This window comes from Ornithorhynchus anatinus, chromosome 3, assembly GCF_004115215.2.
Source record: "Ornithorhynchus anatinus isolate Pmale09 chromosome 3, mOrnAna1.pri.v4, whole genome shotgun sequence".
Taxonomy (NCBI): domain Eukaryota; kingdom Metazoa; phylum Chordata; class Mammalia; order Monotremata; family Ornithorhynchidae; genus Ornithorhynchus; species Ornithorhynchus anatinus.
In genome coordinates this window covers 28913737-29037514 of record NC_041730.1, presented here as the reverse complement: position 1 = coordinate 29037514, position 123778 = coordinate 28913737, and the positions used below count along the sequence as shown (strand labels likewise).

Sequence of the window (123778 nt, the reverse complement as noted above, 5' to 3'; positions counted from 1 at the left end):
ATTAACTCTGGTCCAGAAACATCATCTCAACATGGCAGGCTACATGTATTTGAAATAAATGTTTTGATGAAAGGATTGATTGGTGAGTCCAGTTTAGTTCTTAAAAACATTACACCCCATGTCATTAAGCACTTATTTATGGCTTCCCCAGGTTGTAACTTGCCATTATGGGCCTTTCTCTTACCTTTTTGACTAATTTCTCACTGGAATCAGAGCATTTTTCCCTAAGTACCCTAAGCACTCTTGAAAATCATGTGCCTGATTTTAATGTTATTAATGACTTGGAATTCTCTATACTCTGAGCTGAATTGTCTCAAGTTACTTCAAACCCATTTACCCAGCAATTGTTCAACCATCTACTTTCCTTTGGTTGCATTAATATGACCTTGGAATAATTTTCATCAGGAAGTGGGTAGCAGTCCACCCCCTCCTTCAAAATCTTTTCCATTTCATCCTCAGTTTCCAAGGTCTGGGGAATACTCAAATTAGTTCATATTTGAAACTTGGGATGTTTGATTCTCCCCTTTCTGGAGAGGCTTCTAGCATTGCACTTCCCCCTGAGTAATAATAATAATGGGATTTGTTAAGCATTTATTATGTGCTAAGCATTCAGTCTAAACAAGATAATTAGGTCCCACATGGGGCTCAGAGTCTAAAGTAGAGGGAGAACAGACATTGAATTCCCATTTTGCAGATGAGGGAACTGAGGCTGAGAGAAGTGAAGTGACCAGATGATGCAACAGGTAAGTGACAGAGCCAAGATTAGAACTCAGGTTTTTAGACTCTCGAGCCTGTGCTCTTGCTACTAGGCCATGCTGCTTCATTAAAAAGTAGACTAGAGAGGATGCTCCCTTTAGCCTTTTCTGGATACACTAGTATAACCGGGTCTGATTGCATGGGGGAGTCTCATGGATGCTTCTGCAGCTCCTTTCCCTGTATTCCTGGAAGTATGTAAGTTTATGATAGAGTAAGTGCTCAGTAAATATTTATTGATTTAGTACCCTAAAGCATTCAATAAGCTCACCTTTTTCTATTTTACATGGGTGATTTCCTACTAGAACACAGCACACACGCTTCACTCCTCTAATGCCGACCTACTCCTTGTACCTTGATCTCATCTTTCTTGCCTCCAAACCCTTGTCTTCATCTTCCCTCTGGCCTTGTAACACCTTCCCCCTGCATACATGACAGATCACCACTCTCCTCACCTTCAAAGCCTTATAAAAATCATCTCTCTTCCAAGAAGCCATCTCCAACTAAGCCCTCATTTCTCTACTCCTTAATAATGGTCGTACTTGTTAAGAACTTACTATGTGCTAAACACTGTACTGAGTGCTGGGGTATATACAAGATAATCAAGTCCCACATGGGGTTTACAGTCTAAATAGGAGGTAGATCAGGTGTTGAATCCCCAATTTGCAGATGAGGGAACTGAGATGCAAAGAAGTTAAGTGACTTGCACAGCAGCTAAGTAGCAGATCCAGGATTAATAATAATAATAATAATAATAATAATAATGTTGGTATTTGTTAAGCGCTTACTATGTTCAGAGCACTGTTCTAAGCGCTGGGGTAAACACAGGGGAATCAGGTTGTCCCACGTGGGGCTCACAGTCTTAATCCCCATTTTACAGACGAGGGAACTGAGGCACAGAGAAGTTAAGTGACTTGCCCACAGTCACACAGCTGACAAGTGGCAGAGCTGGGATTCGAACTCATGAGCCCTGACTCCAAAGCCCATGCTCTTTCCACTGCGCCACGCTGATTAGAACCCAGGTCATCTGACTCCCAGATTTGTGCTCCTTCCACTGGGCCACACTTCATCCTTCTGTGTCTCCTGGGCACTAGGATCTGTATCCTTCAACCACTTGAAGGCCACCCCTCCCTCAGCTCTACAGCACATATATATATACATAATTTATTTTAATGTCCATCTCCCACATTAGTCTCCCACATAGTCTGCAGGCAGGGAGTATGCCTACCAACTCTGTTGTACTGTACTCTCCCAAGGGCTTAGTAGAGTGCTCTGGATACAGTAAGTGCTCAATAAAAACCATTGGTTGATTGACAAAAAGGTGAACAACATGGCATAGTGGATAGAGCACGGGCCTGGGAGTCAGAAGGTCATGGGTTCTAATCCTGGCATTATTTCTTCTGTGTGGCATTGGGCAAGTCACTTCACTTCTCTGTGCTTCAGCTACCTCACCTGAATGGTGGGGATTAAGACTGTGAGCCCTGTGATAAACGGGGACTTTATCCAACCCAATCTGCTTGTATCCCCCCGGGCTTAGTACAGCGCCTGGCACATAGTAAGTGCTTAACAAGTACCATAATAATAATATCTCTCATCACTGTGGGATATGCACATAGAATCTTGGCACAATCCCCAATAAGCAGAGTTAGAAAACAACCCTCATCCTTCATGTGTTTTTACCACATCAGCATCTTGCACAACAAGGGAAGTGCAGATGGTACGTGTATCTGCCCCGAGTACTGATTATTTAGATCAGATGTAAGTAGAGAGGAAATCTTTGATTTATCAATTGAACTAGTTCTCCCTTTTTATATTACTATTCTCTTCAAAAAGGAGTGTTTTTTAATTGAGTATTCCTCATAGCAAATCAAGGATTTCTTGCGTCACACGACTGTCACCCTTTCAGATCTAGCTTCCACAGAATCCATTATATTCTCTAAATCTGACTGTTTTATTATACATCCTAACAATAACGGTTCATCACCATTAACAGCCCTTTGGAAATTTTATATTATATTTTGTCCTATTTTTTTTTTGCCTTTGGGGTAAACAGTCTGTCACCCCATACTTGGATCCATACTGGGTTACATATGTTCAACCTCTTGCTTGGAGAACTCTGGGGGCTGGAGCCTTGCACTTCAGGAAACCCTCTTCTGCTCAGTGAAATTTTTCATTTGAGAGTAAGACTAATACTTCCCAGAGTAGCCCAAAGTAATACCCCTAAATCCTTGTTAGCTAAACCCTTGAAGAGATTCAAGAAGTGTTTGGATACATTCATGGATGACTGCTCTCTCACTGTCAGAAACAAAATACTGGGATAATTGGACTGTTGTTTTAATCCAGTAATGGCATTTCTTATGTTCTTAACCTTCCCTTTCTCAGAGCACACTAAGATGTTCTAATAACAATGCATGACCTAGTGAATAGAAAGTCTGGGAGTCAGAAGGACCTGGGTTCTAATTCTGAGTCTACCTCTTGTCTGTTGAGTGACCTTGGGCAAATCACTTCACTTCTCTGTGCCTCAGTTACCTCATCAGTAAAAAGTGGATTATGGTTGTGAGCCCTATGTGGGACAGGGAATGATTCCAACTCAATTACCTTGTATCTACAGTGCCTGGCACATAATAAGCACTTAACAAATACCTCAATTATTATTAAACCCCACTCATATCATAATGGCCTAACTTTGGCCAAATAAGGAAGAGGTACAAAATTATGCTTCTTATTTTAATGTATCTGGTATTTTTGTTTGTTTGTTTGAAGGGAAACAATTCATTTGGAAAGTTCCTTTAGCCCTTCAGTCATATGAACCAAATCCAAAGTGGATTGAAATCTTTGATCTGGGAAAGTTTCTCCTCTTGTATTTTCATGGAAAACATCAAAATTTTAGTTTTGCTCTGCCACAATTAGTCAGTGAATCAATTATATTTATTTAGTACTTACTGCAGGAAGAACACTGTACTAAGTGTCTGGGAGAGTACGATATAACACAGTTGGTAGACAAGTTTCCTGCCTACAATAAGCTTACAGTCTAGGGGACACTGTCATAACATGGGAATAGACAGGGCAGAAAAAACAACAACAATAATAATAATGTTGGTATTTGTTAAGCGCTTTCTATGTGCAGAGCACTGTTCTAAGCGCTGGGGTAGATACAAGGTCGTCAGGTTGTCTCACATGGGGTTCACAGTTAATTCCCATTTTACAGATGAGATAACTGAAGCACAGAGAAGTTAAGTGACTTGCCCACAGTCACACAGCTGACAAGTGGCAGAGTTGAGATTCGAACCCATGATCTCTGACTCCCAAGCCTGGGCTTTTTCCACTGAGCCATGCTGCTTCTTTTCCACCGAGAGCATCTCAGAGTCATGGCAGACATTCTAATCATCCAGACAATCTTTGCACACAAGCAGACAGGACATCTTTTCACACTTTTATTAGATCTTCATTAATTTACAATTCCAAATAGCATCTGAAAAGTGAGCATGACAATATAGAGTACCTCGCAAAAGCAGTCATTTTTCAAGCAACACTATAGTTATAAAAAGCAATTATAAATGAATAATTATATTCTATTCATCAATATGGCCAGTCCTCTGATAATGCAGGGGCTGCCTTCTTAGAAAACCCCCACATTAAGGCAAACTCATGTTATGTTTGGACATCTTGACACCTTGACATTAGATTACACCACATTCTGTCCAGAGAGACATCAATCAATCAGTGGTATTTATTGAGCACTTACACCATGCAGAGCCCTGCACTAAGTGCCTGGAAAAGTACGGTATACTCGAGTTGGTAGATGTGATCTCTGCTCGCAAGAAGCTTACAGTTTCAGGGAAGTCAGTAGTCTACTAGTAGCTACAGTAGCCAGTTCTCTGGGACAGGAAAGATAGGGAAGCCTTCAAAGCAATTTACTGTTTCAGTTAGCCTTCTGGGAAAAATCTAAGCAGAGGGTTTAAAAATCTTTCTCTTCCAACTTGCACTGTCAGAAGAGTGTTCCCTAATTCTCCAGCAGTGCCGTATCCAAAATGTATAGTGAAAACATGTATTTTAAGAGAACTAAGTGGACAAGGTATAGAAATGGGACCCAAGCAGGCTAAATAGAGAATTTTCAAGAACCCTGGGAAGCTGAACTTCTGCATTGGGGCCTTTTGGAGGTGAGGCTCTAAAAAGGCCCATGCCACCAAAAATAAAAAGTTGAAGAGATGTGAGGTTCCCTCAAACCCATTGTAAAATCCCAAATGATAACTAGAAGTAGAGCAGTGTGGCCCAGTGGAAAGAGTGCGGGCTTGGAAATCAGACAACCTGGGTTCTGATCCCAGCTCTGCCACTTGCGTGCTGTGTGACCTTGGTCCAGTCACTTAAGTTATCTGTGCCTCAGTTATCTCCTCTGTAAAATGGGGTTAAGACTGTGAGTCCCATGGGGAACATGGACCGTGTCCAACCTGATTATCTTGTATCTATCCCAGAGCTCAGGACAATGTCTGGGACATAGGAAGCACTTAACAAATACCATTTTTTTTTTAAAAAGTAGACTTCTGGCTTCTTGGTAGCTACAGACAGCAAACGAGAGGCACCTGTGTTGAGGGGAAAGATAGTTTATCATGCTACTAGAGATCAAACAAATCTACATAGTAGGTGGTATGCTGCCCAAGGAGTTGGGCAAGATTGGTAACACACACGTTAACCAACTTAGTAATTAATTCTGTAATATTTGTATACATTTTCTAAAACTGGCTGAGCTCCAAGCAAGCTTATAAAGTTAGGACTGTCCAAGCTAACAGAGGACAGGCACGTGGGCGGCCTAAGCATAAAAGATTAAGCAGCAGAAGAACCCAATGCTCTATTATTCTGTTGTCCAAGGGGCTGTCATCCCTATGTTCAGAAAGAGTGTCTTGTATATTGCCTTGCCACTAAGGGCACTTAATGAAGATTAACTGATGTTGCTGCTGCTGCTAGTCGATGCTGCAGTTTATAGGGGAAGTATAATGCAAAGCTCTCCTAGCGGGGATATTTTTCTGATCCCATCTAGTGATCAATTAATGCTCCAAAGCCTCAAAATTAATAGCCCTTATAGACTTCTTTCTATCTAGCGTAACTCTTATTCCAATTCTTGTAAGTATCTAATTGAACTTTATTAAGCTCACTGATTTTACAATATCCTTTGGCAGCAAATCCCATGGGTTAAGTAGTCGCTTAAAAAAAAAAGGATTCCCTTCTATTGTTTTTAAATCTCATGCCTTTTAATTTCATCGAGTGCTTCTGCTTCTTTTGTTATGGGATGGGATCAGTAAGAGCAACTTACTGACCTTTTCTTCATTTGTTTAGTACCTCTTTAGTCTCTATTATTATTATTCCTTATTATTAAATAGTTTTAGAAGGCTTTCTTTTTTCCTGGAAACCAAATATATTGAGGCAGAAGAGCGTTGTTCTCACCATGAATGGATCTGAATGGGGTAGATTTGATGAAAAGCAGCCTGGCCTTGTGGAAAGAGCACGGGCCTGGCAGTCAAAAGGACCAGAGTTCTAATCCTGACTCTGCTGCTTGTCTGTTGTGTGACCTTGGCCAAGTCACTTAACTTCTCTGTGCTTCATTGTCTTCAACTATAAAATGGGGATTGAGAGTGTGAACCCCATGTAGGACAGGGACTTTGTCCAGCCTGCTTAGTTTGTAGTTACTCGAGGACTTAGTACCATGCCTGGTACATAGTAAGCCTTAATAAATATCATAAAACAGAGGGCATAAGAGAGTCACATTCCCTGTCCTTATTTTGCTATTAGCCTGTCTGGGCTCTGAGGATTTCTCTTAGAAGTCTCTTAGGGGCTTGGAGGTGGGCTGGGGGTGGTGCAAAAGCCTCAAAATGTTTAACTTTGCCAATCAGGAAGATGTACTGGCCCCAGGGCATCCAGGACCAGAGGAAGATTAGAAGTCTGGGGTTCCATAATGTTTGTTTTGTCTACAGTGGATAAATTACAACAAACCTATCTAGGTTACTTGCCCAGACTAATAAATTCTTGCTTCATCATTCCCAAGATAAAGGTTTCCCAGGTGGTTTACTATTTTCACTGGCATTATTGCCCCAGTCTTTGGCATATATTTTGGCTTAGTAGAAAGAGCACGGGCTTGGGAGTCAGAGGTTGTGGGTTCTAATCCCAACTCCACCATTTGTCTGCTGTGTGACCCTGGGCAAGTCACTTAACTTCTCTGGGCCTCAGTTACCTCATCTATAGAAATGGGTATTAAAAAAAATGTGAGCCCTATGTGGGACAATCTGATTACCCTGTATCTACCCCAGCACTTAGAACAGTGCTCTGCACATAGTAAGTGCTTAACAAATACCATAATTATTATATATTTTGCAACCCCCGAACAGGGGAGGGGCTATTATGTGGGGAATTAAATTTAGAAATAAAGACAGCAGGAGAGAAAAGAAAAACAAAAGGAAGGAGAAAGAAGGAAAAGGTAAGGGGCTATCTGAGACTGTGCTTCTATTGCACTCTCCCCAAGACCTACCTACAATTGGTACTCATTGAATTAAGTCAGCCTCTCTCTTTTCCTTTCCCAATCTAGAATTCATACATTTCAGTGAAGAAGCGCCTGTCTAGCCAGTTTGTATATTAATGTACTCTGACCCTACTCCTCTTCCTTCCCCTGTGTGTGCTTGCTTTTCCTGAAGAAAGAAATCCTGTGGCAGAATACGTCTACACAGCATTTTTACTCTGACTCTTCTCTTCTTCATCTATTTTCTAGTGCACATGGCTGTCCCTGCTTACAAAAATAATCTTTTATTCCCTCTTCAAAATTTGTAGGTGGGGAATAATTATGAAGTGGAGTCAATAATGAGAATAAGTATGGTCTTCAAATACAGTGAACATTTCCTTGAAAAACTGATAAATTCAATACTTCCTTCTCCCATTTACAATAAACTGTACACTCCCCTTTCAGCACTAAGTCCTTATTATTGAAAAAAAAAGAAAACATTTCAGTAACTGAATTCAGTATGCTGATTTTGCAAACTCAAAAACTCCTTTCAAATTAGTCAAATAACCGTCTAAGGAAGGATTTCTTCATTGGTGTCATTATCTTCACTGGAGCTTTTTTACGGAGGGATTTCATCGGAAGCTTTTTAACAGGCAGCATCTTCTTGGGAGTTTGCAGCCCCCTAGCTATCTCTATGTGCTCATTGCAAAAATACTTGGTGTTTCCTTCTGAAAGTTGAATAAGTATCCTCTCTGACAAGTCCATACACTGGGCATGGACCCAATGACCATCACCATTGGAACAATAAATCATAGCGGGTTTGTTGAGTTCAGTTGAATAGAATGGCTCCCAAGTGTTAACGTCAAGATCACAAGTGGGACAACATGTGATCCAGTACCCTGCTTCGGATTCATCCTCTTCATCATCTTCATTATACGTGTCAATGTCATCAACATCAAAACAGTTAGCTTCTGTGCTGAAGCAAAATTCTTCCGAGTCTTCGAAGGGAGTGGAGTCCCCCGGATCTTCTGTCGATGTTTGGCTACAGGTGTATGTTGCCTGATCATCTTCTTCTTTTGTGTCTTGACCACATTTCAAAATATAGAAATAGTTTGCATCTGAAATAGCCTGCTTGTTGTCCCCTGGAATGCCCAGAAAAATCGCTCCATTTCCCATATTGCTTCCGAACCAAATTTTGCTATGCTTAATGTCTGGCGTCCAATCTGGGGTCTCCATTTCTTCAATCTCAAATTTGTTATCTTCTAATTTGATGATGTGGCAGGCCATCCTTTTCAGGTTGTCAAGTTGATAGCCACCAACGATGACAAACTCACTGCTGTTCCTCTGGGTCACAATGGCACTAGAAACCGAGAGTCCTCCAGACAAGACAGTGCAACTCACAGCGGGACTGCCTAATGGGAGATCAACTTTCAACCTGAACAGATTTGGAGGTCTGCTGTTGTTGGTGAGCGAATGACCCCCTAAAATATAGACAGTATCATTTCTGGCAATGGAAACATGGAAAGACAGCCCATCCTGTAGCTCTGGAAAGACGTACGATGTAGAGCAACCAAATTCAAAGTCCACCAAGTAAACATGGGGCATGCAGTCAATCACGCTATTCCATTTTTCTGTGGTTCTCTGAGCAGGAGGCATGTATGACCGTCCTCCAAAGATCACAGTCATGCTTTTCCCTCTGCTGTACACCACATCAATGGTGTGGCCGTATCTTGCTTCAGGAATGTCTCCTACTAACTCTTTCTCTGTGCAGCAAAAAGTAATTTTTTTATTACTTTTGCAAGCAACAGCCATTACATAAATCTTATTGGAAAGTTCATTGTTTGGAGTTTTCCCACCATGAATGATGTATTGGATCTTCTCAGGCTCGAGGCTATTTTTCAAAGTGCAAGTAGCTGGATATCGGAGAGGAGGAAGGTAGCAGGAATCTTTTGAGAAGGTTGCAGGCTTCAGTTTGAGCTGGTTGCGTTTTATGTCAAGGAGGAAAACTCCTGTAGGGCAGGATCTTTTGGGCCATCCCTTCTGGCCAAAGAAAAAAACCTGGCCATCAAAATTCATTAGAGAGAAGCCAGGCTGAATTAGAGATGAGTTGGTACTCACTGATAACATCTGCAATGCCATTATTTCTGTTGACTCCAGCTGGATGTTTTATCTGAAAAGAATCCCAAGAAACAACATAAAATAAAAGTTTGTCTGCTTAGCCCCCTATCCATCCCCTCCATGCCCTCACCTTCAAACACTGCCACTCTTGATCAATCAATTAATCATTTATGTTTATTGAGTACTTACTATGTGCAGAACATTGTACTAAGTGCTTTGGAGAGAACAATACACTATTCCTGATCCCTACCTTCAGGGAGTTTACAATCTAGCTAAGGAGACAGACATTAAAATAAATAACAGATAATAGAATCAATCAATAGTAATCCAGAACAAAGATCTGTACATAAATGCTGTGGGGTTTGAAGGTGAAGTGAGCACTTGCAAACACTTAAATGAGCACTCGGAGAAGAAGCATGGCCTAGTGGCAAGAGCACGGGCTTGGGAGTCAGAGGACGTGGGTTATTTGGATGTCCCTAAGTACAAGTGATTGTCACATGGAGACAGAGTTGAGAGGAATCCTGGGTATGTCATTCCCATCCTGATCATTACCTTTTTATTTAAAATACAGGTATCTGAAGGCCAGGTTACCTCTTGGTTGCTTTTGATGTCAGCTACTAATTTTGAATATGAGTAAGGTTTAATTTAAACCCTTTGTAAAAATCCGACTTTTTGGCAACTCTGGTTCAGGGGCTAATTCCTTCCTTCTACTGGCCAACTACAAAAATCAGACTTTTTCTGCAAAGAAAAAGGGAGAAGCATCTCTTAACTGATGACTTCCACACCTGGACTGTGAGATTAGATGGTTAAGATTCGTAGTATTTTGCTCTTGGAGACAAGAGCTGCATGGAGAAGGGGAGAAGAAGAAAAGAGAATGGAAAGCAGAGCAAGAAGCAGATGAGGGAAGAATGTATTGCTAATTAGCTTTGTAATGACTAGGGCAGGGCAGATAGTTTAAAAGAGAGCAATTAGGCACCTATTCAGGGTGTTTTTCTCCTTCCTCATTCGTGGGATAGTCCCACATTCCTAATGGAAATGAAGTCCATGAGAAGACGATCATTAAATAATTTACTCTGAATGAATTTGTATTTCTCAAATGCGAAACATCAAACTTGTGGTAAAATCTCTCATTTCCCCACCCTATTTTCCCTCCCTTCTGTATCACCTATGACACTTATCTCCATATTTCCTAGGCACTTTGGTACTCACACCCACAGCACTGCTTTACATACTGGATTGCTTCCCCTTCCTGTCAGTCAGTCAGTCAGTCAATCATATTCATTCATTCATTCAATAGTATTTATTGAGCACTTACTATGGAGCACTGTACAAGTACAAGTACAAGTACTTGGAATGTACAAGTTGGCAACAGATAGAGACAGTCCCTGCCTTTTGACTGGCTTACAGTCTAATCGGGGGAGAATTATTTACTCGTATTTACTGATCACATACTGTGTGAAGAGCATTGCAACATGGCATAGTGCATAGAGTACGGGCCTGGGAGTAAGAAGGTCATGGGTTCTAAATCTGACTCTGTCACTTGTCGGCTGTGTGACCTTGGGCAAATCACTTCTCTTCTCTGTGCCTCAGTTACCTCATCTGGAAAATGGTGATGAAGACTGTGAGCCCCACGAGGGACAGGGATTATGTCCAACCTGATTTGCTTGTGTTCACCCCCATGCTTAGTACACTACATAGTAAATGCTTAACAAAAACCATAATTATTATTATTGTTATTACAATGTAGCAATATAACAGATACACACTCCCTTCCCATAAGCTTACGGTCTAGAGGGGAAAACAGCTATTAATATAAATAAATACAATTACAGATCTATACATAAGTGCTCTGGGGCTGGGAGGGATGAATAAAGGGAGCGAGTCAAGGTGACACAAAAGGGAGTGGGAGAAGAGGAAAGGAGGGTTTAGCCAGGGAAGGCCTCTTGGAGGAGATGTGCATTCAATGAGGCTTTGAAAGAGAGATATAAAGATATAAAGACAGAGGGAGTTCCAGGTTAGAGGCAGGACGTGGGTGAGAGGTTGGTGGTGAGATAGATGAGATCATGGTACAGTGAGAAGGTTGGCATGAGAGGAGCGAACTGTGCGGGTTGGATTGTAGTAGGAGAGTAGCTAAGTGAGGTAGCAGAGGGCAAGGTAATTGAATGCTTTAAAGGTAATGGTAAGGAGTTTCTGTTGAATGCAAAGGTGAATGTGCAACCATTGGAAGTTTTGGAGGAGTGGGGAAATGTGGGCTCAGTATTTTTGTGGAAAAATGATCTGGGGAACTGAGTGAAGTATATACTGGAGTAGGGAGAGACAAGAGGCAGGGAGGTCAGCAAGGAGGCTGATTAAGACAGAATAGGATGAGTACTTGGATTAACATGGTAGCAGTTTGGATGGAGAGGAAAGGGCGGATTTTAGCGATGTTGTGAAGGGCCAACCTACAGAATTTGGTGATGGTTTAACCATGTGGCATGAATGACAGAGAGTAATAAGGAAAATGTCAAGGTTAGGGCTGTGAGACAGCAAGGATGGTGGTGCTGTCTGCGGTGATAGGTGAGTCAAGGGAAGGACAGGGTTTAGGTGGGAAGATAAGGAATTCTGTTTTAGACATGTGATGCATTTTGTCTCTCCCGCTATCAATTGTCAATCAATTGTATTTATTGACCGCGAACTGTGTGAAGAGCACCATACTAAACGCTTGCTGAACTACACGACACTCGAGTTGGTAGACACACTCCTTACCTAAAAAGGAGTTTAGTGAGGATTTTAAAATCATCGTGGATAGACTGTAAACTCGCTGCGGGCAGGGAATGTGACTGCTTATTGTTGTATTGTACTTTCCCAAGCGCTTAGTACAGTGCTCAGCACACAGTAGAGAAGCAGCATGGCTCAGTGGAAAGAGCCCGGGCTTTGGAGTCAGAGGTCATGGGTTCAAATCCCGGCTCGGCCACTTGTCAGCTGTGTGACTTTGGGCAAGTCATTTAACTTCTCGGTGCCCTACTTACCTCATCTGTAAAATGGGGATTAAGACTGTGAGCCCCATGTGGGACAACCTGACTCCCTTGTGTCTACCCCAGCGCTTAGAACAGTGCTTGGCACATAGTAAGCGCTTAACAAATACCAACAAATACCAACACAGTAAGCGTTCAAAAAATACAATCGAATGAATGATGGGGTTTATGCCTGCTTGCTTTATTGTACTCTCTCAATCACTTAGAACGGTGTCCTGCGTACAATACTACCTCAATAAATACCATCGATTGACTGGTTTAACTAAATAAGAGATGTTGAAAAGCGCCTAACAGACTCATTTACTAAGAGAAGGCACAAATGTCCCCCGTCTCAGCTATCCCTGATAGTTGGGGCAGATTTTAGGGATGGAACGGGTCTTTCTGGGAGTCTGGGACTTGTAGTTTTTTCCCCTCCTTCAAGCCTAGTCACAGGCCTAGGAAAGAACTACATTTCCCAAGAAGCCGAGGTCTAACGTAGGCTGGGAAAGGGGCGGGGGAGAAGAGCGTTTGCCGTTGGATACGGGATTCAGACTTTATTTTAGGTAAGGAGGGAATACGGTCGAAGGGCCTGGGTGAGAGCAGAGGGAATTAAGTAGGATAAGGACTGAGAGTGGTTGGCAGTGATGGAAGGTGTGTGTCTATAGGGGAAGGGCTTCGATTGCCAGGACACGTTTAGGATAATAATAATCATAAGGATGGTATTTATTAAGTGCTTACTATGTGCCAGGCACTGTACTGAGCATTGGGGTGGATACAAGCAAATTGGGTTTCACACAGTTCCTGGCCCACTTGGGGTTCGCAATCTCAATCCCCATTTTCCGGGTGAGGTAACTGTGGCCCAGAGAAGTGAAACGACTTGCCCAAGGTCACAGGGCAGACCAGTGGCAGAGTCGGGATTAGAACCCCGGACCTCACTGCCAGGCCCAGGCTCTACCCACTAGGCCATGCTGCTTCTCCAAGCTGCTTTGGGAGCCGGGGATGCCTGGCAGATGGGCCAGTATCCTGGCAACGGCATAGCGATCCCTTGGCAACCCCGATTCCTCCTGACGGGCCTTCAATAGGAGGAATTCGAACCCGCAGCTACATTGCAGGAGCCACACCAGCTTTCCCAGTATTATTTTTAAATTTTTAGATAATTGCGGTATTTGTAAAGATCTTACAAAGAAGCCACGTGGAAAGAGCTCAGGCTTGGGGGTCAGAGGTCATGGGTTCTTATCCCGGCCCCGCCTTTTGTCAGCTGTTTGACCTTGGGCAAGTCACTTCACTTCTCTGTGCCTCAGTTACCTCATCTGTAAAATGGGGGGGGGGGGAGGAAGACAACCCTACGTGGGACAACCTGATTACCTTGTATCTCCCCCCAGCCCCAGCGATTAGAACAGTGCTTGGCACATAGTAAGCACTTAACAAATACCAACATTATTATTATTATTATGTCTATACTTCACTCTGCTGCCTGTATTATCTTTCTAAAGAAACGCCCTGAGCACATCACCGCACCCCCCCCCCCCAAAACCTCCTAGAAAACTCCAGTGGTTGCCTATCAACCTTTGCGTCAAGCAAAAACTCACTGTTGGCTTCAAAGCTCTCCATCACTTGCCTCCTCCTACCTCACCTCCCTTCTCGCCTTCTACTGACCACCTCGTACACTCCACTGCTCTGATGCTAACCTTCTCACTGGGCCTCGTTCTCATCTGCATGCCGTTGACCCCTGGCCCACATCCTACCTCTGCCTCCCTCCTAACATCTGCCAAACTAGCACACTTCCCCCCCTTCAAAACCCTAATGAAAGCTCACCTCCTCCAGGAGGCTTTCCCAGAGGAAGCCCACCTTTTCTTCTGCTCCTCCTCCTCCCCTGCCCATCGCCCCGACTCCCTCCCTCTGCTCTACCGCCCTCCCCGCCCCGCAGCATTTGTGTATATATGTACATTTTTATTATTCTATTTATTTTGTAAATGATATGTATATATATACTTCTATTTATTTATATTGATGCTGTTGATGTCTGTCTACTTGTGAGCCCCACGTGGGACAACCTGATTCCCCTGTGTTTACCCCAGCGCTTAGAACAGTGCTCTGCACATAGTAAGTGCTTAACAAATACCAACATTATTATTATTATTATTATTATTACTTGCTTTGATTTGTTTTGTTGTCCATCTCCCCCCTTCTAGACTGTGAGCCCTTTGTTGGGTAGGGATTGTCTCTATTGGTTGCTGAATTGTACTTTCCAAGCGCTTAGTACAGTATTCTGCACACAGTAAGCGCTCAATAAATATGATTGAATGAATGAATATGTGCCAGGCATTTTACTAAGTGGTAGGGTTAATACAAGCAAATCAAATCGGACACAGTTCCCATCCCACATGAGGTGCACAGTCTTAATTCCCATTTTACAGATGAGGTAACTGAAGCACAGAGAATAATAATAATGATGTTTGTTAAGTGCTTACCCTGTGCCAGGCACTGTTCTAAGTGGTGGGGAGGATTCTATTTAGTTGCCATTGTTTTTACGAGATGTTCTTCCCCTTGACGCTGTTTATTGCCATTGTTCTTGTCTGTCCGTCTCCCCCGATTAGACTGTAAGCCCGTCAAACGGCAGGGACTGTCTCTATCTGTTGCCGACTTGTTCATCCCAAGCGCTTAGTACAGTGCTCTGCACATAGTAAGCGCTCAATAAATACTATTGAATGAATGAATGAATTCAAGCAAATCATGTTGGACACAGTCCCTGTCTCATGTGGGGCTCATAGTCTTGATCCCCATTCCACAGATGAGGTCACTGAGGCCCAGAGAAGTAAAGTGATTTGCACAAGGCCACATAGCAGACAAGAGTCCCGCCGTAGAGAAGCAGCATGGCTCATTGGAAAGAACATGGGCTTGGGAGTCAGAGGTCATGGGTTCTATTCCCGGCTCCACCATTTGTCAGCTGTGTGACTTTGGGCAAGTCACTTCACTTCTCTGTGCCTCAGTTACCTCATCTGTAAAATAGGGATCAAGACTGGGAGCCCTATATGGGACAACCTGATCACCTTGTATCCCCCCAACGCTTAGAACAGTGCTTTGCACATAGTAAGCGCTTAACAAATACCATCATTAATTAAATTAAATAATTAAGTGGCAGAGCCGAAATTAGAACCCAGGCATGTGCTCTAGGGGCTCACCCATGCCTGATGGCATTTTCTAGAAACAATAGCCTCTCAAATGGCTACATAATGCCCTTTTCCTCCACTGGCATGATATTACAAATTGCTGACAGCCGAATTACACAGAAATGACAGTTACTGTGTGAATTCTGTGGCCTTTATTTAATTTGGATTAGCTTCTAACCATCAGTAAGGTAAGTAAGGCTAAAGCTTCATATTCCCTTTAGAATTAAAACTTGAAGGTAATTTTACTTACAGTAATTTGATTTCAGATTAATCATTTTTCATTTCAACTCACCTTCTGTAAATGCTTTTAAATATAAGCATTTGGCAGGGATTCTTGGTATTCTTTTGCAAACTCTTCTCTTAAGTTTTTTAAAAAATATCCATCTGGCCTGGAACTCCCTCGCTCTTCTTATAACTAAGCACTACTTAGGTCACATCTCCTCCAAGAGGCCTTCTCCAATTAAGCGCTCTTCCCTGGGTCTCTCTCCCTTCTTATTGTCTATGCACCTCAATTTGTGACCTTTGGACACTTGATATTGCTGTATTGTACTTTCCAAGCACTTAGTACAGTGCTCTGCACAAGGTAAGTGCTCACTAAATACGATTGAATGATATTGTCCCAACCCAAACCCCACAGCACTTATATATATATATGTACATATATATATATACACTTATATATATATATGTACATATATATATATTGCTCTTTAATATTTCAAATTATTCATATTAATATCTGTCTCGGGCAGGGATTGCGTATGCTAATTCTGTTGTATTGTACTCTCCCTAATGCTTAATATAGTGCTCTGCACATAAATTCTCAATAAATTTGATTAATTAATTGAATGATTTGACAGACCAGTCATCCCATCTTCAAAACCCTACAAAAATCCTATCTCCTTGTAGACCTTTCCTGACTAACCCCTCATTTCCCTACTTTTCCCCCTCCATTTCTTACACTTGAAGCACTTTGATTCTCATCCCAGTCCCAGCCCCATAGCACTTTTGTATGCATCAGTCAATCAATTGTATTTGTTGAACACTTACTATGTGGAAAGCACTATGCTAAGCACTTGCAAGAGTACATTACAACATTCCCTGCCCAAAGTGAGTTTTCATTCTAGAGAGAGCTTACATGATTATACTCCGTCTCTTCCCCTAGCTATATTTCAGTGTCTGTCTCACTTTTTTTTAAGGCAGCACCTCTATTTTATAAGATCCCTGAGGGTGGGAATTGTGTCTACCAGTTCTATTGTATTTTACTGTTGAGTGCTCCATAGAGTGCTTTGCATGCAGTCAGTGCTCAGTTAATACCAGTGATCCACCAAAAGGGTGGAAAAAGGTGTCTGCTAAAATTCCTCTCCCTTCAGCACATCCAATCTTTCTGCTTTCTATGCCAGATTTCCCTTGCTTTTGTCATTTCAGATTCTTCTTGTGAAATTTGCAAGTTTTATCCACTCTTTCTCCATGTAGTGATAAACCCTGCCAAAAAAGAGGTAGTGAGATCTTTTTCTTCTCATGTTTCTTTGATAGAGTCATAACATATAGTGCTTAACCTCACTTCACTTCTCTGTGCCTCAGTTGCCTCATCTGTAAAATGGGGATTGAGACTATGAGGCCCACATGGGAGAGGGGCTGTGTCCATCCTGATTTGCTTGTACCATCCCAGTGTTTAGTATATTGCGGGCACATAGTAAGTGTTTAACAAATACCAGGTTTGCATTATTAATAATAATAACCTAGTGTTTTATTTTGGAGAATATTGAGTTTCCGGTGTGATGGACTAATGTTAAGAAAAGGTGTGGTGTAGTGGAAAGGGTATGGGAATGGGAGTCAGAGCACTTGGATTCCAATCCTGATCCACTACTTACCTGCTGTGTGACCCTGGGCAAGTCACTCAACTTCTCTGGGCCTCAGTTTCCTCATCTCTCAAAAGGGGATTCAGTGCCTGTTCTCCCTTCCCCTTAGACTATGCGCCTTATGTGGAACAGGGACTGTGTCTGACCTGATTATCTTGTATCTATTCTACTCTAGGGCTTAATACAGTGTTTAGCACATAATAAGCACTTAGCAGATTCCTCAATTGCAATCAGCCCTGTTTTAAGGACAGAGAAGTCAAGACTCAGATACTTTTCCCAGAGGTAGAATATGTCAGTAGTTGAGGAGGCAGTGGTGAATTTCATGCCAAAATAAGATATTTCTTATTAATTTGCTGCTAAGGCTTTACATTTGAATTTGCCATGAGTGACACTGTTGTACATAAAAACCTGTCATTGTGGGAAAGAATGGAGAAATGTGGTTACGATGAGGATCAGAATGAACTAATCAATACAGATTTCAACTTGTTGGATGGAAAGAAATTGGATAGCGTGTACTTGTGTTGATGGAGGTGGGATTGTTTTGGACAGAGAACTTAGAGCGGTCCTTTTCCATTTCCATTATTTCATTAATTTTCTGTCCATAGCCAATAATGGCTATCATCAGTTGTTTGAAAATCATCTTGAGCCTTAAGATCCTGCTGAAAAACAGGAAACATTTACAAAAATCTGTTTCCTTGCTTAATAAATCACAGTCTATTAATCCTCTTGTTCACTGGTCTTTGCCTTTTGAAAGACCTTTAATCACCCACAGTGGCAGATTCCCATATCTTGAGAACAAGCAATAGGGAGGCAAGTGAGGGCTGACTCTAAAGGTTATTACCAAAATGAAAAAAAAATGTTAAAAAAAATCCAGGTATTTAAACTCTACATATCTTTTTGTAGTTTACTTATTAGTTTCTCCAGGTATAAGAAGGGGATGATAGTCACGTAATGTATTGGCTGTCAATTTATAACAAAATTAATTACTGGTGGCTCTTAATTCAACAGACTAGAATAGCTAATTGATTTCACTCAGCATTCTTTGTAATACTTGTTCATAGAGACAAAAAACCCACCCGAAAACTCATCTCTAATACTTGGTAACACTGCTATTAACATTTAAAAATAGCCTTGTAGTTTATCATCACTCCAAGATGCCTAAAACACCATTACTTTAATGTAGTAGGTCCTTTATGTTTTTATTTTTACAATGTCACAGTGATCTTAGAATTTTATTGGAAGCACAATCATTTTGAAGTAAAGAGTGTGGGGGGGGTGGAGGGGGGGGCAAGCCACAAGAAAGGCTTTGCACAGTTTTCCTAGCTGAGCTTAAGTTACTCAATACTCCCTTAGCAGTTGTGGAAATTAATGCTTGATATTATTGCATTTGTGACCTGCTTCCCCTCTATTTCTCTGTTGTTTATACCTCTGCATTGCTTTTTCAGGGGCCTCAGAATAGTAGTTGATCTTACAAATCCCAAATGCCAGTGTATCTAGGTACTGTCTAGGTGGATTTATCTCACAGTATATAGCAGTAATGATGGATTTCAGTAGTAAATCCATCTGGACCGTAAGCTCCTTGTGGGCAGGGAATATGACCACCAACTCTGCACTCTCCCACCCAAGCACCTAGGACAGTGCTCTCTATGGACACTTAATACTCATCCCCCACTGCCTTCCTTGTCCCCCTGACTTGCCCCCTTTGCTCTCCCCACCTCTTCCCACCTCATAGCACTTATATATATATCTGTAATTGAATTTATTTTTATCGATGTCTGTTTACTTGTATTGATGTCTGTCTCTCCGCTCTAGAGTGTGAGCTCGTTGTGTGCAGCGATCATCTTTATTGCTGTATTGTATTTTCCCAAGCAGTTATTACAGTGCTCTGCACACAGTAAGTGCTCAATAAATTTGGTTGAATGAATGACTGAATACCACTGACATTTTCTATGTGCAGTCGGACAGAAAAGCATTTTGTCTAATATGCTTAGTTAAGAGAGGGCAAGGTCTTACATTGTATTTTCACTGAACGTGGCAGATGTCTATTTCCTTAGGTTTATTTTAGTTCTTTTGTAATCATGGCAATCCAGTGCATTTCTTTAGAAGAATAGATCGAGTGCAGCTCACAAAGAAGGATGTTTAAAAGAAAAAAAAATTAAATGTTCTTTGAAAAAGAACAAAACATCATACCATGAGACTTCTATGCTGTTTCTAACCCAAAAGACCTCTTCCTCAGCAGGAGGGTCATAGTTCCTCATTTTGAAGCTACGTTGTGATTTAGAATCAAGGATAGAAAGATCTTATTGTTTGGGTTTGTAGTTTCCCACATCAGACTTTTATTTTTTTTCCTTGGGTAGAGCCTCTGGAGTAAATTGCATTTTACTAATCAATATTACTGTGTTTTCTAATTGCTCCATAGTAACAGGTAACTTTGCTTAACTGCAGATGATTAGCACATGAATTAACAGCACCTTGCAAGGTTAATTAGTTTCGAGGCATATATTATTTGATTCCCACTAGCAGTAAAACTGGGATTAGGTTTTCTTTCTGACAGTTCTGCCAGGGTAGCATTTGTGCACAAAGATTAATGCACAGTCCACTGAGGGCACCAGAATTGACTTCCCGCAGTGTGTAGAGACAAAAGTACCACAGCTTCCAAATTCTCCATTAGCCCTTCTTTATCTGGACACCCAACCCACTGGAAATGGTTAAGCCACTGTGAAGAACCACAAAAACATATTTTCAAAGTTTCTGAATTTGGCGTTAAACTCTAGTTTTGGTAGAAATGAAGGCATTGGACCTACCTGAATAACGGAGGGACAGCTCACCCCTCCCTGAAATCTTTGCGCCTAAACCAGGATTAAATGTCAGCACTGTGGGGAAGAATCTCTCTGACTGCAGTGTGGAACCGTGGCAAGCAGAAAGCTGACAGCAAAGAGCGTGTGCACTTACATCTGTATGCACATACACAGATGTCCTAATGAACACTGATCGCATGTGGGTAACTGACTGTGACCGTTTTTTCTTTAGATGGTGCAGGAAGAAACCAGTAGTGTGTACTATTCAGATTTAACCCTTTCCCGACTTGACCAAGTCAGGAGGTGGGGGAGAAGAATTAATTACTCTTAAAAAAAAAGGTTAAACATTTGAACTTTCCAGAAGAAATTTGGCATGCTCTGTTCATTTAAATGATCCAGCTGGCCTCATGGTCATCCTCTAATGGTGCACCCGAAGGACACTTGGAGGAAGAGTGCAGTGATTGTTCTTGAATTCTAGTTGCATAGCTAGAAAGGTACTTCATGGCTAGAAAGGTACTTTCTGATCCTCTTCACTTTCCCATCTAACTCATTAAGAAAACATGGTTTTAGAGGCCCAAATTGGAACCATCTCCCATAACTTTGAAAAGCAGCATGGCCTAGTGAAAAGAGCATAGGTCTGGAAATCAAGACCTGGGTTTTAATCCTGACTCTGCCAATTGCTTACTGGGTGACCTTGGGCAAGTCACCTTCTGTGCTCATCTGTAAAATGGGAATTAAATCCTCCTCCCTCCGTTTAGACTGAGTGCCCCATGTGGGTACCATAAAAAAATTCAACCATTATCCTATACATTTCCAGGATGCTCTTATGAAATCAAATATAAGATCATTAGAGCTGAGGTCATTTCCTCCAGCTCCACCCACCCCAGTTATGTTCTAACCAATCAAAATATTTTGTGAATCAGTCTCAGTACTGAATCTTGGAACGTAACCAAAGGCAGCTCCAGCAAATCAGATCCCACTGCTGGGCACATGTTACTCCTTGGGAAATCAATTGGAATTCTTTAGGCCCTTCTTGCCAAATTCAGTTGTCCTCCCCATTGTTGCTTGTGGGCTAATATGAACAATTTGGGGATATTTATAACTTACAGTTAGAGAAAAATGGTGTAGATGTGTAACAATAATTTTGGAATATGTACTTTGATACTCTTTTGGTTTGATGCAGTTGCCTGTTAAGCGAGATGAGAAATAATCAGTTAGTATTAGAGATTGGCACAGGGTCACTCACACTCTCTTGCCCCGGCAGTCATGTTTCTGTAGGCTGTAAACTCATTATGGGTAGAGAACTCTGTTGTAATGTACTCTCCCAAGCGCTTTGTACACACACATAGTAAGGGTCCAGTAAATACCATTGATGACGATGATGATGATGATGTTCCGTCCTGGGGCTTGGATGACAACTACCAAGTAGGCAGACAGGAGTCCAGTACAGTGTGAAGTGAATGCAAAGTTTTTTTTTTGATGTGCAGGACTCATTTATGGTTGAAAGCTATCATGGCATCGGCCGTCATTGTGCACTATTGCATCTTGACCCGAGAAGTGGTTGTCTTGGTTTCTGATGTATTCTGCACTGCCCATGTTAGCTGATTATTTTTTAGGATTTTTGCTGGGCCTGCTCACCGAATGGGTTGCCCAGGAGGTTCTCCTGTCAGAAAACTTCACCCCTGATGGTCCAGGGTCAGCGAAGTCGCAACAAGAATCCAGGCCTCCTGATTGCTTCTCAGAGTGGTGAGCTTTCCGCTGAACCAGCGTCGTGGCTCTTTGACTTGGGGCATCACTGGCAAGCCTGGAAAAATTGCTTTTGAGAAAAACGCATCCTCATTCATTATAACCGAAATGATGTTCACTACCGTACCCATTTAATAGAGCTTGTTTGCTTTTCAGGACTTACAATGTTCAGGGAATTGTACCCACTAAGCTCTGGGAAAAAATGAAAGGCCTAATGATTCACATGCAGTCTCTAGCCTGCCTGGCACATAATAAGTGCTTAACAAGTACCATGATTATTTTTATTATTAATCCAGAGGGCACAGGAGGAAGACAGACCTCCAGGGTAGAATATGGATTAAAGTAAATAAATAAGATAATAATTTACAAAAAGAAAATCAACAGATAGAGAAGCAGTGCATCTTTGCTTGGCAGGAATTGCCCCGAGGCTTCTTACTGCTTCAACCAATCAATGATATTTAATGAGCATTTACTTTATTACTTTGTACACTTTATTTATATTAATGTCTGCCTCCCCCTCTAGACTGAAGCTCACTGTGGGCAGGGAAAGTGTCTGTTGTTATATTGTACTGTCCCAAGCGCTTAGTACAGTGCTCTGCACACAGTAAGCACTCAATATATCAGCGCTGAGAACAGTGCTTGGCACTTGCCTGCTGTGTGACCTTGGGCAAGTCACTTAACTTCTCTAGGCCTCAGTTACCTCATCTATAAAATGGCGATTAAGACTGTGAGCCCTACGTGGGACAACGTGATTACTTTGTATATACCCCAGTGCTTAGAACAATGCTTGGCATTCATTCTTTCATTCAATCATATTTATTGAGCGCTTACTATGTGCAGAGCACTGTACTAAGTACTTGAAGTGTACAATTCGGCAACAGATAGAGACAATCCCTGCCCAATGGACTCACAGTCTAAAAGGGGGAGACAGACAACAAAAAAAGTAGTCAGGCATCAATACCATCAAAATAGATAAATAGAATCATTGATATAGACACATCTATAATAAAATAGAGTAATAAATAATATATACAAATATACACAAGTGCTGTGGGAGGGGAAGGGGGTAGAGCAGAGGGAGGGAGTAGGGGGAATGGGGAAGGGAGTAGGGACAGAGGGAAAGGGAGGGCTTAGTCTGGGAAGACCTCCTGAAGGAGGTGAGCTCTCAGTAGGGCTTTGAAGAGGGGAAGAGGGCTAGTTCGGCAGATTTGAGGAAGGAGGGCATTCCAGGTCAGTGGTAGGATGTGGGCCAGGGGTCGACGGCGGGACAGGCGAGAATGAGGCACCGTGAGGAGGTGAGCGGCAGAGGAGTGGAGTGTACGGGGTAGTCTGTAGAAGGAGAGAAGGGAGGTGAGGTAGGAGGGGGCAATGTGATGGAGACCTTTGAAGCCAAGAGTGAGGAGTTTTTGCTTCATGTGAAGGTTGATAACAAATACCATCATCACATAGTAAGCACTTAAATACCATCATCATCATTATTATTAATAAATATGATCAATTGATTAACTGGCTGACTTTGTGTAGAACACTGTACTTTCATTCATTCATTCATTCAGTAGTATTTATTGAGCGCTTACTATGTGCAGAGCACTGTACTAAGCGCTTGGAATGAACAAGTCGGCAACAGATAGAGACAGTCCCTGCCGTTTGACGGGCTTACAGTCTAATCGGGGGAGATGGACAGACGAGAACATTGGCAATAAATAGAGTCAAGGGGAAGAACATCTCGTAAAAACAGTGGCAACTAAATAGAATCAAGGCGATGTACATTTCATTAAAATAAATAGGGTAATGAAAATATATACAGTTGAGCAGATGAGTACAGTGCTGAGGGGATGGGAAGGTAGAGGGGGAGGAGCAGAGGGAGATGAGGGAAAAAGAGGGTTTAGCTGCGGAAAGGTGAGGGGGGGCAGTAGAGGGAGTAGAGGGAGAAGGGGATCTCAGTCTGGGAAGGCCTCTAGGAGGAGGTGAGTTTTAAGTAAGGTTTTGAAGAGGGGAAGAGAATTAGTTTGGCGGAGGTGAGGAGGGAGGGCATTCCAGGACCGTGGGAGGTTGTGGCCCAGGGGTTGACGGCGGGATAGGCGAGACCGAGGGACGGTGAGGAGGTGGGCGGCGGAGGAGCGGAGAGTGCGGGGTGGGCGGTAACTTCAAGCTCAGAGTTCCAAACTGCCATAGCCTTCCCAGTGTTCTCAAGTTGGGAAGGTAAACTTATTTTCTTCACCTGCTCCCCATTCCACCACAAGGCAAGACTCTGAGCCATGATGGCCATAAGTGAGGAGGTGGTGGTCAAAGCCTAAGAGCTCAGCACTCCAGGGCCTGAACAGTCTGGTCTTTGTGGAGTTAAGAATGGTATTCTATTTGACTTCACCCAGTGAGTTAAGAGCACTGGTAATCTTTTAATCCCCACTCTGCCACTTGTCTGCTGTGTGATCTTGGGCAAGTTACTTAATTTCTCTGTGCCTCAGTTACCTCATTTGTAAAATGGGGATTCAGACTGTGAGCCCCATGTGGGACTATGTCCAACCCGATTTGCTTGTATCCACCCAGTGCTTGATACAGTTCCTGGCACATAGTAAGTGATTAACAAATACCATAATAATAATTATTCCATTATTATATCAGTTATTTTAATATTATTATCATTCCATAATATTTTAGGAGGAGCATCTAAAACAGAATCCTTGTTCTATTTTGACAACTGTTGTCAGGAAATAAAGTTATTGCTTTTAGGAATGAAATAGATTGGGTTTTTGAATGAATTATTAATATTTGAACACCTATTGAACTGGGCATGAAGAAGGAGGAGAAAATGAAGGAACCTAACAGGGGAAAGAAATATTAATTGGTAAGCATGATTGATTGGTTAAGAGGAGAAAGTATGACAGTTGCCAATTTTATTTAACATGATTAATAAAATACAGAAGCCTGCAGAACCACCAATATCATCTCTCTCTGAAAATGCAAATTTCAATGCTTGGACAAAAAATAGAGAAATGTAATCTTGAACAAGGAAGGACATAATATAATGAGCTATATTCTACGAAATGAAGTCAAGAGAAAAAAATATTCAACTCTCCTTTTGATTCTGAGTATTTCAGAAATTTCCATAGAAATTTGCTCAGAATTCATTCATACTCAAAAGTACCTGTTTTTTCTGTTCTTTGAACATTGATAAAATAATAAGAGGGAAATTACATTTAAAAAATCCAAGGGCATGTTTAGTTCTGTCTTTATAAACCATCTAATCCTAAAGTAGTTTTTAAACCATGTACACTAGATTAGTGCCAGTCTGCCCTAAAATTTCTGAAAATTTCTCATCAAATATGGGGTCCTGATTGTTTTCCTTGTCCTTGTTTATAAATTTGTTAGTTTTAGAGGAACACGCTTATGAATGATAAAAATTGCTGTGCAGATTCAGTACAGCTGCAAGCTGACAGTAAATTCGAAAAAGAAAAGTGGAAGTATGTAGAATTCTGCAACCAGTCTGCCCCAAGGAAACACCCACTACACTAGAGCCTTGGATGAATCAATCAACCTATCTGCCGAGTACTTACTATGTGCAGAGCGCTATACCAAGTGCTTGGGAGATTACCGTATAACAGAGTTGGTAGACACGGTCCCTGCCCACAATGAGTTTACAGTCTAGAGGGAGTCAGACAGTGTCAATCAATGAATTATGGGTATGTACATAAGTGCACTAGGACTGAGGGGGGGTGAATAAAACGTGTAAATCGAAGTGCAAGGGTGATGCAGAAAGGAGAGGGAGAAGAGGAACTGAGGGCTTAGTCGGGGAAAGCCCTTTGGAGGAGATGTCCTTTTAATAAGTTTTTGAAGATGGGGAGAATCTGTCGGATGCGCGTTATTGGATCAACAACACAGAATTTAGAACTGTCACCAAATTTTGTTACCTAGTCAATGTATTGTTCAGCAATGCACAGCCAGGCAAAGAGATCCAACCCAATCAAAAAGACCAGACTGAATTCAGCAAACAGCAGAACAGTGTGGCTGCAGCAGGAATTCAACTCCAAACCAAATTGAAGGTGTATAAGGTTGTTTTGGTGTCAGTGCTCCAAAGGACTGTGAAGTCTTGACTTTCCATAGAAGACACGTTCATCTCCTATAGAAGTCCACCACCGGCTACTTATGAACCATACTTGCTCCAAGGATACCATCAAGAAGGCTGCTATGTTATTAGTTCACCAGCATTGAAACAATGCTCACAGCAACATGTTCCTGAGCAAGACGTATGAGAAGAAAGGACAATGGCAGCATATCTTAGCAACTGCTGTTTAATGAATGGAGCAGTAGAACACACAACACAGAAAGGGCAGATCACATTTTGTTAAAGACATAGTGAAGCGCAGTCTCGGTTGGTGCAGAATAGCAGCGGATTGCTGGGAGACCATAGCCTTGACTTCCACTTTGTCATTGGCAGTGATCTCAGTGTGCAGGGGCATTGTGCTGATTAAAGCTTGGTCAAAAATGAAAAGGCTAGATGATTCACATGCCATCTCTAGCCCACTAGAGCAGCGTGGCTGGGGAAGAGCGTGGCTCAGTGGAAAGAGCCTGGGCTTCGGAGTCAGAGGTCATGGGTTCGACTCCCGGCTCTGCCACTTGTCAGCTGTGTGACTGTGGGCAAGTCACTTCACTTCTCTGTGCCTCAGTTACCTCATCTGTAAAATGGGGTTTAACTGTGAGCCTCACGTGGGACAACCTGATTGCCCTGTATCTCCCCCAGCGCTTAGAACAGTGCTCTGCACATAGTAAGCGCTGAACAAATACCAACATTATTATTATTAAATGATCTCCGGATCAATCCCTGGTGAGTTTCCAACCCAGACTGGACAGCCTGGATCGGCTGTGGTTAGCGATAGCCTGACCTACCCCGGGTGTCCCTTCTGTGCTGCCCCTCCTCTGGGCTTTGTAATTGGCTGATACCTGTGGACTGGGTAACCCTTGGGAGCCAGTCGGCCCAGCGGCACTAGGCACTACCTCTCACAACCGGGCCAGTCTCACGAGCTGTTTCAGGCCCTAGGCTCCCTTGGGCACCCTTTCTTCTGGGCCTCACCCCTTGCTGGCAGAACTTTTTCTGTAAGTCTGACCTCAATCCTTCCTGCTGCACCTGGAGCTCAAGTATTCCCATCTCCTCCTTGTGCGGGGCAACAACTAACCCGGCCTTTTCTGGCTCAGGGGCGCGGGGTCTCAACCTCTCCAAAAGGGGAAGCCACAGCAGGGACTGGTTAGGCCTGGTCCTTGGGCAAATCACTTAACTTCTTTGTGCCTTGGTTACCTCATCTGTAAAATGGGGATTAAAACTGTGTGCCCCACGTGGGTCAACCTGATTACCTTGTATCCACTCCAGCACTCTGAGAACTGTGCTTGGCACATAATAAGCACTTGACAAATACCATCATCATCATATTTTGAAGTCTTAAAAATTGACTAGCCTTGAATATTGGTTGTTGGCCAGCATTCCCTCTGAATGTGGGATAATGAGATTATATTTTGCCTGTGGTTAGACATCTCAGTCCAAGAAATACACATCTTAAAAATCTATAATTTAGTGAATTGTCTCGATCTTGTTATTAATGAAATGGCTAGTTTGATTTGAAGGACCCTGTGTCTTAGCATGCTCTACGACTTGCTTTTTTAAGCTGAGTTGATTTAGTTCAGTTGATCTGCACCTGCTCCCAACCTGTTTTGCTGTTTTTACTTTAAAGTGTACTCTACTAAGTTCTGCCTGCTTGCAGGTGGCTGATGCTAGGGGACAGGAGAGAATGGGGGTAGAATCTGAATTAACAGGGCAGTTTCCTTGTACAGTGGGTTTTCTGCAAAGAGATTCATTCTTTCAGTTGCATTTATTGAGTGCTTACTGTGTGCAGAACACTGTACTAAGTGCTTGGGAAGTACAATTCAGCAACAGAGACAGTCCCTACCCAACAACAGGCTCACAGTCTAGAAGGGGAAGACAGACAACAAAACAAAACAAGTAGAGAGGTATCACTACCATCAAAATAGTTAAATAGAACCATAGATAAATGCACATCATTAATACAATAAATAGAGCAATAAATATGTACAAATATATACAAGTGCTGTAGGGAGGAGAAGGAGGTAAGGCAAAGAGAGGGACTGGGGGGCAATGGGGAGGGGAGGAGGAGCAGAGGGAGAGGGAGGGCTCAGTCTGGGAAGGCCTCCTGGAGGAGGTGAGCCTTCAGTAGGGCTTTGAAGAGGGGAAGAGAGTAAGTTTGGCAGATGTGAGGGGGAAGGGCATTCCAGGTCAGAGGTGGACATGGGCCAGGGGTCAAAGGCGGGACACGCAAGAACGAGGCACCTTGAGTTGGTTAGTGGCAGAGGAGTGGAGTGTGCGGGCTGGGTTATGGGAGGAGAGAAGGGAGGTGAGGTAGGAAGGGGCAAGGTGATGGAGAGCTTTGAAGCCGAGAGTGAGGAGTTTTTGCTTCATGTGAAGGTTGATAGGCAACCACTGGAGATTTTTGAGGAGGGGAGTAGCATGCCCAGAGCGTTTCTACAGAAAGATAATCCGGGCAGCGGAGTGAAGTATAGACTGAAGTAGGGAGAAACAGGAGGATGGGAGTTCAGAAAGGAGGCTGATGCAGTAGTCCAGTTGGGATATTATGAAGGATTGTACCAGCAGGGTAGCAGTTTGGATGGTGAGGAAAGGACAGATCTTGGCGATGTTGTGAAGGTGAGATACACTAAGCTTGACTGAGTTGACTCTATAGCTTATTGTTTTCAACCTGAACATGAAATTTAATTTGATCCAATAAAGCTCTTTTTATAACTGACTCATCAGCAAATCCATGACAGTAGTGAAGACGAATCTTGGGGATATTTTGTAAAGTCCCTGTTTGGCAGGAGAACTGGCAGAGGTGACAGCTGTTAAATGCTCAGCAATGTAGTTCACGCTATCACTGAAGACATAAAAATCTGATTTTCTTGGCTGGAGTTTGAATATTCTAAAATTAAAACTATTTTGGGAGCGTCAGAGTTCACCTACAAATTGATGTTACATGACAAAATGCTTATTTTTGAACCTAAGAACGGTGCTTTTTAGAGGTTTTGTGAAGACTAGTTTATGCATTATTATTATTGTACTTGCTAAGTGCTTACTATGTGCCAAGCACTGTTCTAAATCCTGGGGTAGATACAGGTTAATCAAGTTGGACACATGGGGCTCACACTGTTAATCCCCCTTTTAACTGAACTCAAAGAAGTTAAGTGATTAGCGCAAGGTCAGACAGCTGACAACATGGCAGAGCCCAAAGTAGAACCCAGGTCCTTCTGACTCCTAGGCCTGTGGTCTATCCACTAAGCCATACTACTTCTCTAATTCTGCATGATTCTGTCCAAGTGTTGTGATTTCAAAAAGTAAAGTGACTTTCCAAGATTTTATTAAAAAAAAAATTCCAAATCCATGTGCTCAGGAAAGTCTATGAGAAACTGGAAGCCCAAGTGCCTAGAATTTTACATTTTTCATTGTTTAAATGGAATTAATAACTGTGTAATTGAAATCATGGTAATAGCTGACCTGCCTCAATGATTCAGTGCAGGCACTTCTGGTTTGTCTTAAACAGCTGGGAGGAAGACTATATTTTGGGAAATAAAATTGATTTCACGCAATCTGCTGATCAGCAAGGTTTAATGAATGATAGACTCAAGAAACCTCATTATGAGAACTTGGATGGCTGAACAGGAAAGGAATGCACATTTTTCAACAGGAAAGAAAGTTTCTTCTTAAACATATAATTGTATAGCAGCATGGCATAGTGGATAGACATGTTCTCTGCTCACAAGGGGTTTGTAGTCTAGCAGGGGAGACAGACATTAGGATAAATAAATTACGGACATGAAATAAATGCTGTGGGGTTGAGGGCAAGAACCAAGAACACTGTTATAACACCAAAATTAATAACTTATTAATCAGCTTCTTGCCTCCATGCTTCCTATTCATCTTCCTTATTTAATAATGCCTGTCTTATTTTTCTCCTCCCTGCCTATATTGATTTTTTTCCTAATTTCTGATTCAATATTGTTTTGATTTTGAAGAAATTGCAAAGGTAAGAACCAAGAAATCTTCCATCATTCTTTTCCCTTAGAGCTGGTAGAGTGTAATTTGAGTGTAGGGACTATATCTTCCATGTTCAGGTATCCTTAATAGTCCTATGGAGGCAGTTGGCACTGAAAAAAAATTTTGGTGTTATAACAGTGTTCTTGGTTCTTCCCAACTCTGCCTTAAATTGAAATCATTTCCAAAGTAATCATTTGTATTACTGCACACGAATTGTGTTCAGAGCACTTTTCTAAAAGCTTGGGAGAGTATATCTTGGTAGACATGTTCTCTGCTCACAAGGGGTTTGTAGTCTAGCAGGGGAGACAGACATTAGGATAAATAAATTACGGACATGAAATAAATGCTGTGGGGTTGAGGGTGGGGTGAATATCAAGTGTGGATAAATATCAGGTGCCTAAGGGGCGAGAGGTACTTGGCTTCCTTTCCACCTTTAACATTCTTATTGACAGATCCAAGAGTACTAGTGTGATTTTAATGATGAGGCCATGTGCAGTGAGCCTGAGACTAACACCATCATTCATTGTACACTGGCATCCATTTTCAAGACCCACTCCTGAAAATCCTTCTCATAGGTATTAGCAGAGTATTTTTCCAGCTCACCTAGGCCTATGAAGAGTACAGCAGAGCAGGGAAGGTGGTGAGGCAGCCTGGGACGAATCGGCTAATCTGGGAGCCAGTTTGTAAACCACCTCTTCACCTTATTCCGGATCGAGCCTATGAAACATTGTTTTTGGAAGTTCTGCACTAGCTAGTTTCTGGGAAATTAGTACCTGTGTAATTGAAATCATGGTAATACTCAGCCTATTCACTGATTCAGCGCAGGCACTTCTAACAGCTGGGGTATCTACTCTGATTCACACTATCTTAGGGTTGGCTCTGGTGGATGGAATGGAGCTAGGAATAGAGACACCAATCCTGTCATTGGTGAGGGGCTGAGACCGGAGGTGGTGGGGGAAGCTGGCGATAGGGAAGGAGAGAGTAATCCAGGACCCAATTAAGCGAGGTTATCTGGGAGGGGGGGGGTCAAGTGCTGGCTAGGACCATCAGTGTGTGGCATCTGAAAATTCACCATGTCTCATCCTGCATTTCATTTCCCAGACCTATGTACCAAAGTTTTTTCTGGTCCAGAGGAATGTGGGACCACTGTTACCTTCTTAATCAATCAATTGGTATTCAGTTGTCTACTGGGATCTTGCCTTGTGTAAAAGTATCGTGGGAAATCTACTCTACTGATAAAATTGCCCATTTCATTTCCTTGGTCAAAATGAATTGTTTTTATAGAATGCTATTTCAACATTAATGCAGATATTGGTTTTCGTGTTGTGTTTGGCTTGTACAATTTGGGAAGGGTTTTTTTCATCAGCCCCTTATAGGTTTCTGGAAAATTTCTTTGTTTTTAAAAGAAGCAGAGAATCCTGGGATTTTCCCTTTTTCTACAGACACATGTTGAGAGAATACCTGCCCTCAAGTTGTCTAGAATCATAAAGTCCACTGCTCTTGCTTTTGAAAATACACCCTTCAGCCAATTTGTATTTCTGTGATAAATTGTGATTTTCAAAGGTGTGAATATTGAGTAGGAAGTGATGAATAGGCATATATGACATGTCAAGTGATATTATTCATAGTGTTCAATTTTCTCTCACAGTTTTCACTATTAAGAAAAATATAGCTCTTAATAAGCATCTTATTCAACCGGTCAAGATCTTTTGAAGTTAGGTGATTATTATTTTCTGGCTTCACTATAGCACCTTGGCTCAGAATGACCACTCTGCTGTAAATAGGTGTCCTGCTCATAGTAATAATAATAATTATGGTATTCGTTCAGCATTTACTGTGTGCCAGGTACTGTTCTAAGCGCTGGTATAGATACAGAATAATTGGGTTGGACACAGTCCCTGTCCCATGTGGGGCTCACAGTCTTAACCCCCATTTTACAGATGAGGGAACTGAGGCCCAGAGAAGTTAAGTGATTTGCCCAAGGTCACACAGCAGACAAGTTGGAGAAGCAGCGTGGCTCAGTGGAAAGAGCACGGGCTTTGGAGTCAGGGCTCATGAGTTCGAATCCCAGCTCTGCCACTTGTCGGCTGTGTGACTGTGGGCAAGTCACTTAACTTCTCTGTGCCTCAGTTCCCTCATCTGTAAAATGGGGATTAAGACTGTGAGCCCCACGTGGGACAACCCGATTCCCCTGTGTCTACCCCAGCGCTTAGAACAGTGCTCGGCACATAGTAAGCGCTTAATAAATACCAACATTATTAAGTTGTAGATCCGGGATTAGAACCCATGACCTTCTGACTTCCAGGCCCATGCTCTATCCACTAGGCCATGTTGCTTCTCAAGAGGACACTTTGTGGAAGCTTGTAATGTGCTGCAAACTGCCTGCCTACTCGCTTGTTGCATTTTGTGTTCCTGTGAGAATATAATAATAATAATGTTGGTATTTGTTAAGTGCTTACTATGTGCCGAGCACTGTTCTAAGCGCTGGGGTAGACACAGGGGAATCTGGTTGTCCCACGTGGGGCTCACAGTCTTAATCCCCGTTTTACAGATGAGGGAACTGAGGCACCGAGAAGTGAAATGACTTGCCCAAAGTCACACAGCTGACAAGTGGCCGAGCTGGGATTTGAACCCGTGACCTCTGACTCCAAAGCCCGTGCTCTTTCCACTGAGCCACGCTGCTTCTCATATGACTGGCAGGGATGAGAGGGTGTGAGTATGAATGACTCAGGACAAACGCCATCGCTATAATCAATTCCTTTGTACCCAGTTCTTGTCCCTGAAGTCTCAGGCTTAGGCTTCTCCATCATTTTGCAACAAGAGGTTCCAACACCATCCTTGTTGATTGAGACAAAAATAGAGTCACTCTGGCCACTCACTGAGTCAGTATACCTGTCTCTGGACCAGAACCAACTACCTAATCTTGTTGTCTCAAATAGTGAATTAATCCAAATCCAAAGATTCTTTCTGTAAGGGAGGAAAGTAGGGGGATGCAACCAATAAGTTAGTGTTGCTGAAGTGGCATTATTAATTGATGTTATTTATAGAGTATATTAATCATCCAGAGTGTGATAGAGACTAAGCAGATAATATGAGGCATAGTCCTCTCTCATGGAGACTTCCTAAAATTGGTCTTGGGGGATCACATTTAAATAAATCAAATAAATCAAATAATTCAAGTAAGTTATCCTAGAGTAAGTCCTTTTCTCAGAAACAATAACTTATAGAAATAACCCTAATAAATGAGTGGTAACTGAAAGAGCATTGCTTCCTCTAGAAACCACAACTATTTGCATAAACCACATTGTCTGGCAAGAGATTATCTGCTCCGTCAATCCCTAGAGAGTTTAATATTGGGTTGTTTTTCTAGAGTAAAAAAAAATAAATCAGAATGTCAAGACACATGTGTTTGATTCATATTTGAAATGATGATGACTTGTGAAATTAAATATTTCAGAGCCTTAGAAGTTAATGAAAGTGTAGTACTGATTTAAGTCCATGAGTCTTCAAATAATAATAATAATGATGATATTTGTTGTGTTTACTATGTGCGAAGCACTGTTCTAAACACTGGGGGGGGATACAAGGTAATGAGGTTGTCCCAGGTGGGGCTTACAGTCTTAATCCCCATTTTACAGATTAGGTAACTGAGGCACAGAGAACTTAAGTGACTTGCCCAAAGTCACACAGCTGAAAAGTGGCAGAAGGGGGATTAGAACCCATGACCTCTGACTCCCAGGCCCGGTCTCTTTCCACTGAGCCACGCTGCCTCTCTACTATAGTGTTGAAATAATTTTAGATATGACACAACAGACCACTCTTAATAGTTTAATGGAATTAAAAATTTGGAAATATTGATGTGTAATTTATGCTTATTAGTTTCAGGAGTTAGATGAAGTATTTGCATTTAGATTCACCAGAGGGATAATGGGGAGATGTTACTTTTAAATAAATTCCCAGGGAATATTTACTCTTGATTGTGAAGTTTTCCTATGATTTCTATGAAGTGATCATATATCTCTACATTAGGCTAGGATATCACACATTTCAGGGGCAACCTTTTGCAACAAAAAAGTCTCTGGCAAGACTCCAGTGAGACCCTGTTTTTGGCCAGGGTGACAGGAGGAAATTGCCATCTTCAGTGGCCACATGACAGCAGGAAAGCAGAGGAGAGGATGGCCAATCCTAGTCACTTTCTAGTGGCTTCTGTGATAGCTCTGATATTTCTGTGACTACCAGAAGCCTCCAGAACACAGCTTGTAATGTAGGTGAGAGAGAGAAGAGGGTTGAGTGCTGTTTCTCTGTATGTCTTTGGGCCTGTGTATGGAGAAGCAGCGTGGCTCAGTGGAAAGAGCACGGGCTTTGGAGTCAGGGCTCATGAGTTCGAATCCCAGCTCTGCCACTTGTTGGCTGTGTGACTGTGGGCAAGTCACTTAACTTCTCTGTGCCTCAGTTTCCTCATCTGTAAAATGGGGATGAAGAGTGTGAGCCCCAAGTGGGACAACCTGATTCCCCTATGTCTACCCCAGCGCTTAAAACAGTGCTCGGCACATAGTAAGCGCTTAACAAATACCAACATTATTATTATTATTATGGCATCTTTTAAGTTCCCTCTGTTTGTCCCCCATTTCCTTAATTGATCAGATTTCTAGTGTAATAAAAAAACCTACCCAAGGATGCAATATCAAGCTAAACTCATCTGCTTGTGTTTTTGCTTTTTTTTTAATGGCATCTATGAAGCAATTACTGGCCAGGCACTTTATTAAGCACTGGGGTAGATACAAGCTAATCAGATCAGACACAGACCATGTCCCACATGGGGCTCACAGTCTTAATCCCCATTTATAGATGAGGAAACTGAGGCACAGTTAAGTTACTTGCCCAGGGTCACACAGCAGACAGATGGCAGAGTCAGTATTAGAACCCAATTCCTTCTGACTCCCAGGCCAATGCTCTATACCCTAGGTCATGCTTCTTCTTCAGCTGCTTGGTCCAGCCTAGCTATCATTTTTTTTAACCTTTTAGGGCTGAATTGTAACAAAGTAATAGTTGCCAATCCCTCTTTAATGACCTGTTTTATTTAATGAGTTTATTTTAGAATTAGGTGGGTTTTTTAGGGTTTATGGGTTTTTGGGGCCAGGTTTATCTTGTGCAAAAACTTGTATTTCTGTACTTTACCTCAGGAAACATCATAGCTTCAGAACAAATCCTTAAACACAGGAAGAGTGTTAAGTGACAGAATTCCAGGCCTAATTCAATGAAATAAAAGTTAACTCTGAATACATAAAGATTTAAAGGGAAAAGTGAGGGAAGGCAAGCAGAGGAATTGTCTGTATTTAGGCTCAGAATGACAAATAAAAGAGACTGAAAAGAGTATAAGAAGCTAAGTCCCCACAGTTGCCAAAATGTTTTAGGCAAGGTTATAGAGAAAATAATCTGGCCCACACATAAGAAACATTCTGTGTCTTTAGTATTTTTCCTTTGACTTTCCAAATACTCTTCAAACACAGAGGTAGGGTGATGACAGGTGGAAAGAATGGAGGAGGTTAAGTGACTTGCCCAGTGTTGCCAGAAAATCAGCATTGAGAAAGGGAGGATAAAGGCAGATTTTCTGTTTTATTAATTATGTCTGTGTTCCCCCAAAGTTAAAGGAATCTTAGAATTTTCCATGTACAGTAGCTTGAGAATTGACAGAGGGACTTTAACTGCACAGTTCACTCTTAAAATGAATTCCTTTCTTTGTATTGCAGGTGAAAAGGCTGCTCAAATAGACCTACCTCCTCTGAGGTCAGGGTAGGAATCATGACTGAAGACCATTTAATCGAGTCTGTCCTTGGTCAGTTTATTAATTGCCATGAGCAGACATATGAAGAATTTCTGGGCACTTTCTCTCATCTCTTAAAAGGTAACATTGAAGGGAAAACCTTCACGGGCACAACATTCCATAAAGACATGGAAAGATATAATTTTCAAATAATTCTGTACATTCCCTGTAGGCTTTGAATAGTGGATCAATCTCCAGGTACTTTTTACTCTTACATCTAGCTTCCTCCCCAGTTATGATGATCTCTCAAACACCACAGGCAGTAGTAACAGACATGTAAATGGCACATTTTCTCATAAACTAGGACATAGATGGTCATCATGACTCCCTAGCAATAAGTTCCCCCTCAAGCACTTCGCAGCATTGAGTTGTGTCAGCTTAGTCAAAGATAAATTCATGGAATCCCAGCAGGATGCTTGGAATAAGTTATTTGAGTAAAGCAATCACAAAACTGTATGCTGGTCCAGGTGTTTGGGACTAAAAGAAATCAGAGCTGTTAATAAAAATTAGAGGGCTTAAAAATATTTTATAACTTATCTTTGTCCACTGGGTTATGTTTAGGCAGGCGTACATACATTTAAAGCATGTGTGACATCCATCTTGGCTTGATTCTGAGTTTAAAATTTGGCCTCAGACTGCTGTTAAAATTGATCTGATAAATGATTATTCAAGTCACATCAACTACATCTTAAAACAGACCTTAGAAGGGTTTCTCTCCTCCCCTTTTCAAAATACCCCAAGGTACTGGTTCACGTTATAAAGTTATGACCTGGAAAAACTCCATTTACAAGCATAAAGGATTTCTGATTTGTGAGTACAAAACCTATTTTTAAGCAAGCAGACTCCCATTTTCTTATCTTAAACACTTAAATAACTTCATTATAGCTAAAATGGTCTTCTGATAAAATAACTTAAGGGGGTGACTTGGGGCTGGAGCGATAGATAGCCCTAACCATATTCCGCTAAGAAGGTGTCTAGCTTAAATTACAAGTAGGTTAGTAGAACACAAAATCCATAGCTACAATGACCTTATTTAATTTAATTTTTATTTTATGAATCTAGTTCCCTCAAGCCTCTAACGTGCTTTTACTATGTTCAGTTGCTTCACTAATGTGAGATATATTTTTTTCCTTACTGATAGTGAGATTCTCATTGGTATATGGGAGTGTGGCTCATGTAAGCACTCTGTGACAAATATGCTTTGTGTGTGTGTTTTAAAGAGAGTGAGCAAGAGAGTGAGAGAGTTCTTTGTGTTTTGATAATGATACTGCTGACAGTTGAGATTTTTGTCATTGTGAATTAGTGTGCTAAGATTGTTTGACTAGCAATCCCTCCCATATCACATGCATGTTTGGTATCATTTTCATTTTTGCCTCAGTGTCCTGATCTGAAAGTGCTCACTGACGAGTTTGCCTCTGCTTTCTTCCAGGTCTCCACATATGTGTTATATTTGGATTTTACTATAGGGTGTCTTAAACATTTCTTTTGCCCTCTTGTTTTGCCCTCTCTCTCTTCTTCTTCCCAGTCCCCTTCAACTTTATAATAGAATAGTTGTTTGGGTGCCCTGCTGACCTCTAATTTCCCCGCATGTCATTCCCAGAAAAGGTATTATCTGTAGAAATTTTTGGTTATTTGTAGGGCTTGTCAGGTGTAATCAGGTAGGTAACCTCAGTCTTTATCTGGTTAACTATTCATCTGTAGTGCTTTGCTGATTCTGAAAAATGATTTGTAATTATCTGCATCTGCATGTTTTCTTGTGTATGTTCTTTGAGAGCATAGTCATTAACAAAAGGGAGCTCCTGTGTAATGAATTCAGGTACTATTGATAATGCTCTTAGCTCATGGAGTGGGAAGAGTTTTGTAGAATATCGAAGTCCTACTGGGTCTTCCAGCTTCCAGGCAGGACCCTTGGTATCCAATTATGGCTATACTGGCCAAGACTGAGCTTAATTCACAACTTTTGTTTTAGCTGATTAGAGTTGAGGAAAAGGATCAGTGAAAGCCCCACAAGTTCTAATGTAGCCAGTCAGTGTCATCATGGAGTCATCTTAGGATCTTGGAGGACACATAAGTGCAGTCAAACTTCCTTAGTAATTTACAGAGTTTCAATCTCCTGTGATCACTATGTATCGCTCTGGATGTCGTTCCCTGATTTCTCTTAAATGTACTCCAATTCAGTTCAAGAAAATTTCAGTTAGAATCTGTGAACACTTTTCCATATTTCCTTAGTAGATTTAGTTTACCAAGTTTATTACCATTTCTATTTTCATTTGACTCATTTTCACCCTTCATTAACTCATCCCTCAGCCTCACAGTTCTTACATACATACCTATAACATTTATATGCATGTCTGTATTCTCCTCTAGACTTTGAGCTTGTTGTAGGTAGGGAACGTATCTACTAACTCTGTTATATTGCACTCTTCCAAGCACTTAATACAGAGCTCTGAACACAGTAAGCACTCAATAAATACAATTGATTGATATATTGATTTATTATTGTACTATGTACAAGCCAGCATACTTATGAAATTAATTTTCTCTACAATACTGTTAAAGGGTCAACATTTCTATTAAAAATAATTTCCAGGGGAAACAAACATTAATTCTACTCTTATGCAAGAAGTTCAGTTTTGAGTCAGGATCTGGAAAGTCATTCTGATTTATTACTGTCCTGTAATTCTCACTTGAGGTAGGTTCATGTAAATTGGGTTTCACAGCTTTTAATAGCTATCAACCAATCAGTGGTATTTACTGAGTGCTGACTGTGCAGAATAATAATAATAATAATGTTGGTATTTGTTAAGCGCTTACTATGTGCCGAGCACTGTTCTAAGCGCTGGAGTAGACACAGGGGAATCAGGTTGTCCCACGTGGGGCTCACAGTCTTCATCCCCATTTTACAGATGAGGTAACTGAGGCACCGAGAAGTTAAGTGACCTGCCCAAAGTCACACGGCTGACAAGTGGCCGAGCCTGGATTCAAACCCATGACCTCTGACTCCAAAGCCCTTGCTCTTTCCACTGAGCCACACTGCTTCTCTATAATAATGTTGGTATTTGTTAAGTGCTTACTATGTGCAGAGCACTGTTCTAAGTGCTGGGGTAGACATAGGGGAATCAGGTTGTCCCACATGGGGCTCACAGTCTTAATCCCCATTTTACAGATGAGGTAACTGAGGCCCAGAGAAGTGAAGTGACTTGTCCACAGTCACACAGCTGACAAGTGGCAGAGCTGGGATTCGAACTCATGACCTCTGACTCCAAAGCCCGTGCTCTTTCCACTGAGCCATGCTGCTTCTCTAAACAGAACAACATACTAAGTGCTTGGGACAATATGGTACAACGGAATTAGTAGGCACATTCTCTGTCCACAAGGAGATCACAGTCTAGAGTGGTAGACAGAAATATAAATAAATTTATAATAAATAAATAAATTATATAAGTAGTGTGAAGCTGAAGATGGGTTGAATATCAAGTGATTAAAAGGTACAGATGCAGTGCATAGATGATGCGGAAAGGAGAGGGAGTAGGAGAAAAGAAGGCTTTTTGTGGTAATTGTTAAGTGCTTACTAGGTGCCAGGCACTGTACTAAGCTTTGTGGTAGATATTATTAGATACAAATTAATCAGGTTGGGTACAGTTCCTGTCCCACATAGGAGTCATGGTTTTAATCTCCAATTTACAGATGAGATAACTGAGGCACAGAGGGGTTAAATGATTTGCCCAAGGCCACAGTAGACAAGTGACAGAGCTGGGATTAGAACCCAGGTTCTTCTGACTCCTAGACCCATGCTGTATTCACTAGGACAAACTGCTTCTCTAATTGGCTTAATTAGGTAAAGCCTATTGGAGGAGGTGAGATTTTAATGAGGCTTTGGAGGTGGTGAAAGAGGTGGTCAGTTGTATAAGGAGAGGGAGGGAGCTGCAGGTCAAAGGAAGAACATGGGTGAGGGGCCAGCAGAGAAATAGATATGATCAAGGTACAGTGAGTAGGTTGGCATTAGAGAAACAAAGCATGCAGGCTAAGTTGTAGTAGGAAATCAGTGAGGTAAGGTAGGAGGGAGGTGAACTGATTGAGTGCTTTAAAACAGTGGTAAGGAGATTCAGTTTGAATCAGAGGTGGATGAGCAACCATTGGATGTTCTTAAGAGTAGGGAGACATGGACTGAACTTTATTTAAGAAAAAATATCCAGACAAAGGAGTGAACAGTGATGGGAGTGGGGAGAGACAGGAAGAAGGGAGGTTTAGTAGTCAAAGTAGGATATCAGTGCTTGGATCTGTGAAGTTGCAGTTTGGATGGAGAAGGAAAGGTGGATTTTTAGTGTGGCTATAAAGGTAGAACTGACAGGCTTTGTTGACAAGCCGAATTTGTGGATTGAATGAGGCAGATGAGTTGAGGATAATGCCAGGTTACAGACTCGTGAGATTGGATAGCGGTGTTGTCTACAGTGATAGGGAAGGGAGGGCTTGGGTGGGAAGGCCAGGAATTCTGTTTTGGATGCGTCTAATTGAGATGTTGAGGTGTTACTGGAACTTCCAGGAAGAGGTGTTCTGAAGACAGGAGGAAATGCAAGACTGCAGAGAAGAAAAGTCAGGGATGGAGAGGTAAATTAGAGAATTGTCCATGTAGAGGTGGTAGTCTACCATGAGAGTGAATGAGTTTTTCAAGGGAGTAGTTGTAGATGGTGAATGGAAGGGGACCCAGAACTGACCTTGAGAGACTCCCATAGGGGGTGAGAGGCAGAAGTGGAGCCCACAAAAGAGACTGAGAATGAATGGTCAGAGATATAGGAGGAGAACCAGGAGAGGACAGTGTCAGTAAAAACAAGGTTGGATAATATTTCAAAGAGAAAGGGATGGTCCACAGTGCCAAAAGAGGTTTAGGGTGGAGTAATGACCAGAGTAATGACCATTTGGGTTTGGCATGAAGAAGTTCAATGGTGACCTTAGAGAAGGCACTTTCCATGGAGCAAAAGGGGCAGAAGCCAGATAAGAAGGGATTAAGGAGAGATCTGGAGAAGAGGAATTGGAGGCTAAAAGTTCAAAGAGCAGTGATAGGAGGGAGATGGGGTGATAACTGGAGAGAGCTATGGGGCTATGTTAAGGTTTTTTTAGGATAGGGGATACATGAGTGTGTTTGAAAGCAGTGAGGAGAAGCCATTGGAAAGCTGAAAGGTTGAAGATGGCAGTCAGGGAGCAAAGGAGGAAAGGGGGAAGTGTTTTGATAAGGCATGAGGGATGGGTCAAAGAGACAGGTAGAGAGGGTGATCTCCTCTTGAAATACTGCTGGAAAATTAGGAGAGTCGAAGAGGGCATTCATTCAGTCGTATTTATTGAGCGCTTAATGTGTGCAGAGCACTGTACTAAGCTCTTGGGAAGTACAATTCAGCACCAAATAGAGACAATCCCTGCCCACAGCGGGCTCACAGTCTGGAAGCACAGTAGGAGGGAAGGACTGGAAAGGAGCAGGAGAGTTTAGATAGATCATGCCTGATGCTGTCAATTTTATCAATAAAGAATGTACCCAAGTCACTAAGGGAAAGAGATGGTGAGGAAGCAGGGACAGGAGGTTGAGGAAGAAGTTAATTGTCTGGGACAGCTGATGTGGGAAAGGCGTGTAGGAGTCAATAAGGGTGGAGAATTGTTGTTGGAGACAGGACCCTTTATCACCCCTGGTATGGTATATCATGCCATGTATCTGACAGTACAAACTATTTACCAGATATTTAGTTGATTAGACATTTTAAAATTCAGAAACATTGAGTGAAGCACTGAAAATATCTGTTATGGCAATATTGTGCCCAGATTTATTTTTGGTCTAAAAATCAGAATGTACATATTTGGCATCCCTTTTATCTGGTAAAAACTTTAATAATGTTATTGTCATTATCTTGGCTAGAGAGTCCGTGATTAAGCATCAGTCCTTTCTTGAAAACTTGATTCATTAAATTGATCTTTCTAGCATGCCCATCTATGACAAGAAAAAGACTCTCTCTTTTCATATCAACTTGCACGTATCCAACTTGCTTTTTTAAGGCTTGTCCTTAAATACATAGTCTCAACTTCTAAAGCCAGACATGTGGAACACCTCTAGACATCAGATGGAATAGATAACCTCTGTGTAGATTTGACAAACACACGGCTAAAGTGGCTAAAGCTCAAAAAGGCCTTCATTGGTAATGAACACCCTTACCCCCAGTGCTGCTCATCACAACTCTCTGACCATAATTTTCTGAAGAAAGAGACTAAATCTTGTTTTCATCTGGCCAAAAATGTGTTCTCCACCGAAGACTGGCTTAGAGAATCTCTTCAAACTTCAATCCATACAAAATATATCACAGACCAATTTGTAAAGCTCTCTTTTCAGCTCCCCAAAAGCCATAATTATTGGTTATATATCTCACACAGAAATTGTAGACTGTAAGAAAAACTGACTTTAAGCCTCTTCAACTCATCCAGGAAGGGTTATATAAATGATAATGTCTGAAGTATCCCTCAATTCATTTCTCACAGAAAAGTCTAGTTGCTCTGATTTGATTTGATGCTTCAGGCTAATATTAATCAACTTCTGGGAAAGTTGTTTATTTTATCAAATACTTAATTATCAGTGCTAAGGGACTTTAGATGAATCTTCACTTCCCATCTTTTTAGCTCTAGTAATCTCTGTCCATTTTTGTCTTTGTTATAGCATTACATTTCCTCCTCAATACCTAATTTTAAGCATTCACTTCTCCAATTAATTTTGTGAGCTCTATTCAACTAAAATAACCAGTTCATTCATTCATTTTGTAACAAACACCACTATCCTCATGTTCCATTACTATCCTTTAGGTCAAATCATTTATTTCCATTTCAAAATATGTCTATGAGGTTTCATTTATTTTATATTTTCCTCAATTCAATTGTAAGGGACTTGCATTCAGAATTACACAATTCCTCCAGATATGCTTTAAAAAACATAATCTGTCCTTCCATAATCTTTCCATCACCTATTTTTAATGATAGAAGACAATTTATTTTGGGTCTAAATATGCCTTTTGGAGCACATGCTTGTCTGGATTATTGACTTTGGAGAAATCACATCTCTAAACTTTCCCAAGGAGCAGAGAGAGGCTTTTTGCAACCTGAAGGATGAATTTGAAAGCGCTTAAGAAAAATACCACAGAGAATAGTACAAAGGCAACTGGGCCTCTTACCAGCTTCAAGGAATTTCAACAGAGCGGAAAAACAGCTTTCCCTTATAAAAACAAACAGAAAAATAATGCTTTCTGTGTATCCACTTTGTTATTGTTTTTTATAGATGGCTAGAAATACAATATCAGCCTTGACATTGTTTTGATGCTTTTGCAACTGGCAGATTGCCAGTGAGAGGAAGTTGGAAACTGACTGACCAGGTTGGTGCTTCCAGGTGGCACTCAAGCCATATTTTTGTGCTGTTGTTATTAGAATTATTTAATTCCCTACTGAATATTGAGTGGTGTTTTTAGTTCACAGTCCATTTGGCAATGTCTGTCTGCTTCCTTTTTTTTGTTAGCCACGTTAAAATAAAGACAGCTCTGGAAGCACTTTTGCAAATATGAGTTGAACAGTAAAAAGCACAGCTGAAAATATCACAGACAATCCTAGTAAATTCACTCCAACTTAAAAAAATAGGCCCATGGGATGGCAGCTAGCCTCAAGAGAAATTTGTAGAAGGTATCATACAAGTGGCCTTGCCAATAAAATCAGCTAGGCTGTTCAATAAAATTAATTACATTAATATGTCACTTTGGGAATTTGAGCAAAACTTAAAATAGGAGCAGTGCCATTTCAAAGCTTTCTATTGATGTATTTTGCAGTATTGCTGAAAAGAATCAAATGGTAGAAAACAGATTTGCATTTTTCTATTGAACACAAATCCATTGGCTATTTGAATGTAACCTCTTTATCATAATAAAGTCAAATATGAGGAACATTAAAGGGAAAGAGGCAGAGTAATTGACAAATATATAAGAAGCGTCTTAAAATACTTCAGCAACTTTAAACTATCCTTTCATTTTAGGGAAACATCTGCAAATTGTAATAAAACAATTTTCTTTGGCTTTATTTCTTATTTCATCATTCAACCACTGTGGTTAGGGAACAAATGAAATAAATTATGAAAGAGAAAACTGTTGGTTCAATAAGAGAAGAACATTTTTTCCATTTCAATTATCATAGGTTTTTGGGCCGACGGAGTCGCTCAATTCAGGATATTTTGGCATAAATTTTCAACCAAAAGTTGTTGTTTGAAATTCCCTGTATGTACACATCTATCATTATTCTGTTAGTGCTCACCTGTTCCCTAGGACTGCTGTAGGTTAATTGAAACAGGGAATAGGGCAACAAAAATATATTTTCAGTTTTTCCATACTTTCCATTATTGCATTTTTTTGTTGGCAGTAAATTTTTGATACATAGTACCTTATTAGACTTTAGACTTTTTGAATACCCTAGTTGCCAAAGTAAAATGCTAAATCGTAAAACTTTTAAATTAAAGCTGCCACATTAGCAGTGTATTGGTTTCTATGCTTGTCTTAAAACATTGGCGTTACTTCTCATCATAGTGAGCTATTTCCACTGCAGTTTTCAACCAGAACATCTCTGTAATATCGTTTTGAACCTTTTCAAGCCAATTGAATTTTTAAAAATTTGACAATTTACTCCTAAGAATCGATTTCTGTTGTTTTTAAATAACCCCATCTATTGTTTTCTCACCAACTCACATAATAAGACAAATGCCCTGTTTCTGTCCCTCAATTTACTCGTTCATGTGAGCATTATTTTTAATCTCAGCTCTAAAGCATTTTTTTTTTTTTGCCTCCTGGAAAAATAGAGGATTGCTCACTCAGGCAGGCGCCTGAGGTAGTAGAAGCATATGTTTGTTATGCAGCCAAATGGGCATGTATTCAAATCTGGATGGTTTTAGCAAAATTCTTCAACCTTTGAAGAATAATATTTCCTTTGAAATGTTCAGCTGAGCAAACGGGGTCACAAACAGGAAACTTTATTTTGGCAAAGCCCATATTCTTACTTGAGAAGCAAACTGCAGATATCTAGTATTTGGTTTTAAAGGCATTTGTCAATGAAATGTTATTATCTAGTTGACATAGATTCTGGTTAAATGACATGACTCAAAAGAGATTCAAAGATTCCCAATTGCAGTACTCTGTTCTTCTTCTTCTTATTATTAGTAGTAGTATCAGTCCTCCTCTAGACTGTAAGCTCACTAAGGCAAGGAATGTGTCCATCAATTCTGTTGTATTATAATCTCTCAAGCGCTTAGTAAAGTACTCTGCACATAGTAAGTCCTCCATAAATACCATTAATTGAATTATTTATTACTATTATATTTATCAAGTGCTTAGTATGTGTCATGCACTGTTCCAAGTGCTGGAGTAGAAACAAGTTAATCAGTTTGGACACAGTCCCTGACCCTCATGGGGCTCACAGTGTAAGGGGTGGTAGAACAGGCACTGAAACACCTTCCCTTCCCCTCAGCACTATGCTCATTTGCATATATTTTTATTACCTTATTTATTTATTAATGAGGTGTACATCACCTTACTTCTATTTACTGTGATTAAGTTGTCTTGTTTTTGTCCATCTGTCTCCCCCAGTTAAACTGTAAGCCCATCAATGGGCAGGGATTGTCTCTATCTGTTGCTGAATTGTACATTCCAAGCGCTTAGTGCAGTTCTCTGCACATAGTAAGCGCTCAATAAATGCTATGGAGTTAATTTTACTGAGGAGGAATCTGAGGTACAGAGAAGTTAAGTGACTTGCCCAAGTTCACACAGTAGGCAATTGGCAGAGCTGGGATTAGAACCTTGGTCCTCTGACTCATGCTCTTTCCACTAGGCTATTCTGCCCCTCTACTCTTGTGGCATTTTGTTCATTTCAAGTAGTCCATACTGTGTGGAGTCATACCGTGGCTTAGGGGAAAGAGCATGGACTTGGGAGCCAAAGGATGTGGGTTCTAATCCTGGCTCTGCCACTTGTCTGCTTTGTGACTTTGGGCAAGCCACTTAACTTCTCTGTGCCTCAGCTACCTCATTTGTAAAATGGGAATTAAGACTGTGAGCCCCATGTGGGACAACCTGATTATTTTGTATCTACCCCAGTGCTTACAGCAGTGCTTGACAAATAGTAAGCACTTAATAAATACCGTAATTATTATTATTATACATGTAACATATTCATTGATCTCTTTATAGTATTTTTTAGCTTAGACTATATTTGTTTAAAAAAATTGGGGATTTGGATTGGTGGGGGGAACTGTTATTTTCTGTTTCCTAGGCTACCAGAGATGCTCTGTATACACAGAGTAGAGTCTTGAGTGACTCTCTGGGGCTTCTCCATTTTACAGATCAGGGCAGCAAAGAACTGAAATCAGTTGAATTTGAATAAAGTTGGACCATCACCTTCATCTCCTCAGTTGTGCATTGCTGTAAGCATATGCTGCAAGAGGGAGGGATTAGAAAAAAAGTAAAGCCAAAACGAGGAGACATGTCAATCCTCATTGTCCTTCCCATGCTGACTGATGCTGAGGTTTCCCGGCATGCTGGGCAGGCCAACTGAGCAGCATGAGGATAAATAGCCCAACCATACTACCAAAATTTAAAACAGATGGAGATTTGTATAGGCAAATCTCTAATTTTGCCCTGCTGGTCAGGCTTGGTTTGAGAAGGATCTGAGTTGAGTTGGGCCCACAAAATTCACCCAAAGAAGATCTCCAAGGCAACTCTCTCTGGTGGGTTTAATTTGTTTTCCATTTATAGTCTGAGGCAGGTTCTACTTTGGTGCCTCTCATGGTGAATTGACATAGTACAAAATGCCATCATTCTATATACTTAGTAGATGAAGCAAAATAGCAGTTTTAATCTTGGCTCTAAAATAGTTTTCGAGACAAGATTTGCAGTGTGGATCAGTGGAAAGAGCCTGGTCTTGGGAGTCAGACGTCATGGGTTCTAATCCCGCCTCTGCCACTTGCCAGCTGTGCGACTCCGGGCAAGTCACTTCACTTCTCTGTGCCTCAGTTACCTCATCTGTAAAATGGGGATTAAACCTGTGAGTCCCACATGGGACAACCTGATCACCTTGTATCCTCCCAGCACTTAGAACAGTGCTTTGCACAGAGTAAGTGCTAAAGAAATACCACCTTTATTATTCTTCTTATTATTATGAGCAGAATGGCCTAGTGGAAAGAGCGTGGGCCTGGGAGTCAGAGGATCTTTGTTCTAATTCTGGCTCTGACGCTTATCTGCTGCATGACTTTAGGACAAGTCACTTAAATTCTCTATGCTGTAGTTACCTCATCTTTAAAACGGGGAATCCCTCTGATTACCTTATATCAGCAGCGTGGCTCAGCGGAAAGAGCACGGGCTTTGGAGTCATTGGTCATGGGTTCGAATCCCTGCTCTGCCACTTGTCAGCTATGTGACTGTGGGCAAGTCACTTAACTTCTCTGTGCCTCTGTTCCCTCATCTGTCAAATGGGCATTAAAACTGTGAGCCCCACGTGGGACAACCTGATCATCCTGTATCTCCCCCAGCGCTTAGAACAGTGCTCTGCACATAGTAAGCGCTTAACAAATACCAACATTGTTATATCTACCTCAGCGCTTAACACAGTTCCTGGGACAAAGTAAGCGCTTCAGAAATACCATCAAAAACATATACAAAAGGGTATTTTTCAATTATATTTGTTAAGCTTTTGTTATGTATCAGGAACTGTACTAAATGCTGTAGTAGATACAAGATAATCAGGTTGGACACAGTTCCTGTCCCACATGGAGCTCACAGCTTTAATCCCCATTTTACAAATGAGGTAACTGTGGCATCGAGGTCATTCAAAAGCAATTGCTGGTGCGGGGTTTAGAATCCAGGTCCTTTGACTCCCTGGTCTGTGCTCTTTCCACTAGGCCACACTGCTTCTTCAATTTATTACTTAAAGAGTTGCACAAGTAGCAAATTTGGATTATGAGGTAGTATAATATTAACATCTATTTCTATGACTAATAAAACCCTGCATTCATTTTGAGCATTTTAGTCTCAAAGTTTTAGACTCAGCTAAGAGCAATTAGAATGATTACCAGATGAGAGGAATTGACTCATAACGGAAATAAATAATTCATCCCCATCCCCTTTCCAACCCCCAGTATTCAAAGAAATAGGCAGTTGTAAGGTCCTTTGAGAATGCCCAAGCAGGAGTACAGCCAAGCTGCGATGAGGGACTAGATATATTTCCTTCAATCATAAGTCTGGCTGAAGGGCAGAAAATACTAGAAAGAATTGAGAATAATCAAATGCTACTTTCAGGTTGGACAGAGCCCAGGGATTTGAGGGAACTTTCCTAGACTGTTTTTTCTACGTCCACCCTCCCATGGTTGTAGCAGCCAGGTGAGGGACAAGGCTATAGGGCTTTGGCTATGACCAAATATCTGTAGATCCAATCAGCCACCAGGGTTTCCATTCCCAGGATGCAGAAACGCAGCATGGCATAGTGGATAGAGGCTGGGCCTGGGAGTCAGAAGGTCATGGGTTATAATCCTGGCTCTCCTGTCTGCTGTGTGACCTTGGACAAGTCACTTAATGTCTCTGTCCTTCAGTTACCTCATCTGTAAAATGGGGATTGAGACTATGAGCCCCACGAGGGAAAAGGGACTATGTCCAACCTGATTTGCCGCTATCCACCCCAGTGCTTAGTACAGTACCTGGAACGTAGTAATTGCTTAACAAATACCCTAATTATTATTATTATTACTGTGGGATGTGACCAGCCTGTGGTGACTCTTCGTGACTACTGATGTAGGTGCAAACTTCCCGAGGAGAGACCTTATGGAAACAAACCCATAGTTAGTGGAGGAAGAATAAAGTAAGAATTCTTAAATATCCAGAGAATAGAGGAGAAAAATGGTTGGGACATAGAGCAGTTTTCTTTAGAAACATGTTCTACTCTTGGGACTGCCAAAACTGACCTCTTCCTATGTCATCTAGGTATGAAGCCCTTCAGTTCCGTCATGCTCAAATTCATTTCCAACCTTCCAAAACTTTATGTGCTTCCACGCTTCTCACTGCAAATGACTAAGAGTAGAAATTTCAGAGTTCATCCTCCTCTTAACTGCCTGCTATTGTGTCCTGTATTTAGGGTCTTTGACACACCGTTTCGTCAGGGCTGTGCATTTGGGCCTTGGCAGGTTGAGAACTATGGCTGTGAATAATGAGTCAATTATCACCTAGCCAGGGGGAGAGCACAATTATTCCAGGCTGGCCAGAGGGAGATAATCCTTTCCTCCCCATGCCCTTTTCAAGCACAGATCATAAAACAGTTGGAATTCAGAACACTGAAAAGAGAATTTAGACCTAACATTTGTCTGCCGAATTTAGCTTCTTTGGGCTTATTCTGATTTATGATTGATTGGTTTTTAAATTGCTTATTTAATCCCAGCCACAGTGTCTGTGGGGGGAGGCCAGCTAACTGGGGTGCTTGTGATCAAGAAGCAGTGGAGTAAACTGTTTTGGCGGGACAAATCAAGGGTGAATATCAGAGTCCAGAAGGACTTAGCTCTAGGGTAAGTATGCGATGCTGAAATCAACCCCTGACTTTCAGAGTATTTAACCTTGTTACAGACAAAAATGCTTTATCTCTTGCTCCCTTTGAAGCAAATTTTATGCAGTTTCCTTGGATTACACAGAATCATCTCCTCATAATATTTTTTTTTTTCCTTCCAGACATAAATCCACTGTATTTTGCTACTGAGAACAGGTTTTTGAAATACCATGATGCTGAGTATTGTTTCGGAAGGGGCACCATCCTGTGTATTTAAATTAAGATGGCCCGTCATCCAGTTTTATATCAACAGTTTGATTTTCTAGAGCTGGTTTGTCCTCTGTCTAGCCAAGCCCTATTCTGCCATGGTTCTTGCTACTGACCAGATTTCACACTGACCTGGACAGGAATGCAAGGGTGTGAAGCATGAGGGGGAATTCAGGAGCTCCCTCTATTCCCCAAAGAAGTACCCTGAGATTACACAACATCAGCATGCTTCTGCAAAATGACACCCACACTGTCATCATGTAACGCTTATAAAATGTGGGATGTCATTTCCTTCCACTTGTTCAGTAAACAGGAGGGCTATCAGTGGCATCTAAAACTAGTCTGACTTTCTCATTCATTCAAAGTATTGGTATTCAAAAAGAATGAAGAAAACAACAAAAATATCACTACTATTTGGAAAATAATCGATACATGTTCATTACCTAATTCATCAAGGAATCAATAATTTCAAAGACTCCAACCTTTTCCTAGGTTTGATTTTGAATTTCAGTTACATTGGTGGTCCGGTCTTTACCCTTGTGTTCTGTTGGAAGGCTGCCTGCTCAGTATCAAACAGAAATTGAAATTCCATCGCTACACAATCATGGAACCTTTTAAAACCTTTAGAAAAACTTTTGTTTCATGTGTATTGAAGTTTTGACTCACAATTGTCCAAAGAAAAGCTCTTTCAGGTCTCAATAACCTACTTGCTCTCTGAAATGTTGCTGTTGGATTTATAAAGTGTATTATGTCTGACACTTATTTCAAAGCAAGAAACATTAGGGATCAGATGAAAGGGTGGGAAAAGATTCTGATAAAAAATAGAAACAGAAAGGAGAAGAACACTTATGTAGCAAACTCAGGTAGTCAGATGCTTTCCATATCTTTGCACAAAGCAATCTTCATCACTGGTTTAAGCCACCTTGAAGTCCAGGGTAAACCAACTATTTACTGCCAGGCCACAGTTTCTCCCACAGTTTCTTCTTTTTTGAGGGAAAAGCAGAATAAAATTCTATACAAGTACTCCTTCCTATCCGGCCAAAGCTTAAGAAAGAGTACTATAGTGCTAAGTGTAGTTTTCTTCAGACAAAGAAAGACTAGGTTCCACTCCATGATATTGTCTTCTGTAAAAAGGGGAGTAAATAAAATTTACTTTTGTCATAGCTATTTTTTAAAATTTGCTTGTAAGGTGCTTTAAGGTGGTTGTAAAAATGTCATTCTTCAAAGTGTTACTTACAAACATGTATGGGTGTATGTGTGTGATATGTGAATTATGCTGGGCAATGGACTAAATAGTATTTATCTTTATGTAGAGGATGCAGAGGCCAAAAGCAGAGGATCTCGACCACACTCTTCAGAAAATAAGCTTTCCTCAATTAAGTTTGTAAATAAACAGGATCTAAATGACCAGTGTATCAGAAGCAAAGATTCTTCACCCCATTCTGACTCACATTGTTCAGAAGAAGAACAGGTACTGTGCTTTCATAGAATAGAGGCAACCCCTTAATAGGTCCTACTTACCAATAATAAAACAGACAAATCCAAATTACAAAACCCCATGTTATATGTTTATGTAAGAAATGCCATCCTGGATCAGAACAGTAGTCCAATCCGCCCCATAATCTGTTTTCAGTATTGGCCTCAAAGAATACTCAGTGAAAGACCATGTGGTTGGTAGCTCCAGTAATGGCTAGTGATGCACCTCCTAACATCTCTAAATTTTCTCTCAACCATATTTTGGGGAACATAGTGATATTTTCTGTTGTGCATGTTTTTTGGCCACATATTTAATAAACCACCTGCTGGGTGTGCTATTTAAAATTACAATTTTTATAAATTGGAACTTGATGAGAAGCAGTGTGCCTTAGTGGAAAGAGCACGGGCTTGGGAGTCAGAGGATATGGGTTCTATTCCCACATCACTTCAAGTCACTTCACTTCTCTGTGCCTCAGTTCCTTCATCTGTAAAATGGGCATGAAGACTGTAAATCCTAGGTGGGACAACCGGATTGCCTTGTATCTATCCCTCTGCTTAGAACAGTGCTTGGCACGTAGTAAGCGCTTAACAAATGCCATCATTATTTTCATTATTATATCATGTACTCTTTTTTTTCGAGGGTGCAGGGTCATTGCAGATCCTTTGTTTGGTTGTGTCCCGAGTGACAGGGGAAGAGTGTCTGTTTATTAGCATTAAAGCCATGAATTGTATTCCCTCTAAGACCATAAAGTACTTGAAAAATATTGCCTTTCGTCTCTTTCTGAAGCATTTGGAAGACAAGTATTATTTCCATTTACATATGTTGTCACCAGTCCCACAGCAAGATAACAGTTGAGATTGAAGTGGAATCCTAGACCTTCTGAAACTTAGTAGAGCATGCTGCTTCTTCATGGTGCTGACCCAACCTTATATGCACAATTCCCCAGAACATGAAGAAGAGTTTCACCTGTAGCATAACTGCAGGCTCAAGTGCTGTGATTTGTTTGCTTTATTTCTCATCAATCAACCCTGATGTATTTTCAGGTAGTGATGGATGAAGGCCAGAGAGTTGGCAGCTCTGTCCAAGGTGTTCCAGATGGGAATAGACGGGTGAAGGTGAGAGGATTTATTTTTTTTTCCAAGTCTCTCTTCCCTTTCCCTTCCCTACTTCTTCTTTTCCTCTCCTTCCTCCCCTTCCTCTCTTACAGCCCTCCCTTTCCTATAATAAGTGCTGGATGAGAACTACATTGAATCTCTGGCCCTCAATAGGCTCACAATCCTAGAATAAGGGAGAATAAAGTGTTGACAGTTGGAACATAAGAGAAGCCTGAGGAAATCACACCATAAGAAAACAAAGACTACTATAAAAACAATGAATGAGTGAAAGAATTTTGTCTCTAAAATAAAGTTTCATTCATTCATTCATTCATTCAATTGTATTTATTGACAGTTTACTGTGTGCGGAGCACTGTACTAAGCCCTTGGAAAGTACAATACAGCAAATAAAGAGGGACAATATCTGCCCACAATGGGCTCACAGCCTAGAGGGTAGGAGACAGACATCAATACAAGTAAACAGGAATAAATAGAATTATAGATATATACATATATACTAAAGTGCTATGGGGTAGGGAGAAGGGGGAAGATCAAAGGGAGAGAGTCAGGGTGACGTGGAAGGAATGGGAGTTGAGGCTCCTCACTACTTGGGTAAGATTATTCAAATTCCAATGGTCACAACAGCCACAAACCCAGCCTTCCAACATTCTAAAAGTTTAGAGGTCAATGGTACAGCTTTAATCTCTTCTGGCTGCGTTGGTGTAAGACTGGTTGGTGAAGCCTTGGATGGCTTGGGGAGTGGGTAACTTCTGTTCAGGGAAGTGGGCCTCAATGTCAGAGGAGCAGCTGGAACCTAATGGAAAGAGCATTGGCCTGGGAGTCAGAGGACCAGGGTTCTAATTCTGCCTCCACCATGTGCCTGCTGTATGACCTTGGTCAAGTCACTTAACTTCTATGTGTCTCAGTCCCTCACCTGCAAAATGGGGATTCAGTTCCTTTTCTCCCTCCTACTTAGTCTGTGAACCACATGTGGGACCTGATTATCTTGTATCTACCTTAGCACTTAGTACAGCTTGCCACAAAGTAAGTCCTTAACAAATGCCACAATTCATTGCCACTTTAGACTCTTCCTGCCATGCTCAAGCAAGGGATGATGGGAGTTCTAAACAACAGGGCTCTCTCGCTTTCTATCTCATAAAGTTGCAGAATTCTTTCCTTAGGTGAAAAGCTTTGCTTCAAATTAAAGGCTTTTGAAATGTACTTCTGATTGACTTAGTTTTGCATCTTTCCTCTATACTTGTCCAGATTTCGAGCGGAAATGTATGTCCCCATTTCTCCCGGGAGGAAGAAGGGAGCAATGCAGTCAATTTTCAGACCTGCTTTTCTAAATAAGTATATTGAAATAAGTGAATATCTGTTTTGATTGCCAACAAATGAGTTAATTGAAAGTAAAAACACATATCAAAAACAAAACAAATCAACTGGGAGATCCCTCTAGTCTGTAAGCTCCTTGTAAACAGAGATCATGTTTACAGACTTTATTTTATTTTACTCTCCCCAGTGCTTAGTACAGCAGTCTACACATAGAAAGTGCTAAATAAATTCTACTGATTGATTGGCAAGTCCAGCATGTTTCAGGCTACTAGGGAAAACTTCATCATTTGGAAAAAAGGTAAAGAAAATGATGACCAATTTCATATTTAAGTTTTTATAGTTTTTTAAAGACATTTTTTGTCTTTGGGATTTTGCCCTTTTTTATGGCATTTATTAGGTACTTACTATGTTCCAGGCATTTTACTAAGCACTGGGGGAGATTCAGGTTAATCAGATTGGACACAGTCCAAATCCCAAATGGGTTTCACAGCTGTAATCCTCATTTTACAGATGAGGTAACTTAGGCACAAAGAAGTTAAGTGGTGCATCCAAGGTCACAGAGCAGACAAGTGGTGAAGTTGGGATTAGAACTCAGGTCTTCTGACTCCCAGACCCATGATCTTTCCATTAGGCTATGTCACTTCTTATGATACCTTTGCTGAAATATGTTTTAACCATACAAATATTGAAACTGCTTTATTATTCACACTCTGTACTATTCACTCGATAAGAATTAAGGTGGGTCTGAAATATCTCCTATTTTGTATCCTATAATGCCGTGCATTTTGTTGGTGTGCAAAGAGAAGGAATATTCAGTCTGGAATTCTATTTTCCCTATGAAATGCTATTATTATGCCTTTAAAGTTCATTAATTCTGGGTTTCAACTTAATACATTTTAAGGTTTTGTATGAGAAAGGCTACACTTAGGTTTTGCTGTTCTTTTCCTCTCCAGTGATGTCCTTAGTCCAGATGATTATTATTTGAATGCATCTATCTCAACTGTCTATTTTACATTCCAGGCATTGGCTCCTCCAAGTGATTGTAAGAAAACACTGTGGTGTAATAAACACCAGCTGGAGCTGCTAATGGGACTATCAGCCCTCAGAATTACAGGACAAATAACTGAAAGCTGTTATATAGAGAATAGCAAATTCAGTATGGTGACACCAAACTTGAAGTAGAAAATGGAAATGTTTCCCTTACAAGGAAGTAACACTTTTTAAATTCAGAGTTTCCTGGACTTTTATTTGAATAGGATGGTTGGCAAAATTCACACCATTCCCAAAAACCAAAGCATATTCCTGTCATTCATTTATGTCTCAATTTCCTTAACTGTAAAATGGAGATTAGATTCCTATTCTCCTTCCTACTTAGACCGTGAGCCCCAGGTAGGACAGGGACTATGTCCAACCTCATTGACTTATATCTACCCTGTAGCTCAGAACTATACTTGACACATAATAATTTCTTAAATATTATAATAATAATAATAGTAATAATTTGGAGAAGTTGCTACTACAGGTGAGGTCCTATTACGGAGGAACCCAGGAAAAGGCACCAAGAAGAATAAATGCCCATTCACTGGTTTTCTTTACTCCAGCAGATAGTGAGGAAAATAATTTAACTAATGATTTGGGTATTGTTAGCTGAATTTGTTGAAGTTTCGAAGTGCTTTCCACCTTCATTTACAATAGACCACGACTGTCCCCAGCTTCAAAGCCGGACTAAAATAATATCTCTTCCAATTGGCCTTCCCTGACTATGCCCTTATTTTCCCTATTCCCTCTCCCTTCTGCATCATCTATGCACTTTGATCTGTACCCTTTAAGCACTTGATATTAACCCCTATGGCACTTATGAACATATCTGTAAATTATTTTAATATCTGTCTTCTCCTCCTGATTTTAAGTCCTTTTGGATGGGGAACATGTCTACCCGGTCTGCTGTATCATGTTCTCCCAAGGGCTTAGTATAATGTTCTGTACCTAGTAAGCACTCAATAAATAGGATTGGTTGACCGATTGATTTTTGGCTCAATTTGTCCCTAAAAATATTTTAACCCTCTTCCAGGTAGACAATTACCTTGATTTAGAAGACTTTGACACTGATGAAGAAGACGGCTCTGAAATGAGCACAGGTATGCTTTTCTTCTGATTTCTTTTTTAGAACTCTTCTAAATATCTTTTAAAAGTCTTTGGTCCCAAGAACCATCTATTTCAACCACCACCATGTATTCAGTGGGTCTGGAAATACTGTAAAAAGGGTCTATATCCTGTGAAAAAGCTTATTTTTTTAGGTTTTTCTGAGACTAGGCTCTAAGAGAGAGAAAGGGGTTTGGGAGGGAAGAGAGACCATTGTCCACAGAACTTGTTTTTTAAATGAAGCATAGTGCACATCAAATAACAAGGATGTCGGTTGTGTTTCTTCCACTAGGTTCAGGTCAGTGCAAAGCAGGGCAGCCCTCCTGCTTTAAGTCAAAATTATTCCAGGGGATATGCTCCAGAACTAGCCATGTTCCCCTGGAGCAGGGAGCCACATTGGAACTAGATTGTCCAGTCATAATGGTTATACTACAGGTAGTTGGTTTTCACCTAGTCTGTCCCCTGTCTGGTATTCATAGTGCCCAGGATGCCTTTATTTTTTAAATAAGTCTTAAGGGTTTATAATGTGCAAGGAAATTTACTAAGCGCTAGGCCAGGTTGGACAGAGTCCCTGCCCAACATTCATTCATTCAGTCATATTTACTTAGTGCTTATTGTCTGCAGAGAACTCTACTAAGTGCTTGGGAAAGTACAATGCAACAATTCCCTGCCCACCATGAGATGTGGGGCTCACAGTCTTAATCCCTATTTTACAGAAGAGGTAACAGGCACAGAGAAGTGATGTGACTTGCCCAAGGTCACACAGCAGACAAGTGGCAGAGTTAGGATTAGAATCCATGTCCTTCGGACTCCCAGGCCTGTGCTCTATCCACTGAAGCACACTGCTTCTCCACATGTGATGGGAGGTACCTCAGGTGAAACCAGGGATTCAGTTTCTAACACTTATTGAAGGCCCATCATCATTACATCTTATGTAATGACTTTGACTTAAAGAAAACAATCTGAGATCTTCAGAGACTGGTAGTAATTAACTTCCTTGATAGCACCCAAACAGTAGGTCACCTGTCACAAAGGTAAAGAACTGCCAACTTGGGTTTCTGTGTCAGAAGTGACTCCATGAAGTACATCACAATTTTTTACAGGTACCTATCTGGTCAAGTCAACTCAGTTTGTGATAAAATGAGATACTATCCTCTGGGGTTAGGGTCTATAGACAGTATATTTATTTTATGAAATGAATCTTTTGAAGGGCATGAGAATGCATATATCAGCAAAGGGGCACTTGAATTTCTCATTTCCTGCTCATAATGAGAACATCAATTTTAGCATGGACTCTGTCGAGAAAGGTGTGACTGCATTATCTGCTTTTAGATTATATCACTTAATATCCAAATATATTTTCATTATTCTCTCCCTGTTTCCTTAAAACTGCTAAAAGAGTTGTGTTTTCTCTCACTACCAGATCTATTTCTTTACTCAACTTTTGATCTCTCTTAAAGGAATCTCAATACTATGGTTCTTCTTGGAATCAGATAATGGCCACTGCTGCAATTGTGTCCAAAACCCATTGAGAATGAATTGTCTCAGCTGACTTGAATGAATGTTGAGACTATCCATCATGAAAAAAACTTAGAAAAACCCTATTTAAAAGCAAACCAGACTTTGAAGAACTTCATGTTTCTCTTTTTTCATGGTTATAGAAAATATCACCAAGGCTTCACATTTTTCCCACTGCAAAATCTAGGTCACTTGGAAAGAAAAAAAATAAGTAGCAAGGTGAATTAAGTTTTAGCCTAATTTGTAATACATTTCAGGAGTTTGAGCAGAAGGCAAATATTTATATTAGATGGGAGATGTGACATTTTAAATAGGCAATGTGCTTGTATAATTTTGGCAGCTGTAAGGTTTACTGATTAGATTCTGTTGTTGTTTAAGCTGCAGCTTTGCCTGGGGGAACAAAGAAGAGAATGGCATATTGTTTTTCTACTATTTGCATACCTTTCCCACATTCATGACTATTTTCTGAAAATCAGAAGCATGGTTACTGCTTAGTGTGTGTTTCATCGTTCCTAGTTGCTCAGATGGAGGAAGAGCAAAGACGATACCAAAAGCATCATGCTTAGGGCAGTCATATTGGGCAGTCAATCTCTGGATCCATTTCTGAATACAGAACCCCCTGGTGAGAGAGTTCAGCATCCTACATTTATTTTGTTCTGGGTGTAACTAACTCTATTTCCCCCTTTGGATGGAAGACAGGTAATTAACCTTACTGTCAAGAAAGAATGTCCATCCCCAGGACAAGCCAGCTCCTATGATATAGGGCCAGGAACAGGTGTTCGTGCTGAACTGATGCTACGTGGGGGAGGAATATCTTGTAATCCCATCTTTGTTTTTGTTTTCCCTGGGTTGGTCCAGTCTGTCCTCTGGCCAGGAAGAATTGGATGATCCTCGTCTATTTGAGGCTCTGTTCTCAAAACTAAACCAGCTTGCATAAATCAGTTGGCCATCGGGTATAGCAAGTTGTGGATGCTTCTGCTAGATTGGGGTGGGCAGGCGGCCTGGATTCAGAGTTTCACATGGTGCGGATTTGGCACAGGGCACTGCAGCTAGCTAGATAGTCAATCTCTTTTAATGTTGCCAGCTGTCCCAACTGCCGCTTGGCTGCCCACTTTCTTGTCTTCAGTGTAGATCCGAGGCAGTACCAGCAAGGGGATGGCCATTTCATTTTTATCGCTCATTAATTTTCATCTTTAACTGTAAATGGCTTAAGGCGGTGGTACCAATGATCTGGAATTCTCTTGGGTCAAGGGTTGGCATCCCAATCCAGGCATTTGTGTGTTTGATGCATTTATATGTCACCCTTTTAGGACTGCTGAAAAAATCAATGAACTTACTACTCAATGTCTCTCTATTTCAAAGTGCATGATAAAAAATCCTTTCCTTCTAATCGACTCTGTGAAGACCTTGGAGAGTGAAAACTGATATTCTTTGTATGTTGAAGAAACAAACAAGTAAACACAATGTTGTTATTCTTGGAATGTAAACATCTCATGCTTCAAATTGTCAATTACAGAAGTTCTAAGCTGTCATCTTTTGTTACTTCTGACAATAGAGGAGTGCTCCAAGCTATATTTTGGAGATGAAGAAATGGGTCCAGAGAGATCTGGGGTCATTTGGGCAGAGAATCAACAATTTGAAGCAAATACTTCAACTGAAAAATCAGTTTTAGCAACTTTAAACAAGTTCCTAAAGTCCCTTTTGTGGTCCTCTGCGATTGTAGGCATAAGCAGAAAATGTGTCTAATAACCCTGTTATAGTGTACTCTTCCAAGCACTGGGCTCTGTACACAGTAAATGCCCAATAAATATGATTGATTGATTGATGAGGGAGAAATAGCCAGAAGTGGGTGAATACCTGCTGGGCCTATAAAGATTAGTGGTGAAGACTGCCAAATGATCACCTAGAGAGACTTGTGGGAAGCCAGACTCAGTAGGAATCCTGCAAATAACTGGCTCATTTGGACAGTGAAGACCCAAAGGGCTAATGAATTTTCTACCTTGACAGGCTCCTGCTGGTCTATGATAATAATAATTATGGCATTTATTAAGAGCTTGACACGTCATATAGCACCAATAGTATATTGTGGTGGCTTTGGTGGTGAAATTTTTGCCTGTACTTTGCAGTATGAGACACCTCTGCCTGCCTATTGGTTGTTGAACCCTCTGTCCCAGTGGGAACAGAACTGAAAGGGACAGTCAATCAATCAGTGGAATTTATTGAGTACTTACTCTGTAGAGAGCACTCTACTAAGTGCTTGTACTCTAGAACAGAGTTGGCAGACATGTTCCCTGCCCTCATTGAACTTCCAGTCTGGAGAGAGACAAGAGACAAGATATTGTGAGTGGTGCTCCACAAACAACTAGAACTAAAATAGAATGGTCTGTGGAGGTTCCTGATCGCCTCTTGTGCCTGGACAGTCTCATCCACCGTTTACGATAGGGGGGCTCCTACCTCTTTAGCCCGAGAGAATAACTGGTTATCATTCCACTCAGAAAAATCCTTCCCCTCTGCTTGAAGAGAGTTGTTAAATCAGTATTACAAGATATTTGATTGAGAACCCAAGTCGACTTCCATTCCAAACCTTATCCTACGTGGTTATGTATCAACTGCCTCTATATAGTCCATGTGTGGTGCTTGTTTTCTTAGTTTACATCTTATTTTTATTTGTTTTTATGTTGTAAGAGACACACATGCACTATGGTGTGAAAGTTCTCAAAGTACCACCTATGATTTGTGCTGAAAGGTTATATAAGCAGTGTGGCTCAATGGAAGGAGGCCGGGCTTGGGAGTCAGAGGTCATGGGTTTGAATCCCCATTCCACCGCTTGCCAGCTGAGTGACTTTGGGCAGGTCACTTAACTTCTCTGTGCCTCAGTTACCTCATCTGTAAAATGGGGATTAAGAATGTGAGCCCCACGGACAACCTGATCACCTTGTATCCCCCCTAGCGCTTAGAAAAGTGCTTTGCACATAGTAAGCGCTTAACAAATACCACTATTATTATATAAGTTTCATTGTACATTCCAAGCACTTAGAATAGTGCTCTGCACACAGTAAGTGCTCAATAAATACGATTGAATGAATGAATTAATTTAAGGAAAATCCACAGAAGGAAAAGGGGTTCATTGAAGAGCCCCTTTTAAGTATTTTCACCCTTTTTTCCAAGCAGCCTAGCACCAATGCACTGTTGAACAGACATTCTGTTTCCAACAGTAGTCAGAGTGAAGGATGGGAAGAGAGAATAAAGTGGCATTGCTGACCCCAGAACCCCTTATTTCTCCCCCTACTTTGAGTAAACTGCAGTCTAGCTTGTGTAAAAAACAAAACAGATCCAAAGGTCATTTTGGCTTGTTGGGGGAAAGAGAAAAAATGCCATTGAGTTTATTTGGGCTTGCTTGGGAGTCCAGAATTAAAAAGTGAAATAATTATGGTATTTTTAAACTGCTTACTATGAGTCAAGCACTGTTCTAAGCTCTGGGGTTGAACATGATAATCAGGGGGGACACAGTCCCTATCCCATACAGGGCCCGTTGTTGGGTAGGGATTGTCTCTATTTGTTGCTGAATTGCACTTTCCAAGTGTTTAGTACAGTGGTCTGCACACAGTAAGCACTCAATACATATGATTGAATGAATGAATGAAGGTATTGAATTCCCATTTTACAGATGAGGTAACTGAGGCACAGAGAAGTTAAGTGACTTGCCCAAGGTCACACAGCAGTCATGTGGTGGAGCTGGGATTAGAACATCCAGCATCCTCTCCTTGAAGACCAGGCCAACTGTAAGATTAGAACTCCCTGGCCTGTGCACTTTCCACTAGGTCCTGCTGCTTTGTGTAAATGAAACCACTGTAAGGTTGCATATGGCAAATTTAAAACCATAGAGATGCATCTAGACTATCCATAAAGATGTTTGCTTTTAAAAAAAGAAATGGTAAGACCCAAATGGAAAGTCAAGAGGCTTTTAAAACTCCCCACAAGCGTGCATTTTTCCCTCAGGAGCAAATTCCCCACAAAACTTACCTAGTTTGTGGGTAATCTCCAGTTTTGCAGAAAATCCTCCTGTCGTTGAAAACAAATAGAAGAGGTGAAGTGATATAATAGAGGGATTACTGCATGAATTCTCTTCTCAAGATTCAACATTGTCACTGAAAATGGTCCCTTGGTATAGTCTGGGAGGAAGAACTGATTATGGTTTTCCATTTGAGGCAATGTTATCAGTTGTATTTATTGAGCACTTATTTTGGGCAGAGCACTACTAAGTGCTTGGTAGAGAATAATATACCAGAGTTAGTAGACATGCCCTTTAGACTATAAGCTCATGATGGGCATGGAACATGTCTACTCACTCTATTATACTATCCAAAGCATTTAATATAGTACTCTGCACACAGTAAGTACTCAATAAATACAATTGATTCCCTGCCTACAAGGAACATGTTGTCAGAGAGACTAAGGGTGGGAGTAGACTTTATTAAAACTCTAAGATAGCCTGAAAATTTATCTTCTTGCTTTCTCAACTTGCAGGCCTTTTGCTAAATGTGCAATTCCTCACCAGTAGCTCCCCCTAACTTTTGGGCTTCCACAGGGGAATCGGTTCTCAGCTACCACTTATTTGAAATAAAACTAGCACCCTCTGTCCCTGCGATCTCTAAATGCTTGAGAGATTGACTTGGCCTGACTAGTTCTACTGGGCTGTTGAAACTATGCCCTTAGTCTTGAGTTGCTGTGATGGTTGAAATCAGCTGCCTGTTTTTTTCTTGATGCCTTGTTTGCTAATAAGCAAGTTGAGTAAAAAGTGTTCATGTTATGAAAAGCTGCTTTGTTGGTTGGTGAACTCACTTTTAAAAAATGTCTAAAGATAAAAGAAGTACCTGGGTCCCTAATCTTCCTTGCTGTGCTATGCTTGCTGTATATTTGCCAGTCTTGTAATGACATCATTTGAAAAAGCAAACTCCATAGTGTTGAGTGAGGTGCATTCCAAAGAACTTTGTTTTCTGATATCAATACCCACTCAATTAACTTCCTCTATATGCTGCCATTGGCAACAGCCAAGGCACTCCTGTTGTTAATTAATCACCTCCACTGAGAACTTAATTAGAAGCTTAATTAGGATCATCATCTACTAGCACGGCAACTTCTTCCCAGCCAGCTGCAAGTACTGGATAGGTCAGACTAGAACTGCTGCTTCCGTGGAAGCGAAGAACATCATGCTTTTCATTTTTCACAATGTGACTTGTGAACCATGTAGCGATGTAGGACTCACCTGTCTTTTGGACAGTATGTAATGTTAGTAATATCAAACTAGAGTGCAGTGTTGGAAGACGTTAATCTTAAAGTCATCGAAGAAAAGCTGAATGATTCATGCATCAGCTTACAGGCATTCCTTCCCATTGAAAGCTATTCCTACTCAAGGGCCTGAGATCTCAATATATTTTACACTTTGCTGATGGAGAGACTGAGGCTTAGGAAGATTAAAAAAAAATCGAAGCCATTGAAGAGTACTAAACAATTAAACATGACTTCAGACAGTACTCCTGTCTTCTCTATTGACCTCTTCTGAGCACTAGAACAGTCCTCCTCTCATTGAGAGATTCGGTCTTCCTATCATTTTCTCTGTCTTCCCATCATTGACTCCTTGAATCATTCTGTCCACGTGCAAGTAGCCTTTAAAGATATAAATGAACTTTTTATGGTTTTTACTATTCTCATTTTACAGAATGTTTTCTTGAATGCATTTGAGCAGTCTTCTGAACCAAATGCAACTATATAACCTAAAATAAAAGTAAATGCACCATGCCTCCTATCCTTCGCAAATGAAGGTCTTTTGAGTTTGTTTCTTCAATGCCACCAAAAAGAGAATATGTTGAGTGAAATGCTGAGGTAGTCCACCTAAACAGATTTGCTTTTTTGGTGTGAATTCCTGATGTGAAACTGTTTAGAAGATGAAAACATAAAGAGGAATCTTTTGTATTTAACAGAGCCGCAGCTGCTTCCAGGAGAAGTAGAGCAGGACATAATCTCTGTTCCAGGCTTTGTGCCTTCCTCTCACCGGCATCCTCTCCTTGATGTGAAGACCAGGCCAACTGTAAGGCAATCAAACAAGCAAATGGAAGAGGTACTCTGTGGGAAATTGAATTACGCTGCTTTTATTTCTTAATGGTATTTGTTATAAGCTTACTATGTGTCAAGCACTGCTCGAAGCACTGGGGTAGATATGAGTTAATCAGATTGGACACAACCCACATGGAGCACACAGTCTTAGTCCTCATTTTACAGGTGAGCTAACTGAGGCACTGAGAAGTGAAGTGATTTGTCCAAGGTAACCCAGCAGGACAAGGTCACATGGTGGCAGAGCCAGGACTAGAACTCAGGTCCTTTTGACTCCCAGGCCCAGGGTCTATCCACTAGGCAACACTATTTCTCTGTACAGAAATAGTGGAAGAATTTTGGAGGTTGTCTTGGTTTCTTAGTTTGATTTTTTTTTTAATCTAAGGGAGGCTAATGGTGTCACACTTTATTTTTGCAGTTTTATAAGGATTTAGCATTTTAAAGTTTTGTAAGCAGTCCTTCTGACTGCCATTCATCAAGCACTTGTCATATCCCTCCATCAGCCTCCTCACTGTCCCTCCTGTCTCTCCCAACTCCAATTCATACAGAATTTTTCTACAGAAGTTCAACCCACATTTCCCCACTCATCAAGAACCTACTGTGGTTGCCAAACCACCTCTGCATGGAAAAGAAACTCCTTACTATTTGGCATAGGTGACTCAGTCACCTTTCCCCCTTCCATCTTACTTTACTAATTTCCTACTACAGCCCATTTCACACATTTCATTCATCTAATGCCAATATACTCACTGTCTATCTGTCTCCTGTCTGTCTTGCCTCTGGCCACTTGTCCATGTCCTCCCTATGGTCTGGAATTCCCTCTCCCTTCATAAATAATAGACCACCACTCTCCCCACTTTCAGAGCCTTATAAAAACTGCATCTCCTTTCAAGTGGCCTTGTCCAATTCAGGTCTCATTTCCCTTACTCACTCTCCCTTCTGCATCACCTTTGCACTTGGATCTGTACTCTTTAAACACCACTTTTTAAAAATGATATTTTGCGCTTACTATTTGCTAATCAATCATTTGTATTTGAGTGCTTACTGTGTGCAGAACACAGTACTAAGTGCTTGAGAAAATAGCGCATTGTGGGCAAGTAATGTGTTTATTGTTATATCGTACTCTCCCAAGCGCCTAGTATAGTGCTCGGCACACTGTAAGCACTCAATAAATATGATTGAATGAATGAGTGAATATAATATAACAGAGTTGGTAGATACGTTCCTGCCCACAAGAAGTTTACAGCCTAGAGGGGGAATTTTCAGACTTGTTTGAATTATCTCAGCCATAATCTCAGCTTGTCAGTCCTGGGCTAAATTTCATCACAGTAGTATTTATTATTTATGTGTTAGGTATTGTTCTAAGCACTTGGGTAGATAAGAGCTAATTATATTGGACACAGTCCATGTCTCACCTGGTGCTTACAGTCTTAATCCCCATTTTACAGATGAGATAACTGAGACACAGAGAAGTTAAAAGATTTGCCCAAGGTCAGATAGCAGACAACTGGCAGAGCTGAGATTTGAATGCAGGTCCTTTGACTGCCAGGCCTCTGCTCTTTCTAGTAGGCCATGCTGCTTCCACTTGATATTCACGTCATCCTCAGCTCCACAGCACTTATGTACATATCTTTAATTTACTCATTTCTTTCACCCCCTGTTTCTGGTAAGCAGAGAACTTGTCTGCCAACTTTGTTATATTGTACTCTCCTGAGCATTTAGTACCATGGTCTGCACACAGAATGTGCTCAATAAATACCATGGATTGATTGATTGATTTTTTTAAGCACTTAGAGCATTTTTGGAATCTCATAGAAATTACTTTTCACTTCATCCACATGCACCTTGCTGAAATTCAGTCTTGTCTGGGGATTGGCTAATAGGACAAACAATTTTCTCATCTCCCTTTAATTTTAGCAAAATACATGTTGTTTCTTTTTGTTTTTTGCAGTTGCAACTAACTTTTACTTTTGCAGACTTGTAGATTATTTGTCTGATGACATTTTCCAAGACTGCCCAAATATCCTGAGAACAGAATTGGGCCCTGTGATGAGCTATTTAATTTCCTGTTGTTGGGACAGCATCTAGACCTTTACTGCCCTTCTTATTTTGGTAGGAGGAAGAAAAGACACCCATTTCCAATGATCAGTAGGTGAATGATTCCTTAATTTGTTTTTTCCTTTACAAAAACAAACAAAAAAACCCTAAAAAACAAATTCCCCAAAGTGAATCTTTATCACCTCGGGCATTTTATCCTTTAGAAGTTAATCGGTCCAGGTGCAATTAGGTTGTAGCACATTTTTAAGCATCCTTCTTTCTTCTCTGTCTCCCAGTCCTCCTTTACCTCCCCCACCTTTCCAAGTAATAAAGTCTACAAGTAGGTGTGAAGAGCTTGCATTATGAAAGCTCAGTCTTTCAATCAGAAGCAATCAATAAATGCTTTAATTTAAAATGGCCCCTTTCTGTCAGACCTTGTGTCCTCTTCAAATCACAAAGGCAAACTAGAATGCTTAGAGGCTTATTTTTAAGTCCTTAAGCTATTTGACAAATCAAAGGATAGGGATGACAGCTTTAAGAATGGACTTTTTATTACAAAATTCCACCCATTCCCTTAATTGGAGAAAGTTGTCACTTTAAAGTTACTAGTAGTATAGACTCCCTTTCATAGTTAACTTTCCATTTGTCTTCAACTATGATTATAAAGAATATAGCTAGTCATCCCCTTGGGGTCTGGGCAGAAATGAAAATGATTTTTCTAAACACTTAAATCTGTAAAATGCCAGTTAACTTCTGTTTATTTGTAGTTTGGTTTCATGAAATAAATATATATTCTAGAAAATGTGGAGGGATTGTATGATAGGATTGAATTTATAGTAATAATAAATAATAATGTCGGTATTTGTCAAGCGCTTACTATGTGCAGAGCACTGTTCTAAGCGCTGGGGTAGATACAGGGTAATCAGGTTGTCCCACGGGAGGCTCACAGTTAATCCCCATTTTCCAGATGAGGGAACTGAGGCACAGAGAAGTTAAGTGACTTACCCACAGTCACACAGCTGAAAAGTGGCAGAGCTGGAATTCGAACCCATGACCTCTGACTCCCAAGCCCGGGCTCCTTCCACTGAGCCATGCTGCTTCTCTTCCAGCACTTGAGTCAACAAATAGTTCGGCCATTGAATAGCCTGAATCTCTGTAGAACAGTTTCAGAAGAGCAGTATTCATGGACAGGACTTGGTTAGATTTTTTAATACTGAACACTGGGCAGACAACATTTCCTTGGTATTTAGGGCACACTTGTGAAAATCATTAGACTGCAAAAGAGTATTCACCCCCCTCACCCAAAGTTGACATGATCTCTGACCTCATTTTCTAGTGCAGCCTTTGTCAGTCACCTGGGAATCTGACCCTACATCCAATGCTTAACTGTGCTCAGAAACCCCTGCCAGAACAGATTTCCATAAAAAGCAAATAAAGGATAGGAGAGGCAACTAAAATTGCTTAGCTGATTCTTCTTCTAGGCCCATTCTGAGTTCTTTTAGGCCTTGGGCAGATGGTGCGAAGTTTGTTTTCATTACTGGAAGAACAGAACAGTGGGAAATATTTAAGATTTAAAGGTGAAAATATAATCCCCCATCTTCCATGCCTCCCATTAGAGTTGATTGTGTTTTCTCATTTTTAAGTATTCAGTTTTAAATTAGTCAATTGTATTTACTGAGTGTGTACTATGTGCAGAGCACTGTACTAAGTGCTTGGGAGAGAACAATACAACAGGATTAGCAGACATGTTCCCTGCCACTGGGATTATGTTTTTTGAGGAATCCCGCATTATAGAAAATTCATGCTATACTATGACCTCTACCACCACATGCTTGTATGTGGCTTTGACTTCTGCCACCACATGCATGTATGTAACTCTTCTCACATGTAATAGTATTAGTTATATTGAGCATCTACTTGCTAAAGTGCATGGTACTAGGGGCTTGGGAAATATAGAGTAAGCAATTGACCTACACCCTGTCCCCAAGGAGCTCTCTCTCTCTCTCTCTAGCTTCATCTCTCTCTCTCTCTCTCTCTTTCTAATGGAAGAGACAGACATAAATATTTTTATGACTAGAATAGTCAAAATAACTGCACATATAAGTATACAACTGAATAAGAATATACACTATAGTGCTGAGGATAAGAATATATAAATTCATAAGTGCCAGAGCTGAGTGATGAGTTATATGTCTTAGGGTAGGGTGAAATTCATCTGGTAAGGCTTGGAGGAGATGAGATTTTAGGAGGGCTTTGAATGCGGGGAGAGCTGTGGTCTGTCTGATGTGGGGAGGGAGAGAGTTATAGGCCAGGGGAATAGTGTGAACAAGAGGACAGAGGTGAGAGAGTCAAGAGTGATTAATAATAATAATGTTGGTATTTGTTAAGCGCTTACTATGTGCAGAGCACTGTTCTAAGCGCTGGGGTAGACACAAGGGAATCAGGTTGTCCCACGTGGGGCTCACAGTCTTAGTCCCCATTTTACAGATGAGGTAACTGAGGCACAGAGAAGTTAAGTGACTTGCCCAAAGTCACACAGCTGACAAGTGGCAGAGCCGGGATTCGAACCCATGCTCTCTGACTCCAAAGCCCGTGCTCTTTCCACTGAGCCATGCTGCTTCAACTAGAAGCACAACTAGATAGATATCTGGGAAAAATGAAGAGATTATTTTGGGGAATAGCAAGTGAATAAAGAGGTAATGGGAAGTGAGTTAGTGGAAAGCACTGAAACTGATTGTGAGGAGTTTTGTTTCATACAGACTGATTCAGGAAGCCATTGGAGGGATTTAAGGAGTGGAAAAACTTGGCAAAGCAATGTTTCAAGGAAATGATCTGTGAAGCATTATGCAGTGTAAATTGTAATAAGGAGAGGCTGGAGGCAGGGAGACCATGAAGAAGCCTGATGAAATAGTCCCACAGCAGTATGACCAGAGGTTGTACCAGACAGGTTTGTGTGGAGAGGAAGGAGTGGATCTGGGAGATGCTGCACAGGAAGAATTGGTGAGGTAGAACAGTAGATTATAGGAGCTGAAAGACAGTAAGCATTAGAGGATGACACCTAGCTTGTCGGCTTCTGAATCAGAGAGGACAGAGGTACTACTCACTGAGTTGGGAAAGGTAGAAAGAAAAATGAGTTTGGAGGAAAGATGAGGTGTTTTAGACTTACTGAGTTTAAGGTGTTGGTGGGACATTCAAGAGGAGATGTGGGATTGGAGGTCAGATGAGAAGTCGGGGCTAAAGAAATAGATCTGGGAGAGATGGAGCTGAAGCCATGTGAGAGTAGGTGACCTGGAAGAGAGCCTTGGGAGAAACCTACATTAAGAGGAGGAGAATGTGAAGGAAACTGCAGTGGAGAGGGTGCACACTTTTGGAAGAATTTTCCAAACTGCCTCACCGTGTTCTAGACAGAGTGCAGAGTGGAAGACATATTATGGAAGAACTGAGTATATTTAGAAAGGGTAACTCCAGTAATATAACAGGGTCAGGCCAGAATTTAATTTTCATTTGGATTTAAGGACAAATTTCAACAAAATGGGTGAATTTACATTTATCATCAGAAATTCCATGATTGGCTGGATTTCTACCATTCTGGCCAAAATCTCTTTGAAGTATTTAGGGAGTGGATATATTTAATCCCTTTTTATTGGTGGCAAGGGGACAGAGGAAGGCCAAGTGTCATATTCATTGTCACTTAGCAGGTCATGACAATTAAGTATGAACAGTGCCCTCTATACTGCAATGTAGTGCATTGGATCAAGAAAGTAAGCTTGCATTACCGTATTGCTTTGAAACCAATGTCAGTAAATTTAAAAGGATCTCTTAAATTCCGATACATCAAAAGAAACAAACAAAATTTATCCTTCCATTTGTTTTTACCTGCACTCTGTGTGCCTATAACTTTTTTTTCCTGCCTGAATAAGTCATCCCTCTCTCTACATTTCCTGTCCCATTTTTTTCTTTAACTGACATCCTACATTCCTATTTTTTGACTCACACTTGTTTACAGCAGTCAGGGCAGGAAGCAGCTGGAGGTTTGGCTTGAGGAAGTCTGAGAAAGTAAGACACAGAGACAGGATGAGAGAGACAAAGAGAGAAAGAGAGAGAAAGACAGAGAGAGAGACAGAGAGAGAGAGATAGCAGGGATGCCCAAAGGGAAAAGGCAGAGACACAACAGGAAGGCATAAAACAGATCAGCCACCTGGTTTTTGCCCTTTCTCTAGCAAGTTATGTTCTAGGTTCCACCTCCTTTGTCTAGCATTTGTTTTTGAAGGCAAGAGAAAGGGAGAGAAGTGCCTCAGCTGCTGTAGAATTCAAGTACAACTCCTCAGATAGCAATTTGAAGGCAAACCTTTGGTATTTTATTCTTAAAATAGTCCCCAAAGCCTCACTTTGGTTGGAATATTCACCATATTTATAGTATTTATTAAGCGCTTACTATGGCCAGGCACAATACCAATTGTTAGGGTTGAAAAAAGCTAATCAGATTGGACACAGTTCATGTCCCCATTTTACAGATAAGGTACCTGAGGTATAGAGAAGTAAAGTGTCTTACCCTAGGTCACATAGCAGACAACTAACCCTCCTGACTCTCCTTCACTCCCCTCCACCCCTAAATTGAAGTCCCATGGATGCTCAGTTTGGAATCTTGAAGGGAAGTCTTTCTCCCTAAATTAAGGAAACAGAAGATCTAACATGTCAAAATTAAAATATAAAATAGCATAATCTCATAATCTCTTGAGCCGTGGTATCTCTTTCATTGGGAATTAAACTTTAGTCAGCAGTTTTGACTTTGTTCTCTAGTTTTAGGTTATATTTTTTACCCTCTAAATCAGGACTTCTCTAGGAGCACTTTTGTTGTAAGCTCCTACTTTTTGTCTGGCCAAATATCCTCAAAATATGTGACTGTTTTCAAATGAAATAATTTACATGAAAGAGAAGGAAATTATCTACTTCATAAAAGCAAGTAAAATTTGATCCATGAAGACTATTGAGACCTATATTTTGTTTCAGTTAAGTAATTATCTCCATGCTTTGACCATTAATAATAAATTTCCAAAATTTTCAACTCAATTGTATTTATTTTACAAGATTTTTTGAGAAGCACTGTGGCCTAGTGGGTAAAGCATGGGCCTGGGAGTCAAAAGGATCTACCTGGGTTCCAATTTTGGCTCTACAGCATGTCTGCTTTGTGACCTTGGGCAAGTCACTTAACATCTTTATGCTTCAATGATCTCATCTGCCAAATGGGAATTAAGACTGTGAGCCCCTCATGGGACATGGACTGTGTCTAACCTGACTAAGCTTGTATCAACCCCAATGCTTAGTGCAGTGTCTGGCACATAGTAAGCACTTAACCAGTATGATTTTTTTTAAAAAGGGCTATAACTAAATGCTGCAGCTATTGATGTAATAAGCAATAAATCATTTTTCTTTAATACTGATGTGGTATATGCATGAAAGTGCTACCTTTCTTAATGTTGTCTCTGTTAAAATAAACCACTTGGACACTTACAAAAATGACCATTTTCTAATAGAGCCCAAATTCTATTCCCAAAGAGGTACCAAAAAAAACCAACCATTTCAATTAGATCTGAAATTAGATACTTGGACCCCATATCTTTCTCTTAGTTCCTTAGGCAAAAATAACAAAATAATAAACTCAATTCAGAGAGGTTTTTTTTGTTCATCACAAGGGATTCAGTGTTCTACAGCAAAAAAATTTCCCTTTGAATAAATCAGAATTTCAGGTCTAAAGGTTCATAGTCTCCCTTCTATGTTGAAGCTTGAAATAAACCTACAGTTTCAAAAGAGAAAACTCCCTAAGCTTTATCCAGTAGGCTCACAGCTGAAAAAACACAAATAGAATGATATTTTAGAAGGCTTCATTGGGGGAACTAGAGAGTAATGTCTGGTGCATATTTCTTTGCATCCAGTTTCACTTAGCGTCACATATGTGCTATTTGTAGCAAAAATATATTATTCCTTCATATGCATGTTCATAAAAATACTCAATTGAAATGCAAATTATCACAAAATTTTTTGAGCAGCACATTTGCTGGGTGTATTTTCCAATGACTTAGTATTGGAAGGAAGAGAAAGGGGAATGCAGGGTTTTTGGGTTTTTTTAAGAATGTATTTCAGAATATTCCAGCCTCTTTTCAGGTATACTTTGTGCACTTTCGTTTTGAGGACAAAGTTAAAGTTGCCTGAAATGCCTGGCAACTTGTCTTAGGGATACAGTAATATATGATAATTTTTGGCTTTTTGGTTTTTAAGTTCAGCCTTTAATTGATTGCCTAGAAAATTAATCTAACAACTGTTGCTGTTAATGAATCTCTTAGTTATTTAGGGGAGGAAATATTTAGAGTAATACCAGCTTTTAGGGTGTTGTAGTTATATATGTTGTAGAGTATGGATGATTTTTTTAATGGTATTTGTTAATCAGTTACTGTGTTCCAGGCACTATGCTAAGTGCTGGGGTAGATATCAGGATGGAAACAGTCAATGTCCCACATGAAGCTCACAGTCTTAATCCCCATTTCACAGGAGAGGTAACTCAGGCACAGAAAAGTTAAGCAACTTGCCCAAGGTCATGCAACAGACAAGAAGTAGAGCATTAGAAACCATGTCCTTTGACTCCCAGGCCCACGCTCTTTCCACTAGGCCACACTACTTACCTCTTACAGACTGTATTTCTTGCTATTTGTATGATCAAAGCCAGGTAGTTTATAGAGATTAAACATGCAAATAAAAAAAAAATCAACGAAGAAAAATAAATCATATTTCCTTTAAAGGGTCATGAAGTGAAGCTTGGAGTTGACTTGTTTTTTTGTCCATTTAGGGGAATTCTTCCATAAAGGAACACATGATAAAAAAAAGAGGCTCTCCCTTTAGAGTGTGAGTGGTTTTCCAAATAGATTTTCATCCTCATTACTTTTAAATGTAAATAGCAGCTCATAAAGCATGCATTGGGGAGGCATCTGTGGTCAAGAAGTATGTCATCATTATAAGCAAGAGCAAGCCCAGCACCTCTACAGGACTCTGAAAGTCACCCCGTTGATGGTTTCTTGGGGGAAAGATGGCTTGCGGTGACCTTTTTCACAGTCTCACTGCAAACCACAGGGAAGAACACAGCAGCTGCCAACTCAATGTGGATGACTGCGGTTCCATGACAAATAGTTACTGCCGGATCGGCACCAGCTGGAGCATCATTTGGTGGCAGCAGTCTGGGTAGGGGCCCGGGGTTCCCAGGGTTAGCACGGATTGGGGAAGGGCCAGCAGCAGGGAGGTGGTGGTGGAAACTTGGAAGCCCAGAGGACTGGAGGTACAATAGAAGAAAACTCACACATCCGTCTGGCATATGCGTGGACATTGTAAACCAAGAATTTGGTCTGATTGCCTCTCCAATGGCAACAATTAGGTGTTAGTGTGATTGCTTCCAGCAGATGATTCTTGCTCAGCAGAAAAGACATCTTCGGTTATACCATTCTTTTTCATCACTCTTTGTTCCAGGCCATTGTTTTTGATCTTCCCTTTCTTGAGACTTAAAGGTACCTGTGAATACTTTATGTGAAAACATTAAAGGACAGTCACAGTGTCAATTCTTTACCTCTTATTCCATGAAGATCTCAATGTTCAATTATTTCAGGGTAACCATGTGTAATGAAACTTTTTTAGAGATTTTCAATCATTTGATTTAATCACACACAAATTGCCTTAGTGATCTTTCAGCAGAAGACAAAAAAGGAGATGTAAAGCGATTTCTTCCAGGTTATTAAAAAATCATAAAATTGCTCTTAGATTACACTTCTTTTGTAGTGACCATTTATTGTTGAGGATTAGCTTTTTAGTATTTATTAAGCCATTTTACTCTACAGAACTGTACTAACTATCCTGTGAACTCCTTGTGTCTTCCAATTCTGTTATTTAGTACCGTGTTCTGCCTATAACAAATAATAAATTTGATTGCTGGATTAATTACAAGTTCAATTAAGACTTAGTCTCTGGTGTAAAAGGAGCTCACAACCTAAATGGGGAGGACAGATAAATAGGGCAACAAGAATGTAGTACAATCTTGCCTGGCACATAGTAAGGTCTTAACAAATAGTATTAAAAAATACATATATAAACATATATGAGTTAAGCAATCCATATTCTGAAGATCCTTAAGTCTTGGAGCTTGTAAGATGAGGAAATCCGGAGTCTTTCCATTGGCCAATTCTAGATCATCCTAATGGCCCCTCTCCTGACCAACACAAGACCTAAGATGGAGACTTTTGGAAACAAAGACTGTGCCTTTTGCCTTGGTGAGCTTGAGACTCCTCCCTCCAAGATCGGTGTCTATTTTCTTGAACACTTATCTTGAAGTGCTTGATATTGTTCTTTATAGTCCCTTTGCAATCTGTTGCTATTGCTCTATGCGTCTGTTTCCTGCCATTTCGATTTGAGTCTTGTTCAGGATGGGGACTGCACAGAGCAAACACTTAAAGGATACCAAAATGAATACTTGGAGAGTGATCTTTAAGGTACCTCCTTGTTTCAGGCAAACAGTCCTCAGTGGGAAATCATCATAGGCTTCCCAGCGTCCTGAAATTGGAAGGCTGTCTGTCTTCTCTTTTATGGCAGCACTTGCTCCTCGGTATTGGGTGGGAGGAAGGGCTAGCTCTAGTCTCACTCCACCCCAGTGTGGATCCATTAACTTTAATTGCAGGAGTGTTCTGGAGCACATGACTGCCCACTTTCTACTCCTTCAGAAGACTGTGCTCTCAGATGGATGGGTGGGGTGGGCCCAGTTCTTGAGGCCTCTTAAAACCTCCTGAATATTCAGTGGTGTGGAGAAGCACTGGGCCACATAGCTGTGGGCTTTTCCCTCTCTTTGCTCCTCTGTGTGTGTGTGTGTGTGTGTGTGTGTGTGTGTATATATTCTCGGCTCATGTTCACATTTGTATGTATTTGTCTGTGCATATAAACATAACACTAGCAGCTTTCTCCATAATAGGGATAGAAAAAAAGAGAGGTAAATTTTTAGTTGAAATTTTTGCTCCTGATCTTATCTGGGTGACTATTTAATATCAAATATCATATTTTCATTCTTTGAAAATGCACTAAAGTGGTACAAATCACTTAAACATTTTCAACACTTCAGTACGATGGAAACTTAAAGATATGCCCTTCCGATTTTACACAGTTCTTAATTTGTTCATATTGCTGCAACCCTGCCACAACAAGTGGTATAAATGTAATGGATGTGTACAAGAGAGACTTCTGATTTCTTGCCTTGAGCTAAATTTGTTAATGATATTCATTCAGATACAGTACAGTACAAATGGGGCATATTAAAAGACTTAAATTAGGTCAAATTGAATAATTGAATTTGTTCTTTTACTTAAAAACAGCTTAATCAGCTGAGTGTGGTGCCTAAAAGAAGTTTAATTAAATATTAATATAGAGTGTATGTTTTCAACTTCTTTTATTCTTCACTTACAGTCATTTGGGCTAGTAAAACATATATTTCTTTTCCTATTATAGCTCCCAGGGGATGAAGTTCAACCATTTTCACTTGATGAACAATTTGACTATGATAATGTGATGTTAACCCCCAAGATCACTACTGCTGAGATGGAGGCCATTACTGCACTGTCCAAACAGAAGAAAGTGGTTACAGATGTTGTCAGAAACCCTAATGACTAATTTGTAAATATTTTGTTATGCCTTTTTTTATTCCCAATAAAAATTGGCTGAAATCAAGCTTACTGAAAGTCATTTCCCTTCATTTCTTCTAGGAATTTGTCATTGCAGTGCAATGACTAATCATGGATAGCTCATTCGAAGGCTCGCATTTGCCATAACCCATGGCTATTTTCAAATAAAGGATCTACCCAATTCTCATTATGGTTCCTTTTCATTTCTTAGGTCGGAATGAGATTATTACTCCCACTTGGAAAAAGGCACATTTTTTGTTATTTTTGTTATTGTTCTCTGCATCCTTTAGGTGAAAGGATCCAAATCCAAATCTCAGGGGCTCCATCTATAAACCTTAGTTTGTCTGCAACATGTTTCCCTAAGAGAAAAATGGCCAGCTCCCGGATTTCTTCCTCTTAGCATATTTGTCTTGTGAAGTATTAGGATGGCTGTGCTTGATAACAAGAGCGGTATTGAAAAAGTTGCTGCTGAAACATTTTGAATGAATTTCCGATTTGTCATGGCGGGTGGTGAGGTTATTGCCATGACTTGCAAGTAGGCTTGAATGACTGTTTCTCAGCTTGGGAGTTTCCATGAATCAAAGGCAGCCTTGCAGTTACAAAGGAAATGATTTGTGGCACTTCAGCTTGCAAACCCTCTCAAGCACCTGTGAAAATAGAATGATCTTGTTTTGATTGATAGGGTTTAGGGTTTACCTTGATTAGGTGGTGTCAGTTCAGATAAGATTAATAAAGTGTAGAAGGTTAGGAGAAGCAGCTGGGTGGAACAGAACTGATGGGAGGGAAAGACATCAAAATTTTAAAAGTATCTTGAAATGATGTGAAAGTTGCAACACAAACTGGCCAGAGAAGAAATAAACAGATTCAAGGCCTAAATATCATCCTAGATGTGTCATAAATCTTAATTTATTGTAATGGTAATTAGCAGTCAAATAATCTCAGGTTTCCAATTTACATGCTGTGGTCCTGAGAAGGAATATTTAGCATTTTGCCCTGGTTTTGAGTTGCCCTTCTCTTGAGTCAGTAATGCAGCCCTAGCCACATTTAAAATATAGGACATGCCCTTATTCCTCTGATGTTTTTAAAGTGAATAAAGGCAACAAAAAATAAAAGAGCTCTACAGTGGAGCTTTTCTATCTATGGAAATATTGGTGGTAGTAATAATAGTAGTGATAGAATGGATTAAGCATTTACCATGTATATACTACTACACTGGGAAAAACTATATAAATGGAAATAAGACATGGACCCTGTGCCTTGACAGACTCCCAATCTATGAATTAACTCGTTCATTCAAGCGTATTTATTGAGCACTTACTGTGTGCAGAGCTCTGAACTAAGCACTTGGGAGGTACAATTCAGCAACAAATAGAGGCAATCCCTGTAGGGGAGACGACTGGCAACAAGCACATCAGGAGCAATGAAACAGTAGAACAGCATAAGGAACAAGGACAAATACACAATTCACAAAATAAAAGAGGAGCAGGATTTCAAGCATCTTGTGATTCAGAGATCACAATATAAGACTACCAATGGCTACTACAACCACTAGCCTTCCTTGTGCTGCAGGTAGTAGAAAGCCAGATCAGATGAGGTTTTCTCAATGGTATGGAGTGAGGCACTTCTGGTTCCTGGGGAGGCAATATGGCTGGTACACAGCATATCAAGAATTTATTCCTGGACACATTCCCTCCCTATGAAAGTCCCTGTCGATGCCTGATGACTTCCAACCCCACGTTACCCTTTACCAGGGAACTATTTTCTGTTATAGTAGGGCCATCCTGGAAATTACAAGGCATGTGGGAATGCTCTCCTTCAGTTGAAATGCTAGTCTGTCTCCCCATATAGATGATAAAATCTTGTGGGCAGGGATTGTGTCCAACAACTCCATTATATTGTACTTTCCCAAGTTCTCAGTACAGTGGTCTGCAAATGGTAAGCACCCAGTAAATAGAATTGTTTGATCCAGGGGTATTTAGAGTGGTTTTTAGGAGGCTAGTTGAAGCTGACACGGATGCCAGAGCCCCGAGTATACAGTGATATGGGCTGATCTTGCTGCAGCTCTAAGGAGTTTGTTGTGCATCTCACCAAAAAAGAGAGAAAAAAGAAACTCTGTGGCTTTATCAGGAATTAATATAAACCTGAATGGGCTAGAAATTTGTTCTGGTAAAATAAATGATTGGAATGGCTCTTCTGAAATGTAAGTTATTTTGCTGCTAATAATAATAATAGCCATATTTGTTAAATGCTTATGATGTTCCAAGCACTGTGCTAAACATGGGGATACAGCTCCTGCTCTACATATGGGTCAGAGCCTAAGAGGGAGGGAGAACAGGTATTGAATCCCCATTTTAGAGATGAGAAAACTGAGGCACAAAGAGGTTAAGTGACTTGCACAAGGTTATACAGCAGGCAAGTGGCAGATCTGGGATTCGAACCTAGATCCTCAGATTACCTGGTCCCTGCTCTTTCTCCTAGGCCACTCTACCTACAGTGTACTGCTGCTTGAGCTCTTTCAGCAACTACCGCCCATGTTGGCCTGGGCTGGGATGGGGGTTTTGTTTCTCCCAGTGCCCCCCAAGTCCCTGCCCCTGACCACAGATCCTTTTCTGGCTGCGTGTTCTAGTAGCCACCCCTCCTATCCTCCCAGGAGTAACAGCTCACTACCACTTGCTGACACCCCCACCCTATCCTTGCTGTACCAGTTAAGGGCATTTATTTACTTTCACCAGATGGGCCTGATGTAACAGGACGTAGAGAAGAATGAACATAAGAAATAAATACTTTTCCAGCAAAGGTGCCTTTTTTTGGTGTGTGTGTATTGGAAACCCTTGGCTCTATTTTGTTTTTCATCCTTAATTCTTCAGCTCAGGAGGTTTGGCCACTTCCCTAGTAATATAATATTGAAAGTCATCATCCATATTCTTGTGTTAAGAATCTGAAAGATCACATAAGTTATTAACTTAAGTTTTGACAGGACAATCCCTTAAAGAAGTTTGGAATCATTACAGACTGCCATATAATCTCAGGTTTTTGTGAAAGATTGAGAAGTCAAGTAATGGTAGGTATTCTCCTTGGTCCTCACTGCATTAAATGACATTTTCCTCAGAAATTTAAGGAGGAATGAATGATCTGTTGGGAGGTCTATTTCTTAAACTGTCTTTATGTCTCCCCTTTTTGACTAATCTACAAAGTAGACAAATTCCAATTTTGTTGTTGGATAAGACAAATACATATGTATCTACACCCCCTTTCTATCTCCCCCACCCAACCCCTGACTGTGAGCTTGTTGTGGGCAACGATTGTCTCTCTTTATTGATGTATTGTACTTTCTAAGCACTTAGTACAGTGCACTGCACACAGTGAGCACTCAATAAATATGATTGAATGAATGAATTGAAGGGAAGGAAGGAAGGGAGGAAGGAAGGAAGGAAGGAAGGAAGGAAGGAAGGAAGGAAGGAAGGAAGGAAGGAAGGAAGGAAGGAAGGAAGGAAGGAAGGAAGGAAGGAAGTTCCCCACTGGGGCAGAATATACTCCAGAGATGGAGGGTATAAGACAAGATCTTAATGTAATGAGTAATTCTCATTTTAAATTGGATTCTCTAAATGCAACCAGTAAGAATCCCCTTTTTTGCATTTTGTCATGGAACAATGGAATTATAAGAATATCCTATTTTCTATAAGTTGCATTTTGTCATGGAATAACAGAATTCAAATGCTACAATACGTTTTTTGTTATTTGCATAATGCAGTTTGGTTTGTTGGAGAAAAGGTGATAAAAACTCTGGGTATAACTGGTGTCTTGGTGATAAAGACTGGTCTTAAAATTTTTGATTTCTTGAAAAAGGAATGGGAACCAGTAATTCACCAAAATTTGTCAAAGGTCCAACGCAACTGATTTCAACTTCTCATAAAGTCACACATGATAAAAAATATTACATACATTAGTGAAAATACTTGGAAGGCTATGCAATAAATTATTACAAATAATTGTAATATTTATCTCTCCAAAGCAAACTGCAATATCTCTTAGGAGATTCTTGTTATTTCCAAATCAGATCCAACTGAATTGTTATCCCATTGTGAATATTTAGAATATTGATGTCATTGCTAAGATTAAAAAATAAATTCAATAACTCTTCAAATTGTGTTAATATTGGTTATGTTCTCAGGAAGAAATTAGCATCAATTTTACTTCAGATTGAAAAGTATTTTCAAAGGATAGTTTGTGTGCAAGTGGTGTTAATGGTGCTTGAAGTAATTAGGGTGTTTAACAACCAGTACAGAAAAAACACACTAATTACTCCCAGCTTCAATTTTCCTACAAGGATGGAAAAACCTGGAAAAGATTTGAGTCTCTCTTTGGGATTTTGTTTAGCATAGCCCCAGATGCTTCTGAAGGCATTTCCTGACCATGTTTTTGATTTCTGAAGGTCGGTAACTTGAACCGTAGAAGCCTCAGCACTTGAACACAATCAGTGTAAACAAAGCCGGCTCTCTGTCCCTTGAGAACAGACATAGCTCAATATTTTTACTCCTTTATTCTATCAACCTGGAAATGCCAAGAGGACAGTTTCATGATGGCATTATCTCATTGCAAGTATAACTTCTGCTGACTCACACTCAAGATTTATGAACCCACTTCCAGCCAGTAAGTGAACAAATCAAAATCCCTGAGGAAGATGTGAAATTTAAAAAAAAAGGATTTTCTATTTGAAAATATTTGCTAATATCTTGCAAATTTGATTTTTCAACTCCATTCTTCATTCTTGATAGGAGCTCATCACGCCCCTCTTACCTTCTCTCGCTGATCTCCTACTACAGCCCAGAACCACACACTTTGCCCCATTAACATTAGGTTGCTCACTTAGCCCCAATCTCTTCTATTTTACTACTGACCACTTGCCCTCCCTCTGATCTGGAACTCAATCCCCCTTTATATCCAGCAGACCACCACTCTTCCCACCCTCAAAACCATATTAAAATCACATCTCTTCCAAGCAGCTTTCACAGATTAAGCCCTCATTTCCCCCTTTCCCTCTCCCTATGTACCTGGATCTGTATCCTTTAAGAACTTGATATACATCCCACCCTCAGCCCCATAGTACTTATATAAGATCTGTAATTTATTTATTTTTATTAATGTCTGTCTCCCCCTATAGAATGTAAGCTCCTTGTGGGCAGGGACCATTTTTGATGGTATTTATTAAGCACTTGCTCTTTGGCAGGAACTGTACTTAGTACTGGGGTAGACACAAGGCAATTCATTCATTCATTCATTCATTCAATAGTATTTATTGAGTGCTTACTATGTGCAGAGCACTGTACTAAGCACTTGGAATGTACAATTCGACAACAGATAGAGACAATCCCTGCCCATTGATGGGTTTACAGTCTAATCGGGGAATACAGACAGACAAAAAACAATAGCAATAAATAGAATCAAGGGGATGTACATCTCATTAACCTAATAAATAGGGTAATAACAATACATACAAATGAGCAGATGAGCACAATGCTGAGGGGAGGGGAAGGGAGGGGGGAGGAGCAGAGGGAAAGGGGGGGAAGGGGGCTTAGCTGAGGGGAGGTGAAGTGGGGGGGCAGAGAGGCAGCAGAGGGAGCAGAGGGAAAAGGGGAAGCTCAGTCTAGGAAGGCCTCTTGGAAGAGGTGAGCTCTCAGTAGGGGAGGTGAGCTCTCAGTAGGAGAGGTGAGCTCTCAGTGGGCAATCAGGTTGGACGCAGTCCGTGACCCACATGGGGCTCTGAGTCTTAGTCCCCATTTTACAGATAAAGTAAGTGGTGAAGCAAGGATTAGAACCCCAGGCCTGGTTGTAATCTAATCCATTAGGACACAGTTTCCCTTTTCTGAGTCAGGCTAGTGAAAAGCACATGAAAAAGAGAAATGGTTTACCCTTACTTACTGTACTTAGTGGAAAGAGTACGGGCTTGGGAGTCAAAGGATGTGGGTTCTAATCCTGGCTTTGCCACTTGTCTGCTATGTGACCTTGGGCAAGCCACTTAACTTCTCTGTGCCTTGGTTACCTCATCTGTAAAATGGGGATTAAGACAGTGAGCGCCATGTGGTACAACCTGATTACCTTGTATCTACCCCTGTGCTTAGAACAGTGCTTGGCACATAGTAGCCCTTAACAAATCCTGTTATTATTATTATCATTCTCATTACTTCTACTGCCTGGTCCTGAGTCTCAAAATGTTTGTGTTCTAAAGAAACACATGGATTTGGAGGGCTCCCCCCTCCCCCCCCCACCCGAAACCAATGCAAAAGCAACCATTAGGAATTGTTTGGTAGCAAATTCATTTCAGCAGTAAACAACGTTTCAATTATATGATACGTTTGTAAAGGTTGCAAAGTGCTTTACAGATTCTTCTTGAAGTTGTCATTCCTCTCTGTGTTACAATGCAAACACTTTGGAGAGGGAATCTCCCCACCTGATGCCCACCCAATTATCACTTCTGTGCTACCTGAGCACTGGGGAACCTGCACCACCCTTTAGTATTTATGTTCACATCCTTATGCTCTATTATTTCCTCCTACCTTTAATTCCTTTTAATCTCTCTCTTGTCAACTAAATTGTAAAACACCTGAGTAAAGGGATCATGTCTACTAATTCTGTGGTACTGTTCCAAGCATTAGCACAGTCTACTCTAAATAAAAACTGTTGATTGATTGAGTGATTCAATTATAATGGACTCACCCCTTTGTGGGCCCATTATTGGGCAGGGATTGTCTCTATCTGTTGCCGAATTGTACACTCCAAGCACTTAGTACAGTGCTCTGCATACGGTAAAAGCTCAATAAATATGATTGAATGAATGAATGGTTAAGAATGAGAAATTCATAAAAATACAAAATTGTAATCAATCTATAAATCAATGGTATGTATTGAGGGCTTACTATGTGTAAAGCACTGTGTAATCCTTTCTATTATGAAAGAAACAACTAAAATCCAGGAGTAGTAAGCAGCCACCTTTAGCACTTACACATTTTATTCCTATTCTCAACACTTACATATGTGCATATGCATATATATATGTGTATATATATATATAGTTAATTATCTGTTCTATTTCATTCTGATAGAGTTGAACTTCTGTCTATTTTATCTTCTTATTCCCACTATTATGAATCATTTTTATATCCCCGGCCTCCGCCCCCGCCCCCCCCCCCGCCTCCATTTTACTGTGAACTCTTTGAGAACAGGGAGTCTGTGTCTTGCTTCTGCTGAATTCTTCCAAGTGCTTAGAGCAGTGCTTCATACACAATATATATGTTTAGTAAATACCACCAGTTGACTGAAACCCTAGTGAGGGCGTATGGCGCTCCCACAGAATGCACTCTCCTAAAGGAGTTGTTTATTTTCAAAATCATAAACGATTCATGCTGCTTCCTTTTAAGCATTTCAAACATTTTAGTCCCTTCATCCTTCACAATTATCAATCAATCAATTGTATTTATTGAGCACTGATTCTGTGCAGAGCACTGTACTAAGTGCTTGGAAAAGTATGATATAATTCAACAAACACATTCCCTGCCATTTTTGCTCAAGGAAACAGTTATCTTTGTTGATACCCAAAGATAAAGATGGAGCATCCACTTTGTGTAGAACACTGTTCTATATGGCATGGGGTTACGAAGAAGAACCAGAAGTTTCCCATCCAATGTGGGTAAAAAGAGAAATCCAAATACAACTCAGTTTTGCCATAATAAGTGTTTTGTCTACAATGCTGTTTGGGAATTGGAGAGACTTTTATCTGACAGTGAAAGTCATTTGTCTGTTTGCCTGTAGTCTGGCTAGGACATACTAAAACATGTGTACTAAAACATGAATTTTTCTCAACATGGAATTTTACAAGGATTCACCCTCTGCATTATTGGAGAACAAGAAGCAGCAGGGCCTAATGGATAGAGCATGGACCTGAGAGTTGAAGGACCTAGGTTCTAGTCCTGGCTCTGTCATTTGTCTGCTGTGTGACTTAACTTTCCTGTGCCTCAATTACCTCATCTGTAAAAGGATATTAAGACTGTGAGCTCCATTTGAGATATGGACGATGGCCAACTTGATTAGCTTGTATCTACCCCAGCACTTATAACAGTGCCTGGCACATGGTAAGCACATAGAAAAAAGACTGGAGGTTTACAAGTACCTCTTAAAATCTACAAACCACATGAGATGCAAAGAATACACAAGAAACAATGATAAGTTAGACAAATGCTGGAGGGCTACTGATGAGATTGGGTGTTTGGAACTGGATTGGGCTACATGGAGGAGGTGGGTGTTTAATGAGTTTGGAGAGGAAGGAGAAGTGAATTACAGCCAAAAGAACTCGAGGTTAGACATGATTAACCAATGAGAAAGACATTAATTAATTCACACTCTAAAGTGGTATAGTAATGGTATTTACTGAACACTTACTAGATGCAATGCACCATACTAATTACTTGGGAAAAGTGCAATTAAATAGGCATGTTACTGACCCACAAGGAACTTGGAATCTAATGGGGGAGAGAGACATAAAATTATTGACAAATACTGCAATTAGCATTGAATATTCCTTTAGATATGTATTTGTATACATGTACATATACACATACGTGCTGTGAATGCACATAAAACATATTAACGTTATAAAGGCTGCTGTTGGGTTGATATGATTCAAGGAAGGCTAGTTGAAAAAGGTATGCTTTTCATAGTGCTTCGAAGATGGGAAGGACTGATGCCTGGATGTCTTGGTGGGGAAAGAGAATACTGGGTTGAGAGTGAAATATGAGGAAGGGACTGGAGGTAGGTGAAGTGAGCAGAATACAGTGAAGGATACAGGTCCCAAGCCTGTAGTAAGGAAATTTTTGTTTTTGAGAAAGGAAAGATAGAGGAAGATTTTTTTCTGACAGTTTTCTAGAAGCCTCACTATAATCTTGGATTGTCGTAATATATTTGAGAACTAAAATCATGTGGACAGCCACCTGCTTGCTGGCAGGGAACAAATAAGTAAGTCAGAAGTCTTAAGCAGACCTGGTTTGCCTCTGTCAGATGCTGTCCCACTGGCGGTTCAAATACACCTTGTGGTAGGGCAGGTTTGGGCTTGTGGTGATCCAGGTTTGACATCAGAGTTGAGGAAACACTGGCAGCAGGCCCCTTCAACCACACCAGATCAGTTACCTGGACCACAGAGATGCACTCCCATGATAATCAGGGCATTCCCATTGCTGCTCACTTTCTTGTGGGAAACTGACAGTTGACACAGGTGGGTGGAAGGTGCTGCCCAGGTCTTGAAGAGACTGTTGAAGGGGAATGCCGCCTTTCAGGGATTGGTGAGATTCTTCAGCCAATAGGCTTCGAAATGCCAACTGAAGGGCCAAGGTCTGTCTGATTCGAAAATCACGTGGTGGTGTTAAAATCTTCTGATGGGTCTCTGCACTCCCTGCATGGTTAGAAGGTGGCCCCTCAGATTCACCTGATGCAGCATGACTGTTTTGAGAGAACACCTATTGCCTTTGATTTTCAAGCACCCCTGCAGGCCCCCTGCCTCAAGTACCCTGTTTGTCTCAACCAGCAGGTGGTCAGGAAGAAGACCACCCCACTCTGTTTACACACACTGACTTTGTTTAGTTGCTACCAAAGTTTCCCAGGGAAAAAGCCAATGATACTTGAGTGATATTTCCATTTCCAAAGCAAATATCATTTATTTTAAATTACTCAGATCTATTTTATTTTGAACTGCAACTAAAAGGAGGCCACTGTAATACATTATGGCACACAAGATGGGTGGCTCATTAATAAAACCTCAGGAAGAAAACAATGGTAAACAATGATATCTCCCTGGGAGTTTGGACTGTAATATACTATTTGGTGATTTTTTTTCTTTTCTTTTCATCAAAATTCTAATTATATCCTAAGATAGACAGCGCATAAATCCTCGGATTCCTGCTTTGGTTTTGATTTCGTATTTTTAAACACAATTTCTGCACCATTTTTCAAATCCTTGAATAACTAACATGCACAACTTCTAGAAAGAAATGGGTATCACACACTACATAATCTGGGTTTCTCAGAAAATCTCAAAGGGAACAGTAAAGGTAGAGAAAAATAGCACAAGCTACCTTGGGGTTTTGATTAATTGATTTGGAAGTGCTTAGTATAGTGTTTTGCACATATTAAGCACTCAACAAACACAGTTGAATACATTTGGAATGGCAGTCATTTCTGGCACTTTGAAAAAACCTGAGTGATATTCCATGGTGTTATTTTCTTTATTAATGACTTGGATTCAACAGTAAATGAAGTTCTTCCTTCCTGCTGGATCCTGATTTTACAGCACAGATACACAGATGTGGATCAATCATGTTTGTGAGTTCCTTGAAGGCAGGCACCTTGTCTTTTCCCTCTTTTATACTCTCCCAAGCATTTAGTCCAGAGATTTGCATGGAGTAGACATTCAGTAAATACTGTTGCTTGATTGCCTGACTGGTCGATCCTATAATTTCCCACCCAAGAAGCAGTGTGGCCTTTTGGAAAGGGCACAGTGCTAGGATTCAGAGGACTTGGGTTCCAATCTCCGCTCTGCCACTTGTCTGTGTGACCTTAGGCAAGTCACTTAACTTCTATAACTTGTAATATGTGGATTAAGACTGTGAGCCCTATGTGGGACAGGGACTGTATTCAACCCGATTATCTTGTAACAACCCCAGTACTTAGTACAGTGCCTTGAAAAGAGTAAAAGCTATACAAATACCACAGTTACTATTATTATTAACCCCCTTCACCTGAGAACATTCAACTCATTCTTCCTGACAGTATCCTGGTAGTGGGAGTACATCTGTGGGAAGAATCACTAACCCCCCTGTACAGATAATAGAAATGGAGAGAAGTGGAGAAGTGGAGAGATTCATTCAATCGTATTTATTCAGCACTTACTGTGTGCAGAGCACTGTACTAAGTGCTTGGAAAGTACAATTCAGCAATAAAGAGAGAAAATCCCTGCCCACACCGGGCTTACAGTCTAGAAGGTGACCATCATGTGACATACACATGACATATACCCAAAAGTCAAAAGTATGTGAGTTAAGCACATACTTGGGAAATTTCTTTCTGTCCCACCTCTGCACTGGATAAACTGGAAACCAAATAGTTCCAGAGCCACAGAGATGAAACAAATATGATTGAGGCCAGCAGCATCAGCTGTGCTTCTATGACTCTGTTGGTAACTGGGACATCAGCATGTTCATACGACTGGAAGGGAGCATTTTGAGCTTTTCAGTTCAACAGTTCTCGCTATCCAGAATGCTATGGGTGGGTGGGAGTGAAGCAGGGGGAGTTCTCGCAGGCTGATGGAAAGTTGAGGACAGGAATCGGAGTTACTACCATTCCTGGACAGCACCCACCAATCTGGCAGATTCCTTTGTCCGTTTTGTTCTTTTAGTATTTTATTATTTCATTGCTCCTTATATGTCTATCACCAGTTCCCTCTCTCTGCCTTATATTCTTAGATTGCGAATTATTGGGGGCCAAGGACTGTATCAGATTTCACCCTAGGATTCTTTCCCAACGCTTGGTACAGTGTTCTGCACAGAGTAAGCATTTAATAAGTATTATTACTACTACTATTATAAGCACTACGAAGATGATTCATGACAAAAATATTCTTCCTCTGAATGTTCAATTAACACTTTCAAGTCCTCGAGTTCCAAACTGCATCAAAACGTCTCCAGTCTCTAGTCCGATCCATCTGTCAGTGCTATTCTTACGGTGTGCAGAGAACTGAACTAAGCAGTTGGGAGAGCAGAATACAACAGAGTTAATAGACACATTTTCTCCCCACAATGAACATACAGTCTAGAAATGCTTTGGTTCTCTGCCCCAGCACCTGGAGGGACAACCGGACACCTTCACAGGGGGCAAAATGCACCCATGGCCTCCCCTTCAGCATCCCATCTGCCATTCTCCACCCTTCCCATGCCCCACACACTGACTGTTGCCTTCAGGTGGATGATGCTCTGGGACAGTTGGCCACAGTTGGAGGGGTCAGACTGTTACTATAGGTACTGGGTGGGGAGCAGTGATAGCCACCTGCTGGACATGAGGTCAATCAATCATACATGTATGAGCACCCAGTAGGGAATTGCTAGGGCAGGGAGTAAAGGCAGCCCCAATGCTTGGCAGTACACTCGGTCACTACAGCACCAGTTGGCATCAGGGAAGTGGCTACCTAGACCTGTGCACATTATACCCTGGCTTCTGAGCAGTCTTCACTTCCTGGTCCTGCAGCTCAGGAATAAATCATAATACTAATAATAGTGGTATTTGTTAAGTGCTTTCCATGTGCCAGACATTGTACTAAACACTGGGGTAGATACAAGCTAATCAGGTTGCACATAGTCCATGTCCCAAGTGGGGCTCACAGTCTTAATCCCCATTTTGCAGGTGAGGTAACTGAGGCACAGAGAAGTTAAGTAAATTGCCCAAGGTCACACAGCAGACACATGGAAGAACCGGCATTAGAATCCAGTTCCTTTGACTCCCAGGCCCTTGCTCTTTCCACCAGGCTGTGCTGCTTCTCAGCCTTAAGCAGAAGCAGATGTGGTGGAGGTGAAGGTAGAGGGTGAGGGTGAAGGTAACAGCAAGCAGCAACAATGTGGCAGGCTAGGTAAGTCTTAACTTCCTGGGTGCCTATGCTTACTGTGTATAGAGAAGAGCACTGAAGTAGGAAAGCACTTAAGAGAATGATCATGATGATTAGGTCTTGTCTAAAACAAAATGAGAGCTGAACCTTGGTCCTTGAAAGGTTTCAGTATCAAAAACTGTGCAAAGAGACTGATTCCAAATATAGTAAAAAAATGTTCTCCTACCTTCTACCTGTATATTCCTTTTCCTTTTCTCCTCCTTTTTCATCTCATCTTCATCTTATTCCTTCTCCTCTTTCCCTATCTTTTTTTCTCTCCCCCTTTTTCTCTCTTACCACTTTTTTCCTCCTTCCTTTCTTTCTAGACTGCAAGCTCACTGTGGGTAGGGAATGTGTCTGTTGTTTTATTGTACTTCCCAAGCACTTAATACAGTGCTGTGCACACAGTAAGGGCTCAGTAAATATAATTGATTGATTTCTATTTCCCTTCATCAAACCTTGCCTTCTTAAGCCTTGCCCTTTCAGTGCTCTGCCCCCTCAATGCTCTAACCCAGTTAGCCTCTGCCATCAGAATGAAAAATGGGCAATTCTGATTGCACACTGCTTGAGGCTGTGCTTTATAATACTTTTAAAGCATTTGTTTTGCTCTTTGTGCTTGACTGTATCCCACTGATTTCACTGTTCAGCAGGAACATGGGTATGCAGTACTGTATTGTTGTTGATCTATCTTACTATTTGATATTTAGTGTGACTCACTACTCATGAGTGATGCTAATGAAATTGCTTAAGAAGTTGGATGCACTTTTCATGGTAGGACCAGGTATCCTAGCCATTTAGAAGATTGGACATTACCACAGACTTAGACTGCTTCAATTTGATATGAAGCTGGATGGTTCTTTGTTGTATCAAGGCCATGCTGCATTATTGGATAGGGTGCTATCTGCAGATTCCCCCTTTCATATACTTAAGTCAATTATCCTGGGCTCTGAAGTGGTTCAAAATGATCTGCATGTTTTATATAAATGTATCCCATGCCAGGTATTAGCATTAAGCAGCTCCTGGATGCCTGCCCCAAAGGCTTTTGATTGTTTTGGAAATCCATTGAGATGGAACAATTTCCTAGTGGATTGAAACTTATACCATGCAATCCATTCATTAAAATGCTTTTCTAATTCATCAAAGAAATGAATGCATGTTTATGAAAAAAAGTCTTTTGGAGAATGCATGATAAATCTTTATCTTTATTGCTTTATTTTCCATTTTGCAAAGTTGCCCTGACTAGCCTTATGAACATACCTATAGAATTATGTATTCAATGAAACAGTGGTATTCAGTGCTTACTATGTGCAGAGCACTCTTCTAAGCACTTGGGCAAATGCAATGCAGATTTGGTTGATATAATTCCTGTCCTCCATGAGCTTAAAGCTTAGTGGAGGAGCTTACAGCATTTTTATTTTTCTATATCAGATTGCAAGTGTCTCGAGAGCAAGGCCTTTCTTCTTTAAAACTCCCATCAAAAATTTATTCTCAGCATAGGTATTAATAAATACTGCTACCGTATTGTTCTCTATTGATGGAGGAATTAATTCAATCAAACCAGTGGTATTTTTTGAGCATCTATCATGAACAGAGCAATATGCTAAGCTCTTAGGAAAGTGCAACAAAGCAATCTTGGCTATCAAAGACGATAAAAATCTAGTGCGGTATACACAAAATAATTAATTCCTAGGTTCTCTGTATTATCACCCACTCCTGCTTCTGGACTTTTCCAGAGATATTTTGGTGAAATCATCTAGCTCGCTTTCCTGAAAGAGCCCACTGATGATGAAAATGGAGAGCATGCAATCTCGTCTTCCCCTACAGCACTTTTAATCACATTGTTTCAGCATTTTTAAATATTTGGGGTAGAAATATTGCTAATGTTCTGATTCCAAGAGATAGTTTTTTTGAATTTGCTAAGTGGAAATACCAGGAAGGTTGAAAGGTGAGTGTTCAACACTCACACCGAAAATTCACAGAAACAATAAATATTAGTGCTATTGACAGTTATGATCATCCATGGATAATTATTATATTTATATTCACTTAAGACCTAGCAGAAAATTTACATTTTCCAATTCTAAGCCGGTGTGTCACTGTAGCAGTTAGAACGGAGATCAGGACTGCTTGCTTCTTTTCCTGACCTTTGAACATCCTGAGCTAGACAGAACTCTGCATTGAGCTTTTTCACCTCTTTGGTGGTCCCTCCCAGTAGGTGGCACCATTACTCTTTCCAAAACTGCATCTAATGCGAGGTTTTCCTGGACCACCCGCCTTTAGCTAATTTTGTTCCTTAAATTGCAATGTTCCTCTCACTTTGCTTTCTGTTCCAAGAAATGCTAATAACCTTGTTCCCACCTGGCCTTGTTGTACTTGTAAAACAAAGAGCCAGTGCTCTTCAGTCCTTCACCATTATCACTATTTGGAAAGAAATTGGTTGACGCATTCAGGAGAAAAAGGGGGCCGCTGATTGCAAGTTCACAGTACATTCCCCAAACTTTCATTGGGTTATGCGCCTGGGGGTTCCCCAGTGCCTTGGAATCCCATTTTGTGGAGAGCATGGCTGCAGAGAACTCAATGTAGCTGTGAATGCTTCAGAAAACTGTCAGAATCAGAATCCTCATTTAGAATGTACAAAAATTGATAAAAAAAATTAAGTACATCATATGGTTAATCTTCCTGTACATTTTTTTTTGATTATGTTTGGAAGTAAATTACCTTGATTATACCTCGGATGGAAAAGAAAGCCTTTTAATTAACTTGATCCATGCTGTAGGTGGGCTGATTTGTTCCATGCAAGATAAATGGGGCCCAAACTAGTAAGCCTCTGTAGAAATGAATACTGTTCTAACACAGGACGTGCAACCTTTTTATATAGAAGAGCCAAAAGAAAGAAATCTTGGAGCAATTGATATGCAGAGACAGTCACACAGTTTAAAAAGAAGAGGTGGAGAGAGAAGGGGAGGAAAGAAAGAGGTGTATGGAAGAGAGAGAAAAAAAGGGAAAAAAGAGATAGAAGAGAGAAAAAGAGAACAAGCTTATTTCTTGTTCATTTGGGGAGTGGCAAAATGCCTGTTTTGTATGATACTTGTTAAGTGCTTACTGCATGCCAAGCACTGTACAAAACATTGGGGTAGAAAAAAGATAAACAGATGAGACACATCTCAGTCCCCTATGAAGCTCACAATCTAAGAGAGAGTAGGAAACTGAAGCACAGAGAGGTTAAGGGACTTATCTCAGGTCAGCCAGCAGGCAAGTGACAAATTTGGGATTAGAACTCAGGTCCTCTGGTGCCCAGGCCCATGGACTTTCCTCTAGGTCCTGCTGTTGTCTTTCTCTCTTTCAATCAATAAGTAATAATAACAATAATAATTGTGGCATTCTTTCAGCCCTTACTATGTTCCAACCACTGGACAACCCACGGGGTAGATAATCATGTCTCACATGGGGCTCAGAGTCTAAGACTGCTTAATGATTTCAGACCACTGAACTAAGCAGCTGGAAGAGTACAGTATAACAGAGTTGGTGGAGATGTTATGTCCCTGCCCACAAAGAGCTCTCAGCCTAGAGAGGGAGAGAAACATTAAAATAAATTATGGATATAAACATAAGTGCTATGGTGCAGAGGGTAGGGTGAATAAATAATAATAAAAATAATAACTGTGGTATTTGTTAAGTGCTTTTAAGCACTGGGGTGGACACAACCAAATTAGGTTTGATACTGTCCCTGTCCTAGATGGGGCTCACAGTCTAAATCCCCATTTTCCAGATGAGGTAACTGAGGGACAGAGAAGTTAAGTGACTTGCCCAAGGCCATACAGCAGACAAGTGATGGAACCAGAATTTGAACCCATGACCTTCTGACTCCTAGGCCTATGCTCTATCCACTGTGCTATGCTAATTCTCAAAAGATACAAATCCCAGGGGAAGGGTGATGTGGAGGGAAAAGAAATAGGAGAGTTTAGTCAGGAGTGGTGTCTTAGAGGAGATGTGATTTTATTAAGGTTTTGAAGGTGGGAAGAATGATTCTATCAGATATGAAGGGTGTGGGAGCTCCAGTCCAGAGGCATGGGCGAGGGCTTGGAAGGGAGATAGGTGAGATCAAGGTACAGTGAGTAGGTTGGCAGTGGAGGAGTGAAATGATCATGCTGGATTGTGTTGTGGGTGCCTCGGGAGAGGGGTCGGCAAGGAAGCGGAAGAGCACCCCCATCCTGCCTGTCATCTGGTAAGGAGAGTGGGGAACCCAGGCTGGGGTTGTCATCCTTTTGGCAGAGGCTAGGGAGTGGAGCTGCCATCTTGGCTGCTCATCATTGTCTTTCCAGTTGAGAGGAGTGGGGTGAACAAGCTACCGCCCACTAAGAAATCTGAGAGGAAGAAAGTAATGGCACTGCCTTCATGATGTGATGCCATTACCATGGATTGGGATCCTGCGCTTGAGAGCCACATTGGAACCAAAATGAGCCACGCCTGTCTGGAAAACCATAGGTTTCCATCCCCTGTTCTACTGGTTTTACTTTCTTTTGATTTGATTAAAAAATCTCTGGTTCTTCTTTCTTAAATGGAATAAACAAGACTTCTTTGGTAATTTGAGTTAAATCTGAAACTGAAGTTGAACTGGTTCAATAAAATTTGAGGGAAAGTTACGACATTATCATATGCTCCCAGGTTTTGCTTGTGCAGTATATTGTACTTGAGCTCTGAAATCCTTGGATGATATGCAAATAAGGACAAAACATGTTTTAGCATTGTTACATTTGTTTTGAAGTGATTATTTTTAACACTGGGATTATTTTAACTAGGATAAAATGGAAAATCATCAAGTGATTTAAACCTTGATTTCAAATAATGCTAAAAAGATATCTAAATATTTGGGCAATGTGACGAACTTTATCTGGAGGAAAGTAGGTGTTAACATTAACTACATCTCTGCCCTATACCATTTTACAGAAGGATAGATGGTAGCACAGATTATTTGAATAACCAATCAATCTTATTTTACTGAATGCTTATTGGGTGCAGAGCACCGTTCTAAGCACTTGGGAGAGTATAATATAACCCAGTTGATAGACACATTCCCTGCCCATAACGACCTTAGAGTCTACTGGATCTAAGGTTATCTAGAGCTTAGAATTCTCTTCTCCTTCATCTCTGCTTTGACTTCCTCTTGGGTCCTTTTGAGCTGCTAGAAAGTTGATGTTCAGATGAGTTTTCTTTGATGCACCTTTACTGCCATGCTATGGGGTTGCTGAAATCAAAGTGTAATCAATGATATTTACTGAGCACTTGCTACATGCAAAACACCATACTAAATGCATAAGACATCAGAAAAGGGTTTTGTTTTGTGGGGAGAAATCCTCTTTGGTGTAGAAGGATGCAGAACAACAGATTTTGCTTTTAATTAGAGGACTTTTGCTTTGTAAAGCTTTATGTGATCCATGAAATGATCAAAATAATAATGAGCAAAAATTGAACTTGCAGAAATGGAGGCCTGATAGGTGTCCTCTAATCCATGGTGTTTATCCCATAGGGATTTGTCAGTTAATAATAACTGTAATACCGGTAATCATAAGTTTGCAGTGATTGCTTGCAGCTTATGTTATGCTTTAACAAATTTTTCATACAGATGATATAAACTCTATATTTCTCAGCCTATTTGGAAGCACAGCGCTAGAGGGGATCTTAAGAAGTGACCTGATCCAACCTGCTGCCAGGCAAGTTAACCCTGAAGTTCAACAAGATAGATGGGTGCCAGCCTATTTTTAAACAGCTCTAGGGATGGTGATTCCACATCTCCCTTGGCAGACCATTTTTAGCTTTAGTTGCCTTAAACTAGTCTTTCCTGCTGCAATTTAAGCTCCTTTCCTCTTTCTCTGTCCTCTGAGGAGATGGAGATCATCTAGGGAATGAATCCTGGGACTAACCCACTATATATTTGAAGACAGTTATCTCAGCCATAGCCTAATGTTTTTTCGGTTAACCAATCCTGTTTCTTAAGGTCCATTTTGTATTGACCCTGTATTCTGCTTCTTTCTTTCTTCTCTCCCTCTCTAATTTCTCCTCTTCTCCCTGAAATTATGGAACAGTGCTCTAATGAAGATTTAGCTAGTGCTGGGTAAAATGTGAAGGCTCAGAATTACTTTTTTGATCTTGTGTGTCATATTCATTGTTTAAAAAAATGAGAACACTACTCGGCTAACATTTTTGCAATATGTTAGAATCCCAATCTTACTGGCAAAAGTGTTGGAATGAGACAATGTTTCCTGGGGAATAATAGCTGTAGAGTTTTGGAGTGGTTCTCAAATCCTATTCATTGCCAGAATATTGGTCCTATGAAAATTTAATGCTTTGGAAAACCAGAGTGTGGCAGTTACATAGACTGAATTCAGTGAGCAGCTGTATTTGAAAAAAATGAAATAGTTACTTCCATTGATAAGTGCATACTTTGAAAGACCAATGTAAGTGTTTCTCTTCTTATACTGACATTCAAAATCTACAAAGCCATTTATCCAATTACTTTGGGGAAATGAGAGAGATTTTAACAGTCATGGTATGTTTAAAACATGAACAGGGCACACAAATTTACCCCTAATTCTACTAATTGGGTGGCCACTGAGATCAACAGAAAATAATCTAGAGTATTTGAAACACTTCAAATTGCCTAAAATTGTTGGTTGGTGAAGTCTCAATGCCCCTTTAAGAAGAAGACAGGATGATTAAGTAGGGACAGCTGTGATAAATGAGGACAGTTGAGGCCAACCAGGAGTACTTGCTGATAGGCTGAATGGTGAGCAGAACTGCTGCAGGACATTTCAAAAGAGTTTCTGAGAGATAGAGAAAGAGAAATTCTCTACTTCTTATCCAGGAATGCTTAGTGTTGAAGGATTCTTCACTCTAGATTAATGGAAGCTATGGGCTCCTGGAGATCTTGTCATATTTCTAGACATCTCTTTTGATGGACATGGGATGGAATCCTCAGGCAAGTATTCTGTGATTTGGAGTGGAAGGAATTCTGCAATTTTTTTTGACTTATGTAGATGAGGAGCTTGGAAATGTGAGTCAGAGATGTAACTGTTAAAGAAGTAGGATTTTCACTCTGACTGAATTTACCCAGTAATCTTGTGATGAATTTCATTAAAACTCTTAATGTTGGGTATCAGTGTCCTAACTTCTTATCTGCACTTGATGACTGATGTGGTTCTTAATGCACTGATACCTTGGTTAGTTGATCTCTCCAAAGGCCAGCACTACTTAGAAAAAGGAGAGGCAGTATATAGCAGCAACAACCACCATAACCTAGAAATATCAGCTGTGATGTGTGGGTGAGTTGTGGTATGACATAATTGAACTTCTTGCCTCCCCTTTTTCTAGTATTGACCCTATATTTGATTAATAGCATTTGAATGCCCACTGTGTACAGAACAGGGGTTTGGGAGAGTACAATGTTGTTAACATACTCGATCCCTGATGTGTTCAATCTAGAGATTAAAATCAAGCCCTTATATATAACTATCCCCTCCACTTGGCATATTGTTTCCTAGTTGTCCTATCATGTGACTCTCTTCCTTTAAAATTCTACTCAAACTCATCTTTTCCAGTAGTTCTTCTAGTTAAATCCCATCTGGGCTAGTCACTCTAATTCTTTCTGAACAGCTGAAATTCCTCTGGTTACTACTTATGCTTTTATGCATTGGTTGTTAGCTGCTCAATATTAGAACAGGCTGCCCCACTAATAGCAATCCTACCTATTCTGGAATATGTTTCAAAGCTTACAGTAGACAAATGACAGATCTGGATTAATGGTGGTAATTGTGATATTTGCTAACCACTTACTATATGACAGGCACTGTACTAAGCACTGGGGTTAGATTCAGGTAATTGGGTTTGACACAGTCCCTCTCCCTCATTGAGGTCATATCCTTTATTCCCATTTTTACAGATGAGGTAACTGAGGCACAGAGAAATGGAGTGAATTGTCCAGGGTCACACAGGAGACAAATGGTAGAGCCAGGATTAGAACCCAGATCCTTGACTCCCACGCTTGTGCTCTCTCCACTAGGCCACACTACTTCTATGCTTGGATTTGGTATCAACTGGCTGAATTTTTAATGAGCATGTGGATTGTGCTTTGTATTTTCTTAGTACTCCCCCCTAATTCTTGTCCACTGTTCCATAAACAGCACATGCATAGTAATACTTGAGTGATGGTATGTTTTATGTTATCTAGTTGCTAATTCAACAAGGTGGCCAGCCATTGAGTTGATTGACTGTCTTGGTCTCCAAAGGTGGGAGAAAGACTTTTGTCAGGTACTTAAGTGCTGCACCTGTGCTCCACCCAAGTGTGCTTCTGGTAAGCAGTTCACCCTTCTGAAGCCTTCCTCTTCTGTCTTCTAGTTGTTTAAACTATTCCGAGTTAGGAAAAGGCGCCATATTTTCCATTTCTAGTTGCATTACTGTACTGAGGGGCTGTTGCCAGTTAGAACGTAGGAAGTTGCTTCCAATTGGGGAGCCATTAACTTTTTCAGCTCATAAGAGTATCATCTAGGGCAGTGTCTTTTTCTAGTGCAGTTGAGGAAAATGTGGCTCTTCTTGAGCAGAAGCTTTGAGAGGATCGTGAGTGAGTAAAAGCACACAGGTACAAAGTGTTAACAACAAACATGAGTTCAATAAAGGACAATCTTTGTGTAGGCATGATGTGATCAGGCTTCTGGATCTAACATAAGCCTTTTCAGTCACACAACCCCTTCAGAGATGAATCTTTTACTGTCAGAGAACTCAACTTTGAGAATGCAATACATCTATCTATTGCGAAGTGCCATAGATAAAGATTATTTAGTGCCCTAGAATGGATTATATAGGCCTGTTACACTTAACCAAATGCTATAGTGCTCTGAGAAGTTCCCCTCCTAAAATAACCACTTCCTCTTCCCCCTGACATGAATAGTCTCCATAGGGAAAGTGTTTCATAACATAGGATTTATCCTTTGAAAATAAAATAGTAATAAATCTTGAACTTTTCCATGTTTTAAATGAATAGCCACATAATTATGGCATATGTCTTTTGGCTATCATGAGTTATCTCTTCTTGATTTGTGAGGGTCCCACTCTGGTTAGAGATCACAATCCCAATTAATAGCTCAACTGGAGTAAAATATGAGATTTCCAAAGAGAATAGCTATAGAATTCTAAAGATAATAGCTGTAGCAGTGGAAAAAGCCTAGATTTTCTGTTTATTAAAAAAAATGCTTGGAATAAGATTTAATGTCTGAAGTTCTCCCTCAATATGGAAATTATTAAAGTGACTACATTTTATGGAAAAGGGAGACACTCTCCCCCAGCCCCTGCCAAAAAGAAACAGAGTTCATGTAATCTGGGATGACTAAATGTGTATAGAAGATTTCTAGTTAGTTGAGTTCAAGGAACTCATTTAAACCAGATGAGCACATTGCTAATCAGTCAATGGTATTTGAGTGCTTACTCTGTGTAGAGCACTATACTAAGTACATGGGAGGATATATATGTATACCCTCCCATGTACTTAGTATAGTGCATGGATAGAGCATATATATATATATATGTATATATATATATATATAAAGCTGGTACATGTATATCCTAATAATAATATAGTATTTAAGTGCTTACTATATTTCAAGCACTGTTCTAAGCACTGAGGTAGTTACAAGGTAAGCAGGTGGTCCCACGTGGGGCTCACATTCTTTATCCCCATTTTACAGATGAGGTAACTGAGGCCCAGAGAAGTTAAGTGATTTGCCCTAGGTCACGCAGCAGGCAAGTGGCAGAGTCGGAATCAGAACCCATGACCTGACTCCCAAGCCCATGCTCCTAAGCCTCGCTGCTTCCCTACCCACAAATAGTTTACAGTCTAGAGGTGAAACTGACAAAAAGTCTGTAGCAAAAGGGTGTGAGTTAAGTGACGAGTAAATGAGGGGGAGAATGATTACTGGATTGATAATATGCCACTCACTAATCTGGGACCCACATTTGACTACTCTTCACCAGCTGACTGCTGACTTCTGACTCAAAACATTTCATGCAAAGAGGGAAATGAATCATCTTCACTACATGATTTTTTTTTTTTAAATCAAGATGTCATGAGAAGCCGAAAACAGTATTGTTACCAAATCAGACTATTTCCTGTTAACAAACACAAGGTGGCAATGTTGTGCTGTGCCTGAGTAAGTATTGTCATGTGTAATCTAATGCAACAGAAATTCATTTGCTAAGCAATAAATTGGCAGTTGCGATAGTGTTGGTTTAACAGAGAGCTTTATACTTGTACTTGGTAGCATGACTGTGTTTTCCATTTTAAAATATAGCATGGTTCTGGAAAAGTAATACATTTTCACCTCTTGTTTTAACACTTGTATAATTCACAAAAATAATAAATGTAAACCCTGTTTGAATTTCAGAAATATAGACCCAGTTTTACCCAAGATCAGACTAATTACTTTTATCCCATCAAGCCAACACCTGCCTGAGAACATTTAATGTAATAAAACAAACCACCCACCAAGAACGAAAGGAAATTGAGAGGTACACACCAATATTACACTGTAGAGCCCTGCTCTAAAATAAAGCTTTACTACTTGTTTGGAGAACTCCCTTGTGCGAAGCATCATTTCCTAGTGTGTTTCTCCACATAAATGTGTCCCATTAAGATTGCAGAAATATATTTAAGCAAATGGATTAGAAAGTATTTTTCCATCTCAATAGGGGAAATACAATCTCAGAGGGATGCGGTCAAGGTTGAGTTAGCTTCTAGAGACAACTAATTTTCAATTCTGGTTTTGTACAGCAAATACAATGCGATTTGGTAGATGTATTCAAATTCTTTGGGTTTTTGAGCCTCTAAAATTTGGAAGGTTTTATCAAATTATCCTCGGGTTTATAATCTCAAGGTAATTTTTTTCAAAACAAATTATATTCTAAAGAACAGCATTGGCATAATTTTGTACGTTGGCCATTGGCAACTTCTGGTGAGTAATGACAGCAGGAGAATGGCAATTAACTATTATCCTATAAGGATTATAACTGTTGGTATATAACTTCTAACTTGTAGTTGAGAGATTTCACTTAGAAAAGATGTTTCTGACAATAAGCCTGGTTTAAACATAAGTAGAAACGTTATTAGCCTCTTACTGTCTGCAAGAGAAGAAGCATGGCTTAGTGGATAGAGCATGGGCTTGGGAGTCAGAAGTCATGGGTTCTAATCCTGGCTTCGCCACTTGTCAGCTGTGTGACTTTGGGCAAGTAACTTAGTTTTTCTGAGCCCCACATAGGACAACCATAACCTTCTCACCTGCCTCATCTCTCACACTCCCTCCCCCTGCAAATCTTCGCTACTGCCCCACAGAGACCTCCGCTCTCTCGATCCCATCCGTCTTTCCAATAGCATCTCGCCTCACCTTGCCGCCCTGTCCTCTCTTCCCACTCTCGACGATCAGGTCTCCGCTCTCAACTCCACCCTCTCTACTCATCTCGACTCTCTCGCCCCCCTTTCCCTCCGCCGCTCTCGCGCCACTAACCCACAGCCCTGGATCACCTCCTCCGTCCGCCTCCTACGCTCCTATGCTCGAGCTGCTGAGCGCCGCTGGCGAAAGTCCAAGCACCAAGCCGACCTCACACACTTCAAATTTATCCTTTCCTGCCTTAACTCTGCCCTCTCCTCCGCCAGGCAAAGCTTCTTCTCCTCCCTCATCGACACCCATGCCCGTCACCCCCGCCGATTTGTTCCGGACCTTTAACTCTCTCCTTAGGCCCCCTGTTCCTCCCCCTCCCCCATCTCTCACCCCTAATGATCTGGCCACCTATTTCCTCACGAAAATCAACACGATCAGGTCTGAGCTCCCCAAAGTCACCCCTCCGCCTCTCCCCTCCCCCCCACCAACCCCCTCCCCTACTTTCCCATCCTTCCCTGCAGTATCCTCAGAGGAGATCTCCTCCCTCCTCGCAAGTGCCACCCCCTCCACCTGCGCCTCGGACCCCATTCCCTCTCACCTTCTTAAAACCATCGCCCCTGCCCTCCTCCCTTCCTTAACTTCTATTTTTAACCACTCAATCTCCAAGGGCTCCTTCCCCTCTGCCTTCAAACACGCCCACGTCTCCCCCATCCTAAAAAAACCCGCTCTTGACCCCACTTCCCCCTCCAGTTATCGTCCTATCTCCCTACTACCCTTCCTTTCCAAAATCTTAGAACGAGTCGTCTACAATCGATGCCTAGAATTCCTTAACTCCCATTCTCTCCTAGACCCCCTCCAATCTGGCTTCCGTCCCCTCCACTCTACCGAGACTGCTCTCTCTAAGGTCACCCATGACCTCCTTCTTGCCAAATCCAATGGCTCCTACTCCATTCTGATCCTCCTTGACCTCTCTGCTGCCTTTGACACTGTCGACCATCCCCTCCTCCTCCATACCTTATCTCACCTTGGCTTCACGGACTCTGTCCTCTCCTGGTTCTCCTCTTACCTCTCTGGCCGATCATTCTCGGTCTCCTACGCTGGAGCCTCCTCCCCCTCCCATCCTTTAACTGTTGGAGTTCCTCAAGGGTCAGTTCTTGGCCCTCTTCTGTTCTCCATTTACACTCACTCCCTCGGTGAACTCATTCGCTCTCACGGCTTTGACTACCATCTCTACGCAGATGACACGCAGATCTACATCTCCGCCCCTGTCCTCTCCCCCTCCCTTCAGGCTCGCATCTCCTCCTGCCTCCGGGACGTCTCCACCTGGATGTCTGCCCGCCACCTAAAACTCAACATGAGCAAGACTGAGCTCCTCATCTTCCCTCCCAAGCCCGGTCCGCTCCCAGACTTCTCCATCACCGTGGATGGCACGACCATCCTTCCCGTCCCGCAGGCCCGCAATCTCGGTGTCATCCTTGACTCGTCCCTCTCGTTCACCCCACACATCCTATCCGTTACCAAGACCTGCCGGTTTCACCTCTACAATATCGCCAAGATCCGCCCTTTCCTCTCCACCCAAACGGCTACCTTACTATTACGGGCTCTCGTTATATCCCGGCTAGACTACTGTGTCAGCCTTCTCTCTGACCTCCCTTCCTCCTCTCTCGCCCCGCTCCGGTCTATTCTTCACTCCGCTGCCCGGCTCATCTTCCTGCAGAAACGATCTGGGCATGTCACTCCCCTTCTTAAACAACTCCAGTGGTTGCCTATCGACCTCCGCTCCAAACAAAAACTCCTCACTCTAGGCTTCAAGGCTCTCCATCACCTTGCCCCTTCCTACCTCTCCTCCCTTCTCTCTTTCTACCGCCCACCCCGCACGCTCCGCTCCTCTGCCGCCCACCTCTTCGCCGTCCCTCGGTCTCACCTATCCCGCCGTCGACCCCTGGGTCACGTCCTCCCGCGGTCCTGGAACGCCCTCCCTCCTCACCTCCGCCAAACTGATTCTCTTTCCCTCTTCAAAACCTTACTTAAAAATCACCTCCTCCAAGAGGCGTTCCCAGACTGAGCTCCTCTTCCCCCTCTACTCCCTCTGCCATCCCCCCTTTACCTCTCCGCAGCTAAAGCCTCATTTTCCCCTTTTCCCTCTGCTCCTCCACCTCTCCCTTCCCATCCCCACAGCACTGTACCCATCCGCTCAACTGTATATATTTTCGTTACCCTATTTATTTTGTTAATGAATTGTACATCGCCTTGATTCTATTTAGTTGCCATTGTTTTTACGAGATGTTCTTCCCCTTGACGCTGTTTAGTGCCATTGTTCTTGTCTGTCCGTCTCCCCCGATTAGACTGTAAGCCCGTCAAACGGCAGGGACTGTCTCTATCTGTTGCCGACTTGTTCATCCCAAGCGCTTAGTACAGTGCTCTGCACATAGTAAGCGCTCAATAAATACTATTGAATGAATGAATGAACAACCTGCTTACCTTGTATCTACCCCAGTGTTTAGAACTGTGCTTGGTACAGAGTAAGTGCTTAACAAATACTGTTATTACTAAGAGCATTGTTCCAAGTATTAGGAGAGAATACAAAGATGGCAAGTAGACATGGTCCCTGACCTCCAGGGGAATCAGTGGAGTGAGAGGAAGAAAACTGGATTGCAGTATGTTAGCAAGATACTTGGTAGAAAGGAAGTAGAAGCAGCAAGAAATATATATATATAATCCACATGTGGAATTTGGAGACGAATGGAGTATGCCATCATGACTGGAAAATGCAGTGGGGCCTAGAGTAGAGGTTTTTTTTAAAGTATAGGGGAGACTTGGACATCTTGGCTTAGGTTTAGCTATGCAGCTATCAAGGCAGTTTATCCATTTTTTCAAGACTATGCAGTAGACTTCGTGAGAGCAGGAACAATGTCTTCTCTACATTCTGTCTCATGAAAAAGACATTTAGGATTTGGGAGTCGAGAGATAAGAATTCTAGTCCTGCCTCAGCCATCAGCATTCCCCAAGATTTTGGCAAGCCATTTGTTCATTGTCACTCATCAGTAAAGTAAAACTAGTGCCTCCTTGCTATATTTCCATGATGTGAGGATAAATGGGGCAATAGATATGCTTCTAAAGACCTTTGAATGCCTAGAAAGAAAGCCCATGTGAATCTAAAGTATTAGTAGTCTGCTAGAGAAGTATAGTTCAAAGTACCCTGTGGGCCTTCAGTAAATGTGTACTGAATGAATCACGGAGACATTGAACTGTAAGGAATATGCAGAGCCAACAGGCCCAGGCTGCTGCCTCTAGGTCTTTTTCCTCTCCTCAACACTGGGAGGCAGAATGGTCCTAATCTTACAGATGGAGAACCCGAGACTGAAATATTCATCATTTTGCCTGAGCCTGCTGAGAAAGTTATTAACTTCTATCCATCCCAGTGCTTAGAACAGTGCTTGACAAATACCATAATAGTAATAATGATAATTATACTTGGTTAGAACTGTTATCCTTTTCTCCCACTCAAACCATCTAACTTTTTCCCCATCCTCTTCTTTCTCACAAGTCAGACTATATCCATATTCCATATGTTGCTGACTTCAAAATCAATATAAATAACCTCATAGATGTTTATGCTCCTTTAAGATCAATCAGGCATTTACCTGGGGGATTGTTTTAATAGTTAAAAAGTCATATAATTTCCCTGGGTTTGGAATATATCTAAGACTCTTGTAGTTGATTAGCAGGAAAGGGAAGCTAACATTTAATCAACTACAGAAGTTAAGTTCAAGTTGACACTAGCATAGCAAATGCTGTTCTGGATTAGGAGAAAATAGTTTCATATAGAGATGGATTGAATATGTTCTCTTTTAATCCTTCGAATTTACAGTTAGGTGTTTTTTCATAGCTTACATTAGCTTTAAATAGGTCTGAGCAGTAAATTATTTGGTCATTTGGACCTACTCTACTTCCATTCAAATCTTACATGCTGGTAAAGATGGTTTTTGGACTGGAAATATCTGAACTGTAGTCAGTCTGAAATTATAGGACTCACTTATTGTTACGCTGATGTCACTTTCCTGGACATTGACTTTCTATAGTACATGATGCAAACCAGAACTGGGGAAGGAGATAGGGAGCCATTCCTATCCTTCTTGATGTAAGGAAGGATTCTGTGATAACATTACAAGTAACTCTATGCTTGAAGATTTCAAATACCCTAATCTTCCCAAGCTATCTTTCTAGCTAGCTATACATGGAACTATTCTAAAAATGAGGAATCTACCATAATTTTTCCCCAAATATTTACTTTTGGGTATGCACTTCTATTACAGGGTTATATATGTTCTAAGATGAAGACATTTTATACCATTTGTTTTTATTCCCAATATTTTATTAAAATATTATATAGGTAGCTACCTAAAGGCCCAGGGCTGAGTGTCTTAAGACATAAACCCATATTAGTGGAAGACAGAGGATGAAAGGGGACAATTATTTAGCAAGGTTTTCACTTATATTGTTTCAAAAGAATTTTACATTTTGTTAATAATAATGTTGGTACTTGTTAAGCGCTTACTATGTGCCGAGCACTGTTCTAAGCGCTGGGGTAGATAGGGGAATCAGGTTGTCCCACGTGGGGCTCACAGTCTTAATCCCCATTTTACAGATGAGGTAACTGAGGCACCGAGAAGTGAAGTGACTTGCCCAAAGTAAGTAACTGTGTCCTATGGGAGTGAAAGAAGTAGAATAACTGAAAACAAATTACAAAATTAATCATAAGCAAAGTAAGAACAGATCTTTGAGGGTACAAAGAAAACTGGGTAACAAGTTGCCCAAACCATGAATTACTCCTAACATCTACAGAGTATTTAATGTGCATGATACCAACATCGGAGTGAGCTACTTGATCAAATAGATCAAACTAAGAAAGAGTAAAGAGCTTCCTAGGCCAACTCAAAGTTATTGGATTAAAATGGATGGGTCTAGTTAGAAATCCTTGGGGTCTTTGGACACTGAGACACCTTACTGTGTTGTTTAAATCCCTAGGGGAATTGTATTGATAATCAATCAATTGTACTTACTGAGTGCTAACTGTGTACAGAGCATTGTACTAAGCTCTTGGAAGAGTACATAAGAGTTGGTAATTACGTCCCCTGACCACAGCAAACATACAGTTTAGAGGTACAAGCTTGGGATGAGTTTTCATAGGAAAATGTAAGAGGCCTATGGCTTTAACTCTTCTAATTCTTATTCTGCTAGATGATGAACAGCTCTGATTTTGTGGAGAAGGAAGATCCCTCTCATTCATGGCTTCTGGAGAAGGGAAGATCTTGTTTGAAACTATCTTCTGAAAGCACTTGAAAACATAGTACTTCTAAACAGGCTAAAGTGCATATACGTTGTATTTAAAAACATGAAAACACACTAAAATATTGGTTGATTGTTCTTCAGGGAGAGAAGCTATGCCAGTTGTGTACTAGTTCACCAAACATTTCATGAAGTCTGAGGAACTTTTAAACCTTGGACAACGTTTAAGAGCAATTACCTACAAAACCAGTTGCTATAGTTACATATTGTCTATATTTCACGATGAGAAATACCCAGCTATGCCAGTCAGCAGAAACACAAAAGCAGAATTCTTGAAATACCTTCTGTAGTGTCAAATGACACAAAAAAAACAAACCACCTACACCCATAACAAAGATTCCCTGAACAAACTGATACCCCAATTAATGAGATGATGATGATTTTTATTTGTAAAATAAAATGTCAATAATTGAGCAACTACTAAATCTGTTTACAAATGATTCAGGTTACTAGATAAGTGGGTTTTTTTGCTGTAACATTACATCAGCCAAAAACTGGTCTTTCAGGATTTTGAATGAAAGAGACAGTTAAGACATCATCCCAGTATTATTCAGGTTCATACTTTCCTAGTGAAAAATGCACCAGAGATTCTAATTTACACAAGATACAAATTATTTTCCTACCAATTTGAATAATTGGATTCCTTTTTTGCAGTCTGTTTGAATGTAGAGTCAAAGAAAAAGTCAAATTCTAGGAGGTTTAGGTGAAGCACATTTCTTAAATTAAGGTGGTCAGCAGGTAATAGCATGTCCATCAGTCATTTTCATTTAAGTATCCAAGAAGAGAGAAATATGAGTAGCCAGTTAGAGAGAAATAAGCAAGGTCAGCTAATAGGAAAATGTACCAGACCTCCAAACAGTAACTTTGTAGCATCAAGATGGATGCAGTTAGGATCTCAGTCAAAGTTCAAAAGAAGTGGGAGATAGTGTAGAAGTGAAATTTGTCAGCTTACTATAAAAAAAAAATGGATATTTAATATCACTGGGATAAGGGTGGTTGGAATAGCTTTTTAAAAAGTGAGCGTGTATGTTTGTATATACAGCAGAAATTCTCAACAGGGATATTGACAGACATAGTCACAATATGGGTGGGGTTTGTTCCAGAGCTACAACAAAGACAAAGGAGAAACTTACCCCTTTTTACCCTAAATGAGCATGCTGGTGTTGCTTGCATTTGGTGCAATCTTTGCTACTGTCCTTCTCAGTTCATAAATTGGTATTATCAATTCCTAGGTAGTGCCTTAAAGTGGATCCATGGACAAAGGAACCTAAGGACCATAAAATGGTATTGTGGTGAATGCCTGATGTGAACCAGGAAGCAAAGAAAGCAGTGAAATAATTTAGCAGACTTTATATTTTGAGTAAAGGGATCAGCAGCACAAGAATTTCCATAAAGGCCCACCCACATTGGTTTTTCTTGCTAGAAATGGACATTCCAACCTTAAACTTAACTGACTAGTTTACAAAAGCTAGGGCAAATTGGGACTGAAAAACTGAAAAGGGAGGAAACAAGAAACAAAGGAGGATTAAGAAGTAAAAAAATACTAAAGTGCAGATCTATTTTCTCCTCTTTTAAGGAGAGGTTGTTAAGTCTCTTCTTCTTCCCTTGCATTAATTGACATTTTCAACACTGATTATATGAGCTTTATCTTCACCCCAAAGATACCTGACTTAACTGCTTTTAATATGCAGTATCCAGGACTATAACTGCCTATGTGGTTTCTTGAGTGATAACACCTTGCTTTCCTTGAATATCGGTTTTGCATTATCTATGTTAAGGACACCAGTGTTTATCTAGTCATATTGTTAAAATGGTCATTCTACTTGTCTTTCAGTTTCTGACTGTAGAGTTGTCTATTTAGGAGATGAATTTACCTATTCAGTCCAGTAATGCTCTTCAGGAAGCTTTTGTATTTATTCTAGATGGCTCAGTGTGGCTCAGAGCACTGTATGAGAGTACTAGGAGAGTAAATGCAATAGAGGTTTGGTAGACATGTTATCTGCCAACAAGGAGCTTACAGTTTAAAGGGGGAGGCAGATATTAAATATACATATATATGCATATAGTGCTTTGGGGCTGAGGATGGGATAAACAGTTCTTAAGGGGAACAGATTCAAGTGCAAAGGTGACACGAAAGGGAACAGGGGAAATGAGGGCTTAGTCAGGGATGTGATTTTAATAAGGCTTTGAAGGTGGAGAAAACTATGATCTGCCATATCCCCAGATACCAAGTAAGAATCATAGCAATAGAGCTGCTGCAGGTGGAAATGGCTTCCTTTGAGCTATGCTGAGTTAACTCCTTGATCAGCCTACAGCTGCAGCAAAGGTTGAGGTTTCCTGAGATTGGATGGTGATTTCACTATTTGATGACTTGAGAGAAAAAGGTAAGCCTGTCAATGGGCAGGGATTGTCTCTAGCTGTTGCTGAATTGTACATCCCAAGCGCTTAGTACAGTGCTCTGTACATAGTAAGCGCTCAATAAATACCATTGAATGAATGAATGTTCTTGACTGTCCAAGGCTGTCATTGAGGCCTGGACTTCAAGTCTGATGATTTTCGGTCATGGTCTGGCCTGCCAAGGGATTAAGTATGTCCCACCATATGTTGTAGAAGCAACTGAGGCTTAGTCCCCCATAGAAGCATTTGTCAATCACCAGGTGGGATGCTCCAGAGCTGCTGGGATTGGTTATGACCAAGGCATAAGGTGTTTACTGATTGCATCTGTGGCAGATAAGAGATGTTGTACTTGCACCAACTCCTACCTCTTAAATAATCTCATTCCTCCTCCTCTCACCACGGAAGCAGCTCGTGTGCAGCCCAAAGGAGGCTTGAAAAATTTTCTAAATTGCCTGCCAGCCCTTTCCTATTCTACACCCACCTAAATTCCTTCTCTAGGTTCATTTGGCACATCATTCACTTCTCCACTGAACTGTTTCTGGATAGTTTTGTAGTTATATTTTTCCTCTGGGAAATAGTTCTGCATGTGCAATTACCACTTTCCCTGCTACTCATCCTCCCTCAACCTCCCTCTTCTCCCACTATACCCCAGCTTGCACTCATCATTCCTCTCTACTTTCTTACTGTGCCCCATTCCTGACTCTTTGATCTCTTGCTTGTTCCCTCCCTCCTTTCTGCCTGCAACTCCTTCTCCTTACATATTGGGCAGACCAATAATTGATCTCCAGATTATCAAGACCCTTTTGATCTCACAGCTCTTCCTGAAGATCTTCCTGTTTAACCTTGCTTTCTCCCCCTATCGACCCTCTCCCCACCAAATAATAATATTAATTATGGTATTGAAGTGCTTACTATATGCCAAGCACTGTTCTAAGTGCTGAGGTAGATATAAGGTAATTGGGTTGTCCCATGTGGGTCTTAGAGGCTTAATCCCTATTTTATAGATGAGGTAATTGAAGCACAGAAAAAATAAGTGGCTTTCCCAAGGTCACCCAGCAGACAAGTGGCAGAGTTGGGATTGGAACTCTGACTCCCAAGCCAATGCTCTTTCCACTAAGCCACATACTTCAGTACTTCTGAATCACCTAAACACTTGGATATACACTTCCCCCTTGCATTTATGTTCATATTTTCAATACTCTATTTTTCCACCTGCCTGTATTTTTAATTTAATTTGTTTCTACCTACTACACTGCAAATTCCAAGATGGTAGGGATTGTCTACTACCTCTATTGTACCCTTCCAAATGGAGTAGCAGCATGGTCTATTTGATAGAACACAGGCTTGAGAGTCAGAAGGTCCTGAATTCTAATTCCAGCTCCACCACCTGTCTGCTGGGTGACCTTGGGTAAATCACTGCACTTCTCAGTGCCTCAGTTACCATATCTATAAAATGGGGATTAAGACTCTGAGCCCTTTGTGGGACATGGATTGTGTCCAACCTATCTTGTATCTGCCTCATAGCCTGGCATGTAGTAAGTACTTAATTACCATAAAAAAATTATTAGTACAGTGCTCTACACTCAGTAAATATCATTGACTGACCATCATCTCTATTGATCTGTGGTGGTATTAGTGTGAGGATTAACACTCCCTTTATTCTCAGTGGATCTCAGTGATGCTAGATCCTTTTTTGGGTTAAGCCATCCCAACATTCCTTATTTTCAATACTCCTTTATTGAATAATTTCTTATATAGCTCATGAATAATACAAAGGATTATGATCACTAAAATTTCCTGCCAAGTGACTCTGGTTTCCTGGTTGGTAGAATTGCTTCCTGGACCTGACAAGTCAGAAAGTGAAATATAGATGAAACTTCAGTAAAGATAGAGGTCTTAAAGTGTAAAAATATATTTTAGAGGAATACGTCCTATAGGCAAATTCACTTGGAATGTGGCAGGGCTTGGTAGGGTGCTATGTTTCTGCTGTTCCTAGCAGGGGGTAATCTTTTGAGCCATACTTGTGTTTCTACACTGCTTTTTTCCTCTGGGGACAAATAATCTTCTCTAATCTTCCCTCTTATCGGGGTCATTTCATTTCTAGGCTTTTAGCCTATAGGCACAGGTCAACAGAAAAACCCTCAAAAGATTGTAACCACCCCCCCCAAGTTGGTTGCTTTCCCCTTGCAGGATATAAGTCTATGACTGTTGGATAGTTCTCTCCCAAGTGCTTAGTAAAGTCCTCTGCTCACAGTAAACACTCAGTATATACCACTGATTGATCATAGCAAGGTATAGATTTTATAGCTTTTGTTACAACAATGACTCTTCCCCTATCAACTTGATGGAGCTTTTTTTTTTTTACTCATTTCATTCATTCACTCATTCATTCAATTTGAGTGCTTACTGTGTGCAGAGCACTGTACTGAGTGCTTGGACTGTACAATTCGGCAACAGATAGAGACAATCCCTATCCAACAGTGAGCTCACAGTCTAAAAGGGGGATACAGATAGCAAAACAAAACAAGTAGTCAGGCATCAATACCATCAAAATAGATAAATAGAATCATAAACATATACAAATATACACAAGTGCTGTGGGGAGAGAAAAGGGGTAGAGCAGAGGGAAGGAGTAGGGGGAATGGGGAGGGGAGGAGGGGCAGAGGGAAAGGGAGGGCTCAGTCTGGGAAGGCCTCCTGGAGGAGGTGAGCTCTCAGTAGGGCTTTGAAGGGGGGAAGAGAATTAGTTTGGCAGATGAGAGGAGAGAGGGCATTCAGGTTTTATCTCATTATAGGTTCCACTTACTAAGGCATCAGCCTCATTTTAATTAGAGAAATGACCCCCAGTCAACTCTAATTCCATCAATATCTGTAGGCATTTCCCTCTTTCCTCTGTCAATCTCTTGCCATAGTACATACTGTTCATCATCTTCAACTACGAACTCTAAAGAACACAGTAGGAAGAAGCTTTATAACTGTATTTACTCTGAGTAAAAAAAGCCCCAGTAGCAGTTGATCTTATTCTTTTATGTGATGCATTTCCCCCATTAACTCTCAAATACCTTTCAGAAGGGAGAGCCCAGTTGTCAAAAGGAAGCATGGAAAAAAAAGAATCGAGATAAAGCAAAAAAAAAAAAAGTTAATGTAGAATTGGCTCCTCACTACAGCCTATAGCTCAAATATCTTGTATTGTGTCTCAAGCCAGGATAACTACATGCATTATAAAACAGTTTACGTCCTACTACATTTACACAGTCTACAATGGAAGACTCTGCCCATGAACAATGAGGCCCTTCTCAGTTTACATTGTCACAATTACAGAAACACTTGGGCTAAGTAACTGTGGTCAATGACTTTCAAAATTTCTCATTTCACCTGTGGTGTGTGTTGGTCTAATTGGTGTACTGTGCTGCAGGATAAAACTTGTGTGGGGAAAACTACTGCAATATTTTTTTTTTTAGTTTCTGGCCTCATGCTTCTTTGCTTTTGGCTTTCTCTGAGGTTTCTTTATATTTAACAGACCCTCAGAATAGGTTTCAGACATGTAAGTTTGTGAATAGGCTATAAGAGAGCTTAAGAGATGCAAGCACATTAGGGGGGAAAAATTTTCAGTGCACCTCTGGGAATGAAATGAAAGATTGGATCGGTAGCTGAGAGTGTCACAGGAGCATCAGCTATCAAAAATGCTTTGAGATACATTTTCCACATTCAATGCAGTTAGTATACTTGCAAGAATCTGCGGACATGATCTGAATTCAGACCTAAGCCACTGGCAACAAATTAAGCTGATCATAGAAGTTTAAGCAGTGTGAGCTTGAGAACTCTGAGGAACCGGGCCCATGTCTAATTCCCACCTGTGCAGTCTTTCCCAGTGCTTAGTACAGTGCTTTGCACACTGTAAACACTTAATAAATACTATTACTATTATAAGGAGTACGTATCTGGGTCATATATTGGTACACCTACTTGAACAGTGAGTCGGACTTCAGTGCGTGGCACAACAAAATTAAATAAATGACGAGATCAGCAGCAAAAACTTATGCCTGCATGTATGGGCATGCAGTCATAACTCTTTTCACTCTCCCTTCACTAAAAAATCTACCCTTTCCTTGCACAAATGGAGCTCAAAGCTTTCCTCTCTAGAGTAGAAATAGCATGTTGAGACTACTTGGTGTATCTTAATGCAAAGGGAATGTTTCCCTTTGCCATCACAAAGTACAAGTGCTTTACTTATGAGCCCATGTGTAAGCTCAGTTACAGGCAAGGAATGTCTGTTAATTCTGTTATACACTCCCAAGCACTCCGCAGAGTATAATGCTCTGTGCATAGTAAGCGCTCACTAAATATCATTGATTGATTGATAAGGGAAGGTTGCACTGGTTGAAGCAAGCAAGTGAGAATGCTGCTACCGATGTGGTCTCCGTTATTCTGCTCCCCTGTGCCCTCTATTCCTTAAGGAGGGAATATTCCTTAATACCTGCTTCAAATGCAGAATCAAAAGAGAGAGTGATCATCTCTTTGAATGCAGCATGGCCTTGAGGAAAGAACATGGGTCTGGGAGTTGGGCGATCTGAGTTCTAATTCCTGCTCTACCACTTGCCTGCTGTGTGACCTTGTGCAACATCTCTGTGCCTCAGTTTACTCACCTGCAAAGTAGGGCTTAAATACCTGTTCTCCTTCCTTCTGAGAGTAAAGCTCCATGTGGCACAGGAACTGTTGGCCTCATTATTATTTTATATCTACCCCAGTGCTTCGTACAGTGCCTGGCACCTGGTAAGTGCTTGGATTCTAATCCTGGCTCTGCTGATTGCTTGCTGTGTGACCTTGGCAAGTCGTTTCACTTCTCTCTGCCTCAGTTTTCTCAACTGTAAAATGTGGATGCCTGTTCTCCCTCCTACTTGGGCTGTGAGCTCCATGCAGGACAGGGACTGTGTCTGACCTAATTAACTTGTATCTACCCCAGGGCTTAGGACAGTGTTTGACACAGAGTAAGCACTTTATAAATACCATAAAAAAATTACAAATCAGTCATATTTATGGAGCATTACAATATTATATACATATTTACACTGCACATACTTATGCTTGGGAGAGTACAATATAACAGAGTTGGTGGATGTGTTCCATGCCAACAATGAGTTTACTACAATTATTGCTCCTGAAGGTGCACTCTCATGTCCTAGGGAATCTTGGGCAGGAGAATAAGACTCAGTGGAAACATTTGGCAAACTCTTTAATTTTTGTGTCCAGTGTTTATTCAACAATTTGTAAGGCTTTAAAATGTTCATCTGGCCCAGAGTTGTCATCTCTGGGCCACTGTTACAGGCTCTTGTTATATCCCGGCTAGACTACTGTGTCAGCCTTCTCTCTGACCTCCCTTCCTCCTCTCTCGCCCCGCTCCAGTCTATTCTTCACTCCGCTGCCCGGCTCATCTTCCTGCAGAAACGATCTGGGCATGTCGCTCCCCTTCTTAAACAACTCCAGTGGTTGCCTATCAACCTCCGCTCCAAACAAAAACTCCTCACTCTAGGCTTCAAGGCTCTCCATCACCTTGCCCCTTCCTACCTCTCCTCCCTTCTCTCTTTCTACCGCCCACCCCGCACGCTCCGCTCCTCTGCCGCCCACCTCCTCACCATCCCTCGGTCTCACCTATCCCGCCGTCGACCCTTGGGTCATGTCCTCCCGCGGTCCTGGAACGCCCTCCCTCCTCACCTCCGCCAAACTGATTCTCTTTCCCTCTTCAAAACCCTACTTAAAACTCACCTCCTCCAAGAGGCCTTCCCAGACTGAGCTCCTCTTCTCCCTGTACTCCCTCTACCACCCCCCCTTCACCTCTCCGCAGCTTAACCCTCTTTTCCCCCCATTTCCCTCTGCTCCTCCCCCTCTCCCTTCCCATCCCCTCAGCACTGTACTCGTCCGCTCAACTGTATATATTTTCATTACCCTATTTATTTTGTTAATGAATTGTACATCGCCTTGATTCTATTTAGTTGCCATTGTTTTTATGAGATGTTCTTCCCCTTGACTCTATTTATTGCCATTGTTCTTGTCTGTCCGTCTCCCCCGATTAGACTGTAAGCCCGTCAAACGGCAGGGACTGTCTCTATCTGTTGCTGACTTGTTCATTCCAAGCGCTTAGTACAGTGCTCTGCACATAGTAAGCGCTCAATAAATACTATTGAATGAATGAATGAATCTCAGTTTATAACCTCCTAGTGTACAGGCCGCTTTTTTCCTCTGGCTTTGCACAGTGCCAAGGGAAGTTAAATGCTATTGGAAATTGTTCTCAAAGGTCTTGGTCACCCTTTAATAATAATAATGTTGGTATTTAAGTGCTTACTAGGTGCCGAGCACTGTTCTAAGCACTGGGGGAGATACAGGGTAATCAGGTTGTCCCATGTGGGGCGCTCACACTTTTAATCCCCGTTTTATAGATGAGGTAACTGAGGCACAGAGAAGTTAAGTGACTTGCCCACAGTCACACAGCTGACAAGTGGCAGAGCCGGGAGTCGAACTCATGACCTCTGACTCCGAAGCCCAGGCTCTTTCCACTGAGCCACGCTGCTCAGGTGGGCATACTCTTGAATTGGTACATGTCATGGAACCCTGGATGGTGGTTTATGAGGATTAGAAATCTTGGGTTGAATACATTCATTTTCTGGAATGGTCATATGTATTTTCTCTAGAGAGTGTGGCAGTGTCCAAGGGACTTTTGAAAGATAACATCTGTATTGGTGAGAGACTAGAGAGAGGAAATATTCGTCTGGAAACTCATGCCATGAGATCACCAAGTGGGGAGCATGGGAGCCATTTTAGTCATATGTGAGTAGTTTAAGAATTTCAAGTAGTAGAGAATCATTGTTCCCAAACCACTTTGTGAGATTAGGTAGATTCAATCAGTCAGTCATTGGTATTTATTGAGTACTGACTAGGAACAGAGCACTTTTTAAGTGCTGGGGAGAGTACAATACAACAGAATTAGTAGAAACTTTCCCTGCCCCATAATAAGCTAGATTCTGTTTAAGGATGAATCCAAAGAGCAGTTCTGGATTCAGGTATTCTGCTTCCAGGGGAGGATAAGAGCATATGTCTTTGTTGTCTTAGTTTCAGATCAGCGGAGCCCATGCTATTTTACACTTGCCATGTGTAGTCTGCACATCAGTCCTCCCCGCCCGCTTTGTTCTGAGGGGAATACAGAAATGTACCCATTGCTAGGGATGTATTTAGGCTGTGTTCTTGGCTCTGAATTCACTTTCTTATGGAAAATGGTTTCACAGAAAACTTTTAGAAGGCTCTAAGGGGCTTTAAGAGAAAGATATGTATGCACAAGGCTCCACCCTGCCAAAAAAACTTGGCTTAAACCTTTGATGTAGCTATTTAGCTTCCTCAGCTCTGTTTTCTCCTTCGAGCATGGAAAACAACTCATTTGATTTGGGCTTATTGTTTACTTTTAGGATGTGGAAAAGATTTCTTTCAAGTTCAATAGGGATGAATTGATACTTTAAAATTTGTCATGGTTGCTGAGATTTGTAGAATCAAAGTCACTTTTGCTGAATTTCACTGGCTTTGTGCATTGAATTGGAAGGTTAATGCAATGGAAGATTTTTGGAGTGTTCTTTTGGTGTCTACTTCAAATGATGTTTATCTGGAGATGTATTTTGGGAAAATGATTTTGGAAGGTATCTTTTATTTTAAATAAGTGAAATCATTGGAAAACATTCTTGAGGACTTTGATTTAACCAAAAAGCTTTAGAATTCAGGGGGTAAAATGTTTCCTGTTCACTTGGGCTAATAATCATCACTGTGATATTTAAGTATTAAGTGCTGGGTTAGATACATTGCAATCAGATTAGACCCAATCCCTGGTCCCTGGTCCATATAATAATGTTGGTATTTGTTAAGCGCTTACTATGTGCAGAGCACTGTTCTAAGTGCTGGGGCAGATACAGGGTAATCAGGTTGTCCCACGTGATGCTCACAGTTAATCCCCATTTTACAGATGAGGTAACTGAGGGACAGAGAAGTGAAATGACTTGCCCAAGGTCACACAGCTGACAAATATGGGAATTTTGTCATATATGGGATTCACAATTTAGGGGTTCAAATTCTTGGGGGAGGAAGAAGACTTTTAAATATTCATTCACTCATTCATGGTATTGAGCGCTTACTATGTGCAGAGCACTGTACTAAGCGCTTGGAATGAACAAGTAGGCAACAGATAGAGACAGTCCCTGCTGTTTGACGGGCTTACAGTCTAATCGGGGGAGACAGACAGACAAGAACAATAGCAATAAATAGAATCTAGGGGATGAACATCTCATTAAAACAATAGTAAATAAATAGAATTAAGGCAATGTACATTTCATTAACAAAATAAGTAGGGTAATGAAAATATAATCAATATATACTTGTTGAGTGGACGAGTACAGTGCTGAGGGGATGGGAAGGGAGAGGGGGAGGAGCAGAGGGAAATGGGGGGAAAAGAGGGTTAAGCTGCGGACAGGTGAAGGGGGGGTGGTAGAGGGAGTACAGGGAGAAGAGGAGCTCAGTCTGGGAAGGCCTCTTGGAGGAAGTTAGTTTTAAGTAGGGTTTTGAAGAGGGGAAGAGAATTAGTTTGGCAGAGGTGAGGAGGGAGGGCATTCCAGGACCACGGGAGGACGTGGCCCAGGGGTCGATGGCGGGATAGGCGAGACTGAGGGATGGTGAGGAGGTGGGCGGCAGAGGAGCGGAGTGTGCGGGGTGGGCGGTAGAAAGAGAGAAGGGAGGAGAGGTAGGAAGGGGCAAGGTGACGTAGAGCCTTGAAGCCTAGAGTGAGGAGTTTTTGTTTGGAGCGAAGGTTGATAGGCAACCACTGGAGGTGTTTAAGAAGGGGAGTGACATGCCCAGATCGTTTCTGCAGGAAGATGAGCCGGGCAGCGGAGTGAAGAATAGACTGGAGCGGGGCAAGAGAGGAGGAAGGGAGATCAGAGAGAAGGCTGACACAGTAGTCTAGCCGGGATATAACGAGAGCCCGTAGCAGTAAGGTAGCCGTTTGGGTGGAGAGGAAAGGGCAGATCTTGGCGATATTGTAAAGGTGAAACCGGCAGGTCTTGGTAACGGATAGGATGTGTAGGGTGAACGAGAGAGACGAGTCAAGGATGACACCGAGATTGCGGGCCTGAGAGATGGGAAGGATGGTCGTGCCATCCACGGTGATAGGGAAGTCTGGGAGAGGACCGGGTTTGGGAGGGAAGATGAGGAGGTCAGTCTTGCTCATGTTGAGTTTTAGGTGGCGGGCCGACATCCAGGTGGAGACATCCTGGAGGCAGGAGGAGATGCGAGCCTGAAGGGAGGGGGAGAGGACGGGGCGGAGATGTAGATCTGCGTGTCATCTGCGTAGAGATGGTAGTCAAAGCCGTGAGAGCGAATGAGTTCACCAAGGGAGTGAGTGTAAATGGAAAACAGAAGAGGGCCAAGAACTGACCCTTGAGGAACTCCAACAGTTAAAGGATGGGAGGGGGAGGAGGCGCCAGCGAAGGAGACCGAGAATGACCGGCCAGATAGAGAAGAGTAGAACCAGGAGAGGACGGAGTCCGTGAAGCCAAGGTGAGATAAGGTATGGAGGAGGAGGGGATGGTCGACAGTGTCAAAGGCAGCAGAGAGGTCAAGGAGGATTAGAATGGAGTAGGAGCCATTGGATTTGGCAAGAAGGAGGTCATGGGTGACCTTAGAGAGAGCAGTCTCGGTAGAGTGGAGGGGACAGAATCCAGATTGGAGGGGGTCCAGGAGAGAATGGGAGTTAAGGAATTCTAAGTAGCAATTGTAGATGACTCGTTCTAGGATTTTGGAAAGGAAGGGTAGTAGGGAGATAGGGTGATAACTGGAGGGGAAAGTGGGGTCAAGAGCGGGTTTTTTAGGATGGGGGAGACGTGGGCATGTTTGAAGGCAGAGGGGAAGGAGCCATTGGAGATTGAGTGGTTAAAAATAGAAGTTAAGGAAGGGAGGAGGGCAGGGGCGATGGTTTTAATAAGATGAGAGGGAATGGGGTCCGAGGTGCAGGTGGAGGGGGTGACACTTGCGAGGAGGGAGGAGATCTCCTCTGAGGATACTGTAGGGAAGGATGGAAAAGTAGGGGAGAGGGTTGGTGGGGGGGAGGGGAGAGGCGGAGGGGTGACTTTGGGGAGCTCAGACCTGATTGTGTTGATTTTTGTGATGAAATAGGTGGCCAGATCATTGGGGGTGAGAGATGGGGGAGGGAGAGGAATAGGGGGCCTAAGGAGAGAGTTAAAGGTCCGGAACAATTGGCGGGGGTGACGGGCATGGGTGTCAGTGAGGGAGGAGAAGAAGTTTTGCCTGGAGGAGGAGAGAGCAGAGTTAAGGCAGGAAAGCATAAATTTAAAGTATCAAGTATCTGAAGTATCTGCAATATCCATTTGCAGATGAGAAAATGAGGCATAGAAGATTTAAGTGATTTCACCAAGGTGACCCAGCAGGCAAGTGGAAGATCCAGGATTAGAACCTAGGTGGCCTGACTTCCAGTCCTGTGTTCATTCCACTAGATCCTCTAGACTGGGAACTCGCTGTGGTCACGGAACGTGTCTAACTGTTGCACTGTACTCTCCCAAGTGCTTAGAACACAGGGAGTTCTCTAAGACCGTTGAGGGTATAGGGTATGACCAAACACATTTCTGCATATTACTCCTTGAAATTTTAAAAACCAGGTCAGATTTCAGTATTTTCTCAGAGCACTACTCAAGAATCCAAAATCTACCTTTGGCCCAGTGTCTCCACCTGTGAAATGGGACTGTTGTGATTATCTTCCAGGAGCACTAAGGAATGAATTAACTTCATAAAATTAGATGCTCAATCAAAGGGATATAGTAATGCTAAAATATTATCACTGCAGCTTTCATATGGTTCACTTCAGAGAAGTTGGTTCTGAAAATGCATGAAATGGGATGGGAGAAGAATAGCCTACCGGTAGAAGTGCAGGCCTAGGTTCTAATCTTGGGTCTGCCACATGCCTGCTGTGTGACTTTGGGCAAGTCACTTAACTTCTCTATTCCTCAGTTTCCCTCATCTGTAAAATGGGGATTAAATCCTACTCCCTCCTGATTAGAACATGAGCCTTATATGGGACAAGGACTGTGTCCAACCTGATTAACATATCTGCCCCAGTGCTTAGAATAGGGCTTGGCACATAGTAAGCATTTAATAAGTACCATAATTATAATTATTAAGTATCAACAGTGTCAGATTTAGGTGAGCTGTTTTAACTCTCTTTTTCAGTCAGTATTTAGGAATAGTTGAGGGGATTTGAAGCCAGGGGTTAAGTCAGTTTGAACTTTGCCCACAGAGGCCTACTGGCTCTCTACCCCTGGATTTTTCCACCCAAAGACAGTGTATCCATAGACCCTGTTGAGTTAATGTTTCCGATTCATTCACAGCTTCTCAAGGGTACATTCTGAAACATAACCCAATAGACAGTGAAATAGTGAATTTGAAAAGATGAGATTCAACGAACATTAGTCAGTAAATGTGCTCCATTTTTAGTTTCCAGGAAAATCGCATCTTGGAACAGAGGTGTTGAGATATTTTAAAATGTTCTGCAGATTGAAAATGTGGCCCCTGAAGCATAGACAACCGTACGGAAAGAGGTTGCCCAAAAGCTGTCACTTCTGTAGTAAATGAGTGGAAGTCTTCTCCAATTGGAACATTCCTTTATCTTAAAGCAAAGTAATAAAGTAAATTCCAAAACATACAGTGGACAGAACACTGATTTCTGACTGAAGCTTGTAAAAAAAATATAATTGATAAAATAATGCTCAAGATTCTATAGTGTATAATTAAGTTTCAAGGGGTTGGTTGATTTGTCACTTGCAAGAAGAGGTGAAGCATATAGAGACGCACAGATCAATCTGTAGGAGCAGCGTGGCTTAGTGGAAAGAGCCCTGGCTTGAGAGTCAGACGTCATGGGTTCTAATCCCGGCTCTACCACTTATCTGCTGTGTGACCTTGGGCAAGTCACTTAACTTCTCTGTGCCTCAGTTCCCTCATCTGTAAAATGGGGATTAAGACTGTGAGCCCCATGTGGGACAATCTGATTACCTTGTATCTACCCCAGCCCTTAGAACAGGGCTTGGCACATAGTAAGTGCATAATAAATACCGTTATATTTATTATTATTATTGACAGTGGCTGGATCCATTTGAACCTTCCTTGGGGGGAGGGTGTTTATTTTATAGCCTTGTTCTCACCACAGGGCTGGGGTGTGCAAAATGGAGTCTTGGGAAGTCAGCAAACACAAGTATTTTTACATATAATAAATGGCCCTAAATTAATCACAGGTCCCTTGCTTGCCTTCGGCAGATTTGCTCTGTTTAACTTAGTGCAGAGGAGGGGTTCAAACCATACACAGTATTAATAAGAACTAAAGTAAATATAAAAATTTGGTTTAGAAGAGCAACATCAGTTCCTCAGAGATCAGGATGATGGACAGAAGAAAATTTCTCTGCTATTTATTTTCTTATTCAAACTGCCAAATTTTTGGGAGTTGGATATATGTCAGACATATCTTTCATGTAGCCAAAAGAACTGGTACACTGTGACTCTTCATGGTTGGACTTTAACTTTAGCTAGGGCTTTGCTTAGAGATAACTATGGAAAACCCATATTTTAAAGGAAGCGTATCTACCTGCACAAATTATAACAACTCCTGGAAAGAGTCATCTAGAAAAGCTTGCTGTATAATCTTGTAGTTCTGCTTCTAGAACACTTGAATAGTGAATGCTTAAAAATAACTATCTGGAAATGTCCTCCATTGCAACATAACCCCCCTACAAAGGCTTTTGAAACACCTTGACAAGTTGAAAAAGAGAAAATCTAGGCAGCTCGAAGAATCCTAAGATTTCATTACCATTGAATTCATCCCACTGCCTTCAAGCAGATATCACTTCAACTATTACTGACTGGTTGTTTATTGTGTTTTTTAAAAATTTCCTGGGAAGGAGATTACTGACTTTCTTTAGTAAACTATTTCACTTAATATTCTGCATAGCTGCGAGGTGTTTCTTTATCTATATCCTCAGGGGAAGTAGAAAATAGTAGGCCACCACCATCATATACCTGAAAGTGTATGTTGCTCTCTTTCACTGTGCTGTCTTGGTCTTCCACATTTTATTCATCTCATATTACTGATGTGCTCAGTCACCATATTCTCGTTCTAGGCATGGAGGAACTAGACTGATAAATTGATTAGTGATGGCACAGTTGTGTAGTGACTGAATTGCACTTTGTGAACATGGGAGAATAATCTTTGCTGGTTGAACTGGGTACCATATCAAGCACTTAAAGAGGTTATATACTTGTCTCTCTTATACAAAGTGCTGCTATTGATGGATTTAAAATGTATTTAAAGGTACTTGAGGCTGAAAGTGCTTAGTACAGTGCCCTGCACAAAGTGCTCAACACACAATCACCCCCACACACCCCCAACTCTCTCCACACCTCCCCCAGTCCCCAAAAGCCCAAAGACTGCCCTTTGTTTGGCAGTCTTTTTTTTTTTTTTTTTTTAGCATTTGATGCTGTTTTGGGGTTTTGTGTGTGTGTGACTGCTTTAAATGGTTTTCTGCTGACCACAGCATCCTGGCTATAGGACTGAGAAGGAAATTCTAAAGTGACCAAACTATTTCAAAACTATTTCTATTTAGGATAATGACAACATGCATACACATTTTTGGGAACTGGAGAGTGAGGTGAGACTTGCAAATTTTTTTTTTTACTGTGCAAATAAAAAATTGCACTCTGCACTTTTATTTCCACAGAACATTTAAATCTGAGTTTCATATGGTATTTAAGCACTTACTATGTCCCAGGCACTGTTCTAAGCACTGGGGTAGATACAAGGTAATCAGATTGAACACAGTCCATAGTCCACATGGGACACTCAGTCTCAATCCTCATTTGACAGATGAGGTAACTCAATCACAGAAAAGTTAAGTGACTGGCCCAAGGTCACACAGCAGACAAGTGGCAGAGCATTGATTTGAACCCAGGTCCTTCTGACTCCCAGGCCTGTGCTCTATCCACTAGGTAACACTGCGTCTCAATTATGACATTTTATCCTACCAGTCTAACTTTACAGTGGGAAATTTAAAGCATAGAAAAAACATCACCAAGAAACTGTTCAGTAGGTAGAACTACAGAGGTGGCAGAAAATAGTCAAGCCAAACAATGCCCATCTTTAGACTCATCCAATGAACACCTGCTTTGTGTGAGGCCTCAATTCCCTGTTCTTTTCTATCTTAGTGATGACTTTGAAACTAAAACAAAACCCAGGTAACAGTAGCTGGAGAGTTTGCTCAAGAAATCCTATCCTTGCTTCATATTTCAAACTAATACCCCTTTTTTCCTGAAAAATGATTATAGAGTAAGGATAATGAGTGGTGCTCACAAAAAAAAGGAAAGTGTTGATACTAAAAACAGCGAAGAATAATGCTCGCTTCCATATTCAGTGGTAAAACCCACGGGGGAGCAAGAAATACATAAACTCACCCACTGCAAACTTTGAAACTATTAGAATTGGTCTTCCGTCTTTAAGAAAGTTGTAAAAAAAATTGCCTTTCGGCAGAATGAAACCTTTAAAAAATAACTTAGACCTGAGAAATGTATAGAAACATGGCATGAGTGTAGGGAGTAAAAGCCAAGAAGAAGAAAAAGGAAATTTAAAATTTTCATCATGACCGGATATATTTATAATATTTTATTAATTGGGGTTCTACATCTATGCCAGCTGCAGGATCCAGGAAGTCGACTACTAAATGACAAATGAGAGTACTTTATGGATTGATGGGACTGTTCTTTCTGATTTAAAAAAAGTGAAAGCTGAAAATCCTGATTATTCTCCCTTTACCTTCTATGGTTCAAGAGAATTATAGGAAACAGAGGGGTTTGCATTACTATTGTTTGTTACGTTTTAAGCACTATAGTAAATGCTGGGGGAGGGTCTAAGGATATTAATTAGAAACACTTCCAAGTGTTTCTGGAGGGAAACAGTCTAAAAAAGGAGAAACATGATAGACACGGAAGGAAAGAAATGACATAAGAAATACAGTAGAAATAATGTCCGTGACAAGAGCAGTAACAACAAAAGCTGCAGGAAGGAACAATTTCCAGGGTTTTCACTGCTCCTGGTAACACTAGGTCCAGTCCAATTCTCACAACTGCTCCAACATTCCAAAAGAGGTCTACCCTGCTCCCTCCAACAAGATGGCATGCCCCTGTTGACAGGTTTGGCAGGGGTGTGGGGGGAAAGGGAGGGTGCTGCTGTTTTGCAGACTGAGGCCCCAGAGAAGCATAAACCATGGGCTGTGGTTTTGGTGTCCTCCCTTGGGCTACTTAATGGATCCAAATCTTCCATGCAGGTGGCAAAAAAGCCCCTCTGTTAATGCTACAATGGAGCAAAATAATGCATCCACATCTATGGGTGAGATGGCTAAAATGCACACAAATATTTTCTGAAGTTGGTCACAAAATTAAATCATCTGTAGTTGCAACTGTAGATTTTTCAAAGTTTGAAGGATAGGATGGAAGTATTAGGAAGGATCTCAGGATTGCATCTGGAGAGTTTCCAGTATTCTACCAGTCTCGGCTAGGGGAGGGAGAGTCAAATAGAGGTGTACCCATTCCATTTCTAGCTTGGACAGTGGCTAGTGATTGCAGACAATCTGCTACAAGTCAAAACTCACCTATGCTGGGCAGTCCCTGTCCCACACAGGATTTAGAGTCTAATTGGAGGTAGAAGTAGTATTTCACCCCCATTTTACAGATGAGGTAACATAGGCACAGAAAAGTTGTGATTTTTTTTTCCCAAGTCCTGACAGCAGGCAATTTGCAAAGCAGAATTAGAACCCAGGTCCTCTGACTCCCAGATGCATACTTTTTCCACCAGTCTACCTTTCTTCTCATTTTCTATTTCTAGAATATTATAGAGATGCTTGCCTCAAGAGTCAACTACGATTTCACATTCTACTCCTAATTAAGGTACTTCCTAGTAGAAAATTAACACTTGGAAGTTGTTTACTAAATTAGAACTAGGTTCCTGAAGCATATGTTAAGATTGAGAAGCATCATGGCCTAATGGAAAGAGCATGTGCCTAGAAGCCAGAGGACCTGAGTTATAATTATGACTCTGCCACATTTCTGCTGTGTGACCTAAAGCAAATCACTTAACCTCTCTGTGCCTCGGTTACCTAATCTATAAAATGGGGATTAAATACCTCTCCTTTCTACTTAGACTGTAAGCCCCATGTGGGACAGGCGGTGTGTCCAATCTGATTAATTTCTATCTACCCTAGTGCTTAAAACAGTACTAGGCCCATAGTCACCAATCATATTTATTGAGTGCTTATTGTGTGCAGAGCATTATACTTAGCACTTGGGAGGATAAAACAGTAAGCACTTAATTACTATTATTATTGACTTCAATCTGTCCCTCTGCTTGCTTGCCTGGGGCTGGCATTCTTCCCTCTTGCATTCAGAAGGAAGAAAAGTTGTTCTCTACTTCCATCACAGAGTCTCCTGTCTAACAAGTTTGTGTTAAGCTGATGTGGAAAACTGATCCATCTAAATGACAGTATGGCAGTTCTAAGACGGATACTAAAGCCAGTGGCCTGTGTAGCAGAGACTCTGCTTCAGTATGTGGACTTAATACAGTGCTCTGCACACAGTGCTCAATAAAGTGCCCCTTCTGCCTCCTCCCGCCAACCCTCTCCCCTACTTTCCCATCCTTCCCTGCAGTATCCTCAGAGAAGATCTCCTCCCTCCTTCCAAGTGCCACCCCCTCCACCTCTGCTTCGGACACCATTCC

At 41.1% G+C, this 123778-nt stretch overlaps 2 protein-coding genes across 6 annotated transcripts; one reads left to right on the top strand and one right to left on the bottom strand.

Annotated features, from left to right (window-relative positions):
* Positions 1-7597: 7597 nt before the first annotated feature.
* RAG2 (recombination activating 2) lies at positions 7598-20322 on the bottom strand. The gene is made up of 2 exons (XM_001509086.3): positions 20185-20322; positions 7598-9407 (listed from the first exon to the last, which is right to left on the bottom strand). Exon 2 carries the CDS (start codon positions 9374-9376, stop codon positions 7793-7795), a length of 1584 nt encoding a protein of 527 aa, XP_001509136.2. The 5' UTR covers positions 9377-9407; positions 20185-20322; the 3' UTR covers positions 7598-7792.
* Positions 12853-75142, top strand: IFTAP (intraflagellar transport associated protein). 5 transcript variants are annotated; one of them, XM_039911432.1, is made up of 8 exons: positions 12866-12911; positions 16947-17017; positions 35764-35918; positions 50990-51147; positions 52197-52268; positions 55654-55720; positions 63224-63360; positions 72232-74907. In XM_039911432.1, the coding sequence occupies exons 3-8, from the start codon at positions 35816-35818 to the stop codon at positions 72289-72291; spliced, it is 597 nt and encodes a 198-aa protein (XP_039767366.1). In that variant the 5' UTR covers positions 12866-12911; positions 16947-17017; positions 35764-35815; the 3' UTR covers positions 72292-74907. The 5 variants fall into 5 exon arrangements, with proteins under 5 accessions (XP_039767363.1, XP_039767366.1, XP_028916704.1 ...); XM_029060871.2 differs by lacking the exon at positions 72232-74907 and adding an exon at positions 74919-75142 and having other exon boundaries at positions 12877-12911; XM_039911429.1 differs by lacking the exons at positions 16947-17017; positions 72232-74907 and adding an exon at positions 74919-75142 and having other exon boundaries at positions 12853-12911.
* Positions 75143-123778: the final 48636 nt, after the last annotated feature.

Bases quoted from the DNA above. Each gene is read 5' to 3' on its own strand.
- IFTAP (XM_039911429.1), top strand. From the start codon at position 35,816: ATGACTGAAGACCATTTAATCGAGTCTGTCCTTGGTCAGTTTATTAAT. The intron at 35,919-50,989 runs GTAACATTGAAG...ATCTTTATGTAG, and splicing joins TTTCTCTCATCTCTTAAAAG to AGGATGCAGAGGCCAAAAGC. The intron at 51,148-52,196 runs GTACTGTGCTTT...ATGTATTTTCAG, and splicing joins ATTGTTCAGAAGAAGAACAG to GTAGTGATGGATGAAGGCCA.
- RAG2 (XM_001509086.3), bottom strand. From the start codon at position 9,376: ATGGCATTGCAGATGTTATCAGTGAGTACCAACTCATCTCTAATTCAG.